This window comes from Melospiza georgiana, chromosome 3 (assembly GCF_028018845.1).
Source record: "Melospiza georgiana isolate bMelGeo1 chromosome 3, bMelGeo1.pri, whole genome shotgun sequence".
Lineage (NCBI taxonomy): Eukaryota > Metazoa > Chordata > Aves > Passeriformes > Passerellidae > Melospiza > Melospiza georgiana.
Genome location: NC_080432.1, coordinates 35,810,527 through 35,952,318, shown reverse-complemented (window position 1 = coordinate 35,952,318; position 141,792 = coordinate 35,810,527). Strand labels below are relative to the sequence as shown.

Here is a 141,792-nt window from a genome sequence, read left to right as displayed (position 1 = left end):
AGCAATTTTCACAAAGAACCAGACAGGTGTTCCTGGAAACAAACACATCAAAGAGTTGGTCAATGGCAGGCAGAACAGTAAATGTGCCAGTTCAGATGTTTATATCTCAAATCAGCCATCTGTAAAAGTTACTTTAATGTTGACTTTTTTTTACAAGTACCTATTTGAAAAAATAACAAAGCAGCTGACAAGTCTGTTGTTTAAGTTCTCTGCTCTGTCTCTTCTTAGCTTTTTAATCTTCCAGGAATCACCCTATTTCTGAATTTCACCTGCAAAGTTAACACTTGAACTTAAGAACTGCTTTGTGATCTCCTGAAAGAAGAGTCCCACATATTTCCAAATGCTGCACACAACAGTGTCTTGCTGGCTCTTGAAGGATTTGAAAATGGGCCAGCTATGCCTAGGACATGAGCATAACACAGAGTCTCAACTCAGGAATATGACCAGTTTGGTCAACTTCCTAATTCCCTGCCAAGAAGGAATGCCCTAAAAAAAACCAAGCCCTAACTACTACAGTAGCCTATGTCTAGCTTCAGAGTTGGGCTCCAGGAGCACTGGCCAAATCCCCCCATGCAAGGGAAACCCTTCACAAGCTGCTTGCCTTGGCCTGAGCCTGCTCCAAACCACTCCAGTGTGAAGCAAGACTCCCCTGAATTCAGGAGAGAACAAGCCATTAGGACCAGATCACATGATGCTGTGGATGGGATCAAGTTGTACTGCATGGAACTGCACCTTTCTAATTACTGCAGCAGATGAACTGCTAATTAAACTGCTTGAGATTAAATTCTGCACATCACAGAAAAAGATGGCCCCAAAATATGACCCTTCGGATGCTGCTGCTGCCATTTCTTCTTGACCTCTACCCACCAGATCACCTTGAGGAGAGAATCTGTCAGTCAGCCCTGCCTTTCCATGTTTCTGGCAGTTCTCCTGACACTGCTGAGAAGACCCAATGAAATTCCATGTAACAAGGCAGTATCTACCACTCTTTTCACAGGACTCACACTGCTTTTAGTGATATTTGAGTATAAGCTGATGGGAGGCTCAGAACAAAGCACTTGGCTCCTGTATGCCAGAACATGACCTCCCTGAAGGCACCATTTTTAAGTCTGCATCTTAACTTTAGAGATAAAAAGATGACTTCTCCAGCTCTGAGGTACATCACAGTAGGGACACTCCAGACCTCAGCCTTCAGGGAGTTTGTACATGGGTTTTCAGGCTGTCCCTACACTCTCAGAGATGATGAAAACTCACTGCTGCCTTTGCAAGCGCAAGAAGTAAGAGAGAAGATTCAGGCTTTCTTGCTGAGAGCAACATTTTTTTTGTGTCCCTTTTGAGATTTGTTTGGAGAGATGGATCTACATACCAGGGGCCAAACTAAGATCAGCAGGAGTGTGACCCTCTGGGAAAGCCAGAATAAAGAGCACCACACAATCTTTTTCACTCATGTGGCAAAGCCTATTTTAGAAACAGTGATCTTAAAGACTATTCCTTTTCTTCCTCAGTCACAGGACCCTTCTCTATGCTAGTGATCAGATTCTCTTTCGCCTGAATTGCTCAGTATTTTAACATGAGCATGACATGGTATATTTAATGCAATAATTTTTAGTAACAAGGGCAACTTGTGTTTTCTGGCTGTCAAAGGGTCACAAGAAAACCTCAGGTATCTTACAACTTACTGTCCAAAACAGGAAGCAAAGGCAGCTTTTTTCCCACCTATGCTAATATAAGAGAGATTGCTGTTACCAGTGCCTCACCTGGCTGTTTCCCAGCCTCAGTGCTGAGCAATCTTTTCTGGCTACAGAAAGGTAGGGCATCTCCAAAACCTATGGACAACTTCCATAAACCAAGTTCAATTCCTAAGGCTCCCACTGTGCCTGCATAACACACAAGCAGTTTCAAACCCTGGCTGAGATTCCATGCCATATGTACAGCCACTTCTATAAACAGCAGGGCCTATGATGCATGGAGGCCTCTGCTCAAAAAGCAGAGAAATCCAGATGGAATCACTGGTGGCCATTTCTGAAATATGTCTGCATGGCAGAAAGTATTCAAGGGTCAATTTTTTTTTTTTTTAAAGAGTTAACATTCCTGAACAACCTCTTCCAAAAAAGTAAGAACAAACAAACATGCTAAGTGTGAAAGAAGATTAAGTAAAGTAACTGTGCCAGTAAAATCATCACTAACTTGCTAATGAGCTTAGAAGACACTGCCACAAAGCAGCCAACAGCAATTTTCTAGACAGTAACACCCTTTACACTACTCTTTCTCAAGAGTTCCTAAAATTGCCAATCTCGATTTCTTCTTGCCTACTTGTTTTTCCCAACTTCACATGTGAACTATTCTGAGGCTGATCAAATCCGTATCCTGCTTTTACAGAGACTCCTTGGTGACTAACTGCTTTTCATTTTACCCACTTCAACACCCTTCACTAACACTGCAACTTTTTAATCAGCCAGGATCTCCATCAACAGCCTTGCTTTTTAATCTTTATCTACATGCACTTTTTTTGATTAGGGATTTTTTTTTCCCTCCCCAAACCACTCTGTATTGTTTTACTACTTCAAGCTGCAGCTATTCTGCTATGGGCTGCTCACAGTATTAACCTTCATAGCACTGAGGCTGAATTACACACAGTTTCTTCTCTGCCTCTCATAGCTATAAAAACATAGTACTGTGCTTTTGAAGATGATTTGTACTCAACACAGAAAGGATGCAATTCACCCTCCTATTCTGGCTATTTGTCAGATGAATTATGTCACCTTCTTTTATGGTTATGCTGTAATGTGTTGTTGCAGGAATTTCCTAACATGTTCTGAATGCAGCAAGAGGACTTTTCCCAATAACCTGTCGAAGGCAGCTACAGAGCAAGGAGCTTTTATCAGCAGGGTTTTTACTTTCTGGCTCCCTTGACTCCCACTCATGTGTTGTATTATTTATAGGAAAAAGGAAGACAAAACACTTTTTTACCTAGAACCAAGTGTATAACTTAGTGATATGCCCCACAGGCTAAAAGAAAGAACCAGATGTTCTTGACAGCCAAAAGTAGTTGTGTTTGATGAAATGCACTATTGGGGTATCCTTGTAATTTCCAGAGTGCCACCATCAGAGCAAAGTCCAAAATCAGGTGGCATGCAGGGCCTGCAGAAATCATCTTCCAATTTGTGTTCTACACAGTAACACTACAAAGGCAGAAATAAGTAGATGGAAAATTCTGTCTCTACAAAATTGTATTTTCCCTGCAGTGCATTCCCTAACATCTTGTCAGTGTCTCTTGTGAACAGGAGACAAGTGGATATAAAAATACAGTCATGAGGTGAGAGCTCACAGTGCTGGGTTACATGGGCTTCCCACAGTGCTCTCAACCAGCAGCTCATTCACAACAGAACTGGGATCTGAAACATGGGAACACACCAAATGGCTCAGCCAAGAAGTGGCCATGCTCAGCTTTTGTCCTGCATACTGGTTTAATTATCAGAAGAATTTTATTTCTTAAACAGTTTATTTAACTATTAAACAGGAAAGCCTAAAGTATAAACTACTTATAAATCAGGTCAGAAACCAGAATTTCAACGTCCTACAGGCAGCCCTCATGCTCTTGGTGTCAAAGCCAACATCCCTGCTCAGCCAGACAACCATGACTAGCAAGAGGCACAAAAAGACCATTTTAATGAAAAATGTGATTTTCAGATTCAGCCTGTGGTTATTCAGGCAGTGAAACTGCAGCATGTTCCAGAGTTCTCACAGCAAAACAAGAGCAACTTCCCAATCTGCACTGATGCACAGCCACACAGAAAGTGTTTACCAGTGTTTCCAACAATATATCTACTTCCATTTACATTTTGCCTTTAGTCCTGGCAACCTCTCTCCCTGGTAAAGTTCAGTGATAATACCAGTGCACAAACAAAAAAGTAAACACTCATGAGCTACACTGGCTTCTGTTGGATTTGGAATCAGCAGTGAGAGAATCCAGCCTTTGTCTGGTGGCATAGCACCAATCATGCTAGAAAAGGGAATGCCCCTCCAAAGCTGCAGGACAAGCAGTGGGGACAACTGAGAGGAAATGAAAATCTACAATGAATGCCCAATACCAGCCATAGGACCAGCCTGGCTCGTGGTACCAAAGTTACATGGCCAATCCAGAATTAACAGGGGCAACTCCTGATAGGCTTTTATGGCCTAAGCACAGTTCTTATGGTGTTGCCTTAAAGGAAAGACAATTTTAAGGGCTGTCATTCAAATACCAAGTCTTCTCCAGAGTAACATACTCTAAATGTCTGCATTTCTTTCAACTTCCCATCTGAAAGACAAATACTACTATCTCTTCCCTATCCTCTTCTCCAGTCCTGTGTCTTTCAACAATGATATGTTCAGCTTCTTGCTGGGCAGGAACACCAGCATTTCACATTCTATTTGACTTTGGTTGAAGTCTTTCAGAAATTCTTACATCATCAAAGTGAAAGAGATCTTAAAGGTCTATTCCAGCCTCTCCATGAGCATACCATTGAGCTCTCCTAAGTTTTCCCTCCTGCCAAACAAAAATAGGCAATATGAAAATAAAAACCACTGTTTAAATGTGCTCTTTGCCCATACCTTAAGCCATTTAACCAAAGAGGCCAACTGTTTTTCAAAACTACAAAAAGCATAATTTAAATAAAACTGGAATACACAATCTTTCTTCCCATTAATTAAACCAAAATTAATTTTAAAATATAATGAAAAAAATGTTTTGGCAATTTACCTGACATCTACACTGCCATTGATAAATGGGGCAAGTTTCCTCTAAGCATCACAACTTCTGCATTACTTGATAACGTCTCAGTCAAACAGTCATCAGACACCTATTGTCCTGAAGGGAAACAGTCTGGCAGTATGGAAATAGAAATGTGCCCTTTCTCCACCAATTCCTACATGCAGCAATGCAGACAGCAGGAATTAAGTTCTATTAACAGCATGGCTGACCATTACAGCCACCCCTTTTAGGGTTTCACTTCTTCCAGGGACTCAGTATGAGATTGTTCCTCTCTATCCCACACTGACTGAACAGTTTGTCCCAATGTCAAAGTAGCCAAACAACAGAAGAAGTGTCATCAGAGAGAGTTTGGCAAGCCACTGTACCCACACAGATTTTAACCAGGCAAGCCATTGTACTCACACAGATTTTAACCAGCCATTGTACCCACAGATTTTAACCAGGTGTTCAGAGAAGCCCATGACATTTGACCATGCAAGACAAAGAACAAAAGTTCTTTGCTATAGACTCCAGCTTTGAGCACAGAGTGTGTAGCAAATGAGAACAGACCAACTCAGCCTGCAGCTCACCACTCTTTTAAAGAGTAAACCTTTAAAATAGACTCCTAGCACTTTTAAAGCTGTTATCTTCGTGTCTTCTCTATCTGGTGCTTGGATACTGTGGCACCTAATGCTTCTAAAGGTCAGATCTTTGCATGCTAAGATAAGGAAAATCAATTTTAGTCCCCAAAGGTGGAATTGCCGTTCACAAGGGTTATCCTATGACACTGAAACAGCACAGCAGAAAACAAGGTTCAGCACAGAGTCTGGTACTGCAGTAGTGCTGGCACAGTTCACCTGATTCTGAGCTCTCTGAAGAACAGAACATGAGTATAAGAAAGACACGGTAAAGTTTTGAGATCTTCTTTCCATTTACTGCAGGAAAAATACTTAAGGACTACTACTGGGAATCCTGTACCTATTTGTGGAGATGACAGCAGGCCTTGCTTGCCAACACATTTGAAGACAATGATAAATGGGAATTACCAGTTTAATTTGACCTTGCTGAAGGTAACTGAACTCACACAGATGGGTTTCACAGGAGATGCAGGTGTGCATACTGCTTGACAAATAATGGAGCTGCACTTCAGTGAGAGGTTGAGGAGGATACCTGTCACTTGATTCCAACACCCTCATTCTCTCCTGCTTCTGTTCCTATGCAACAATATGGGTTAGCAAAGGTTTCCATCTGGAGACACTGCAGGCACAGCACAAACAAGTATAAATGAGTTTAGATGGTTTGAACCAATAGGAGTTATGAGAAACTCTTTTCTCATAACTGGGTTGGTGGGCAATCACAGGTCTACCACCCTGAAGTGAATTCTGCTTCCTACAAATTAGGATGGGGTTGTTTGCTTTTGAACCTCTATAGAAAGCACTTGTCCCAAAGACAAATGCAAGTAGAATCTACCAAATCACTATTTTAGGCTGATTTGTCATTCTCTGACATCTGAAGGCTTTCTAATACACTGAGGGAAGAAGGGAGAAGGAAGGAAGGGAAAATATTGTATACACGTTAAAATTAAAATTTTAAAAATCAGATCATCAAATTAAAAAAAACTACACACAAAACATTCATGCTATTAAATTTGTTAAATGTTCAAGCACCCAGAAAACAGGGAAGTGAAGCCCAGCACAAACTGAAAGTGCATCCCAGCCTTTGGGACTCTCACCATAATATGTCTAGTCAGCAAAGAGCTACTGCTTTGCAGCATGCAAAATAGTTACCTACAGCCAAGCCAGCATTCTGGCAAGCATTCTGCTGGTCCTATCAGTAGACAACTTCTGAGACACAAAAAAAAAAGGTGTCTTAACACTCTCTCTGCAGTACAGCTGCAGACCATAAGCAATGGGAATGCCTCTGCTCAGACAGGGGACACTTGAAGACTCTTTCTAACTCTTGATGCACTTCACCTTTGATGAGTTCACCCCACTTCAAATATTCTTCCACTAAAGCGGGTCAAGTACTGCATGGAAAAGGGGGTTAGATTTCAATTGGACACCACCTCTTCAGGGGCAGATAGAAGCAAGTGAATTTTGTATTGTTACAAAAACACACTCCATCAGTAATGAAAGCAAGTGCATATAGAACAAGCCTGCTTCTGCACTGCTTGTATGCCAGGCCTACATTGTAGACTAAATACAAGACAAAGAAAATCCAAGTTTAATTTATTCAGCCATTTTTAACTCATGAGGCTGACCATGAAGTGTAAAAACTTAACAAATGACTGTCAAAGTCTCATAAGAAGTTAAATGTTTAAAACACATCAATTCAAGTAAGGTAAGGTATGACTAAGGCTAGATATAAAATATTTTCTAATACATAAGCTGTACCCTTCCTTGGAATAAGATCATTTATCTCCACTGACTTCAGATTTAGTGATGTTTTCATTTTCCCCTATAAAAATAAACAATACTTCCAGCATCACTGGGCGCTCACATCTAATTAAACAATGGAACTGAAGCTCTCATGTGAAATTACTGCCAGTCTGTCTGTTGTCATTTGGCAGTCCTGATTAAAGAAAGCTTTCACTTTGTCTCCTTCCAGGTATGACAATGAATCCCCACTGAATGGAACTGGATGGCATCAAAGCAACAATGACAAAAATCTGGTGGCTATGCACCTGTTTGCTCTAATTGCTTCCAATTATCCTGAAGAAGCTCTGTATTACTGGGAAGTAATTCTTCCAGAGAATAACAATGATTTTTACATATCTGCTCAGTTATCAAGGGCCTAGCCCAAGGAATCATCAAATCTCTATCACATCTTAATTTTAAGTTCTGGAAACAGAGAGTGTAGTCACTTTTGGATATGGGGAGGACTGGACAAAGGAAGGGAAGGCCGGGGTAGAGGCAGCATCCATAAATGCAAACATGATGAAGGCAGGGAATTGTATGTTGTTTCTAGAGTTAATACTGTGAACTGGAATGAAGTTTGTGGATATACTGTACCTATCAACAGCTGGATGGGGTATTCTTATCAGGCAACCAAGTAAATACTAACACTGGGTCACCACCATGGAGAGTGCCATGTAAAAAAAAAAACAACTATCACTTCTAGTAACATCATTAAATGTCTCAATCTGCTTTGGCATATAAAACCAGGGAATAATTGTTTCTCAGAGAAAGAAAAAAATAGCTGCTCCCAAAAGTACAAGATTGACTTGCACTACAGACATCATTATTAACTCAAAACTCCTATTTTGTTTTCCTTTGTTCCTCCAAAAGGTTAGAGACTGTACTCTTAAAACAGCCAGAATTACATTAAATGTGCAGACTGTGGAAAATGTACCAATTATCCAACAACTCAAAACTAGGGGAAAAAACTGCTATTTGTCATGTCTGTTAGTTTATAAAGAGGCTGTAGACAGATAAAGAACAAGAAAAATCAATTTTCCTGGCTAATTTGAAAAAGAAAAATAGAATGAGGAAAGAACAGAGAGACCTAACAGAAGAAACAAAGAGCAGGAAAAAAGATGTCTAACAAAATTCAGGGTCCTTTCCCAAGCTTTCAAACTGAGAGCAGGTTAGAACCAAGCAGGTTCATTGTCTGAACCGTTGCCACAGTTGCAGGCAGAGGTAAGGTGACCACAAAGAAAGGCCACTAAGCAGTCTGGGTGCTAAGTGACTGATAAACAGGACAGTGTTTTTCTGTGATGTGCCTTATATTGAGAAAGTTCCAGGATGTCCCCTTTTTGAAATTTTTCAGTTAAAACTCTCTAGTGTTATTAGTCAGTCTCTGTAACAGTAGTTAATGTATCTCTAAAGCTGCAAATCTAACAAACATTAGGTGCTCTGCAGTTTGTTAAACTTGAAAGCAAGCTCTGTGCTTCCCTTTTTCCCATGCCTGTGACCCTCTGTGTGTGGAGCAGAGCCGAGGCAGCTCCGTCCCTCACGTCACACAGCACAGCTACTGCACAGCTGGGGCTCCTTCCAGGCCACCTCTCCTGCACAGGAGCAGCACACAGCAGGGCAGGAAACACTCCTCACTCCACGTACAGCAGGGCAGGAAACACTCCTCACTCCACGGGCACCTCGCTGTAAATCTGCATAAAACACAGAGAGGCCTCAGGCTCCACTGCAGGCCATATGCTGCAGCGTGACAGAAGAGCGACTGCATCGTCTCCCGGTGCCAAAACACTGATAACTAAGAGAGAATTCCAGGCTCTCCCAGATCCCAGGACTGCAGCTTATTTACTTGGGTTTGGATGCATACATGTGAGCTGGATATGGTCCCCAAGGCCACAAACTGAGCTAGGAACAGAAATCAGCTTTTAGGAAATAGGTAAATATTGGAGGCAGGCAGCCCTAGGAGGAAAGCAGCACAAAGCAGGGCCATACAGACTGTGCATACGGGCAGTACCAGCTTCATTGTTAGAAGGCAAAACTGTTAAGAGCAAAATAAGTTACAGAATGCATTTTTTTCAGCTTAACATCTGCCTAGGCTGAAGATCTCAGTGCATTCACACTTCAGGTGACACAGATTAAGTAGATTAAGTATTTTCATCTTCATTAATAGACGAAAATAACTGCATGACATAGTCCACCCTAGGTGAGACACCGAGTCAAGTGTTTGGGGCAAGTTCATCTGCTGATATGTGCAGTTACAGACAGACTGAATTTCCTAGGAAAAAAAAAAAATCATGTGCCAATTAAAGCTTTTTTGTCCAAAACAAAAGATGTTTCATCTGAAAACATCGGAAGTAGTTCAGGTTCTAAAACAAAAGACAGGTTCTTTTTATTCCAAAATTACTATATGCTGTCTTTGCTACATCAAGTTGTCAAAAACTGAGAAAGTATGTGCTCTGCAGTGGAAACTTGCCTAAACCTAGCTTGTGTACTACCATTGTTGATGGAACCTTCAGTGTTGTCTTAAAGCATCACACATAGATTACTCTAAATGTCAGAACAAATTAGAAAGCTTCCTCTGCCTCCCTGAGTGACTTTCATCTCTAATGTTCTCATTTCTCCCTTTCAGATCAAGTGGCAGAACTGGAGCTTACTTAGCCCCAGATAAAGCACTGTCCTCCAGGGTGACAGAATTGCAGTGTACAGTACAATTAAGAACACCTTTACACACCTACATTAATGAACAAACCAATTGACTACTTACTGTTCTTCTTGTACATCAGGATTTCAAAGGAGTTCATCTCATAGTTCTCAAATGTTTGCCGGACCTTGTCGATTGTATCTTTGTCTGTCAGCTCTCCATACATAAAACTGCAAATGAAGGGAGAAATTCCAGTCAGATACCAGACAAAGACACAAAGCCATTTGTTTACTGTGTAAAAAGGACCTATTTAGAAATGGCTCTTCTTTGATTTTGTTTCACCTGGAAAGCATACTTGACAGATGTAGCCCCAGGAGACAAAAGACAAAACTGGAATAAACAGATTACTTTTTTCCTCAAGCAACAGGCACAACAGTACAAGCTATTTAACAGAAAATAAATCTGTTCTCAAATACCTGCAGGTGCTGCTTTTTTGCATAACTTCTGCTCTGTGATATCCTGATAACTTGCAAAATCCATCGTTGCTGTAGACAATGGGCCAATCCACGATCTGGGCATTACCCAGGACAAAATTAGTATCTGTTTGAAAAAACACATCATTTAGACATTAGTCAAAGCTATGGTTGCATTAGAGGAAATACTCATTTCAGAACCCAATCCCAATTGCTTCAGCCACTGCACAATTTTCCCAGATATCATTCCCACTGCAGTCAACAGGATTATTCCTGGTTTTTAAGTATTTTTTTTTTTATTTTTAAAGGAGTGCTAATTACTCAGACAGAGCATAAATAAAACACATGATGGTTAAGCTGGTAAAATTCATCTCTTGACTGAGGACAGATCCACCAAACTGTTTCCCTCTGTGCCACATGCTCTGATCCTCATGACACTTGAGTTTGAAGGTGAAGCCTCTGACAGGGGGCCAAACCAAGCCATGAGCAATACTTGTCCTCCCTGAATGCAGGCACAGGGGCTCCTCTCAACACCGCCCTCACTGCTGGCCACACAAGCCCAAACACTCGTGCACAGCACTCCAAACTAAGGGCTAGCAATTACACCAGCAGAAGGAATTCCTTGTTTGCAATACAAGCCAGAGGCAGTTTCAATCAGTACAAAAAAACCCAAAACAACCAGGCAGGATTCACGCCTCCGTTCTTGCTGGGGCTGTGCGTGCCACAACTTTACGCTTGCCAACTCAAACCTACACGTGTGCCAAGGCAGACAGCAGTGCTGCTCCCTGGGCACTGGCAGGCAGCAGGAGATACTTGGTGGCTCCTGTCACAGCTGCAAAGACCCTCTGGCTTTTGGAAGAAAGGCTGGGCACTCACATGAGATCAAGAGGCACTCATTTTTAAGGAGAGCCCTTACGGGAGTCCAACACACTGCCTACATTTCAGTATCAACTCCCAGCTGCTCACACATCCATACAGCTCATTAATGCTTCCTCCAAACAAATGACATTTTACCTATTAATTGCAGAGAGTTTAGTTTGTTTTAATTCCCCCTTTAATTCCCTCTTTCACCCCAAACTTCAAGTGGGTTTAAATAAAGCATCCTGTAGTTAGCTAAATCCACTGCCCAATTCCACAAGCATGATCAAGTGTACTTTTACACACTCTTTAGAATTAAATACATCAGTAACATAACTTCAGGGTATTTCAGCTGCTTTGTTCCTCACAGCCTCTTTTAAATACCATGAGCTTTGCTTAGTTGAAGCACCTTCTCTCCAAAACAATACACCTCTTTTATTCCTTCCTATGAACAAGTAAACCAAGTCATTTCTCACTGCTAAAGCAAGTGCTTTTGAGTGTCTGTTACAAACATAGCAATTAGACTGGTTTATGATATTTTAAAATTTCAGCAGGAAGTACAAAAAATTACAAAAAAAAAGGCAAATACAAATGCTAGGTGAGGTCCTGCCCTGATCTGAATAGTGTTATTACATGCATGAATTGCTTACAAATTCCTTCTGACTGCCTTCACTTCTCAAAAGGTAACTTTCCCTTCTCTCCACTTCCTAAAGAGTTCCTCTTAAGAATTTGCCTCTCTTTCACCCTTAAACCTTATTGTTTTCAGATAAATAATCTCTTGGGTTTTTTTCATTGGAGGCTATATAGGACACATTTCTGATAACCATCACTGTGATAATACTACTTTTATCTAGCCTTGCAAGGCTTCTGTGAGTTTCAACAATGCTCTTATCTCCTATTTACAAGTGAAAACAAAGCCCTAAATCCACAAGGGATTTAAGCTCCAAAAGTTGAGACTGCAAGAGTCTAGTCCCTAGATGCCCAGCTATCAAGAATTGGGAGCTGGAAGCTGTGTGAGCAGTGTTGGAGAGGAGAACTGAAAAACTTCAGCACAGCAAATAGAAATCTGACCAAGTTACACCACAGAAAAAAATGAAAAAGGTGATATTTTAAGGCTGGTTTTTTCCCCTTTCCCATGTTTGCTACAATACCCAATATTTTAACATAAGCCCAGTTCTCATAGTTAATACATGATTCTTTGCCATTATTGCAGGAGCTGAAGAATCATGTTCCCACTTATATTTTGGCCCAGCAAAGCTCAGTTTTTTGGACTGGCAGTTTCCAAAGGATGCATAGAGAACATCATACATTTCTCTCCCCCAGCAGCAGTTTGGACATTCTCCTAGAAGAGAAGGCTACCTTAGGGCAGTGAAAGCTCAACCATTATTTCAGCTCTCTAATGACTGTTCTAATCATCAAGCCACCACAGCAAATAGATGTCAACACCCTCACCATGTGAGTTTGAAGTCAGTATGGCTTGGCTGTTGTGTTTTATGCACCCCTAGTCAGTGCTCACTAGTCAGCACTGGGTGAGCCTCTCTGGCATGTAGAGGTACAATGTTTCATGAGAGTCCAGGCTGGGTTTAGTTAGTTGTGAGTTAGAAAAGCATGCTCAGAGATCATTATGTACCCATAAAGCTTTAAAGGAAAAATTCTGCACAACTATCAAACCACAGAACAAGTCAGAGATGTTGATGATCCCATTGTTTCTTAAGTGTCTCTCCCTTCCAGCTAACTCCAACTTCATGCATCTTGACCTTTCTTTGATCCAGGCTTTACACAGCTGACAAACACATCTCATTTCTTCAGAAGTGTCTCTGACAACACTGTTTGCCTGTGTGAACGCTGGCAAGACACAGCATAAAATAAGGACTCCCACTTATAACTGCAGTGCACAGCTTGCCCTGACAGACAGCCCAGGAGTAGAAGGGCTGTCCTCATTGCTATCATTTACACTCAACTGCAGTGACATCCCTGACAATGTGCTGCTTGGGGACAGCTCATAACCTGGTCATTTTTCCTAACATAAGAAAATACTGAGAAACATCCACTGAGGCAAATACTGCCATTGCATCTGCAGGGACACAGGGTCCCAGAGACCAGGAAACAGCTGTGGCTTTGTTACACAACAAGCACAAGGGATGCTCTAGTGAACTCTGAGTATCACAGAGCAGAGACTCCTGGGGACTCACAAGTGGGTCAGCAAGGCCAGGAAAGGAGATGGCAAGAGGAACACCATGAAGAAATCCACTGCTAAATTCTCTTCAAAGACAGGGATGCATTGGACATAATAGTAATGGCAGCAGTATCAAAATTATTTGATGACTTGAAAGGACTCAGTGAACTCCCCTACCTGAAAATTAATTTCTATCACAATGGCAACTGTGTTAGCAGTATTGCCTAGCCCAAGAAGAAGCTGTAAGCATCACTGGCCCTTCTTATGAGCTAGAACTAGAGAGAGCAGGCTCATATAAGACCTAGGCTTCTGGCTTGTGCTGAATTGCTGAATTTGGCACAGTCTGAACAAGACCAAGGAAGTATGCACAGGAAATATGCAGAGGTGCAGCACAGAGCACAATGTGCTGCAGAAACACCAGTAAGAGCTGTAACATCACAAAGGCAGCACAATTACTTTTGCATGAGTAGGACAGCCTTCTGCAGCATGGATTACTTTGTGAAGTGCATCACTTCATATTTTCTAGCTTGCATTTTCCCCAGGTTAGTTCTGCTCATTGCAGTATACCCACGTCAGCATCTACACACTCAAATGTCAGATCCAGTTTGGGTTATCACTTTAAAGTAGACATGGCCACTTAAAAGCAACAAGAAAAACATTTTAGCTCCTTCCAAAAAATACAAGAATGGATTTCACTCAGTCACTGAAACCAGTACTTTCCTCCATTCAGAAAACAAACCATCACAGAAGAATCAGAAAATGTCTTTCTAAATAACCTTGGTCCTTTTAACACTAACAATCACAGGTGTCTAGACACCCATCTTACCAAAACTACTCTATCTACTGAATCCTACTGTTATATTTAGTACTTTGTTTAACCAAAACCGTCCATCAGCTTCCAGAATTCCTGTAGATAAGTTGCACTCACAGACATTTATCTGGCCAGGACTAACTGGCTAAGGAGTGTTCACCTCCTTGCACGAACGTGGAGCAAGTCACTGAAATGTTTCCCCCCTACCATCCATTGCCCTGCACAGCTACATATTCACTCCCACTGCATATCCCAGCCTCTCCTGTAACTTGGATCTTGCCAAGCTGAGACCGCCTCCCACCTCTTTCCAGAGGCCAGCACATCAGTTCTACCTCCCCAGTCCCACCAGTGATGCACAGGTCCTCTTCTGGGAAACAGTGGCAGAAGGTCAGAGACCAACAGCCAGACATACTCCCACAGCACTGCCAGACACATGCCACACTGAAGGTGTTCCCTCATTGCACAGAGGAAGCTGAGGGGAAACCTCTGCCCAGGCAGCTCTAGTGCACACCTCAGTAGCAGGAGAGGCTGCTGCCTGCTGCATTTTCCCATGTTTGGGTCAGTCAAATCCCCCAGGGTGCTTGGGTTTGTGTAGTGCACAAATGGGATTTAAATATATTAATATATTTCCCCACAGTCATCATACAAATGCAACACTCAAAAGGTTTGTTCCCGATTTATTCCCCCCTGAGTAAAAGGAGAACCAGGGTCAGTATGGTGGGAAGACCTGCTGCTCACCAAACATGCTTGTTCTCCCATGAGAGAGAAGGGAAGAGGGAAAGGGAAAGAAGAGAAGGAGAAGGAGAAGGAGAAGGAGAAGGAGAAGGAGAAGGAGAAGGAGAAGGAGAAGGAGAAGGAGAAGGAGAAGGAGAAGGAGAAGGAGAAGGAGAAGGAGAAGGAGAAGGAGAAGGAGAAGGAGAAGGAGAAGGAGAAGGAGAAGGAGAAGGAGAAGGAGAAGGAGAAGGAGGAGAAGAAGGAGAAGGAGAAGGAGAAGAAGGAGAAGGAGAAGGAGGAAATTGCCCTCCCCATTTGAGACCACAGCCTCCCTCATGCTGGGTGATGGCAGCTCTGGTTATTGAGACCAGCAGGTCTTTTTTTATCCTGTCTCAAACTCTTCCCATGGATCTTCAGGGGAGCAAGCCTAGTTCTTTAGCATTAGCAAGCACACACCACTCCTAGAGCAGAACTAACAGAGCTGCACATCACATGTGTCTCTCACCCTCGCCATGGAACAGGGGTGGAGGATGCAGCTACTGCTGCCTGGGCTGGGCACAGAGCAGCAGAGATGCTGTGTCACAGCCAGGGTAAGAAATGTGCAGCAGGCAAAAATCATGTGCTGCTGTCAGAGCAGCAAAGATTGTATCATACAGCTTAAGGACAAGGGACACGTGGTATCTACAAACTTGTGACTTTGCATAACAAACAGCATCATTTGGATACTGGGGGGAAATGAGATTGCATCATTTCTGTCTAATTTCTTCCCAGAGCATAGAAATCAAACATTGTGTATAAGTCGGCCTGTCAAAATTGCTAACAAAGGATAGGTATGTATGAATCTTTGCTCATGTTTAGTCTTAGCTTTGAAAAAAAAAGTAAACCAGAAGCACTTAGTCACACTGATTAGCTACATTGTTCAGATGTAATTTCTGAGATCAAAATATGGCCCTAAGTCAGTTCAAATAATTCACACTGAATTTCAAGTATTTATTTGATCCTTTCTTTGCACACACATGATTTGAGACTTGCAATTCTGGGACCAACCACATTTTCATCCTAACAGAAGTGCTGTAACTGTAGTCAGGGCAAGTACAGACCTGCTCAAATGACAGAAAGACTATTCGTGTGGTAAAATAAAAATAATAAGGAATAATTCTGCTCTTCCACCCCCACATCCTCCTGTGTAAGCCAGTGGTGTTACACCAATACTCACATTCACTCAGTATCCCCTTGCATTCATCCCTACAGTGGAAGTGCTTCAGTGCTTAAATATCCCATGGAACAACTTGATCATTCTATAGGATTATGATAGAGTGGCCTCAAAATCATCCATCCTTAATATTGAGGTCAAAATTTTTAAGCTCACTGTAATACAAAAACCATAAACCCCTATAGATAGGTTCGTTTGGGCTGTTTTATAAAAGTTTTATATAACTATTTATTTAATTTCCAAAACAAAATTGATTTTAAAAGTTCCTTGGTTGCTACAGCATGAACAAAATTCCCTAAATACAGATATTTCGTGTTTATTCAAACATGACTTACACTATCATGTTTGATAGCGTAAGAGCAAAGTGCAAGTGCAAGTTGAAAAGAATTATTAAAAAATTTGTATCTTCAGTCTTCCCACAAATAACAAGAGACTCCAACTAAAGCAACAACTTCAAGTGAGTCACTCTAAATCATTACAGAAAATGAATGCTAATTGCAGCCAGCAGAATAGACAAAAAACTACCTTTTCCATCTCAACATTCTTACTTTGCATTGTTATAGAAAATATTTCATGCAGGCATCTACCATGAGAAAATCTTAAATTGAAAATTATGCATCATTCTAACACTTGTAGCCATAAAATCTCCATAATTATCTATACTTTTAAAATAAAGCATATTACTGCAGAATAACAGAACAAGAATAGCTGAAATGGCACCAAAATTGTGCCAAAGGTGCTGTCCATTGTATTTTATGGACAGCATGATTTGTCACCTATCCCTGAAGTACTACCGATATTGAGAAACTAAAAATCCAACATACCCGCCCCCCCAAATAAAAACCAAAAATACACACTAAAACACAAATCCCACAACATTTACACACATGTGATGTTAGAATGAGATAATTAGGTGATTTTCAGAAATGAAAAAGTTCATCAGTGGGTAAGAGTCAGACATTGCACCACTCTTACTAAAGGACAAAGCCACTGTTTAGCAGTGAGGGTTCATCACTCAGCTGGTCAGGGGGTTTGTTTTTCCCGTCCCATATGATCTGAACACTAATCCAGAAAAGGCATACTTTAATTGCATTGATTATGAGTCTTTCTTAGATTAAAGAAGCCATTTGATTTACTGATTATAGCCTTAAAAGTGTTTGAGACAAGACCCAACTCCCCACTCACTTTTATCTGAGTTACAAAAATGCATTAACCAATTCTCCAACGAGTGGGTTTCATTAAAATTTGTTTTATAATCTTGTTCTAGGATTTAATGTAAAACTGGATTGATACGTTGAATTATCACAGGAGAAGTTCTTGAGCTTTCAGAACATTAATTTTAAGCACATTACCTGTCATCTCTGTGCTGTACATTTTTTCCCTTACTATCTATAAAAGTAATTTTAACAAAGTCAGGCCGTACATTCCTAAATGCATAAAGCTGCACATTCAAAACTAGACTTCTGGCCTAGTAAAAGCCAGTAGAAAAAAAAAATTTACATTCAATTCCAGTGATACTGAGAAAAAAAGATTGTCAGTAGTGAATTGGTATTTCAATGTACTGGTCAACTGTGAGAAAAGCATGGATGAAAATGTATATGAAAATATATGTGTCTCCACAGTTGTTAACATGGGAAAGAAGGAAGATCAGGAAGCAATAAAACCCATTGTTTCATTCTCTTCTGGGAAAATGTCCTTAACACAGAACCTACAAGCTGTCCTCCTGCAGTTTCTGAAGGTCTGCTGTTTTCATTCCTCATTCTCTGTTAAGTTTCCTTTGCATTTTTCTCTGGCTGAACACAAAAACAGTCTTTTCAGTTTCAGAAGTGTTTACAATAAAGTTAATTTCTCTCCTAGGTCTCAGATGATGGTACAAGGTTAGCATGCCCAGGATGCAAAATGTTTATTGTACTGGGAATTTTATAGCCTGTAATGAAAGCAATGCCATAAATCATGCAAATGTCTGTTATACTCAAGATCTATGTCTGAAGGTGCTTTTTCTTTCCCTCTACAGGGAACTCTCTGCATTCTCCATCAAAAGATACAAGTTTGCTTCCATAACTGATGTCTCCTTAGTGTGTTCCAAGGGGATTTTGTGAAAGGAAAATTAAATTCACACAAGCTTTATGCCTTCCAACTTACTCTTCTTCCAATCTCCTTATTTTGTCCATAAATCAGAAAAGTACCTGTGACTTCCACTGAAATTCCAAAGCCACCTAAACACAGGACTTACTTTTGCCATCCTTATACATGCACAATTATCACACACCTCAATGAGAATCCTGACCAAGGAAGGACTGAAGAATTTGGCTGACATTTACATAAATATTTTTTTTTCTCCAGATATTGATAAAGCATTGGAATACCACAAATAACCTCCACAATAAGCTGCACCAGTTGATTTGGGTGCCCTGGCCATGATCCAGGTTTATAACTGTTATAAATTACAGTGCTTGTATACTGTGGATGTATTACATTACCAAGAAAAATATTAGTATCACATTAGCAGTAACCATCAGGGGCTAGTGATTCTTTATATACTGCACTGTGTTACAGCATGGGCTCATTTTCTGTCCCACTGGGTGTTCTGGTCTTTAAATATTTCACTGCTTCAAAGAAATTTTTGTCAGCCAACCACTGCACGCAACATTTCTTTTTCTAGCTCTGCATGACTAGTATAGAAACACATATTTTGAACAATAAATACAAGATGACCAGAATTATGGCATCCCTCATTTCAAAGAGGGACAAACCTTAAGCTCACACTTTGTGCAGAAGGTCTTTGTGTGAGAAGAAATCACAGAGGACCAGACAAGGTCCACAGGTCTAGAAGATGTTTCCTGTGTGTGCTAAGCCATCCCATGCTCTCTTTACTCCAGTGAGTGGGAAGGCAGTGCTTTGCAGCTCTAACCCTAGCTCAGCTCTTTTGGCTGGCACTCAGTGCATGAGAGCCTGTCTCAGTTGATTTGCAGCCTGTGAAGCTCTCATTCCTAATAACTCTGGAGCAGACAATTCAGACCAAAGGAGCTGGAGGTGAGTCTTGCTGCAGAAGGTGTGCTATGAACATGAGCCAAATTTTAACCCTAGTGGCAAAACCCCTGACCTGCACATCTACATACACTGCTACTACCTTTAGCCACAGAATGTGCATCAGCTCACCAGTCCCACAGCTAACATGACAGAAAGGCCGTCCAAAGAATTCCTTGTCAAAACTACTGGTAAAATAAAGGTGTAATTAGTACTGTCCTTAGAGCAATGCTTGCCAAAGAAGCTGCATGTCCATTCCTTTGTAACCACCATACAGCCCCTGCCACTGAGATAACACCCTCTGCCCCAAAACACTCTTTCCTCCATCCACCCATGACTGATGATACCCATATCATATACAAGTTCCTTCACACGAAGCACTTAGTCCATTATTTCTGTTCAATGACAAAATTCTTCTCTTTCAAAGGGAATCCTCTGCAAATTAGGAACATTCCTATATCTGTATCACCCAATATCTGCTGGCATTACTCAACTTGCTTGCATGTGCCAGCAAATACAAGCTTGACAAGAAGCCCAAGGTTTATTTGGCAAATCCCAAACGGCGCAGACAGCTTCATTGTGGGTCACATTACTGCCCAATTGAACAAAACCAAGAAAGAGGAGCCAAACCTCAAGCTTTATGGGCCCATTTAAGCACTCATCCTGTGGGCATCCCAAATCACCTCAATGGCCAAGCAGGCAGGACAAGATGAGATGTGGCGTGTTTCCATACTGCCCCCGTGCTGGTCAGCACAGCCCTGCCTCAGCACGAGAGAAAGGAGTCTATCCCTGTCTCTCCAAACAGACTAAGGGTAGACAAAACTGATTCATCCAACACGGGTATGTGACAGCACCACATTTCCAGCAAAGCTGGATTGGGTCCAGCAAAAACTTGAAGGCACATCACAGAAGAAATAAGGTTCTAAACCTGAGTCGATTCCCTAAGCTTATCCTCATATGCCTGAACTGTGCATCACTTCCCACCAAGCTTCGTCTAAAAACTTGTATTGATTACAGCCCTCAGGACTTGCTGAGCATTTAGAAATGGAGTGCTGTCATTCTACCTGTGCTATCTAGCACCACACTGTTATGACACCTTCTTAATAATGGGGGAAGAGAGGACAAAACAGAGCATAGCTTCTGCTGCATGATTCCTCCCATCTCCAAGCCTCAACTGATTTATTGCAGCGAGGCTTTGGCACTGAAAGCCAAAAGAGGAAATTGGTTTTTAATGAAGAAAATAATCTACAAAGTCGAGACAGTTTTGAGAAAAACCTTCAATAACTGTTGTTGGAAGATTAGAGAAGCAGCATGAATGTGATGACATGTAACATTCATTTTTAAAGACATTAAAAAAAAAAAAAGCGGGTGAGATTCACTGGATTCACTGTAAGACTGGAAAGTAATTTTTTCAGGAATGCAGCCTCCAGCCCCCTTCCTTCTACAGGAAAGTTGCAGAGAGAAATAACCTATAAAAAGAGCCTCACAATTTTATGTGAAAATATGGTCTTATCAAAGGCTAGTTCTCCAATCACACTGCCTAATTAAAAAAATTTGAAAATCATTCTTGGGATCATTTAAGTTTTTAGCTGCTTATCAAGAGGGTTAATTGTCTTTGCTTTATCAGAACAAACTGACTATGTTTTTAATTAATTAACTCGTCGTGTCTTCAAAAGAAGCTTGATCTTCATATTCTCAACCATACTACAAGTTCTTAATCCCTGAAGTAACCCCATTGAAGTCACCAGAACATCAAAAAATGGCACAACTTGAGCTCAGGGCTTTAAAAGAAATGCACATGCCTAGGTTAAACAAACCCATGAACGCTTGCATGGTCGCCGGCTTACAGAGGGAGCAGCTTTTGGTAAGTCCCTAAGTGAAAGAATCTGGATAGCATTAATACGTATTTGCATGCAATTGTGAAATTCGAGGCATTTTCCACTCCACAGTTTTCCAAGAGACAGACCTGGTTACAGTGCACTAGGAAAAAAAAAGAACAAAAAAGCAATATCTGCCTTCAGCCCTTAAAATGGCAAACTCTCTCCTCACTTATGGCAACCCTTCCCTTTCACCTCGGGCCGGCAGCCCTGGCCGCTGCCCCCGCACCGGGCTCCCCCAGCCCAGGGACCATCTTGAATCCCCGCACCCCCTCCCGGTCCGGAGCCGCCGCCGCCCCCGCCGCTCTCCGGACGCCCCGATGCCCCCTCCCGGAGCCGGGCGCTGCCCCCGCGGGCCCCGGGGCGCGGATAACGGCCGGCCGGGGCTCGCTGGGCGCCCGCCGTGCCGGCGCACCTGCAGCCCGAGCCCCGCCGCCCGGCCCGGGGGCTCTCGGCAGGACCCGGGCGGCGCAGCGGCACCGGCTCCGGCACCTGGACGCGCCGCTCCGGCGGAGCCGCCCGGCAGCGCCCGGGGCTCGGCGCCCCCCGCCCGGCGCTGTCCCCGTCGAGGACGCGGCGGGCTCCCGGCGGCCGGCGAGCGCTCGCCCGCGGTGCCCCCTTACCGTTAGACCTTCGCACGATGTTCTCCAGGAACGTGTTCTGAGGCGCCACCAGCCCTCGCCTTCCCCCGGCCATAGTCGCTGAGCGGGAGCGCAGCGCGGCGCGGAGGCTCCGCTCAGGGCCTCGCCGAGCCGCGCTCTGCCGCGCCGCCGCCCGCCCGCCCCGCGCGCCACATGCCCCCGCCGGGACCGGCACCAGCGGCTGTGCGGCACCGCCGCCGCCGCCTCCCGCGCACCGCAGCCCCGCGCCGCCGCCGCCGGCCCGCCCCGCAGCGACCCCCGCCGGCCGCCGCCGCGCCGCAACGCCGGGGCTGCAGCGCCATCGTCTGGGGCCGCGCCGCGCCGCGGGCTGACAGCCCCGAGAGCGCTCGGCCCGGCCGCGGCTGGCGGCGCCTTCCCCTGGCCTCTGCCCCCGCTCAGAGGGGGCTGCCGCCGTGCCCGACCCCTCGCCGGTGAGAAACGCGGAGTGCGTAAAGACCGCTCACAGCTCCCGGGAGACACCGCTACGTCCCTGCCCGGGTGAGTCCCCGCGAAGCTCCGGAGCTTTGCTCGGCGCCCTCATCCCGGGTCGCGCTCCACGCTTGCCCACGATGATTTCTGTTAGAAGGCCACTTAGTATTAGTGGTCAAACTGATTTGCAGCTCCGTGGAAGCAGCGAGGCAAACTGTTTGAGTATAACCTTTGACAGGTCTTGAACTCTTTGAGATATTTAACTGACACCAAGCTTTCATTCAGAGGTTAATCGACTTTGTTGTTCCCCTATACCAATCTGTTAGTAAATGGAAAATACTCAGATCTTTTAAATTTAAAAGGCATATTTTCTCTTGCTGGCACTGGCATTTACTTGCTGTAATGCCTCATTAAGTGTAACACCTTCAGGCTCCACAGCTCAAGGCATATTGGAGACATGGAGAGTATGTTTCTGCATGTTCATCTGCTCGAGGAAAAGCTATTTCTCATAGTGCCAGCAAATAAAGCATGGCAAACACCATGGCCTGTGTCAGCTGAGATTTTTAACCACTACCACTGATCCCACAGAATGCTGGCACTGCCCAGCCTGCTCTCTCCTGGGTAAGGCTTGGGCCAGGACCAGAGCCAGGAACCACAGGCAGCTCCAGCACAGCCACGCACATGGTCCAGTTCAGGGTGTTTTTCTAAAAACACAGCTGTGACCAAACACTGACTGTGACATGAGAAGTCTGATCTCCCTGCCACCAGCCTCCTACAGCATTTTTAAGTGGAGTGTGAGACTCAAGGGGTGAGGGCAGGTGACAATTTCATTGCAGCAGCAGCTACAGATGGAGGCCCTGAGCATGCTGGTGCCATCAGCCCCTCACGCAGCTGGGATCCTGGGAACTCCCAGAGCCCCTGTGGGCCAGGCAGGAATTAGCTGTGCCACAGAAGCCTCTTTTAAACTGGTGATTATCTGTATGCTGGACACCTACATTTGCTGCCAAACAGAGGCAGGTTAGGGGGAAAAAAAAATTGCCTGAAGCTGCAAAAAGGCCACCAACTGTCCCTGAAATGTTGGGATTTAAAAGAGCCCATAGAAGCATTTATTTGCATCTTTACACATCTAAGTATCCCTATCAACTATCCATGTGAGAAATGGATTTATAAAGAACTTTTAAAACTTGACAGAAAGATTTATAATTTTGTATATTTGTATATAAACACTGAAATAAGGTGTGTTGATTTAGGAAGGTCATGGAATAGAGATAACATTGTTGAGAGTGAGATTGAACTAGAAATAAGTTTTAACCAATTTTAAAATACAGTTTTGTAAAATAGTTTTGTAAAAAGACTAGATATTTTAGACAATTAGGACTGTGAAACTATTGTAATAAGACTATGTAGGATAAAAATCTAGGTGATTAGTGTTAGAGTAATAGCAGCATTGTGTGGTAAAAGCTAATAGGCTGAAAAACATTTATAAAGTATTGTAACCAGATAATAAGTTCGTTTCTGATGGAATAGCATTGAGTTTTATGTCTCTTATGTCTCATCTTTCATCAAGAGTGACAACAGAATAAAATCTTTTAAAACATCTCTCAGTTGCCCCATCTCTATAAAAGCTAAGAAAACCAACAAATCCATTCAAAGCTTATTTAGTTCCTGCTAGCTTCAGCAGCACAGCCAAACCTGAAGAGATTCTAAGCTCTCTGAGAAAATTGTAAATGTAGCCTTTGACACTGAATTTACATAACTGCTAACAACCAAGAGTGAGATTTGGAAAACTGGGATGCAGAGTAGTGTTTCATTATTCCTCAAAGCCACTGTGCCAGAGGAATAAGTGCACACTGTATCTTAGCTTCTGCTGGAATATCTGCAGGAATATCTGTGACTTAGGAGACACCTGGCAGCTGACATACATTACAGGAATTTTGAGGTCTTTACAGGAAAAAGGTTTCAAACTGAATCAGCAAGTACAGAATCAGAAGTGGGAATGAGGTGACCTAAGAGTAAGAAACTGAAGACTTTTTCCTGAAACTCCATTAAGTTTAGGCTGGCTGCAGTTTATGTTGCATTGAGTGGTCCAGTCTCTGATTACCTAATTTTTCAGTGTCCTGCTTAATCCAAAGTTTCATGTCAAAGGTGCTATTTTATCTAAATTGGTTTTACATCTACCCTGTAGCATTGCAAATGACTAAAATGCTATAGCAAATTGTGGTGGATTGACCTTGGCTGGGTGCCACATGCCCATCAACTGCTCTATCACTCCCCTCCCCAGCAAAATAAGATGGAAAAAAAACCCTTGTAGGTCAAGAAAAGACATGTTATTACAGCAAAAGAAAAAAAATTAGTGTGCACACAAGCAAAGGAAAAAACCAAAGATTTTATTATCTACTTCCCATCAGTGAGTGATGTCTTGCCACTTCCTAGGAGGCAGGGCTTCAGCACACAGTGGTTGCTCTGGAGGATAAACACTGTAAATAACAAATGTCCCCTTCCCTACTCCTTTTCCCTAGCTTCTGTATCTGAGCAGGCATCACATGGTATGGAATATCCCTTTGGTCAGTGGGTCTGCTGGTTATGTTCCAGTATGTCCTGGGTATGTTCCATCCCAAGATTTTGCCCAGCCCCACCCTCCTGGAGAGGGGAAGATGCTGGAGTGACAGCAATGACACCGTGCCAGCACTGCTCAGCAGCAGCCAGAACCCTGCTGTCTTATGGGCAGCTCTACAGCTGCCAGTGCACAGCACAGCTCTGGGGGCTGCTGGGGGGAAAATGAACTCCAGCTCTGCCAGACCCAGTAACAAATGGAAGAGTTCTCCTCTATCTTCTACCTCCCTTGGACTTTCTCCCCCTGCAAAATATGATTCTTGCTGGCAGTATGAATTTTTCACCACTAGAGCAGAGGACACTGTGATAATGTCCTACTGTGATTATATTGAATTCTATACTCATTTTCTCACCATCACTGGTAAATTTTGCAAATGATACAGAACTGGAGGTAAAGCCCCACTTGAAGCAGAACATGTACTCTGTCTGACTTCATTATTAGTGGGTTACCTCTCTCCAACTATCATTTTTTTGAAACTTCAAAACTGGAGTTGCTTAATTTGCATGTTTGCTAAAGCCCACTGGACAGAACTAAATACCTAGCACTTCAATTTAATAATATAAAAAGTGATAGTTTGCTATGGAAGACATTCAGCTGTCTTGCATTATGCTGTTGTTTCCTGAACAAGGCCCTAGGTCGGGATGTGTAGTATCAATCACCCCAATAAGTGACCATCCCTTGGCTGCAGAGCCTTAAGCTCCTGTTCCATGGTCACACTGAGCAGCTGCTGCTGCAAAGGGACAGATTTGCCTTCATCTAAACTGTGCATATTTGTCACCCCTGAATTGAAAACCTGAATTGAAAACCAGCCTGAAAAGGGCAGCTAAGACACGTCCCTCTTTGACAGCAGCCTGTGTTTACATCAACCCACTTACTAACACGACTGTCAACTTCCAGTGATCTTCAAAACATCAGTTCTAAGAATTAATTTATGGGAAGATCATTTAACCCCACAGCATTTATGAAATAGAAACACCGGAATTGAACAGAGCTCACTTCTTTCACTTTATCCCATGGTTCACACCCTTGAGACACCCTAAGGAAACTTTAAAAACTTTCCCTTTGTCAGCCATTAGGGTTTCTTGGCAATCTGTTCCAACCTCTAACAAATCTTGTGAGAAAGCTTTTCCTAAAATGCCACTAAGTCATCTGGTCTCTGAAGCCAGTAAAAACTCTTCCTTCTGCAGTGACAAAAATCACCAACCCTTTTGCAAGTTTTCAAGTGCATGAAAAGTTGCTGTAATGCTCATCTGTCACCTCTTGCTGCCTCGCAGTCTGGACAAACCCAGTTCTTCCAAAGTTCCACAAGGCTTCTGCTCTAAGATTCTGCCAGTACTTTGGGACTTCTCATTTCATTGTCACAGCACCAAATGGGTAAAGAAACATGGTAGTTAGGGACATCTCATAGGCTAAGAATTTAGCTGGTTTATATTGAAAAAAACTGGTTTATTTAAGGTCTTTTTGATTTCTTCTGTGTTATGCACACTTCCTTTTGCTCTTTGTAAAAAATAAACTGTCAAAATCACAGTTATAACCAACTACCACCAACCCTAAAAATGAAAAGAGCATTCAGTCTTTAAATTGAGTTCAATTTGTATACTACCATATAGCTTTTGATAAATTGTCAAAATAAAATACATTAACTGGTAGAATAATTAATTACAGAAGGTAATACACAAGTTACACTGCCATACAGATACTAAACAAAAAAAAAGAAATCTGAATTCCAACTAAGGCGGAGGAACAATTATATTTTTATTTATTTATTTTTACATTCAAATCAATAAAGCAGTCATTATTGTACAAATTCTTACCCCCAAAGGAATGCAGGCAAAGGCCTCCTGTTAAGTAATAACATCCATGAATACTTAGTTGCTTGTGATTAACCTTATTTGCTGTCTTGTGGAAAGAGACATGAGAAACAAAAGTCCTTATAACTAAGGCAAGTCAGTAGTTTAACAAGCACATGTGTCCATCAAAAGGAAAGACTTTGAGAAGATATCTGTGCATCTCACTGAAACTGTTCCATTTATTTCTACACTATCTTGAGATACTCACCAAGTTCAGCCTGAGGTTCCTAAAGGTCCAATTATTTCTGGGCTCTGAAATAAAAGAAATATCCAGTCACACAGCAGACTGTAGACCTAGGAACTGAGATATGTTAATATTTTTAAGCAGCCATAACATTTGCCTAACAATAAATATTAACACTTTTCTAGTTTTGGATTACTGAATTTCCTCCAGAGTTTTTATGGGTAACAATTATGGAACAATAACTAAAAAAAATCCAATGTTCTGAAAGTAAGAAAAAAAAAAATCTCAAAATAAAACTGATGAGGGAGTACACAGCCAGTTTTTATTTATACATCTAACATTTGGAGTGTGGGCTAACAGGGAGGAACTGTTCCTTCTTAAAGAACACCTCAAAAGGGCATAGAATTTTTTTCCCATTTGGACAGCATGTCCATCTCCATTTATTTCAATAGGAGAAAGCATCTTGGATTTCCAGAGTAAGGGAGGGGAAAAAATAAAACTCCTAGAACCAAACATAAAGTCACCACACATCTTGTTTGGGACAACAGCCACTATCAATCACCCTTCCCCTCCCTGCAGCTGTGGCTACTCAATCCTCTTGGCTCAACCCTGTCCTGGCAGGGCCACAGCCTCTCCCTGCCTCAGAGCAGAGGCAGTGACCTGCTGGTGGTGTTACTCAGAGAGGGGATAGAGAATACCCACACTTTCTTCGGTTCCAGGTTTGGTGGGATTTTTTAAAATATTTAAATATTTACACAATATTTACACAATATTTAAATATTGTGTATTGTGAAATATCGTGTATTTCACTGGCCTCATTTTTCCTGTGTCTCTCGATCAATATAAAACAAGGCAAAATTAAGTAGTTTGGATGCAGTTTGCTTGAATTCTAACAGAATGCAGGGCCCTGCTAAGTAATTGTAGCAAATAATTTTATCTGCATGCCCTGTCCACAATAAACCCAGGAACCCATAGTTCTGGGTGACTGTTTTTTGTAAAGTAACAAGGAGCTCTGAAGACTGAATTATTGTATTGTTACTAATTGCATCTTTATCTCTCAACTGTTGTCAAGTAGTCTCTAATATACAATATTTTTAAAAGCCACTTTTAATCCTATGTTTTCATTATATACTGTCCAAAGAATAAAACTGAAAATTAGATGGTTTAGGCCCAGATTCAGAAAAAATAACTCCTAGTTAGGAATATGCTTGTGCTAGCTAGCAAGTCCTCTGTTTTTTCTTTTTTATATTCTACTAGATAGCATTTTCCAAGAATGTAATAATACAAAGAATTCCCAAATAATACTGAGTCAGACTCCCCAGATTATACTCTTTGGTAAATTTTAAAAGCCCAACAGTCTTAAAAGCCTCATTGTTTGTTTCCTGGTCAGAAGCATCCCACCTGTGAGGCTGAGAGTGGTAAAAGCACTGCTAGTGCTTCTTTCCAAGCAGCCTCTCCAAAAAACACACCTTAAAGAGTACCCAGCATAAAACTATCCTCAGCAGAGTGAATAAATTTCTTGCACAGACCTTATATTTTATAGGTTTTGCCTTACATGTACTCAGAATTCCTGCTTTGAAGTCACATACTTTTTATTATAAAGTTTCTTACCTTAAGACTTTACCATACCAGTTCCTTGTACTTTTCAGTTATGGAAGGTTCATCAACAGCCAGAAATCAACCTCTCCTCCAAAAAAAAAACCCTAGAATAGAAAAGTTAAAAAAGCAGACCAAACTCATGTTACTTTATTTCATATTTTTTCTGAGTTTAGCATTTCAACACATATTTCCCACTTACTAATGTCAACAGGCTGCATTACTCACAGGCATCACTGCTTTCTGTGTAGACAAAACTTTGTTGCATTCTTTGACAGTGGGAGGGAAAAGCAGAAGTAGTCAAACAACTGAGGAGCATAAATCTGGCAGGGAGGGAGGGAAGGAAGGGTTCTGTAACTAGCATAGTACTGCCTTTTCCTCATTTAAAGTTTAAATAAAGTGATAACAAACTTTCTCATTCTAACTAGTGTATTGCTGTTATCTCCAACAATTGCACTGAGAAAAAAATTACTAATTTTCTAAATTTGATCATATCTTAAAAGCAGTTTGTTCCATGGTCTTTATCAGTACTGGACTCATAATTATACCTAGGAACTAGTAACACATGAACTGTTGATTTTCATAAACACTTGCATACTTGCTGGGAGGGAGGTTTGTCTTTTCTAATTTTGGTTAATTTTTTTACAAGTAGAAGGAGATTTTTTTTTTGCTTCCATCTATTATTGTGAAACAGACTGCTACCAGTTAATTAATACAAAAGCTTCTTTGTAAAGTCACATGGTACAGAGAGGTATCAGGACATTCTTTTAGAATATCCAGACCTATCTGCAGCTACCAAACTAAAATACAGCATGTGGCACATGGGAAGGTGAAATTAGGGACCGAGTGGATGGGGTGGGAATGCACTTGTTAGAAGTGTATGTTTACACAATAAACCAGCAGAACACCACATATCAAAAATGCCCTTGCCAGTTCTGCAGTATCCACAGGGAGGGATCTCTGGCAGTGGGCTCACAGTGTAACTCTGAAACCCGGGTCATCTCTTTGGTTTTGTAGAACAATATGAGTCTAACACAAATGGACCTCATAACAGTTTCCCAGACTGTAACATATTTCAAGTTTTAATTAGTTTAATTTAACTGAGGACAAAAGCCACCTTCACCAAAAGGGATGCAATTTAGATGGAAGATAGTGAACTATGTAAGAGCAAGTAAAAACATGATCTCCAGCAGTAAGAGAATTTAAAGCACTGGCTGAGAGTGAAGTTGAGTGGGTGTTTTTCTAAAAACTGTGTGGAAACCAACAATGGCAAGGTCCTGGTGGTATCCAGCATTTTCACCCTGAAGTTGTGTATGCATGAGCTTTTGTTTTTCCTCTCAGTTTAACAAACACTCCAGCAGAAATTTTGTGACCAGTTCATTCTTTCCAAGGACAATTTTGCTACTGTAGATTAAATCTTTATGTACTGATGCATAGTCTCAACTGCAAAATTGCAGATTTCAGTTTTACATTTATGTAGTCATTATCTGCCTCAGACAGGAGAAGAGAGAACACCATTCCTGGAAACACTGTACAATCCCACTTGAAGAGCCAGATACAGCCATATTGATCAATTTGTTGTTGAGCTGCTGGGTTTTTTAACAGGATACTTTTAAAAGAATCATTTGCACTCCTAGAAAATTCCAGTGAAATGGTTTTATAATAACAATTTCCATGTGGAAAAATAAATCTTACTTATATGAGAAAAAAATTCATTCATTATTATATTTTTGTTGCTTGCAACTCCGTCTTAGAGATATCCTCAAAATGGAAGTTCTTGCTGATCTTTCCTAAACTGTATATGTGAACTGTGGATCATTACATGAGCCAAACAGTAGTTACAGCAGGAAAAGATATGACTCTTAAATAGCAGTGTTTGATATCTACACAGTCCAGCAGCACTGACCTTCAAAATCCAGCACAGCTCCATAACACAGCGACGTCTAAGAAGCAGTGTAGACTTTTCTATAGAAACAACAAGATAGAAAGCAGAAATACAAACTCTTGTAATACATCAGGGACCTTCTTTTGGCCCTAGACAGTGTTACTTTCCACTTGCCTCCTTCCCCCATCCTTAAATCACAAGAAGCCAGGTAGGATAAGCTATGGAGGACAAAATTTAGCAGAAGGTGCCAGTGTGCTGCAGCATAAAATGTTCTGACGGGCCAAGGCCTAAGACATACAGCCAAAAAAGCTGCCACTTCAGGTTACTACATCACTCCTTGCACCTTTTTTCCACATGCAAAAATACATCATCTTCCTCAAGTGAAGTTTTTAACATTTGGTTCTTTCAGATCCCCCAATATTACTCCTGCAATAACACTTCTCTTAAGTGGATGGGCAGTAGAGGGCTACAGTAATTTTACATTATTTGTCCAACATATTACTAATGTTTCCTTTATTCTTCCTTCATTTTCCTTTCCTGATTGGAAATTCAATTTCCAGTTACATACACTGGCTGGATCCCAAACAAACTGTCAGGTGTTTGGGGCAAAGTTCTCTCTTTTTCAGGATTAGGCACACAGAAATGGTAACACAGCAGAGCATTTTCTTTTCTTATTCTAGAATGTTTTAAAGAACATTTTTCTCATCAAAACAAGCACTCGGTACTATTAACTGCAAGGAGAAAATCTTGCAAAGTGTATTCCTTTTGTGATGTTACTTCAGGGAAGGAAAAGGAGGAGAGATCCACAGGAGAGAGCATAAACATCATTACCTCACAGCAAATGGTCACCTCTTCAAGTTTTGAAGTTAGCACAGGGACAGGCAACCTGACAAGAGTAAAGCCTAAGTTTAGCACAGTTTTCCCAACCACATGGAATCAAAGCACTTGCTTTACATTTAGAAAAACAAACAAAACCCCTCCCAAACCACAACAAACACACAAAATGTAAACATTGTGCAGGAGAACCAAACTACATTTCTTACATAAGTTCAACAACTTTAAGTATCAATTAGGTGACCTCTGCTTTCTGCTGAACAGTCCTATGAAAAGTGGTTTAGGTAACTATGCAAAAGTGAAAGAGGACAAAGCAAAAGCACACTAGCTTACCAAAATAATTTCAATATATTTTTTCCTTTTTGTGGGAAACAACTCGCCCAAAACCCAAATTATTTGTGAAGAGGTGCTACCACTTCAGCCACATATACAAGATCTTCATACACAGTCTGAGAATCTTCACTGACAATACTGAATGTCAATGCTCTAATTCAAAGACATACTGCCAGCTGTTACCAAAATCTCCTTTAAAAAGAGTATGCAAAAATATAAGTGGTTAAATGGTATCTGTAGATATCATTTAATAGATAATATAGAAATCTGTAGACATAATTTCTGAAATTATCTGTTGTCCTGAGTTACCAATGTATCACAAGATGAAGTCAGCTACACTCAGCTTTTCCCACAGTGAGTTATCATATTCAAATGGACACAGAACTCTTTACTTTTTACAAACAGTACAGCTCACCAGATATTTAGATTAACTGAAGAGAAATGAAACAATGATACTGAAAGGGCTGAGCAGGAACAGCTGTCCCTCCTGTCAAGAAAAAGAGAAAATGTTTTATTTTTAAGGAAAAAAATATAATCATACAGTGTCAGTAAAATTCACATGTAGGAAGTCACTGAAACAAGTCCACAAATATGTAAAGGTGGAAAGAGAAGTTTTCGTAACACATCCATAGGAATGAGAATTTTTTTTTAAAGATACCAAGCTTTACACTTCAGAGTTAAAATCTTTAGAAGACCAAGAATAGGCCTCTTGCCAACACAATGGAGACTATGGCACCCACTCCAAAATGAGTTCCTCTGTAGAACTGTCAGGATCAGAGTACTGGGCAAGATGGATGTCAGCACTAACCCATTAAGCTCATTCCTGAACAAGCCTTCCAACAGTGCAGCAAATAATTTATCTCAAAATACTATTTTTAACAGAGTGCCAAGTCCTCACACTCCCCACTCCATTCAATGTATCTACCACTAATACTGTGCAACACAGTCTGAGTCTCACATTTTGGCAATGTATGATACCTGGTGACAGGCATTTAAATAGAAAAAAGTGTCTACAGTTGTGAAGTCCTTTAACTTCTCAAAGGAATTGCAAAATTACTTTCTTCATCTCCCAAGAATAAATTACCAACTGTTCTGATGCAGAAGGATTCCATTCAGATCTGGAAAGCAGATAACTCTTGAAATCTTCAACTGGAAAACAGCACTACAAAAACAAAGAAAACAAAGAAAAAAGTCTAAGTTTGGAGATATTAACAGTAGAAAGACAAGAAATGCTTTGCTGTTTCATTTTAATCTTTACTAACTTCTGCCTTAACACATTAAGACTAGAATTCAAAAATACTAATAAATGCTAGCTTGAGACTGAAGCCTGATTTTCTAGAGCTGTAGAAAATCCACCATCTTCCACTGGTTCCACTAAAATGTCCTTGAAGAACTCAAGAATGTTGAATGAAACACAGCAACAACCAGTGTAAAAGAACTAATAAATCTCACCCTGTCCACTCTAAGCCTCCCACTTAGCACCCAGCAGGCCAAGTTGTGTTTAATATAAAAGCAACACAGGATTTGATGGATGACACCTATATATTTTGCAGCAGAGGCGTGAACAGACTCCAAGCAGTGTAATTTATCTGAAATTACCTTGATCCCATGCATGCTTTTCTTAATGTGGTTATGACGACAAAGAGCTTATTTTCCTTTATGGAACAATTATAAACCTTCACATTAAAGCACAAGTTTTCAGCCTGGATATTGCCAAAAGGTTTCCATAGTCATCCTATTTTCTCTGGGTTTCACACAACACACATCAGCTATCTATAATTTTTCTGGAGAAGCATCACAAATCTGTTGACCTGTTTCTAAAAATATTTAAAGACACAGATTTTAAATGGTGTAAGGCAACATTCCCAAGACAGGAAACTGTCAAAATGCTCTTTCCAAAAAAACTGAAAGCATGAAACTGTCACCATAAGATAAAAAGGACAAACATGTGATCTGCAATACTTCCCCTGACCTAGAATTTAATGAGTTAGAAATTTATAGTTGAGATGGGCACACAAGGGGTATGAAGAGCATCCAGAGGAAGCTGGTGAAAGGTCTGGAGCACGAATTTTATGAGGAGCAGCTGAGTGGACAGGGGTTGTTAAGCCTGGAAAGAAGGAGGCGGAGAGGAACATTCATGGCTGTCTACAACTGCCTGAAAGGAGGCTGCGGCCAGGTGGGGATTGGTCTCTTCTCACAGGTAATAACAGGATGAGATGAAATAGCCTCCAGTTGCACCAGGACAGTTTAGATTGGGTATTTGGAAAACTTTCTTCACAGAGAGAGTTGTCAAGCATTGCAACAGGCTGCTCAAGGAAGCAGTGGAGTCACCGTCCCTGGTGGTATTTAAAAGCAGCATGGATGTGGCACTTAGGGATGTGGTTTAGTGAAGGACTTGGCAGTGCTGGGTTAGTGGTTGGACTCAATTTTAGAGGTCATTTCCATCCTAAACAATTCTATAGGCATGTTAAAACCTCATTTAAGAATTTACCTCAATAAAACCTCATTTCTGAATAACCAGTCTCTTAAACCTTCTCCTAGCTCACCACTCAACAGTTAAAACCATCATTGACCCTCACTGTAAGGTAATAATGTGCAGGAGCCCACACTCCAATCAGTCTGGTTTGCAATGAACTCCAAGAACCCACACCAACAAAAATTGCACAAGGTCTCAACCCTGTGTGGAGCATCCTCAGAAGCTGTATAGGTTTTAAGCTGAGTTAATTGATGGATAGGGAAAGCTGTTTCCTTTTGAGCTTCTGTATCTACTTTTTAGCAATTTCACTGAAAGGGAAGAAGCCACTGCTTCACCTTCCTTGTCTTCAACTTGTCCATTCCCTAATTCCTCCCTCTCTGTTGCAATCCACTTTGTACCCTAAGGATCCCTGCCCAAACACAAGCCTTCCCCCTCAAACTATGACATGGGAAACACGTTTTAAGAAGAAAGGCATCATCTCCAAGAATGAAAAATCGACGGGCTCCTACAGAGAAGCCTCAGACTGGCCCAATTTGCACCTTCTGAACGCTTTGGCTGCTTTGCTGCCCTCTAGGGCTTCTGTCCGGAAACAAGAATTACAAATAGGATACAGAGAAGGAAGGATAGACAGAAGGAAGGATATACAGAAGAAAGGAGACAGCATAAAGCAAGGAGAGGGTGTGGATGCCCCACCCCTGGAAGTGCCCAAGGCCAGGCTGGATGGGGCTCTGAGAAACCTGACCCAGTGAGTGGCATCCTGCCCTTGGCAAGGGTTTGGAACGAGATGATCTTTAAGGTCCCTTCCAGCCCAACCTATGCTGTGATTCTATATGCTAACATTAATCTAAGATAACTCCTTATTCATAGTTTCTGTAACAAATGCAGCACCAATCTCACAAACAACTATCTGATTATCATGTCACATCTAATCCAGCAGCACCCATATACTGAATGCGACAGAGGAACTGTGCAGAGAGGGATAAAAAACAACCAAACAAAAAAACCCAACCAAACAAAAAAATTAAAACAGAAGACAAGGAAAAGACAAGAATCCAAGAGAAGAAATAGCCCAACTTCCAGACTGCATGGGGGAAAAAATCATTATATGGATCTGCTAATATCTAACTGCTTGACTAAGGGAACCTAAGCCCTTTCATGTAACCTCCAAAATGCAGTTCCATCAGCAGCAGAAAGAGGAAAGGCCAAGCTCTTCTGACAATTCTCCTCCAAACCATGCCACAAGGAATCTTTCTTCCTTTCAGGTGGCTGCTTTCATGACACCTGTAAGAACTTAGCATTACTGAAAGCTGCAACAGCTTACTAAAACTTCCAGCAGCTTTTATCAGTAGTTAAGAACTGTCAGAAAAATACAGTCATATGCCCAAATTTCACATCCATAGAAAATAAAGATAAAAAGTCTCAAATAGATGGCCTTAGGAGAACTAAAACAACAAATCCCAATTTCCTGCAAGTTGTCGTGATGATCTCCTGCTTTTTGTAAATTTTGTGTCTTAAAAGTACAAACTTTGGTTCATGATTTTCCTATGGCTCTGGAATTTCAGTGTTTTCCTATTGTCAGTTCTTTCATGTACATTAAACTGGAGACTACAAGTCCTCAATTGTTGAGGCACTTGCAGGCAGTCAAGCACTGCTGCTCCTACCTTGTCCTTGCTAATCTTTCTCTCCAGCTCGTGAAAAACAGCAAGCATAAAGGAGTCACAGCTTGTTTACTTGCATTTTTGATAGCCATCGGCCAAAATTGTCACAAAAACAGCTCTTCAAAGACCACAAAACTCCCAAAGCAGGAAAAGTCTTGGCAATATCTTCCTGACATATTCTAGGAAGCACACATACACCAAAGGTTCTCCAAAAGTATATTAATTTTACCATAATGTGCTGTTTTCAAGGCAAGTATCAAGAAAAAGCAGACACAACTACATCATGTTACAATCCAACTATAAGCCAACATGAACACTTAGTAGCAGTAAGTATGGACACAAGTGGTCGTCTCCCCTTTATCTCACCCCAAGAAAGCAGCTGCACTATTCCTGCTAGCACTCCTCAATCAATCAATCAATCAATCAGTCAGTCAATCAATGAACCAACCCACCAGCTTGGGGCAGGCAGCCGCCAGGGCAAAGTTTGGGAAGAATTGCTGAGATGTGACAAAGGGTAATGGATTGTGTCAGACGCTCTTAGCTGGAACATGAGACTTTAATTTGATATACAGCAATTTAAGTTTATACTTTTTTCCCTACATCTGACAAACTATCACTGCATCATTAAAAATACCTATAACGCATATTAAAACATAGCCACAAGAACATTAAATGCGTTTGCACAGAACAAACCAGACTAATAATGCACCTCCAGATTAAGCAGCAAGACTGTTGTCACACTGTAACTCGGACTCGGTCTGGAGCGCGTCTCAGCCCTTTTTTACCTCATAAAACGTGAATATTGGAGACAAACTGGATGGTAACACCGCAGCACTTGGTAACGCACCGGAATTCACTGAACAGGTAAATAAATAGATCACTTTTTGAAATTAGGAAGAAAATGCGGCACGGGTTCCCACATCGTGCGATTTCAGCGATGTGACGGCCCCGGCTTTTCCCCGCTCCGCGGCCCCGGGCCGGGCCCCTCCCGCGCCTCCCGTCCCCGCTCGGCCCCTGCGCGGCCGCGGCTCCTCCCGCCCTGGCCGCGGCACCACCGGGCCCGCCGCTCCCGCCCGCCGGGATCCCTGCGCCGCCGCCGCCGGGAAATAGTCCCCTCTCTGCTCCGGGCCCGCTGGCCGGGTGAGCTCCACGGCGCGGCGGCGCGGCCGCGGTCCGGGAGCAATGCTTCCTTCCTTCCTTCGGCCGCGCCGCCGGCGCTGCGGCGGCATCCCCGCCCCTCGGCGAGATCCGGCCGGGCCGGCGCGGAGGGATTCCCGGCGCCGGGGGAGGGGGGCGCGGCGGGCGGGGGGAGGAGGTGCCCGAGGGGGGGGCGGGGAGGGGGCAACATGGCGGCTCCGTATTAACTTCCCCCCCCTCGGCAGCCAGCGCTGCCGTCGCTCTCCCCCGCTCCTAGCCTTGGCATGCCGGGCACGATGGAGAAGGGCGCGGAGCTCTTGGGGGGAAAGAGCCGGACAGCCCCCAACGGCGCCAAGAGCAGCAGCCCCTCCAACGGGCACTACTCGGAGCCGGAGAGCGGCGGCGGCGACAGTGGCGACGAGCACGGTGCGAGCCTGGGGCCGCCCCGCCGGCGGCGGCGGGGGGGTGGCGGAGGCGGCGGGAGGGGCGGCGAAGCGAGCCGAGCCGCCTCCCCCTTGCCGGTGCCGGGGCTCCGCCGCTCCGTCCGTGCCGCGGCCGCGCGTGTGCGGGGCGGGGGGGCGGGAGCGCGCGGCGCGGCCCCGCGGCTGCCCCCGCGGTACTTAACGATGGGGAGGGAGTGTCTCCCGGGAGCCGCCGCCGTCCCCATTGTTCCGCTGGAATAAACTCCCCCTTCCGCCTCCTCCTGCCCCCTCCTTGGCGGTCGTCGGGGCTTAATCCGCGGCGGCGGCGGTGGGCGGGGGGTGGCGGGGGGAGGAGGTGGCTTATTCCGCACGGCCGCGGCGGGGGCTCCGCCAGCCCGCCCGCCCGCCGCACGGCGGGAGCCTGGGACGGCGCCCGGGGACGCTCCAGCCCTTAATTTCTCTTCCCCCCTTTGCCTTGCAGATGTAGGAATGAGGGTCGGAGCGGAATACCAGGCGCGCATTCCTGACTTCGAGCCCGGTAAATGGCTTTTCGGCTGTAACCTGACATCTCCCGAGGCGGGAGGGGTGGGCTCGCCGCCGGGGCGGGCTCGCCCGGCGCTCTCCGGCGGCGGGAGGCGGCCGCGGGGCTCTATTTACGGTGCTTTCGAGCCTTTGTGTCGACGACCCGGTGCTGGCGGCGGGAGGCTTGGCCGGGGCAGCATCTGCGCTCCGGGGGCGGGGGGCTCCGCGGCGGGGGATTCTCACTTCATTATCGGCCGCATTATGTGGATCCGGCGGGAGGCGGCGAAGCAGAAAAAAGCTTGATTTTTTTTAAATTTTTTTTTTTTTCCCCCTGCTTGTCCTTAAACCTACAACCATAAAAAAATCTTTGCCGAGGGGTGATGGATGTTGTCGGGCACGGGTGGGAAGTGATGCGCCCTGCCGGAAGCGGAGCAGACCTGGCTGCTGGCTGGAAGATGCGCTCGGTGGGAAACTCCTGCTCCCGGTTTTGTGTGCTGTAGTAGCCGGGCTGGCCCCGCCGTGGCAGCCCGAGCTGCTCTCCTCCGCCTTCCTCGGCCCCCAGCCCCGCCCCGAGCGATGTGGGTGCGCTCGCCCAGCCTGGTACTCGGCTCTAGCAAGTTAATTGCGGGAATGCTGCCGTGCCTTGCTAGGCTGAGCAGGGAGCGCCCAGAGCGTTCAGCAGTTGTGCTGTAGCGGTGGGTCAGATGAAGCCTGAGTAGTTTGCTGCTCTCCAGGCAGGCTCCACGGGTGTCGGATGGTCTCTCACCAGAAGGGGATTGCCCCCGGGGTGCCTCCCAGGGCTGCAGCGAGCCCCTCGGGATGGACACCAGTCCCCGCCGGCCAAAGAAAAGGCCGGGGGAAGGAAAGCGCCAGGGCGGGATCAAATGAATGCGTGATCTTGGCTGAAGGGAATGCCTTCCCCTAGGAAGGAGCACGCAGTCCATGTCTCTTTGTTAATAAGGCTAATTGTTTGCACCCTGTATTTTTACATTGCCTACAGAAAAATATACACGGATAAAAATGATGGTTTCCCACCTCCAGCCTGGATTTGCTTTTCCTATAGGCCACTTAAATTAGAAAAACACCTAGTGTTTGTTTTTCTTTTGATTAAAAGAACTCTTCAGCCCTTGTAGGACAATTGAGGTTCTGTGGTTTCAATTTTGTAAACTGTATATGCAATAGTACCATTACATTAGTAACTACAGAACTAATTTTATGTTCTCCTATAAGCAGACTTTTTAGAGCTCCTAAGTGTTTCTGGGGGATGGTATTCAATTAATGCCTCTTTCTCCAGTAACTAGGGTTAATATATACTCACCCTCTCAGATTCCTTAATAATGGAAATGTTTCTTTAATAACTCCTGAGTTACAGGCATAATGTTTTATTATGAGTTATTATCCTTCTTGGTGTGTGTATTTTGCTTATTAGGGCAAGAAGGTAGTGATTTATTTTGGAACACCTAAGTCTTACAAAATAAATTTAAAAGTCCGTCAAGTTTAAAAGTTCAGCACTTACCAAGTTAACAGATTGTTTATCTGAGGAAATATCAGCAAGATCTCATTCTTTCATCTCTTTGGTTTTTTGGTTAATTTTTGTTCTGTTGAGTTTTGAGGCATAATTTCTTAGAGACAAAATTCTGTGCCCTTACAGGTACATTCAGATGACTTTTTTGTAGCAAGTGAGGTAATAAGCTCCCCTTTAGTTCCAGGTTTGCATATATGGACATGGCACTGTATTTGATTATCTTTAGTTATGTTTCTTCTTGGAATTGTTCTAATGCTCTTTTTTTAGGGTTTATCAGATACTTTAGAGTATGTGTTTATTTGCAGTACTTTTGAGTGCTGTTTTTTAAGCCCCTTGAGATAAATACGTGGGAGAAGGGAATCAGTGATGGGTAAAAGTAGACATAACTCTAAGACACAAAAGTCAGCCCTGATAAACCTACAGAATACTAAAATGAGTGGAATAATACAAAATCCTTGGGTTTCACTTAGCCTGTCTTGAAAAATAGCCATAAGCAATGCTCTACAACAATACACTGAGGGACAAAATATTCATGATTAATGTTGTGATGGCAGTAAACATGTTTTAAAAATTTAGTTTATGTGTAAAGCAAGATAATTTTTTAAACAAAAAGTGCCCCTGCTTCTCAGTGCCTCATGGAAGAAGTGGATTGTGGTTGGAAGCAGCAATTAGGCAAAGTTCATTTTAGTATACTCTTACCCCCTCCACACCATATTACTTTTACAAGCAAACTTTCAGGTAGAGCTTAAGAGAAGTAGAGTTTTTAATTGTCACCAACTATTACAGCAGTGAGAGAGATTTTGTAACTGCAAGAAAAAATTTTAGTAAGTAAACTTGGGTATTTTACTTTATCTAATTTGCTGAGTTAACATACCACCTCTTGCACTCAGATTTTTGTCTCCTCCTCCTGGTTTTACTATAGTATTTTATATTCTTGGTGAAAATTTTTCTGCTTGTGTTTTCTGACCCACCTATAGATCCAATTGGATGTTACAAAGTTGGTGTCTTTATATTGTGGGTTGTTTACATTATTTTGGAAATCACAGTAGAGAATGCACCACTCTGTTGTGTCACCCACAGAGAACTGCTAGAGAAGTTTTATTCTACTCAGACTTCACAATGGTTTTAGTATGAATTTTGCCTACTTAATGCTGAAATACTTCATTTCCCATTTACCCTCTTTTCAGGGCTGGACCTGGGGCTGTCAGGAAGAATGTTTTGTACCATTTAAGGTCACTTAGGAAAGCATTTGTCTGTATGTCTTTATAGCTTTTCCCTCTCTAGTCTTCTGATAGGAAAACAGGCTTTTTAAAATTGAAATTATTAAGTGGTGTGGGGAAGGCTTAGTCTGAAGCAGAGGAAGGTACATTTTCTGCTGGAAACCAACATGCTTGTAAATTGCCATGCTGCCCTGCAATGCCCTCACTGTGTCCTGTATGTTTCTGGGTGATCACTTTATTCTCAGTACCTGGCATCCTGCATTGAGCTGTACCAGCTGTGCATGCCCAACTTCTAGTGTGAAGCTGCAATTTAGAGAGGGTCACTTTGCTGCTATGATTTCCCTGTCCTGGAAGTGGTGCAGAGTGCCTGCTGGTCACCTTCAGCTGGCTGCATTTCCTGACTGGCACTGGCAGAGGGGTGCAGCAGCAGCTGAAGTGCAGAAGCCTCTTCCTCAGTGGCTTGGAGGTGTATTTCGGGGAGAGGGAGACTTGTTATTCTTCACATGTAGCTCTTGGTCCTTCTCTTCCTCACTGGCTTTCAGGTCTTCTAACACACTTTGGTTAACGTGTTGCAGGGTATTTCCAGCCTCCCTCCCTTGTAAAAAAGATCGTGTTGCCCTTGAGGTGTAACACAGCCTCCTTGGGGGTCAGGGCTGCTTCCTTGAGTGCTTGGGGAGGCAGGAAGTTCCCAGGAAGGTAGGTCATGGTCTTGCATATGGAGAGGATGCCTTAAGTTTTAGTTTTCATATTTTTCAGATTCTGTGCTGCCTTGGTGTGTAGTTCTGAGCTTCTTATTAAGTGTTAGTAAGTTCTCTTCACAGGGTAGTTAGACAAAACAATCCTTTTGTAGCTTGAGAACCAAGGATACAAGGACCCAAGGTTACAGCCTTCAGGCCCAAAAAGCATAAACAACAGTGAATTGAAGAGAGCAAACAAGGAGGATGGGACTTCATAACCTGAAGCTGTAATTGGACAATTAACCCCAATATGTAAACTTATAAAAGTGTGAAACCTTGTGACAGGTTGTCCATCTTGTGACCTTTTTGCGTCCATCTTGGGTGTAGCCCTGGCCAGGCTCTTGTACTGCCCAAGGTGTATCCATTGAGTCCTTTTAATAAATGCCTGCTTTATTCTTTTAGCTCTGTCTAGTGTCTGTTCCAGATCACCTCTCAAGGCATCAGAGGTGGAGGGATCCCTGTCCTACAGCCAGGGACATGCTGTGCTGAGGTCAGGGTGCCTTCCTTCAAGCTACCTGTATGCATCTCATTATTCCTTTGTCATCCTGGCTTTTCTTTGGCAGTGTGAAGGTGCCACCTGAATGGAAGCAGATGTGATTCCTGCTGGGGACACAGCGCTGTTTTGAAAAGGGATGTTCTAGTGGTTGTTGCTTGTTTGTCATGTGAGGGTTGCACCTCGTCAGGGGAGTGTCACCACCTACATGATCTCCTGCAGGCACAAGAACTCTGAAACTATTTTTTTTTTTTTGCTTTAGTACTTGAATATTCAGTATCAGTAATATCCATGATATCCCTTTGTCTGTGAGTATCTTAAGTTTAGATTTTTTTTTCCTCATAACCTGAGATTCTAATACCTTCTCTGGTGGTCCTGCTTTCTCCTCATCTTTAGGTAGAATGAAATGCAGGGTAGTGGTCATTTACTTGTGACAAGAGAAATGTTGTGCCTGTAACAGCTTGCCCTGCTCTTCATGAAGTCTTGCATTCCTAATAACTAAAAATGTCATGCTTTTTTATTCTAAAGTGGAATGTTATATTAAGGAGTTCATTCTTGTGTACCAAAAACCTTTCAGAGTTTAGTAGTGCTTATGCCTTGAACCTGGTGCATTATGAGTGTATGTACATTCTTAACCTGTTACAGAGTTTATGCTGCACTGAAGTTATCTGCCTTACACATCTCATTTTGGAAAGGCACAGGAGTTCTTTAATTAACTGTTTTCAAGTTCACAGTTGTGATGGATCAAGATTGCAGAGATGATAGCAAATACAAAACACTGCCAAACCGAGGAGGGAAGAGCAACAAAACATAGTACATAAAGGGAAAGCATGACACTGTTCTTTTTCCAAAGCATGGGGTTTGGTTTTTTATTTGCTTCAAACAAGATGTAGAGCCTAAATATAAAGTGTGTGAGCTTAAAATGGAGTGAAAAGTTACTTGTCTCACTGAATAAAAAAAGCTGTTCTTCTCCAATAAGGATTCAAGGATTTCTCCTCTGAGGGTGATTACTCAAGGAATTCATACTGACATTAGATATAAATCCAATTGTTGAGCAATTTCTTAGCGAGATAAAGGGTTGTGAACAAATAGATTATAAGGGGCTTTATGTTTTAGACTACATTTGTGCAATAGTAGTGGAAAGTGGCTCTTGAATGAATGCTTTTACAGTATTGGGGAGTTTGCTTTTACAGCATGTTTTCAAAAATCATATGCTCTGATGTAGTGCTTCAGTGTTTGTATCAGTACTGCTCTGTCCTGATGGGTTGGGTAATTTGTATTGCTTCCCTTGCTATGTTGATGTGAGGGTAAAGAAACCAAAACCAAAAATTACTTTCACATCTGACTGCTTTCTCCAGCTGTGCAATTTGGTTGACTATGAATATTAAAATTATAAAATTAGAAAAAACAAAACTGGAGGGAGATTAACAGAATTGTTTCTGGTATAGTTGTTAGTATAGTTTCTCCTTGAAAGGGATCGGGGATGATGACTGAATTGTGGCTCTTATCTATTTTTGTTTGTTTTACGAAGTCTAACTGACCACAGCAGGTCCTAGTCCTCCTATGATAGTGATAAATGTTAGAGCCCTAACAGACAATCAAACTTCAGGAGAACAAAGTTGCATCTTTTCCAACTTCACAGGGGGTGTATTTAGATATGAGAAAGAGAAATTCCTCACTGTGGGGTGGTGAGGCACTGGCACAGGTTGCCCAGAGAAGCTGGGGATGCTCCATCCCTGGAAGTGCTCAAGGCCAGGCTGCATGGAGCTCTGAGCAGCCTGGTCAAGTGGAAGGTGTCCCTGCCCATGGCAAGAGGTTTGGAACTAGAAAAGATTCCTTCCAACTGAAGCAGTGCACTTAGTGGTTTAATTGTGGTAACCAGGATACTGTCTAATATTTAGTTGTACTTGAACATCTGAAGAGTAGTGTTCAGATTCAGCCATTTGATATCTTAAGGAATTAATTGTGAATTAATAACCCCCCCCAGTAGCTGGACTTGTTACTGTGGTTGGCTTTTGCTTACTGTCACATAGTTGTTCTCTAGATCATAGTTATTAAATAAATACTGAGAGTTAATTGTTTTCTTACAGGTGCCACAAAATACACTGATAAAGATAATGGAGGGATGCTTGTATGGTCTCCTTATCATAATATTCCTGATGCCAAGTGTAAGTCCTCGCCTGCTTAGGAATTTGGGTGCTTAAGTAAACTAAATAATTGTTACTGGTGTGCCTGTTTGGTCTTTATTTTACACACAGTGAAACTGCAGATAATTAAACATAAAGCTTCTTTTTCTTTATTTAGAGAGCTCCAGGTAAAGCAAAGATGATTATTTCTTATGTTAGTAAAGTCTTTATTTCAAATCATACTGCCTATTTTGTATTATCATCATCATTTTCTGTGAAACCTTTTGTTATTAATTAAAGGATAAGATATCTGAACATGAGGAACTTGCTGCTTTAAATTCCTAGGAGGAGGAGTTGCAGTGGATGAATTTAGAAAAGATTTGTTGAGGCCCACTTCAAGGGGAAATTATTACTGCTGTCACAGAAGGAAAAACTAAACATTTTTGCCCTTTAGGAGTGACCTGAAATACAGGAGTCAGCTGACTAAATGTGATCAGTTATCTGTTTAATCTAGTTTAAACTTGTTTCCTGTGCTAGAATTTCCCATATGGAATATAGGGGAGTAAACTTTGAGGATGCAACCATGAGAACCTCATCCTCAGGACAGTTTCTGTCTAATACCAGTAGTTAGAGATTTATGTCCCTCTATGTTTGAGGGAATGCACCTTTAACTACTGCAGAACAGTTAGAAATAAAATACAGCTGTGATCATTAAACACTTTTTTCATTCCTTTAAAGTACAATTAGCTCTTTGCAGCAGCAGTGCACGGCAAGGGTATCCCTTGTCCAGTTCAAGAAGGAGGATTTGATTATTTCCTTTTCTTGAACATGCTTCCTTTCACTTGTTAGTTCCATTTAATTTTGAGCTCTAGAAGGTGAATAGGAAAATGTTTTGTTTAAAAATGAAGTGGGACTTAATTTCAAAATTATGAATGTTCAACTCAAAGCTGGCTCTAATATTGCTAAATATGATCTTTAAAATTTTATTCCTTAGTTTTGTTATCTAATTATTGAATTTTCATACTTTCTATTGAAAACTGACTATGTGTCATAGTTAAAATCCATATTGGTTAGTGAAAGCTATAGTAGTCTTGAGGCTATGCATAATCATTGATATAGGATCTCCTTGCTGTAATTTTCAACATGTTTAGGAATACAAGCAGTAGAAGTAGTTAAATTTAAAGCTAACTCAGAGGGGGTTCCAGAAAGGCATAGCCTTTCAATAATCAGCTAGTCTCTGCTTTAAATAAATAAATAATGAGCCTCTGTGGTTTTGTTGTAGTAAAAATGTGAAAGAAAGCAGAATTAGCTTGTGTAAAAAGTTCATAAAATTAATTGTTCAACAATGGTCATTGGGTTTATTTATTATTAATAAAGCTGTGAGTATATTTAACATTTTGGGGGACCTGGGCCTATGCAGTGTGTTAAAGCATGGGGAGACTTTCCCATGTTAGGTTGTTAATTCTGTCGTAGAGCAGAACTAAGTATTAAAGAGTAATTCTGACATTGTTTTGTTACAGTGGATGAATATATAGCAATAGCAAAGGAAAAACATGGATACAATGTGGAACAGGTAAGTGCTGTGGAATGAGAGTGCTCATTTAAAGGATTTTTTTAATATAAAACTATAACACAACTTATTTTTCCCCTTGGTTACCATTAATTAACGCTGTTTCTCTTCAGGCACGGCAGCAAACACTGCAGTTAAATGGATCTGCATACAGTTGTGGTCTGGATTCTCTGCAAAAGATTGAGCTCTTTGTTTTCATGACATGCTCAGCTTGTAATGTGCACTTTTGAAAGGTTTGGTATGTTTCTTGATACACTGGGCATGTCATGCAATTGTGTGTGTATATTTAGCTGAAGAGTTTCTTAGAGAAGCAGCTTACAAATTTAAAGTTTAACATTAGAATCGAAATATGGTACGATTTTGAACCACTTATTGATAGGCACTGAAAAGGTTTCTTTCATATTGAAAAAAACCTGGAAGCCAACTATAATTGAGTGGCTTTTTTCAGAGGCAGGACACCAGACTCAAGTTTTAGCTCTGAAAGTAACAAACAAGTTCACTTTTTATTTAACAGCCTTTGGCTACCATTCCTTAAAAAGTTGGGATAAAACTTTGCTGGTCTGCATGTTGTTCTATCACAAAATTCTTCATAAATTCTTCAATTAACCAATCTGTAAAAGTGAGGTTACCTGTTGGAAAAAAAATATTTGCTGTACAATTGAAAAGAAGTTGTATGATCAAGTTTTGGAGGATGGAAGCTTGCTCATCAACTGCTGTCTGACAAAGAGGCTGCCAGTGTTGTTACAATGTCCAGAATATACCTGTGGTTTGGTATTACTTCTTTATGCCTTGACTTCTGTTAGGCAAGAGGAGGAACTGATGGATCTCAAGTCTCCGAGAGATGGATTTCCAAAATAACTTCTGGTGCAAAACATTTGTAGACTCCTCACAATGGAACAGAAATTCTCTTTGCAAGAGGTGTTTGTCACTTGCCATTTTAACAAGAGCAGAGTTTGCTGTGTGCAGGTTGTTAGAAGATGTGAAATCAGGGGGTTGGAGAGATGCTGGTGATCGTGTCTGTGCTGTTTGATTGAAACTTGGTGGATTACATTGCCCAATTCCCATGCCCAAATCTTGGCATCAAATCTGCCTGTGGTTCTCTGGCAGAAAGTCCAGTGAACATAAAATCCTTTTAGACTGTCTAGAAATGAAATTGTATAAGAAAATATATTTAAATTTTGCTTCTTTATTAGGCGCACATGACAAAGTGGCCATGCTGTTATTTGTGGATTAGAGAGTTGTAGAAAGACCACTCTCACTTTGAACTCTCAGACTTGCATTCTGGATGATCCTCCAGCTACTGAAAAGTATTTTTATTAAAAAGCATTAATACTTAAAATATTTTTATTTTCTTTCTTGAGTGGGCTGGTAATAAAGGCCTATAAGGGGCTGTGTAGGTGATATATGCCTGTAAAGTAAGAAAGCAGGTCAGTTTTGAGCCTCTCAGCCTAGTTCAAGCTGCTCTAGAATTACTGCTGCCATGCCAACCTTAAATTGTCTGGCTTTCATACCATTAATAAAGTATAGATGTGCCCACTGTCTCCAAAGAGAATTTTGTAACCTATGGTAAAGAGCCAATAAAATTGTAAATACATTTTGAGAAGGGATTCTGCTAGTCAAATATAATTTCAAGCAAATAAATTGCCTGTTTTTATTTAACTTGTCTCAATGTTTTAGAAAATTGACTAAATCCAAAGAGGGACTATTTCTTTTTAAAGGCTCTCGGCATGTTGTTCTGGCATAAACACAATATTGAGAAGTCCCTTGCGGATCTCCCCAACTTCACTCCTTTCCCTGATGAATGGACAGTTGAAGATAAAGTCCTGTTTGAACAAGCATTTAGCTTCCATGGAAAGAGCTTTCACAGGATCCAGCAAATGGTAAAGTAATATTTTAATCAGAAGCATTAAACAGCTCAGATGCACTAAGAACAAAGGCTCCTGTTGGGCTGAAATTTCATGTTGATTTCTGTGTAAAAGCTTCAGGAAGAACCTTGAATATAAGATTTAATTTAATTTCATCGTGTCTCTTGGACATGCAGCTTTTTCACTCTAATGAAAAAAGCCTTCTCCCCTTTTCAAAAATGTGTATGAAATACATCCCTCCTTTCAATCTTATCAATGCATTTAAAATATTGTTTGAAGTTTTATTTGTTTATAAACGGAGCAGAATTATAATTCTGGGTTTAAAATTTAAATTTTAAATTTAAGTGTTAATCTGTTGATGAATTCTTCTAGCTCCCAGACAAGACCATTGCAAGCCTTGTAAAATATTACTATTCTTGGAAAAAAACTCGCTCTAGAACAAGTTTGATGGATCGTCAGGCTCGTAAACTAGCTAATAGAAATAATCAAGGTGACAGGTGAGTTTTATGTTCTTAAGTAGCTAACCAAAGACTGAAATCTTCCTAAGTAGAGATGTGAACTAATTTCTAACCATTGTTTCAGTGTGAACCACGTGTTTCAGGTTTGAACCCCTGTTGTGCTATCTCTGGTTTTAGCAAGAGGTTTGGTGCCTGTGCTTTAAGAACTTTATCACTCTGGTCTGTGTGAGTTGTAATAGGAGATGGGAGTGTTTTAATGGATAACTGTAAAAAGAAGGATTTAAACCCTAAAGTCTGTTACTGTCTGTGCAGGAGTGTTTTTGTGGGGGTGGGGTTGGAATTTTCTTAGTTTGGATTTCTGAGCTAATATGGAACTACAACTGAAAGCACAACCAGTATAAAGAGCTGACACAGTTATAATGCCTATGCATTGTTTTAGAACAAAAACTTATATAAAGGTGTTTTTTAGAAGACTTACAACTGTTACCAGAGAGAATTAGAGCTCAGAGTGGTTTTGTTTTCTTGCATAGAAGGGAATAACTTTTCTCACAGTTATTATAAAATTAAAATTTTATTGTGCTCAGTATATGTAATAATTAACTTGCACTTTTTAAAAGGTGATATGTGTAGCATGTATAAGTAATATAATCTATGTTTATATGGGAAGCTGTAATTTTATGTCTATAGATAATTGCTTAACTGGAGCAAAAGGGGTCTTTTTAATTATATGTTATTTTGAATAACTTCTGAATCTAAAGTTCATATGCTTATTTAGTGATTCTGTTTCTGAAAAATAGCAAGCTAAAATTAGTTTGCTTTTAAAATAGCAGTTTGGAGGGGTTTGGTAATAACTAGAAATTTTAGTTTGTTTTTGCATTAATTTATTCAGAAATTATATTGTCAGAATGACTGTTCTCTTTTTAACCTTTTCTTTGATTTAATTCAGTAAATTTCATTTCTCTCCCCTAAATTGCTAGATTTTAAGCACGTCCCATGTTTTCCCATCATATGCCCTATGCTCCCCACAGACTTCAGCAAGGGTTTGTTCGCCTGGTGCAGTGGTTTGAAAATTGGTCTATTAAAACTAATGGGGCAAATGAAAGGTTATTTCTACCCTTGATATACAGTTGGCCACATAAATGTTCATGCTGGCACAAATGGTTGAATTGAAGAAAGGTGACACCAAAATTCTTGGCAGCAGTACCAGCACTGCTTAAAGTAACTTTGAAACTGTGGTTTTTGATTGCTTATTTATCATAATAATTACTAGAATTTAATACAGAAAATCATGCTTGTAACAGCTGTCTTTTGAAATCTACAAATAATTTTGAGATGCCATATTCTCAGAATAGATAAATTCAAGTAGATAACTCTTACCCTGGTGCATACTTAGATTTGGGTTTAAAAAGTAATAAAGTGACCAGCTTTTTTATAATCTGTTTTTAGTGATGATGACGTAGAAGAATCTCATCCAATGGATGGAAATGATAGTGATTATGATCCCAAAAAAGAAGCCAAAAAGGAGGTAACAGATAACTTAATGGTGAATGTCAGTTTGTTTGTTTTAAGTGAATGTCTTACTGTGAAGACTGAGTTGTAGTACAGAGGTTTAGGTTTCAACCTGCTGAACTCCCGGGGTCTTTAAGTAGTCAGGATCTTGATGATTTCTCACTGAAACAAAATTGTATCATGTATTTTTGCCATTTTGTGGCTGTAAATGCATCTCTCATTGCCTCTACTGTGTCCTGAGAGCTCTTCAATTTTTGTGAGAGAAGTATCCTCTCACAGCCTAGTAAAACAGGTTGTATTTGCCCTCCTTCAGTCTTGTTAATATGTTTACACTTTTACTGGTTGTGAAGTATTTGAATCAAAATGTTTTCTTTGAATTTTAAAATTAAATTACATTTTTCAAAGAACAATTTTGTTGTTTGTTCAAAGCCACAATGAGGTGATGCATTTCAACTAATTTGTGGTTTTACTGAGATGCTTTTAACTAATAGATGTAGAGGAAAAACATTTTTGTCCTAATGAGCACTTACTGTTAGCTTTACAGATGACTGCTGTGTTCAGGGTATGTTCAGGTTTTAGGAGTTGGAGTTCTTGTTCTAAACATTAAGCTATCTATGAACAAGAGTAGAAAAACACATTTAAGTGTGTGTTTATCTTTGATCAACTTTAAGCATTTGTGTTCTTCCTAAATCAGCCAGTTCATGCTTCTCAAGAGTGAGAGGAGAGCTTATGCAAAACTTCAGCACTCCCATGAAGGGGTATCTTGGATTATGAATAAACTTTGCACTTTTCACAAAAATAATATTGAGTAAGGGACCGATAAGTTTAGCTTCTGTTCTGAGCTTTGCAGTGACCTTCAATGTATCCCTTTATCTACTGGCCTTGGGGGAAAAAGGACAATTATCTCTTTCAGTGAAAGAGTTCAGGATTACTTTTTTAACATGGGCATGTTTTATAGTACTTGCAATGTCACATGGTCTGATAATGTACCTTTTTACTTTTCTCTGTTCTAACAATGTCCCTGCAATCTAATGGTTGGAGTTGCTGCCTTAGCCATGTCTAAATAAGGGCTATTTTGCTCAATTTACTTGGTTATAGTTTGAATCATGACATGCAGTCCAGAATGCAAGTGGTATGTTGATAGACTTCTAGGAAAAGGACAAATAGATTTGTAGTTTCTGATGAGCTGTTTGGATCTGCACAAGATAATTTTGTGATCTAATAGTTCTGGTAGGATTTGCGTGCTTTCACTTCCTAAGCAGAATATAAACTGAGTAGGCTGCTTGAGCACACAGAGCAATGGAAACTTTCTGTTACCAGATGAAACAAATATAACCTAAGCTCTCTGTCTTGGCAAGACAAAATTATGAGAGAATAATTTCACTTTAAATCCAGATTGAACACACAGGAACTGCAATTTCATACTGAAAGAGCAATGCAGAACCAAAACCCAAATAAATATAAACAGGGCAGAAGTAAACTTAACCTTGAATCTTTTGCATGTCAAAGATGTAATGCTCTATATCAGTTTTCTGGGGAAGAGCACATATCTTAAGTGCTTTTAAGGTGGCCTCTATGAAGTCTGTGGGCTGGATTAAGATGTTCTATTAGCTGGGGAAGAGAATGTGGCACAAGGTCAAATGTAGTAAAACATCTGAAGGCTCTGTTTGCTGCTCTGCACTACTACTACAGAAAATAATAATAATGATAATAATAATGGCTGCTGCACTTGGTTTTGCAGTCACTGTGATCAGATGACCACCTCCTCTTAACATGCATGGGTGCCAGCAGGCAGGAGCAGTAGGGAGCTGCTTGAAGTAGGGAAAAGCCTGAATTCTCTTTCTGTTCTGGTACTAAGCATTCCTTTGAATTAGAATATCCTTGCAGAGCAAGTAATTTTTGTGTCTCTGCTTCTGGGCTATAGGGAAACTACTCAGTTGCTCTGAGGGAGTCACATACATGCAGAGAATGTTTAGGTGCCCACACATACCAGAACAAAGACTTAATTTCCTCTTTGCCATTCCTTTCCTTTCCAAAGAAGCAAATGATCAAGGCCCATGTTTTCTAAATTACATAGATTTTTATAAGAACTGCAGGGGTATGTCCATACTCTCTCTCCCAAATCAGCTCCTCCCCATCCCCCCAAACCAGACAGTACAGTCTCTATGTGGAGAGTGCTTACAGCAGGGAGAAATGTAATTTTGCATTCTTCTCCTTTAGTATTTGCCCAAATTATTCATATCTGATCAGAAATAAATGTGTAAAGTCACTGATTATTTGTTTTAAAAACAAGATACATACATGTATATAACTTATGCAAGAGATCCATAATGCTTGCCCTTTGTCACAGTATTCAGACTGGGGTTTCCATACCATTTACTGTATTTGTGGCCATATTAAAAAAAAGTTTTGAGAACTCACCTTTCTTAGAGTCATGTAGGCTTATCCAGCAGATGACTGGTATGCTCCAACTCATCTGCAAGGCATAATTGGATACTACATGCAAAGGAGGATGTTAGCTTAAGTTTTATTTGTCATAAATACGACATTACAATGCTATCTGATACTTCATTCTTTTTAGTAAAGTTGTATACAAGATACTGTTATTCTTTAATGATTTATTTCTTGTAAATTAAAGGGCAATAATGAGCAGCCTGTTCAGACCAGCAAAATAGGTCTGGGTAGAAGAGAGTATCAGAGCTTGCAGCACCGCCACCATTCCCAGCGTTCCAAATGCCGGCCACCCAAAGGCATGTACCTGACCCAGGAAGATGTGATAGCTGTTTCCTGTAGTCCCAATGCAGCCAACACAATTCTTAGACAGCTGGATATGGAACTAATCTCATTAAAGCGACAGGTACCATGGGTTATTGGTCTTGGTTTGTTTGTTTTTGTTTTTTTTTTTTATCTCAGATTGTTCTGATTGTAATGGTTTTGAAGATTCTGAAACTTCTTTAGATTCTGTGAAGATTCTGAAACTTCTTTAATGTGAGTCTTCCTCGTTTTGTTCCACAGTTACCACCACAAATGCTGGATAGTAGCTGCTCTTCAGTTTTGTTTTTTACGTTCATCTGCTCTTTTGGATAAAATGAAGCAAGATTACTTTTTACTTTTTTTTTTAACAAGGGTAGCATTAAAACAGTGCTACAAATTTGGGGACAGGAAAAATCAAAAGTCACATTTGATTTGAATTTTTTTTTTTTTACTTTGTTAAGAAGAAAGTATTTGTTTGAAAAGCAAAAATGAGACCAATGGAGCAGAGGAAGTTACATTTGTTATGCTTTAAATTGTAGCCATTTTAATGGATGTCCTTTCCCACATACTATGAAAGTATGAGAGGTGTGTGGAACCTAGATGTGTGAACCTAGTTATTTCTGTGTTTGAATTGATAAGTTTTCTACTTCTTATTAAATTTAGAAAAGCTTTTTAGTCTTCACCTTTAAAAGGAAAATTGCCTGCATCCTTTGCATGAAGAAATTAAATTTTGGCATTTCAAGTTGAAACATGTAATTATTCAGCTTCTAAGGGTACAGTAGTTATGTGCATGCTTGCTTTCTAGGAGCAAGGGGGCTACAGAGTCAAGGCTTATCTTCTGGAATTTCTGCCTCCTTGTAGAGCTGCCATGTTGCAAAATCACGGAGTGAATAAAGGGTTTTTTTCATGGGGTTTTTGCTCCCTTATGTTCTTTTACAGGAGAAATAAGCTTCTTTCTGTCACAGCAGGACTCTGGGGCTAAATAGCATAGGTGGGTTTCACTCTTTAGCCTTAAGTGTAGGTGAGTTTCAGCCTTGAGGTTGTGTTTCTCTTTTCTCTTTTTTTTTTCTTTTTTTCTTTTTTTTTTCTTTTCTTGCAGTGATCTCAGAGATGCAGCCTTTGGAATCCCTCACTGAGTTGTCTGCTTTTGTGTCCATGCTTAAGAACCCTTGTAATAGCTGTGCACCATAGTATGCAAAACTATTTTCTTACCTATGTTATGTGCTTCAATGTCAGATTTAAGTGGTTCATAGATATGTATATGTTCAATTTGGAAGGTCTGTCCTTTTTATAAACTAAGAAATACTTAGAATAATTTCAGGAATCCCCCCTAATTAAATTAGAATGATCTCAGGTCAATGAAAAGCATCTGTCAGAAGGAACTAACTGAAAGCATCTCATGAATTTATTTTTTTTTTAGAAGGAAGAAGTTAATAAGTTAATATATGCAATACATCTCACATGTCTAAGAATGAAGTTTTGTGTCTAGAGTATTCTTAATTCTTCAAGAACCTATGCATCCTTATCAAAAATTACTTGTTGTGAACAGCTTTTAATATTCTTGCAAACAAATTGTTCTTTTGAAAGACTGGCTTAATTTTTTTCTCTATAGTTAACTGATGTGTTTTGTTTTGGCTTTTTAAAGTTTTTTTGAAACAGTTAAAAGTAGTGAAGCCTTAAACCATAATATTTCTCTTTTTAACTTAGGAGGTACACTTGTGGCAATCCTAGTGAAGATAAATGTGTAAAGTGACCAACTTTCTTTGTGGAGCTGATTAACTTTGTTGTTTTTGACCAAGGTTCAAAATGCTAAGCAAGTAAACAGTGCACTTAAACAGAAAATGGAAGGCGGGATTGAAGAATTCAAACCTCCTGAGGTAAATCAGAACAAACACTGAAACTTGTGTCCTTGCACTTACATTAGTGGGAAGCTGCAGAAATGTGTTTTGCTATAGCCTGGTGTTTGCACTCCAGCAGCAGCTTAAACAGGATCCATTAAATTACATGCAGGGGGGAGTCTGGCTTCTTTACAAGAAATCAGTGGTAGGCACTTTTTAATGGCAACTGGTTGAAAAAAGAAGCAGAAAAAACTGAAATGTCATGTCTGTTCACAGTAATTGGGGGCTGAAACTGAGCCCTGATACATGGGGGCTTTTTGGATTAAAAATAGGTAATGTAGATTGCCAGTAATGAATGGTGTTCTGTGTGAAAACGTGACTATATATGCATTTTGGCATCTAAAATGAATGATGTATTACTACTGAAGTTCTGGTTTTGCTTGTTTTAAAGGCTTGGATATGAAACATAACATGAATGCAAAATGCTCTAAACACCAAGTCCAAATAGTTTAGGTAAATGTTACTGTAAATTCAAACTCTGTCTGCATAAAGATCATTAGCTTGTGCATAAGTTATTATGTAGCTGATACTAATAATTACAATAAAACAGAGGAAAAACTGCTGGTATAGTTTTAAGCTCAATTCCATAAACACTATTTCCTCTGCATGAAAGCAATCTTAAACTATAAATCTTTTGCTTATAAGCAAGAGGTTGTTACCTATTTTGCAAACTGTAGTGCAAGTAAAATAGATTGATGCTCAGATATCTTGCAGCTGTTGAAGCAATTTAATGATCTTTGTGCCATTTTTCTAATTTTAATAGTCTAATCAGAAAATCAATGCCCGTTGGACCACAGAAGAGCAGCTTCTTGCAGTACAAGGTATGTTAACAGTAGCAGCAAGTTGAAATGTGATGCAAAGGATTTGAAGAGGTGCTTAGACTTATATTTGTATTTCCCTCTAATGCAAAGCTAAACTTTATCTGATCACCAGGAAAACAGCAAAACTCTTGAGAATATTTAGAACATTTATTCAAGCAATATGACATTAGGCTTTCTGTTACCCATGTTAAATTTCAAAGAGAAGAGCTATGCAGCATTTAACAACTGTATTAGTACCAGAAAGTCCCTTTAATCGTCTTCTAAATCACATTACATGAATTTCTCTAATGTGGAAGACTAAAGCAATTGTTAAAGTAATAAAATGTGAAGCATTTAAGACATCTCCAGTATCCTAAGGTAGGAAAAAGCAGAAGTAAATCTGCTTTACTGTTGCTTTTCTCTGTTCATGAGGGAGTAATGGGCAGGTATCTACCCATCAGGCCTTTTAAGACTCTAAAGCTGGATAGGGATGTTTGACTAAGTCTTACTGGGCTAAAACCCCAGCATTTTCTGATAAGTTATTCATACAGTTTATTTGCATTTATTTCATTTATATGAAGGAAAACTGACTCTTGTATTAGGAGGCGCTGCCAAATCAAGGAACATATAAGGGAAATGTCTGGAGATGCTGTCTTGAAGGCATGTATTGACTCACTTATGGGGATCGTCTTTTATAAAGATAATAGCTCAGTTATATGTATGTGCTTTATTCCTCTGTATTCTTCACCTTGAAAATGAGATACTAGGTTTTAATATTAAAATATTCAGTGGATCAGGATTTCAGTGTGAAGTTGTCAGGTATGCCATACCTGGTGCTTATTTATTAGTCAGATGACTGAACCTAAAGTTAGGTTATTTTGTTGTGTGAATGGAAATGCAGAACATAGTTCATGCTTGGATTTGCGCCTCCAAACTGTCCTCTGTCCTAAGTTCATTCTCTCACTGTTAATAAATACGTCAGTATTTTGTTCCCAGATGCAGCTGAAGGACATGTCTCTAGTATGATAGCCTAGTAAAGACAGACTTGCTGAAAGAGTGGGGAAAATCCAGGGTCATTGTGCCTGCCTTGGAAAGAAAGGATTCAAACCATCTTGCCTTTTAGTTTAGTTATTGGAGTTCTCTCTAAGCAGCAGTTTGGGAAGTGATAAGAATACAGTCAGTTTTTGTTAAGCTATGACACTGTGACCAACAAGACAAATAACTAGAGCCTGAGCAAAAGAGAGTGAGGGTTAGTGGTGACTCCTTGGAGAGGAGATCCAGCCTTCTGGTTCTAGGGATCTGTTTCTGTGTTTTATAGAGGTAGTCAGCCTTAAGGATGGCGTGAGAAATCTGTTTTCATTGACATGTGCTTATATGCATTGTTTCCTCTGTGGACCCTTTCCCTTGTCACCATATAAAATGGAGATGAGAGAGAATCTTAATGACAAGAACAAAGTGTTTTAATTATCCCTCCCTTACTCAGTGCTTGCTCACTCTCCTGGAATGAGAGGGCTGTCTCCCATGCCTCAGGCTGAGGACCCTGATTTCTTGCTTCAAAGCAATTCCTTGAGATGGTAGACTCTAGGCATGAGGGAGCCATGCTGTGTTTTTCCCTGGGTTTGTTTTCAGAAGGTAGCCACAGTTGCTCTGCTAAAAGCTTCCATAATGTGCATTAGGCTTGGATTTGAACCTTGACTTGAACACGGGTACATTTAGTTCATACACTTTAAAATAGATTTATTTCATTAAATGTATTGGTGTATTTTGGCATATGCTTTTAATAATTTTACAGAAATCACAAGCATTAAGCAGGTAGGTGGCACTTACATGATTTGTTGACTTGAATTTGGACAATGACTGACCAAGGAGATTGTAAATATAATCTGCAGTAATATCATTTTGGTACTGTTTTTTGTAAACATGAAAATACTCATTATCTGCAGGCTAATCTCAAGGGATTGCCAGTAACTTAGGAAGAGGTAATGAGAGAACCTATCTTAAATAGAGCTGTGTGTAATCTTAAAAGCAGTGTGGGTGCCTGCAATAGGGTTGTGGACTCAGATATACAATCTCTGAGCCAGTATATCCACAGTATAATTTATCAGCTATCAGTTCAACTTTGAGTAGTTATTGAATGTAATGGGCTAGTTCATCAGTTAGTGTTCTTAAATTATAAAATTTTATGTACAGAAATATATAAGAATGATCATATTTTCAAACTAAGATGTTGGCCATAAAAATGCAATTGCAAAAGTGTTTTAACACTTGTTTAAGACAACAAATTTGCATTGGAAAGCTGTGCATGATTTTCATGGCATTGCAGGGAAAAACAGTTGGGACAATCAGGATCCAACTCTACATAAGATAGTTGCCAGGAGCACTGTAATCCCATCACAGTGGAGCTGCAGCACCCATTAACTATTTCTGCCTTCTTGTGGTGCTGTATCATATTGCTTTGCACCCTGATTAATATTGTGTTGGCTGTGCTGTACAACATGAAGCAGTGTAAACAGAATCAAACTTGGATTTATGAGTTTCTCCAAGAGAGACATTCAAGATAAAATGCTGTAATCAAGAGCATGCACATGTTCCAGTGTACCTTTGCAGCTGGATGAAGTTCTGAAGAGCTTGAAGGATTCCTGTGAGCTGGGCTGCTTTCAAATGAGCTGGGAGAAAACCATTCATTCATACATGGGAAGTGGGGCTATGCAGTCCTCCTTTTTGAGCTTCACTTTCATCAGCCTAATAAAATTATTGAATCACGGTTTGAACAAGTGAGAAATAATTTGGGGGTGTTTAGCACTGAATTTGTATAAGGATGCATAAGAAATGTGCACCAGTTTGACAGGGATGGTGACTTGGCAACAACTCTTAGAGATATGCCATCACCTTAGACATTAAAGTTTTATAAACACACAGTGAATTTTCTCTATTTCTTATGTGGCTTGAAAGGCTTTTAATACATCATTGTGGTAGAGCAGTGGTAATAACATTGAAAAGAATCCAAAGTGAGCAGTGCTGTGTGCAGCTAAACTAAGGAAGTTTTAGTTTACTTAGATTTTCTTTTCTAGAGTTGGGTTCTCAGTGAAGGCAAGAACACCTTGTTTTCGAGCTGTTTGCTTGGAAATAGACTTTAAGACCTTATTTTTTGACAACTTGAGTTGAAGATAACCAACAGGCTCAGTTGTTTTGCAGATTAAGGGAGGAAAGAAGTGTAGCCACCATAGTAACATAAAAGGCTGAAATCACTAAAAGTCCATATTAGTTTGCTAACAGAAATGTGCTTTGTTCTGCTGGGCACCTTGCTCACTTGATTAATTGCACAGGATGTTAGATATATTGCAGTGGATGTTTCATGTTCATTACAAATAGTAAGGGTGGTAATGGTAGGGCAGACAAAGAATTTTAAAATACTGGAGGCAATGTTGTGTGGGCACACACAGCTTTTAAGGAGTACAGCTGATACCTTGTACAGCTGATAAAGCACAGAGCCAAATCCCTGTCTTTGCTTTGCCTGGATCCATGCCCTCCCACGTGGCTCTGAAATCTTTCCAAGGTTCCTGCAATCAGGAGGGTTGTATTCTTTTGTCCGCCCCAGAAAAAGATACTACATAATGTAGCTGGGCTCCTGACAGCTGAAACATCAGCTTCAGCCACAGAATTTGTTACTGTCCTGGAGGTGAACTTTTCTTTTAAATTGCACAGAGTGTACATTACCACATCAGAAGTGCCTAATAACAAAGAAAGTAGAAAGGAGCAGAACAAACTGAAGATCACACTCTTCACAATTAAGTTGAAAAGGAACATAGCTTTCAGATTTGAAACAACTCTCACTTTCTGAACACTTTGCTTCATTTTCTGAAGTGAGGCATGAAATCAGGCATAAATTTCTTTTCCTGTAATGAGAAAGAGTGCCTGTCCTCTAAGAACTGTAATACGTTCCAAATGAGTTTAACTATCACAAGCTTCACAGGAGAAGTCAAATTGTAATCCTCTCATGCATAACTGACAGCAAAAAAAAGCCTTCTGTTTACTCAGTCTGGAACAAAACTGGTAATTTCTTCAGGTCTCCAAACTTTTTGACACTTGTAATTAAAAATATACTTTGTGCAGCTAAAAGCTGTGGTCTATGAGGTGGGAGAGATTGAGGGTTTTTTTTCTTAAGAAGGAGAGGGGAAGAACTACACACATGGCCTAAATATAACAAAATATATATAATTTTTATTATAATTCAAAATTTAAGTTAAAAACAATGGAATGTTGCACTCTATTTTTTTTATTATATGCAAATGTAGTTTTAGAAGTATTTAAAATATATATTGGGGTTTTCTTTTCAAGTGCTCATAAACAAAAGTGACTACTGATGTCAGTACAAAAATTAATGAAGAGAACAATGCAAATCTCACCTGTCATGCTGCTTATCAGTAGGGGATTTAATCATGGAGGGTTTTGCTGGGCCATCTTGTAAGCAGGCACTAGTAGCTTAAATATATTTACATTCTCCAAGGTTTGTTGGGCAGGCTTTGTGGGGTGAACACTTGGCAGTTGCTCTGTGTGGCCTGAGTAGAGCATGTCACACATGCAGGAATGAGCAGTAAATTGTGATTACAGAGCTGTGCCCCCTGTTCTGCCCTCTGCCACTCCTGCCCCACTGGCCGTGGGAAAGGGCCCTGTGCGTGCAGCTGGTGTGGAGGGAACCTGTAGGAGCTGTCGGTGTTTGTCAGCTGATATTTCTAGCATTTTATTCTGTTTACAGCCATTCACACGTGCTCAGTCACCCCTCCTCCCCTCCTGAGCTGATGTTGGGCTTCTGCCCTTACTGTGAGCATGCTGAAAGACTCACTCTGTTTGTCAGGGACCAGATCTCTGTGGTTTTAGGTTGAGAGATTTGGTGAGTAAGCCAGGATCTTTTAAGAAGAACGGGTAATGACTTTTTAACAAAGTTCTTGATTTGTGTGTTGATAGCTGTGCTATTAAAAATTACTTTGTTTTAATGGAAATTGAGGCCTTCTCCTAATTGAGAAGTTCTCCTAATTAGCGAGCCCTCGGTTTGCAGGTCCCATAGGTTCTCTCTATAAATACATCACACGTAGCTGTGTCTGACTGATTCTTCACAGCTATGTTATTTACTTTGCCTTCCAGGTGTCCGAAAATATGGTAAAGATTTTCAAGCTATTGCAGATGTAATTGGCAACAAGACTGTTGGCCAAGTGAAGAACTTCTTTGTAAACTACAGGCGTCGGTTTAACTTAGAGGAGGTATTGCAGGAATGGGAAGCGGAACAAGGAACCCTGGCTTCTAATGGTGATGCTTCTGCTTTAGGGGAGGACACAAAAAATACTTCTAATGTGCCATCAGGAAAGAGCACTGATGAAGAAGATGAGGTGTGTTTTGTGTACCAGAAATAAGTAAGCATGGGTTGAGGAACAGCATTTTATGTAGTGATAAAATATAAGGTTAACTGGTGTGGAGTGGCAAACCGCATTCTAAAGAATGATGATGAGCTTGCATAGAACTTCAGCCAATGCCGTTAACCAGCCGGGAGCAGGACCGCACCTTTGATAGTGACGATCACGTTACTGTTTTACCGTTAAAATACACTTCTTGCTCTAGAAGAAGACTTGCTTTGTAAATATTTTTAGTTCTGCTGTCCATAATGTTTTGGTTGGTGATTTCTTTTCAGTAACTTCTCGGTTCTTTGGTTTGATTTTTTTAAATGCTGTTTCCTGTGTAGTGGCCAGTGGCAGCCCAACCGCGTGAGGTCCCGGCCGGGCCGGCCGTTCACACCGTCTTGTCTTTGTCCTTTGCGCAGGCACAAAGCACTCCGGCCCCTCAGTGTTTAGGCCCTTCACCTCCAGCACACGCCTCTGCTCCGGCCCCTGCCGCTCCCGTGGCAGCCCTAAACCAGCCGCCCCCGTTACTGCGCCCGGCGCTGCCCGCCGCTCCCGCTCTGCACCGCCAGCCGCCGCCGCTGCAGCAGCAGGCGCGCTTCATCCAGCCGCGGCCCGCGCTCAACCAGCCGCCGCCGCCGCTCATCCGGCCCGCTAGCTCCGTGCCCCCCCGCCTCAACCCGCGGCCCGTGCTGGGCGCCGGCAGCGGCCAGCAGCCGCCCTCGCTCATCGGCATCCACACAGAACCTCAGTCCACTCTGCACTGAAGGAGTGCCGGCGCCGTTATGCTGACTCCCGCCTTTGACAAATTGGATCCACGTACTTTTTTCTCCCCTTCGTTATTCGGAAAAAAAGAGCGAGCCTTCACAGGTATCAGACCAGTTTTCCAGAGGAGCGAGCTAAGAACTAGACACGGAGCGACGTCAATGACCACCTGTATAAAAATATTTTTATGCCGAAGACTTGTACAGCAGAACAATGCCTACGCTGCAGCCCTCCTCTGTATGAATAACTGTTGAAGGAAGCTAACTTCTTAAATGAATAAATGTTCAACACACCAAGATTTTGTTTAACTGATTTTTACTCTATTTATTTTATTACGGTTCTTTATAGTCAAGCATCTAACTACAGGAAAGTAGTTTGGCAAATCTAGACATAGATAATATTGTAGGAGACTTAAATGTAGTGATGGGGTTTTTTGTGTGTGTGAATTTTTTAATTTTTTTTTTTACCTTTTAGCAAAAGAAAATAATGGCTTTAGATTCAGAATGTTTGACCCTGTTTAGATAACAGCATTTCACACACTTGTAAAATGTAGGTCTTCTCTCCATGTTTTTCCCAGAGCATCTTAGCTTGTTTTAAAAGGTACTGGCTTATTAAATGCTCCTCTTTCAGAGTAATCTGAAGACTCAGTGAGCTATTGTACCAAATTTATTAAATCTCACGCACGTTCTACTCATAGAATTAACTGGAAGCAGGAGTCCGGTTTCTTGCTGCAGTCCTTTGGGCTGAGCAGGATGGAGTGGCAGCAGCTTCCACCACCCAGGGGGATGACAGGACAGGAACCATCTAGCAAGAAGTAATAATTTAATTTGTTATTCCGCTAATTCTTCTAATGTAAGTACAGTAGAATTCCATTCCTCTGAGAATGACTGTCTGCAGTTCGTGTATGTTAGATCACTGATACCTTGCTTGAGCATTAATGAGGGAAGTGTAGAGGCTGGTGGTGCTGGTAAAGTATCATGAGAGTAGTTACCTTCTGCCAACCCAGTCTTACTTTTAAGTGATTATCTCGACTCCTGCTATATTTCTGACAAAGTTGATTACATGAGCTGAGGGTATTGGGGGAAGGACAAAGGTGTTTGTTTATTTTATTGACTCAGTAAAACCTACATATAAATATTAATATTGCTTCCAAATTATAGGAGTTTGAAAGAAACTCATTTCACTGCATTCTCATCTGAAATCTTGATTGATGCCTAATAATCTTTCAGGGCGTGGGGGGTTTTTTTTGTGTTTTTATTTGTAAAAGCAGATGCCTCTAACCTCCAAGTAAACGAGGCTGCAAATATGAGTAGCACTGTTTGAAACCATGTGATCTGAATTAAGCTATTGAAGAATAATGCATTTTGATTATGTAATAATATTCATGTTGACTGTTGTACTATTTTGAAAGGTTTTTTTGCTTGTAGCTGAAATGATGTCTAAGAGTCATTTTAACTCCTTTTTGTTTTTAACTAGATTTGCCCTTGACTAAAATGAGACTTCTTATGCAAATGGGATGTGCTCTCCCTAGGTTTTTTTCACAGATAAATTAGGTGGTCTAATGATCAGTTTAGCAGCTAAAGGAGGTCTTTTTTTAATGTGCAAAAGGAAGTTCTTTTACTATCAGATTCTATTTTATTTGAAAATCTAGTATTAAAGTTAGATAGTTGTAACCTGAATTGAAGTGTTGACCTTTATGCTTTAGTTCTTCATTTTAAAATACTCTCAAATAAAACTTGAGAGATTTTTCTTTCTGAAGAGCTTTCAGTGGTGTGCTGAGGTGTCGTGCAAAAGGTCTTTCTTAACAAATTTTATTTTGCCTCAGAGTAGTTGCTTAGCCACTATGTGAACATCCGATGATCCCATGTCTAACTAAAGCAGAATTTTAAAACAAGCACCAAGGAGTTAGTGGTCATGGAAACTTGTGTTCTGGGAGTCAGGAGTCTTTAGTGTGCCCTCGTTAGCTGCACACAAATCTGGCTGCTCTCTGGTCTTTAAAACCAATGAAAAACCAAGATGGTACATTTTTACAGTTCAATTGTTAACAGTGGTAAGATTCATCTTTGGGATTTTTTTTCTTTTTTTTTTTTTCTTTTTTTATCTTTTTTTTTTTTTTTTTTTTTTTTTACTTTAAGCATTGAGTCTCCCAGGTGTGTGTATTGTACATCTGCTAATTTTTGTCTTGTCTCTTGTCGATAGACTTCAGTATGCAGAATGTTGGGTGTTACAGGACAGTTGGCCACCACCAACTGCCATGAAACTGTTCAGTACATTGTAATTCCGTTTAATCTTGTTTAAATATTCTATAACTGGGCAAAGGTGCTGTATTTGAAGGGGGTGGGAGGGTCAGAGATAGGTAGGGTAGTATTTCTTAATTTGCCTACACTGTAGCACACAGTAGGGAACTCCTAGCATTTGTAGTACTAAATAAGTATGTACATAGCAAAATGTCTTTATTGTGTGCTTTGCAGAATATGTGCATACAGTTTGCACGTCCTGTTTTGGGGGGTAGGGTATGTTTTAAGCAGTGTTTGCCTGGAGAGTGATTTGCTTGCTGCTTAATCAAAGGATTAAAGTTTCAAAGAAATCTGTGTCTTCTATTTTTATGTACCTTGTAATGGTCTAATATGTTAGGGCCCTTATACTGTGATTCTCTTCTAAATTCATTTCTATTTTTTTAAGAATTAGAAATAAAATTATACAATGGTGTTGATTTCAGTGGGAAATTTCTTTTGCCATATCTAGTCTCCTGTTTTGTCATGTAGTAATGAACTCTGACTTCAAGGTTGGCTTAATTTTGTCACTTTAAAAAATGTACAATGTTTGCACACTAACATTGGGCAGAGAACGTGTATCCTACATTGTTCAAAGCTAATGTAACTCTACAGCTTTTTGTACAGTTTATTTTAGTTAATAAAGCAAAACGGTACTAAAAAATTACATTTTACAAATGCAAGGCATAATCAGAACAACATGTATTCAAGAAACAACACTTGCAAAATATGGATGTACAAGAACTATCAGATTTAATTGTTGCACTTTAAATCAGAATGGGTACGAAGTTGAGCAGGTATTTCTGCATTTAATAAAAAAATCACTAAACATTGCACATCATAGTAAAGCAGTTTAATTTGTTGCTCCTGAGCAAAAAGAAATAGGTACTTTTGTCCTTAGGGTTTTTTTCATCCTTAGAGTGTTGGAATTTGTCTTTACTCTGGAAACCTCACAATGCATCAAGAACAGAACGCACACCAGTAGCTTGCAGGTATGGGAGTTTGTGTATGGACAGAGACAAATTGCAGAGTTTAGGGAATAGTTTGTGATGAAGGTTACCAGGACTGTGTTGTGCCTCTTTAGAGCAAAAGAGGAATAGACTGAACTTACAGCTGAGGCCGGGCAGAAGTGTGGTTGTCAGGCAAAAAAGCAAAGCCAAACATGAAATAGTGTGCTTGGAGATGTGTTTCATATTGCTAGGGAAGTTGTAGAGAAGTCAGCAGTGTTGCACTGTAAACAGCACTGAATACAGCTCAGTCATCCTGCTAAACGTGGTGAACCTGCAGCTTTTCCTGAGGCTGACATAGAGCTTGCCTTTCTCAGAGTGAGTTAAAGCCAGGCATTTATGGGTTAGACATCTGCTTTACGATCCTGGGCAGCTGTACATGAGATAAAGGCAAACATGAACTCTTTAACACTACTCAGTCCATTGCCAATGAATTAGGTGTCCAAAATGTACAGTCAGGTAGGGAGGAGAAAATATACAGGCAACAGTGTCTGGACTATTTAATTAGCAGGTGCTCTCTTTTATAGAACAGACATCCTCAAAATTAAGTCTGAAATACAACTTTGGAAAATTACTTCATTTTCACCACTAGTGAAGGCTGCTACTTTTTAGTTCTGTCGAATTCCTTAATCTTAAAGCTCTTTTCCAGTGCAGTTTTTTACACTGAAAGAATTCCAGCAGCACAATAAATCCTCATTGCTGTTACTGACTTGGCAGTTTTCCCTTGGATTGGCTCAAAAGGAAGCACTGAGATTCAGGGATTGTGATCTCTACCGCAGTTTCAAGGATGCAACTTTGTCTTAATGCACACCAGGCATCCTGTTATGCTCACTAAGCCTTAAGTGAAGAGGGATTTTTAAAGTAATGCCTGCACCCTGATATCTGATGGTTTTATTCATCCCCACAAAGCAGTGTTCTGGGGAATTATGTTCTGCACTGGGAGGATAGTGCAGCCAATGACCAGCTAGGGAACCTGATCCCATCTCTAAGCTATTCATTTAAACTTATAAATATTTAATTACAGAAATATAATGCCTGTTGTTCTGACGGATCTTCCTGTGAACTTCTGGCAAGTCGGACCCAGACTAACCAGGATATTCCTAAAAGCTAATAAAAAAAATAAAACCAACCTAATTTTTGCAAGGAATGTTTTTAAAAGTGTTTGTCATAGTAATGCCTTTGCTGGGCTCCCAGACTCAATGCGCTATGGACTGACGCCCTCGGGAGTGACAATTCTGAGTCATTTTAGCAAAAGACGAATCCTTCTGAAACCATTTCATTAGTATTGGTTTTAGAGCTCCTTTGAAGACAATCCAGATAGAGTGACCCAATTGTTTCTTTTTTTGTCAGCCTTAGTGCTTTTGTGCATGTGCTAGGATGGAATGTTCCTTAGAGACTGGTTTTCCTAGAAGTGGTTTAATGTGAAAGACAGAACAAAGTGCAGCAGCAGGTGATGTGGAACAGGCGGCAGAGCCCTCGCATCAGCGCTGTTTGCTGGAGAAGGGCGGCGTTGCCTGCCTTGTTAAGGAGCCCTTCGGCACGTCTCGGGTCATTAGCCAGCAGTCCCGGCACGTATCAGTAATATAATAATAGCAAATAATAACAGGCATGTGGCACGTCCGTGTCCTTTGCCTATTCAGCAGGGGCTTTGTTTCGCTCCTTCAGTCCCGCAGGTGTAAATAATGAAAGAGCAATACCTGCCCTCCCTGCAGGCAGCGGCTGCTGTGCCCGAGCCCCGCCGCTGCTCCTCGCTACCGCTCCTGGAAAACTCCCCGGCCTGCGGGGCACGGCTCTGCCGCCCTGACCGCGCCTCGGGGGCTGCGGGCCGGTGTGCGGAGCCCGGGGCCGCCGGCGGCTGAGGGTGGGCTGCCGGGGAGGGGAGCCTTCCCCAGCCGCGGCTCCCGGCGCTGCCGTCCCTCAGGAGGCGGGGGGACGCCGCTCCCTCCCCCAGCCCGGGAGTGCCGCCGGCGCTGCCCGAGCGGGGCGGTGCCGCCGCTGCCGGGGTCTCCCCGCCCGGGGGTTGCCATGAAACCGAGAGCGGCTCCCGCCCGCGGGGGTGGCGGCGGCCGGGGGCGGCGGCAGTAGCGCGTCCGAGCCTCGCCCCCCGCCCGCCGGAGCCGCGCACGGAGCCGCGCCCGCGCAGCCGGGCCGGCCCCCCCGCACGGCCCCGCACCGCCGGCAGCGGCGGCCCCGGGCCCGGCTCGGAGCGCGGCGAGCGCCGGCACAGGTGCGGCGGGGCGGGCAGGCCGGGGCCGTGGGACGCGCCGGGACCGGGACAGGACAGAGAGAGGGGACGGGGCGCGTCGGGGAGCGGGGCCGGGCCCGCGGTGTGTGCCGGCCGGGCGCGCGGGGGTGACAGCCCTGAAGTGCCGCTGCCAGCCCCGCGGGGCAGAGCAGGTCTGCGCGGGGCCGGGGCTGCTCCTCTCCACTCCAGAGCAGACCCGGGTCGCGCAGCCGAAGTTGGCGCCCCGGGAGTTGTGCGAGGCGCGGCGGAGCCCTCGGCCCCGGCGCGGGGCTCCCCTCACAGAGCCGGGCTCAGCTCACTCTGCCCGGGATGCGCCACGGCCGCCGCCCCCCAGGATGCCGGAGGAAAAGGTAGGCCCGGTGCCCGCCCCAGAGGCTGAGGCAGGGCCGAAATTTTGGGGGCTGGGAAGGAGACAAAGCCGGGACTGCTCGGATGAATGAAGAATGTCTTTGCAGCTCTGATCTTTTCACATTGCAGGGACCTGTAACAAGCATCCCCGCTGGTGTCAGCTGAATGCTGCTGGAGGGAGGGAATCTCCCCTCTGTGCTTGTGCAGGGGGTCTTCTGATTTTCCCTGATTAACAGCACTCTGGGAGCATCTCGAGGCGCAGCAGGCTTTAACCAAACGCTTTCAACACTCCTCATATTTAGAAGGAAAAATGAAGAGCTCCTATTGTTGGCACTTCTTGAATTGCTTTGCCTATTGTTAGCTTGGTTGTGCCTTCCCGGTGCCAGCCAAGAACAACTTTCCTCATAACTTCCGTTTTATAAATACGGGATGGCTGAAAGGAGTGCAGTGATGTGCTAAAAATAGCTGGGTGTATTCAGGTCAGGCACATCTCCAGGCTGGCAGCTGAAACAGTTGTATTTTTAAACTCCCCTGCTGATTGCACACAGAGCATGCGGGTTTAGTGATGAAGGTAAAATTGGGGTGGTCTGGAATGCATGAGCATGGGCATGGCTGGTTTTTCACATCATCTTCTTTTCTCTGAGGACTGTTATTTCTTTAGAGCTGAGCATGAGGTTTGGTGGTGATGTGTTGCGCTCAGCCTAAAACCACCCATGACAACTTCCTTTGCTGTTAGCTTTGATTATTTTATTTCTGCTGTGCAGAGAAGTGTTTGCTGTGGTTGAGGACCCCTCTGTGTGAGCAGAAGGCTGAACTGCAGCCCTTGGCTGAAGGGAGTTCATAGTTTCAAGTCAGGAGGGAGGGACCTGCCTGCGTGCAGGAGCAAAAGGAGACAATGGGACCCTCTGGATCACCTTGATAGTCAGAAGTCAGTTGTTCCCAGCCAGTTGTTCCCAGCTGCTTGGCAAAGGAGATCTTGGAGAAGAGATTTGAAGTAGAACAGCAGGCTAATATCTCTCAAAAAAAAAAAAAATCTGCCCTCCCAGCACACACTTGCTCAAATACATGACAAGGAGGCAGTGGAACCTGTTATCATTGCTCGAACAGAGAGGGAACCTTTCTATCATTGGAGGTGATGCAGAGGCAAGTGGAGGGAGACCAGAACAGGCTTTGAAAGTGAAGAGGTTTTGGTGCAGTGGGAAAGTGGAGGGATGTGAGAAGTGATGTGGTTGTAGCTGTGGCTTAGAAAAATTATCCCTGTGGCAGCACACAGGGTGGATAAATGAGTAAAATATTACATTTCAAGAGAAACAGGTGTTTGAAAATGAGTGTTTTCCTCATTCCTGGAAGTGTTTTCTCCATTTCTGGAAGTGTTTAAGGCCAGGCTGGATAGGGCTTAGAACAACATGGTTTAGTGGAAGGTGTCCCTGGCCATGGCCAGGTGGTTGGAACGAGATGATCTTTAAGGTCTCTTGCAACCCAAACCCTTGATTCAATGAAAACCAGAGGATGATGGTGATGGGTGGCAGTTTTATTTGTGGTAGCAGACCAGAAATACTGTGTCACACAGAGACGCCAAGCAGGAGAAGTTGGTGAGGTATTGTGAAGGTCTAACACTTAAAGCCTGGAGGGAGATGAAGGTCACAGAGCTGAGTGGAACAGGGTCTGGTTGTGCCAGGCTGGGGAGAAGGGCAGCAGGGCGAGCTTGGGGTCATGGTGCTGCCTCTGGGCTGGCCATCATCCACAGCCCAGACATCAGAGGAGAGGCTGAGAGTTCAGCCTGTGCAGAAGATGGTCTGCAGTGATAGGGCACATCTGTGAGAACCTCCCAGGAAACTTTAGGGTTAGAAACTAAAGAGTTGTAAGCTGCTGAAAGATAAGATTCAGAGTAACACCGTGGAGGAAGAAAGAAAAGCTTGTGGTGCTCACAGGGTATTTAATGGAGTTTTGAGAGGGTAAGGAATCACAGCCAGGAAGGGACAAGATTTTGAAGCTAGAAAGCTGCTCTTCTTTATTTCACCACACAGGCTCCCTAAGTGAAGAGCAATTCTTACACAGCTGTCAAAGCTGTGGGACAGGTCAGGAGCTCTTCATTCTGTGCCTCGTATTGCTTGGGTCACTTTGCAAAATCCCTTCAGTGGGCAGGTGCAGACTTGTAGGGTGCCTTCATCTCCTGGACTTTATTTTCCCCACCTTTAAGTTACCCTATAGCCCTCTCTCTTCTTCATTTCTTTGTCTGACCCTTTGATTTTGCATAAATAGATATAGTTCATCATCAGGAATCACCCGACTGGGGAGAGATACTCCTTTCTCTGTTTTTTCAGGGAGTCTGTGTGAGTTGTAGATCTCTTGGTCTCCTGATCCTGAGGAGGCAGCTGCTGGTGGCTCAGGGATTCGGGTGGTTTCTGCTGTCTCACAGATATTCTGCTCTTGGGAGCATTCCCTGCCAGAGCAGCTCCTGGGAGCATTCCCTGCCCGGGGCAGCTCCTGGGAGCATTCCCTGCCCGGGGCAGCTCCTGGGAGCATTCCCTGCCCAGAGCAGCTCCTGGGAGCATTCCCTGCCCAGGGCAGCTCCTGAGAGCATTCCCTGCCCAGGGCAGCAAGGCAGACTCAGGATGCTGCTGCAGGACCCAGCCAGTGTGGGGTCACCTGGTCACTCTGGCTGGGACACCTTACAGCCAGCATGCCCTTGGGACTGCACCCCAGGGGGAGGATTTCAGAACCTCTTCTTTTGCTTTCTGGGGATTTTCTGTCCAGGTTTCTCGGCAGTAACTGAAGGGTTAATGACCACACTGTTAGTCATCAGTGCCTTATCAGCAGCAGTTTGGGCTGTAAGTGTGTGGTTGTTCCACTGTCTTCCCTCAGCCCAGGAAAGAAGCTCACCTCGGCTCAGGAAAGTGAGGAAACTTGAGTCATGCTGTATTGTTAATAAAAATGTTGCAAAAATTTCCAGTTTCCCCTGCTCGATACTGCAACAAATACACAAGTGTGTGAGAAACTGTTTGCACCTAAACCACAGTGATTTTGAGATGGGATTGGCCAGAGTGCTCTCTAGTTAAGCATGTTTGTCTCTGGGAGTGGGACTGTAAAGCAAGTTTTTGTCTGTAATATACTGATGTTTGCACACAAGGATTCTGTATGCAAAATATGTTGCTGTGAACTTACTTTGCAGAAGGTTATATCAAAATACAAAAGTTACTTACTATTATTATGCAAATCACCTAGTGATTAACCAAACCTCAAGGTTAGGAACCATCTGCAAAGCAGTTTTTCCCAAAGTAGGTGCTGTGGGACATGAAATGGTCTGACCTGTGCTAAGACCATATGGTTCACAGTCTTGTCTGCTATATCCATGTGCTTGAAACGGGAATGTGGCCCTATGAAAGAAACAGAAAAATGCTGTGGCTGCCTGGCTGTGGCAGCATGCTCAGGCAGAGCAGCACAGCTTTCCAGTGCCCACTGCATTTGGAGAAGGGGCCATGGGAGAGCACTATTCTTGGTTCTTACCTCTGTACATCTCCAGCCTGTCCTCATGGGAAGGACTTTTTAAGAACACATCCTTCTTCCAGTTGACTTTTTTTGTCTTTTTAAGGAAAGAAAATGGTGATAATCTTTGCTGTCACCACTTTCCCAACAGCAAGTTCATGGGGTCCCTGAGAGCACTGGGTTTTTACATTAGCAGTTGCATTTTCAATGACAGCTCTGGCTAGAAACATGTGTGTCTACATGTCATCAGACATATATATGTGTTAAAAATTTTTTTTGAGCTCATCCTACTAATTCAGATGAATAACCATTGAGTTGATTCATAGATTTCTGTGGAGATGCTGGTAAAGTCCTCTATAAAGACTGAGTCAAAGGGTCTGGGTGTGGCAAATTAAACCAAGGATCTCTTGTACCTTAAACAGATATTCATGGCCAAACCAACAGAGTGGTCAAATCAGCTAAAGTCCTGAATAGTGTGTCCCTATAGGACAGAGAAAGAGAAGTGAATTTGGAAGCCCCAAAGACCTAGTTCTGCAAAATTTGTAATGGCCAATTATTTGTTAGGAAAAGTGATGACTCACTTTGGCTTCAGTACACTAAAAGATAAAAAATTAAAGCCTATTAGTTGTCTTGCTTTCTGTCCCTGTTATTTTTTTCAGTAACTTTTGTTTCTTTATTTCATTTTTCTGTCTCTGCCTACATTCTGTTTCCTAAATGCTGTTGCTGTCTGCCTTTTCACTTGAGTTCATCCCCTTGAGTTTGCTTGAAGCTTGGTCAGGGTTTCAGCGCTGTGCTTGCTGCTGGAGGAGGTCAGGGCTGCTCACGAGCAGTAACACTGCCCTGCTGCTCTCTACTCATCTGCAGAGTCAAACTGTTTAAAATTAAGATCCTGCTCCCACTCAACTTCTCCATTTGGGGTTTTCCCCAAAGCTTCCCAGAAGCAGATGGTGCTTCCTGGAGCTGTGCTTGCAGAGCACTACAATTTCTGCAGCGCTGCCTCCTCCCGAGGAATCCAGCTGGATGTGCCCTTCCCTCAGAGCTGGCAGGCTCAAGGGAAGCCTGTGTACAAGCTGTTGTGCAGTTCTGGTGTCAGGTGCTGATGGCAGGGATGAAAGGACACCTTCTGGGTTAAAAAGCTTGACTGTAGAAGGGAGCTTAGGCTGTGCTGAGAAATGCAACTCAAATCAATGTAATTGATCCCATAAAGAAGCAGCATGCCTGCAAATTGGTGCCTTTCCCTTGGCCACTGACTTCATGATGCAGTGATTTGTCTGTTCCAGAGCTTCGTGGAAGGTTCAGGAAAATGTGCTGTAGGCTGAGATACCTCCAGGAGGGAAGATGGAAACTGAAATAGGTTAGAAATGCTTTGGGAAAAGGCAAAAGAAGCTATATGTTGCATTAAGTACAAATGAGAATAGACACTTTCTTTGGAAAATTAGTATTTTAAATAACAGGAGACTTACAACTTAATGCTTTCACAGAAAATATAATAGGTTACTTTAGGAAAGAAAGAAAAAAAATGAAAACAAGAGAGCAGAAAGCAAAGTAAGAGGGCAGAGGAGGATAAGGAAAGAGTGGGGGTAGAGATGGAGCCTAAGGCACTGCCCCGAGGGCACTTAAGTTCTTACAAAACCAAATAAAATGTTTATTTTCTTAAAATGGATTTTATTTCAGTTTGGGAGTTCTGTTTGAGTGTCTCATGCCTGTGCAGCCTGTGGCATGAGCTGATGTGACCGAGCCAGTGCTGCTTCCTCTGTGAGCTGCGACTTCACTTCCTGCAATGGGTGGGTTCACACGGCTTTGCCCAGGCTACTGCAAAGGGCTCCCCAGGATTGGACCTGGGTGTTTCTCATGTCCTTGTGTGCTTCCTGCTGCCCTTGTACTTTTTCTTTGATCACATCACTCACCAGTTTGGTGGAAGGTGGAATCTACTCTGCATCTTGGATTCCGACTGTGAGAAACATCCTTGGTAACCTGGTGTTGCTCCAGATGGTGAATTTGCAGTCCCTGCATCATTGCAGTAAGGCAAAATGCTTTTCAGTGGCTTGCCTTGTATCCTAACACTTCTAAAACATTTTTATGCATGCTCTTTTCAAAGCTACTCTGGGGGATTTCCACTCCCTTGCTGTTTTAAAATGCTTGTACTGCTATGCTAACCACAAAGCTCACGCTGGTAGACTCTGTCTCTCTGTCTCTGTCTCTCTCTCATTTTCTCCCCATTGAGGACCAGCTACAGCTTCCAGGTATGGCTTTACCAAAATGTGTCTTGTTAATGCTGGCAGCAGCTTAACTTTGCCAGAATTATTTCTCATTTCCGAAGAGCTGTTCAGGGGCTTGGCACACAGAGGCTGGGGGAAGGCTGCAGACCCAGAAACATCTCAGGGAACAAGTTCACCCCCTGAACCAGCAAAGTGGTGTCGTGATCTTGTAAGGGTGAGAGGCAGAGCCTTCTTACTGAGATTTCTGTTGGTGCTTGGGAAGGTGATAAAGCATTCAGGGATTGCCACAGAAGTGATGGCAACAGGTTTATTTTTCAGCTGTGGATGAGGTTATTTTAAGGCATAACAATATTGTGTTGATTAGAAATAGATTTCTTTATAGTGCAAAATCAATTAATTAATTATTTTTAGAACATCCAGGGAAAACAGGAGATGTAGCAAATAAGTAAACTGGCTATAAAATAAAAGGTGCTTTAGCACCAGACACACTTCATTAATTTTAAGAGTTTATTTTTAATTTTTTTTTTTTTAAATGCAGTGTTGTAACCTGTGTCTTAAAACCCTGATGCAGTCTAGTCTTATGGGAATTCATTGTAATGCTTGACTGTACCTCTGTGCAAAGGAAACCCTACTGTCTTACTCTGCTCAGTGAAAATTTGCCTATGGACATGAGCAAACTGATGCTTGCTTAGTAAGATTTTACTGTGCCTTGAGGATGAGGTAATATTACAGTTGGAACTTCAATAGCATAGTGGTGTCTGTATACAAAAGAAAATTTTTATTTTGCTGTCCTCTGCAGCAACATCCCCCGAGGGTGCTCAGGCACATATCCAATAGGAAATTGTTGCTTCTGTTAGATGTACTCTCTCCTGGGTACCAGCTGGTCACTGCCCTGCAGCTTGTAAGTGACTGGGACAAGAGCAGAGCAGTTCCTGAGGTTCCCTCGCTGCCAGGTGAAGTGGGAGTGAGCCCTGAGTGCTGGCAGTGGGTCTGTGTTGGTGAACAAGGGATCCTTCCCTCCTCAGCCTCTGTGCTGCAGGGACACCCAGGGTGCAGCCAGGGTGCCTCTCCCACATGGGGACTTTGCAAGTGTGTTCTGTTGTCAGCAGTCAAAATGTTCTATCTCTCCATGGGCTGGAAGGGACAAGGATGATCCCCCAGTGATGTCAGATGTCATCATCTCCTGTTTCCACATGGCTCCCTATAGCTTGCTATATCTTAAATATGTATCTCAGACTGTACAGATACTTCTAGTCATTCTTTAGGAAACTGTTAGCTCTTCTACTCTGTGTGTTGAGTTGGGGCATATATTTTTTGTCCCCAAAATAGTGGAGTTTTGGAGGACCTTAGAGTAGTAAATCATACAACTTTGTTATTTTAATTCAAAAGTACTGAAAGCAGCTAATCTGTTCATAAATTTAATAGTTTATAAGGCAGCTTAGAGAGGGTTGTTTTAATGCAACATGCGTTCCCCTCCATTCTGTTTCTGCCTGTTACCTCCCAATGAAGTGGCTTGATCTTAGACATCCAAATTTGACAAAACTTTTCCCACTGTGCCTAAGACAGTTCTGATCTCCATAAAAGGTAGATAATTTTAGAGGGAGGGACAGGGCATCTTCTCAGCCTTGTCCCTCCCAAGTGTCTTAGTGTAAAGCAACAGAAGTGGACTAGAGCTACAGAAAGGTAGGTGCATAACCTTTTTTCTGTGCCCTGTTGTATGTATGACATGGAAGCTGGCAAGTGAGGAAGGTGCTTTTTACTGGGAATACCCCAGTCCTGGAGCGTGGCTGAGCCTCACCCTCCCCTCGTGCAGTGAACCTGGCAGGAGCTGGGCTCTCAGCCCCATTTGCTGGGCAGCAGGACCAGGGATCTTGTCTTCTTGACCATGAGTGGTGATCAAATCTATGATAACAACCTGGATATTTTTCCTTCTCAGTCTGAGACATGGTGGCACCCACTGCCTGTGCCTGGTTCTGCTGTCCTGGAAGTTTTGGCTGTAATGGTGCACTCACAGCTCATGGGGTAATGATTGTTTCACATTGGAGAAAACAGGAAAAACATGTTCTCTTTTAAAAAAGCAACCACGTTGTAAGGAATGGTTTTTCCTGTGTGCAGAAAGTTTGTTTTTGTGGCTAGAAGAAGTTAATCTGTCCACAGTGGTTCAGTGTGATCAAGGTTGCACACAGCCTCTGTCATTCTGGCTGCTGGTGGTGGAGAGAGAGAGCAGCCGTGCTGGAGGGAGCTGTTTGAACATGGCTTTAAAATGTTGATGCAATTTTATATCCTAGTAAGTCATGCCCATGCTGATTTTTCTCCTTATTATTATGTTCTGCTCAGTTTCTGAACAAGAAGCAATTTCAAGTGTGGAGCATTTTACTGGAAAATGTTTGGGCTCCGTTTGGTGTGGTAGTATTAAAACAGGATAGCTCCCAATTTATAAAGTTAATTCTTGTTATGAAAATTCTCCCACTTGGATTATTTCCAGTGAGGTTAAGGCATCTGCATGGAAAGAGTTGTTCCAGAAGCATTTTGCTTGTGCAGCTCATGGTGCAGGCAGGGCTGGGATGCTGAGGTGGTGGGAAGGTGCAGCTGTGAGCTCTTTGTACTGCACTACATTTGAGCTCCCACTCATTGGTAGCTGTTTATAGGACTTGGGCTTAGTTCCTAGTGATTCATACCACTTTTTTATGTGTGGGTAGAATTAATTCTGTTTATTTCAGTATAGGGAAATCCTTTTTTTTGTAATGTGTGTTTTAATGTGTCGATTTTCAGTCTCCATAAATTGGGGGGTTTGGTGTGTGTGCTGTTGCATTGCAGTTGCAGTGAAAATCCCTTTCCAGCATGCACTGTCTGCCACAAGAGCATCATTATGCAGCACGAGCCTGCCGCTCTCTGCTATTTTAAACCAGCATTACAGTTCACACGTGTGCTGAAAAACTGCAGCATACACAAAGGCAGGACAGCTTCCCCTTGCTGGAAGGTGTGAGCAGACAGAAGTGAAAGCTCCCTCAGCCCCTACCTACGCTGGCCAGGCATCAGCGTAAGCAGGAAATTGATTCAGATAACCCTGGGCTGCTCTCACTGTCACCTACAGCACTTTTTCCCCTGACGGTTTCCCTTTGGTTTCAGTTCCGAGAGCCCTGCGCTGGGAGCCAGGAGTGGGAGCAGAGCTGCTGCAAGTGCCCTGAGTCACTGGTGAGTGCTGCCATGGGAATTACACTGCCTGGGCTCCTTTGGATCACATCCCACTGAGTGCTGGCTGGCAGGGGCTGCTGCTTCTCAGCTCCTCTGAGCCTGCCCAACTGATTCGCACGGGCACCTCTCCAGCTTGGGCAAAGCGCTGCCATCCACAGGCCCCTCCTGGAGCATCCCATTTCTTCCAGCAGAACAGCTGCAAGCCCTGCAGCAAAGCTCCTGCAAGGCTGGCAGCAGCTGTGAACTCCCTCATCTTCTGAGGTTTCCGCTCTGCCCTCTGAGCAGGCAGCCTCCCCTTTCACCTGGGGTGCTCTTTCCTGTGTCCTGAGGTGCCCTCAGCTGTGCAGTGCTAGCCTGGGCCAGGCTGAGGTGGAGGAGGTGCTTCCATGGAGATGCCAAGAGTATCCATTTTTAGGAGTGGGATCTGGGTTGGGTGCATTAGGAAGGTGTTTAAAGGGATACGGGCTCTCATTTCAGCAAGAGAGTGTAAGGTGTTGTACCACAGCAGAGTGCTCCTTGCAGAAAGAAATGGGAGTGATTTTGGTTGATTTAATGAGCAGTGAGAGCTCTGGAGGAGTTTCTTGATGGAATTTTTGGCTGCTGAATGTTTCTTTTTAATGTGTCTCATAACTTTTCTGCCTACAATACGTCACCCCAGCTGGAGTTTCTGGAGTTAAGGAAGATCCCTAAAGGCCAAATGGGTAAAACATAGAATTGTTGTCGTTATTGGTTTTATTTTAGTGTGTTTTTACACAGTGATGCATTAGCTTGCTAAACCATACCATCAGATGAGGTAAGTGCTGGAGCAGGATAGGACTGGGGCAATTGTCTGCCAAGTAAACGGGAGAGAGAGCAGCAATAAGAGAGAGGAAGGAAACTTGTTTCAGGGTTGTCACTGACCCAGGGCAGAGTGAGTTCTTAGGCAGCTCATCCTGTGGGTGCTCCATGCTCTGGAAGTTAATGGTGACAGCTCTCCATCTGCCTTAGAAGCAGCAGGAACACTCTGCTGCTGGCATCTGCTCCTGAGGCAGCCCAGACAGGAGACTGGTAATCCCTCAGGCTGCATTTTGTCATCTCTGGCTAACGTGAGGAAAAGAGAATTGCTCCTTATTAGGTGTCAGGGAACTGGAAGTGCCTTTTCAGAGGAGGAAAGATCGACTGTTTAAAAATGAAAGAAGCAAATGGACAGCCCTGTCTGGTTTGAAGCAGGAGGCTCTTCATTTGGAGGAACCAAACAGGGTGATTTGCAAACTCCTGTTGGAATAATAAGTCTTTAATGGCTGAAATATGATTATGGTTCATATTCCTGAGGGCTACCAGTGTTAGATGCTCAGCTGTGCTGGAGTATGTCAGACATGCAGCCTGGTGAAAGGCAGGGAGACTCTTACAAGCTGGGAAGGTGACTACTGTGTACAGCCACTAACGAGGGTGCTCAGTTACAGGAGCACTTAAATGTTGGCTGTGGAATACATTTTAATTGGTTAAGTGCTTTGGTGTGTTTTTGAATCAGGCACATTTTCTGTCTGCAGGATTTCCTGGCCCAGTATGGATTGTTAAAGCGGAAAGGAAAATGGATGTTGCTCTCTGAAGCCCAAGGTGCTCTGTGGCAGCTCTCTAATTGCTGCTTTTGTGGGCCAGGAGCCGCTGCAGCAGGGAGGGAGGGCGGAGTGTCAGCCCTGGGTGCGCTGTTTCGTGCCAGACACGAGGTTGTTAATGGTGATGTGCTGGCCCTGCTTCCCTCCAAAAGCAGCAAATGCCCTGGGTGACCTTACAGGAGATGAGTGAGAGCTCTCAGACTGGTGCTGATGCCAGTAAGAGTGACTCCAGTGACTGACAGGGTGGGTGGTGCACACAGAGAAAAGACAGCATCCTTTACAGCACAGCTGTAAAACTGAGCACTTCCCTCTTGAAATCAGGATCTGGCAGCTCAGGTGTGTTTTGTACAGGCCTGTAAGGAAAGCGTTTTCTGAGTGCAAAGCTGCAAGAAATGCCAACCAGAGTGGCTCTAGGGCTTGAGCTACTTGCAAAAAAATAGAAACTGCAAGGTCGAGGGACTGGTGGCAGATCTCAAGGTTTGTGGCATAAGGCTTGGAACAAATGTTTATGGTTTTTCCTATTGGAAGATTAACATTGCATTCCTGTGCTGTGTATGAGTTATGGTAGGTTGAAGGAGAATTTACGTCACACTTCTAATTGCAACCCTGCTTTTCTTTCTTTTTTTTCCCACCACTTCTTTTAGACAGAATCAATATAGCCAAAAACCTGCACATAATCCAGTAAAATAAGAGTTTACTGCTAGAAATGAATGATCAACAGGAACAAGAAAGGTGTCAAGTTAAGAGGCTTCAACTCCTGTAACACCTAAACTGAAGGTAAAATCCCCCTGCTAGCTTCTTTTTTGTATGCTCCTTGCTGTGAACTACAAAGCCATCTCCTGCTTGAAGAAGTGCACTTGTAAATTCATGTGGGTGGGCTCTACTTTATGTGGAGACTTTCCTGGTGAGCATTAAGGCCAAGACTTGGCCTCTGCTTCCCCCAGCTGTGTCTGAGACTCGTGTCGTTTTTTAAGAGCTAAGAACTGCTGCAAGAAAACAAAAAACAAACAAAAAACCCTCCAAAACCGACCAAACCATAAAAATCACAATTCTGTGGAATAATTTTCAGACTGTTACGCTCTTTTCCAAAGAAGTGTGTTTTGATGCCTGCCGCGTGATCTTTGTTTTGTGGTTCTGTGAGTGTTTTATTGCTCTTCCGTAGCCGGCAGCACGTTTCCCTCTGAAACCTGTGTCCCCCTGCAGATGAGAGCCCTGCTGCCCGCAGCAGCCTGCTGCAAGCGGTAGCCGAGGCAGAGTGGCTGCCAGGGAGTGTTGGAAGAGCTTCTCCCTGCATCTGCTTGGCTTCCCAGCGCAGCTCCCATGGCCTGTGACGAGCCCGCTGCTCCCTCGGGCACCTTCACACGGCAGAACTCCTCCAGCACCGGCTCCCTGGACTTCGAGCCCAACGCCGACTACAAGTTCGTGGAGAGCCTGGAGGAGCGCTACAAGTGCGCCCACTGCCACCTGGTGCTGCACAACCCCCACCAGACGGGCTGCGGGCACCGCTTCTGCCAGCACTGCATCCTCGCTCTGAGGTGACAGCACGCTCCTCCCTGTCCGCAGGCTCCCCTGCTCCCTCTCCTAAAAAAGCAGCCCACGTCTCCTGTAAATCAGCAGTGAGTGCCATAGTGATATTGCCCACCCAGCGAGAGGCTGAAGGAGTCAATGGCAGGGCTCTGTTGAACCCAGGGTGAAAAACGCCAATCACTTGTTTTAAAAATTTTAAAAGTTTAATAGTAATAAAATGGTTATAAAAATAATAATATAATTAGAGTAATAATAATTTGGACAATTCGGATTAGGGCAATATGAGACAACAGAAGCAAAGAGTTACGGATGTCCGGGTACCTTTTTCTGGGCAGCACAAGCCTGAAAAAGGACACGTAAATAGAGGATTAACCCTTAAAAGCAGTAACCTATTGCATATTCATACATCTCATACATGATGCATAAATTCCATTCAAACAAGGGATTCTGTCTGGTCAGTGTCAACTTCTTCCTCTTAATCCTGATGGCATCTTCAGGGCTGAGCAAGGCGGGAAGAAGTTAGTTTCTTCTGATAATGAGGCAAGAAATTCTCTTTCTCTGAAAGATTCAGGTGTCCTGTGGCTGCTATCTGGTGCAAGTACCTCATTCCTTTCTTTAAAAAATCCCACATACATAGGTCTTATTTTAACTACAAAAATTACCTTTTAACCACAAAACTACATTTACCATACTATTGAAATGTTAATACAGCACTACTAATCAGTACAATAAAATACATGTAGTAAATATCTGTGTAGAGCCATATAAATGCACTTTTCACACCACTGACGGTGTGCTCAGTGTTTTAAAGGTGTCTCTAAAGACCTTACCCCATCTGCAGGGAAGTCAGCATAAAGAAACTGTTGATGTAAGCTGATAGTGCTGTGTGAGATGCTGCTGTGGTCTGTCTGTCTGCCATGGTGCTCTTCAGAGGAATTTGCTGCATTGATGTCTCACGGTGTTGGTGCTGGTGGTTAGACTAGGCTGTGTTCATTTGCTTCTGTGTAATTCCTCTGAATTCAGCAGAATTGTAAGCTGATGTTAATATTACCTGATGCTGCAGTCAGATCACAAGGCTGCTGGCATGCCTCTTGCTTGGTACAAATGAGTTTACCCTCCAAACCTGTCTGGGAATACATTATGGACTCTTTGGTGTGCCTGAGGGCAGGATTTCACCTGGAAAGGTTGCAGATGAGCCTCTTTATGTGGATGGATATCACTAATTACCTTTTGTGAACTTTAGATACTACATGTTTGCTGCTTTATCTCTGGGTTAACTCCTTTTGCACTGCCTCTATGACTGTTTTCCTGGATTTTACATTATTCCTGTGCCTTTTAAGAAAGAAGCCATTAGATCTCCTTTTAGTGGCATATCAAGGAGGGCACTGCTTCTAGTAGACAAAGGCTGGGTTTGAAGCACACAATGGGAATTTTTGAGATATGACATTTGTGATCTGCAGATGGTCAGACAGTGATGATGTTCCCTTAATTAAAAAACATCTTGTGGTTTTTACCATTGAACACTCTTAGGACAGACTCTGCTTTCTGTTACGTATTCACAGTTACTGCCTTATGTCCTCTTTAAGCTATGGACAGAATTTGGCTGTGCAGTTGCCAGATGAAAGTGTTTTTAAAGTGCTTTTTGTTATTGTTTTTATGCTATCTACTGCTGACTGCTGTCAGAGTCAGATTATAGCATAGCCCAATTTCATAAAACAAATTGAATTTCCTGTGGGTTAACACGACTCTTCTTTTGATCTAGAGAGTTAAATGCAGTACCCACCTGTCCTGTCGACAAAGAAACAATAAAAATGCATGAGGTAAGTGGCTGTAGCTTTATTTCAGCAGTCAGCATTTACATGGGAAAGGCAAGGCAGCTGAGAACAAGGTGGCTTTCAGTCCTCAGGGCAGAGCAGTTTTTTGTCTCTGAAATAATGCTTAAGGAAGCAGTCTACTCAGTGATGCTCTCCCAGAAAGGGATTATGGCTGCCTAGCTTCAGCTTCATTTTATACCTCATGTTCTAAAGTTATTTCATTTTAGTTCTCTGTATTTCCAGTAAAGTGTTGAAGAATTTCACAAAGCTTTGAATCCTCCCAAGTCACCAGATGTATGGTTTTTTAAAGGAGATTTTACTGACTTGCTTTTTAAATTCCCTGTCTTGCTGGAGTATCTTGTTTATTTGATTGTCTTCTTTATAACTTGGCTATAATTTGATTTCTTGATTATCTCCATTAGATCTCATTAACCCTGAAGACCTAATTTACTTTTGGGTAACTTTTAGAGGAAAAGAGAGATAATACTTTTTATTTTGCAAGCTGTTGTTGCTTTTGGTTGTTTTGTTTTATAATGGAATAGTTTGTCCTTATTTATATTCCAAAGCTTAAAAGTATACTACATACTGGTCCTGCCAGAAATTTTCCAGGGAAATAAAATGTCTCCTTCCTCTCTCTCCTAATCCTGATAGGAAGTTATAATCAGACTATCTACAGGATTTTTGTTTTTCATTTTTCATCTTCTATTTCTTGCAATTTTTGATGACAACAATGCGGGAAGATCTCTAAATAAGGCTGAGAGTTTGCTCTGGGGGCTTCATTTGCCTCTGCATACACAGCTGAGAACAGTGCTGCTTCTCAGAGGTGACAGAAAGGATATCTCAGCATCACCTCCATCCCAAAGGCACTGCTTGACCAGAGTGGAGCATGCACAGAGCTGGCTTTCAGAGCCTGTTAGCTCCAGCTGCTTTCTTCTAGATACAGGCAGGCTCTGGCAGTGCTTATACAGCTCCTGTGCTACTAGTCCTGCTGGCTGTGGGATCGATCAGCATCTCTGGAATAACTACATGGGGAGAAAAGCCTGTGCTTACTAGAAATGTCATAAATGGCTGAATTTATAGTTTCAATACAAATTTTCAATATGAATTATCGAGAGCCATACTCACAATTATGGTATCTGTGCTTGAATGCCTAGAAGATCTGTAGTGATGCTTTGTTCTTTTATATTATTTATAACATCCCATGTGACTGCATATTAAGGCTAGTTTGCTTCCTTTACAGGTATTCAAAGACAACTGCTGTAAAAGAGAAGTTCTCAACTTGCATGTGTTCTGCAAAAACTTTCCTGACTGCAATTCAAAAGTAATTCTGGGGCGATATCAGGTTGGTTTGCTTGATCAAATTTTGAAGCCTTTGATTTTCATGACAGCTCTGTGTATTTATGATCAGCTAAATTCCCATGATTGTCTTCAGAGTTATTGTAGCAAAGTGGTTCAAGTACAAGGATTATGACAGCTATACACTGTAAGTAGCATAGATTACAGCTTTTAGCTTGTTCCAGCTTTGCCTTGGGGTGTTGTTTTTTTAATAAGAACCATTTGCTTTATGTAGCCTTTGTAAATCGCAGCGTTCATTCATATTCTGAATGCTTAGGTGATTGTTGATTGGAGGGAACCACACTGGCCTTTTGGCATTTACCCTGCTGCTGTGTGTTGCAGGAGCATCTGCAGCAGTGTTTGTTTGAAAGCATGCAGTGCACTAATGATGGATGTCAGGATCGAATTCTCCGCAAAGACCTGAAGGAGCACTTGAGCCAGCACTGTAAATTCCGGGAAGAGAGGTGCCAGTACTGTAACACACATGTGGTGTTAATTAACATAAAGGTAAGATTATGGAGCATTCCTGGGAAACCATCACCTGTTTCCCCTTGACATTGCTGAGTGAAAAGTTTCCGGCATTGCAATGGCACTTAACTCCTGAAACAAAATTTGGCTGAGTGGCTGAAGGAGAAAGTACAATAAATGTAATTTAAATTATACCAATTATTGATGCTCTCTTATGAACAACAAAGTGATATGTGACTTGCATTTGTATGTTTGGGATTACTTTTTGCATAGCTTCCTCTGTATATACTACTTTACAAAAATGAAAGCCATTGCCTTGTTCTGTTTTCTTTTTCTTTAGAATCATGAGAAAAATGACTGCCCTGATTATCCTGTGCCTTGTCTCCAAAACTGTTCACAAATAATTCTGAAAAAAGAGGTACTATTATTTTTTCTGATACTGCAATTCAGCATATCACATAAATTTATGAAAACTGAAAGCTGCAGACCACATTAGCCCGTGCCAATAAAATTTCATTGCTCTAATGAAATTTGAAGTTTCCTTTGTTTGATCCTAAAAAGGATAGATCTCCCATCTTCTAAGTGGATTTTTCTGTCACTGCAAGCCATGGGTGTTTTGCAGCATGGAAAAATACCTGGCTTGCTTATTGATTCTGAATACTTGTTTTCCTGGTAAAGTGATTGGTGGTATCATGACAATGGCCTTTATTCACCCTTTTTGCAGGCATTTAGATTTTATTAGTGCTTTGAATGACTAAGTGTTTATTTAATCACAAACTGCTTCATTAATACATGCAGATTGAAAAGCACCACGCTGTGTGTCCCGAGGCAGAAGTGGACTGTCCATACAAGCAGTACGGCTGTCATGTAAAGGTACTGTTTTACACATGTTTGTCTGTACCAGGACTGGACTTTGTCTCTCAAACCATCAGAATAATTAAAATAACCAATTTATGTCCTTTCACAACCATTTCTGCTGGCTAAGATGAAATACTAGAGAATCAGGACTGCCCTTCCCTCCCTTTCAAGGCATAAAGGAGACATTTTGAATGTTTGCATCAATAATTATTTTACCAACAGCTTCAAAGATCTGCTTATCTTACTATTTTATTCTTTCACTTCCTCCCTCTGCCTCACTAAGGTTAAAAGAGGGAAACTTGCTGAACATGAAAACAGTGCCCTGAGGGAACACATGCTGCAGATTTTAGACAAGAACTCCCGGTTGGAAGAGCAGGTAAGTCATATTTAATGAGCACTCTTCAGCAGTTCTTGACTGGTTAGAGGATGATACGAGATTCTACATTTGTTGTCTGGTTTAGATCAGATACATTTTAAAAGACTGTTTTTATGGTTTTTCACACCTCAGAAGACAGAGTAAGCTCTTCTAGTGAAGCCAGTTAATTACAGGGAAACCTCTGTGTGCTCAGGCACATATATTCTCCACCAGGCACAGTGGGAGGCTCCTTGCTGTTGCTCACCTCATTTGCTTTCAGTCTCTGCTTTACACTGGATTTGAGGTTTAGAGATAAAGTAATTTAAAGTTTAATTGACTAGCCAGGTTGCTCGAAAAGCAGCCTTTAGGTGCCCAGGTCACCTGCTCTGTGTGGAGGCAGCACAGAGGACAGCAGAGCCAGTTGCAGGCACCTCTCTGCTCAAGATCACTTCTTTGGCTCCCAGCAGGAGACTGGATTTAGGCCCAGTCCTGTTAACTTAGTTGATGGGGGACTTACTCTTTGCTTGTATATGCAAGAAATAAAAGTCCCAAACTGCTAAAACTTGATTTGAAGTGTGTATCCCTCACTGACTCATCTCTTCTGCTGGTTAGACATCAGCAGAGGAAAAAATGCATATACATACACATGCACCTGTGCATGTAAGTATATATTATCCCACTATAGAGCTGAATGGATCATCACGATGGAAATGTGAGATAGGAGCCTCTTTGCACCTGGAGCCACACAGATCTGCTCAAGAGTCTGATTACCTTATGTGCAGTTCTTGCCAGTGCTTATTCACAAATAGTGAATGAAGGAGTGCTCTGTCTAGCTCACTTAGAGGATTTGCTTTGTAGACTTTCCCACTGTCTCTTGTATAGTCAGATACATTATAATTTCTGCATCGTATGTTTTGATGTTCCTTAGCATTTATACTCTGATTTTTCCATCTGTAGATATCTGACCTGTATAAGAGCCTGGAATGTAAAGAGATTAAAATCCAGCAGCTAGCAGATGCCATTAAGAAGTGTGAGAAAGAATTCAGACAGTATACACAACTGTTTGGTAACAATAGCAACTTGATGGTAAGCACTCAGGTGAGACATTGATTTTACTTTTTTTACCAATTGCTTTTTTGCATCCTGAAATATGTTTCTCTGGTAATTGTTGTTATTAATAGCACAGTAGTAACAAATCTCCCCAAGACCTTCTCATTTTTTTACGATATGGTATTGTCTTTCCCTTTTAATCAATACAGAAGTTTGGATACATGATCTGGGCAAAAAAAGCACAGTACAAATCCTCATGGTCAGATGCCCAGGGCAAATGTGCAGGTGTAAATTTGAATAATGAGTTGAATGAAGTGGTGCAGTGTGAATGGGTTCTGAATGAGGAATGGCTTCTCAGTCTGTTAATGTGCTGAATTAATCATGAAGGAGCACTGGGATAAGTTCCTAAGCCAGCAGAGCACTTTGAATGCATCACATTGTTGCTACTGCTCACATGCTAGACTTCACTATCTTAATTCAAAGCAAATGCCTGGTTTTATGGATATCTCTTGTCTCTACTTCCCACCCTCTTCCAATGGCATGAACTGGGAAGGCTCTGGCCAGTCACCTGGACAAGTCTGCACGCCTGGAATCACAAGTGAAACAGCTAATACAGATGGCAAACCAGCAGCAAAGTAAACTAGACCTGCGGCCCCTGTTTGACACCATTGAAACCGTGAAACAGAAGATTGCCCTGATGGAGACGTACGACCAGCGCTTGGGTATGTTGGCTCTTCCCTGCACACGTGGGGGGTTGCTGATTTACTGCTGGCTACGTGGGGGTTCTGGTGCTACAATCGGGCAGTTGGAGCTTTTCACTAGAAAGGGCTTTCTTCTTGCATTCTGAGACCAAACTGTGATGGTGTGTGAGGTGTTCTCCCATCTTTCCCTACTGCACAGTGTCTCCTGAACTCCAGTGGCACTGCAGGGCCACAGAGCCACAGAGCTGGCCTTGGTTTGGCTCCTGCACTGTGATGGAGGCCATGATGCTATTCAGACATTCATGATTTATAGTTGACAGCTTTTCTTACTCAACTACCAGCTGCTGCAATTACAGTTTTAAAAAGTTAACAGCTGTAGTTCATAGCCTGTACTCACACTTGGGTAGATCAGTTTTGCCAGCTTGAGCCTGGGTGCTCGTTTTATCCAGGGCTCTGACGGTTTTATTTTACCAAATGTGTCTCTCTTTGTTCTATTTCTTTTTATTTCCCTCTTCTCTCAGTTGTTTTGGAAGATCAATCCAGCAAACATGATCGCCAGATCAATAATCACAAAGCACAGCTCAATAAAAACGAAGAACGATTTAAGCTTTTGGAAGGCACGTGCTACAATGGGAAATTAATCTGGAAAATCACGGACTACAAGAAGAAGAAAAGAGAGGCAGTGGAGGGCCGTGTGCCGTCCATAGCCAGCCAGCCCTTCTACACCAGCCGCTGCGGGTACAGGCTGTGTGCCAGAGCCTACCTGAACGGGGACGGCTCGGGAAAGGGAACCCACATCTCCCTCTACTTCGTGGTCATGAGGGGCGAGTTTGACTCGCTGCTGCTGTGGCCTTTCAAGCAGAAGGTTACACTTATGCTTTTGGACCAAAGTGGGAAAAAAAATCACATTGTGGAAGTCTTTAGAGCTGACCCCAACAGCAGCAGTTTCAAAAGGCCGGATGGAGAAATGAATATTGCCTCTGGCTGTCCACGCTTCGTGCCACACACCGTCCTGGAGAGCACAAAGAACACCTACATCAGAGATGACACTCTCTTCTTGAAAGTGGTCGTGGACCTAACTGACCTGGAGGAACTGTGAAAAGCCCGGTCAACGTGACTGCTGCTTTTGTGGTGAGCACCAGCCATGCAATAGCAAATTGCCACCAGTCAGGCTACTGAGAATGTTTCATGGCTTTGGACTACAGGATAGATAAAGAATTGCCAAAGCATCAGCCTTTCCTTTTCTACCCTTTTTTCAAGACTGCATTTTTAAGGCAGCTAGAAGTCCAGGTTGGCGCAAAGATGCATTCAATCCAGATTGGTTCAGTCCAGGCTGGGGGGAATGCTTGGCTCCCATCCTCAGACTGGCATTTGGAGATGAACCTCCTCCAGTAAATTTCCAGGAGTCCAGGCAGGCCTGTGGGCTCCTCTCCCCCACACAGAAGTGAAGCCATGCCCAAACATGCAAGTGCATTTCATCTGTCTGCAATGGAAACATTTCAACATTAGCAAATTTGAATCAATGTGTCTTGATCCCTCCATCTTCTGGATTTTTGAAGCAGGGAGAATGGCTTCAGTCAGGCAGGGTAAACATTGGCCAAGTATCTTGCATCTTTTTTATTTGTTTTAATCATGTTTGTCCAGAAAGCCCAGAGGAAGGAGCCAATGCCTCTTACTTTTTTTAGCCTGTTTTTTCAGCTGTACAGAGTACCCCAGGTCACAACAGCTTTCTTGTGTCCTTTCCACTCCTGCCTAGTGCCTTGGGACTGGTTTCCATTGGTGGTAAACATCCACAGTCCCCATCTGAAGCCAAAAGCTGCAGGTGCTTCTCACCTCTCAGGACATGGCCAGAGGCAGGGCACTCAGCCAGCCTGCTAGCTCCTGGCTGCACTGCTGGAGGAGGGCCAAAACTCCTGTTCCTTTGCTTCCACATCTGTGCAAAAGAGATGTTTTCTGGCCTTACCAGCTCTACAAAAGGCAGGAAGAGCTTGGGGAATAGCTCACTTATGTAACATGCACTTTTCCTCTCTCCTAGAAGTTTGGGGAAGAAGGGGGAAAATAGATTAGGGAGTGAGGTTGCTGTAAGAAGCCAATTTTGACAATCAGTGCAGCTTTAGTGTTTGTTAAAGGATGACACAGCTGCTGACCGTGATGTCTGAAGATCTTAATTTTTATTCCAAGTTCCTTCCATATTGCAAAGGAATGTGTGCATTGTACAGGGTTTATTTGAGACAGACTAAAACCACCAAGGTCAGGCACTGAGGAACACGTAACACAGAACACATGTGCCTTTTTAAAGCCCTTTGGGTGCCTGTAAGAGGGATGTAATTCTGCATGCTCAGTGATTTTGTTATTACAAGTGGCAGAATTTTGCATCTCTCATCTCTTACAGGTCAGGTGGGGAAACACCTCAGCATTATCCATTGCTCCAAAGCTTATCAAGAGACAGCAAGAAACTAAGCTGGTTTTGGAGTAAGAGTAAACTAGGCAGGATAAAAATCAAAATAGGGCACAGACTGAAAGGCATAAGATAGAAAATTCAAGAGGGCAAATGTGGTAAAATGAAAAATACCCTTCCCATAAGGGATGTTGATAAGACTTTAAATAATTCAAGGATTTATACCAAGATGAAGGCAAAGTACTTTATTTTGTATCTGCAATCTTATTGCTAGACATTCACTTTTCCACATGGTTTTCAGGGCATAATTCAGACACATGTATTTTCTAACTCAGGGGTGGAGGGGAAGAGACCTTAGTAATCTGTACCTCCTGGTGGGTTAGCACATGGGAAATCTTTGTTTTGATCTAGAAGTCCTTTTGTTTTATAATGTCAAGATGTACTGAGCCACCATAGGGGCTTTCCATGTTCCCGGGGACAGATTGTGAGGAACAAATTTATTCTTGTGTACCTCCACCATTGACCTCAGGAGTCATTTCAGCTGTAAAACAGAATGAATTAGGTATAACACTTGGTTACAGAAAGAGCAGGCTTGTTTTGACAGTGGTATGCCATTCTGTGACATCAACCCTGAGCCTGGATTTCATGTCACTCATTACTTTAATTTTTGTCATGTAACCTTCAAAGTGACACAAGTTCCATAATAACCACTAACAACTGATGGGAATGTACCATCCCTGTGTCCTGGGGCTCTCCAGGACACTGAGTGTTCAATACAGAAAGTGATAAAGGACAAGCAAGGGAGGCAAGATGGAAAGGATGTGTGAGGTCTGTATCCTGGCAAATTCCCAGCCCTCTCTGCCTCCACCACCCCAAATGTAAAATGGGAATAATAATACTTGCAGAAGCACTAGGGCTATTTAAATGTTTGTGAAGAAGTCTGAGCATGAAAAGAGCTAAGTATTATTAACACTCCATTTCTAATTGTTAGAATAGGTGATGGCATAGTGATGTGGATAAGTGTTTAGTGTTTTCCTAGACAGATTTTGGAAGCATGTTTGGTTTTATGCAGTTCCTACCTGCAGTCTCTCCTCTACCTACTGGTTGGGTTTAGGTTTTTGCCATGAATATTCCTTTTAAAATTCTGAAGCACAAATTCATCCTGGGTGATGGAAACATCCCTTTTGAAATACTGCCTGTTTTATAAAGAATTAGTTGAGAAGATTAATTTTTTTAAAGACAACCTTCTTTAAATTTGTTCTTTTTAGTACAGAAATTAAGATATTTATGTTAAAATTTTCAGTGATTTTTTTTTACTGCTTGTAAACAGGGTTTTAAATTTCATCCCATTCCTAATAAAGAAAAAATGTTGTATAGCATGAACTGTCAGGAAGAATTTTGATGTTGCATGAAGAATACCAAAAAACTTTTCAATAATATTGTACTGGGTAAGTAACCAAAAGAGCATAGGGTATTTCTACATCAGCATACCATATGTTTCTAATGTATTTATTGATAGTTTGTAGTTGTTTGAATATCTCTTACTACAATACAGGCATTTTTCTAGCCGAATGTCTTTACTGTGTACATAAACTAATGTAAGAATAAATAATTTTATCATCCTTCTAGAGGGACTGTTTTTGACTGGACTGAAGGAGACTTTTAAGGATATGGAGTACTGGACGTTTGTTTACACTAATTAAAAAAAAAAATACAAAAACCAACATTGCTTAAGATTAGGAATCAATGTGCTTCACGGGTATTTTGGTTTGCACTTGGATATCGCAGAGCAAGTTCAGTAAATCCTAAGCTAGATCAGATGAATATCCTCGAGGTCTGAGGCTGCACTGCGATGACAATTTGTGCTTGGGCCGGCTTTGGGCTCAGCAGGGCTTGGATTTGTTTCGGTTCAGAGCAGGAACAGGAACTGTTCCAGAATCCCACGACTGCTGCGTGCTTGGGAACGCCGTGCTGTGCAGCGGGAAGGGGACGCTGGGCAGGGCAGAGCCCAGGCAGGCGGAGCGGGGGCCGCGATCGGTCCCCGTGAGGGAGGGCGGGCAGGAAGCGGCGGAGCGGGGCCGTGCTCGGTCCCTGTGCCCGCGGCTGCCGTGAGGGAGGGCGGGCAGGAAGCGGCGGCGGGCAGCCCCAGTCCTTCCGGGGCCGTGGGCGGCGCCGGCCCAGGGGCGGCGGAGCCGGGGCGGCGGCGGCCACAGCACGGGTGGGTCGGGGCCCGGGGACGGCCGGGGAAGGGTGGGCCGCGCCGGGTCGGGTCGGGCCGGGTCGGGTCGGGTCGGGGTGCGGCCGCCGAGGGCCGTGGGCGGGATCCGTGATCCAGCGACAGCCCCACACGTAGGTGTGGATAAAACCCCCCTGGCGTCTGCGGCAGCGGCACCCGAGCCGGATCTGGCCTCCGGTTCCTGGTGCAAGGGCATGAACGTGCTTTCCCCCGCAGTGGGATGCGGTGTCATGGAGGGGGATGTGCTCCTGTGCCGTGTGCCCTGGGATGGCCCTGCTGGAGCGGGGAGGTGGGACCAGGAACCCTCTGTGGTTCCTTCCAAGCTGTCCCACCCTGTGCTTCCATGGCGCTGCCATCAGGCGTGCTGGCTCGATTCCTCTGCTTCTGAATTTACCCCCCGCCGCCAAAGTCTTTTGGAAATGATATTACTGAATGTCCTTTTGCTTCTGACTAGATATGGATAACAGGAAGGATGAGAAAAGCAGGACGCTGTGTGCAACCTCAGAAGAAGGGCTGAAGGCCCGAGGTAGGTGCTGTGATCTGTTGCTGTTCTCTGGTGTTGGGTTGTGTGTCACCCTCTGTGTCACTTACTGGGTTTGCTTGCTTGGTGATGCCCGTAGACCATGGCACACTGGAAGAGCAGGGAAAAACACAACCAACCCGTCAAAACAGGGATTTATTGTGTTTAAATTCTACTGAGAGTCATTTCAGTAGGCCACAGTCATTAGCAGGCTTGCTCACTGTTGCCTTGTGTTGTCCTAAGGAAAAGAAAAAAGGAAACGAAAGCGCAGCAGAAGCAGATCCTCATCTGTTTCATCCACATCGTCTTCTAGCAGTACATCCACTTCTTCCTCCTCATCACGCTCTTCATCAAGGTCATCTTCTTCCAGTAGTAGTAGAGGTAAGCTACCTCCTCATGCACATGGTGTTTTCCAATTCTGATAGCACTCCTGAGAGCCTTTAAAGCTTAAAGTTTTAGAAGTGGTGAGACCACCACAAAGTGATAGTGCAGAATTCCAATGCTGCTTGTTCAGGGTGTTTCTCTCATAACCCTTTCCTATTGTACGTAAAGGTGCCACACAGTTTGCAATGTTCTTATGTTAATTTGAATTCCTTCTAAAGACAAACTGCCATTCAAATAAATGTTACTTGGTAAAAATATGCTACATATATTTAAGCCCCTCAGTTTGCTGCATTTTCAAAACACAGATCTTTTTTTTACTTCACCAGTCTATCTAGACCAGAGTTGTTTGTTTGACTTTAGTCCTTCTTTGGTCTTAACATTTCAAGCATTTAACTTTGAGGACTTAGGTGAAGCTGACACATCTGCAGAATTAGTAAATCAGGTATTTTCAGCTTCCATGTTAGCCCAGTAAGTGGCAGTAACTTAACGTGTTCTCTTTCACTGGGTTAGTTCAACCTGTGTCGATACATATAGCTGAACTAAAGCACTTTCTTCATTGGTTTCACATTTCTCTGTCTTATCTGTAAAACAGATGCCTTTTTAACAATGCTAAACTGAGTGTTTGACTTTGTTATTAATTTTTTTCTTTAATTTTAGATTCTCCTAAGTCTAAGTCAAAGAAGAAGAAAAAAGAAAAACACAACAAAAAGGTAAAAGTTTACAAAGAGAAATAAGTTGTTAACAAACAAAACAGTTCTTTATTTTTCAATAACCTTAAATGTCGCGTAAGACAAGGCTTTTGCCTGTGGCTGTGTAAACCTAAATCATGCTTTTAGGGTTGTGGTAGCTGAACTGAAAAATGGGCACTTGACTTTAGACAAAAAGAGAAATAATTTAAAAGTTACTTTTGTCAATCATTGCTGGTCCAGCTGGAGTTAAGAGTAGTCTCTGAAAAAAAGAGAAGTGGGGAATCTTGATAACTTTATAGAATTTGCCAGAAGAAATTATTTATAGTTGGTGAGTGATGAATTCTTGCTGTTGTAATTTTTCTATTCAATTTTCAGTGATTTTATATATTGGGGTTACTTTAAAAGATAGAGAGCAGGGAATCAGACCTTTTGTGACTCTTGCTCAGAGTCCCAAGGATTGCTAGCTCCTGGTGCATTACTTTCTACTGCTTGTCCAGCAGTGGTAAGGGCAAGCAGCAGTGTCTGTCTTGACTTGAGTGGCCTTGGGAGGTCTTGGTGGGTTTGGGGGGTTTTGCCCTTGTTAGTCTGTAAGCATAAGAGCATATCTTCTTCTTGTAGAAAAGGAAAAAGGAGAACAAAATGAAGAAAAAGAAAGAAAAGAAGAAAAGGAAAGAGAAAACAGGCCCTATCCAGCTTTCCAAGGTATGCTGGTCTGAGTGTGAAGTTGTTTTATTTCTCACCTACATACTTAATCCATCCTGTCATAAAAATGTTTATAGGATCACCAGCTTGGTCGTCCACCAGTAGAAACCTCTCTCTGTTGTTGTGGACAGTAAGGAAGTGTAAAAGATTATTGTCTGCAATTTTACATAAGATTTGTACAGAACAAAGCTTATGTCTTTTTAACATGTGATCTCATTTCAGTTCTTCAAAAACAAAAAGAAGAATGAAAACTACAGCATGATAACCGGAAAGAAAATTAAGATGAAAATAAAGAAGACTAAGGAAGATATAGAGGTAAGAGTTAATTAGTCTAAATGTCCCTGAGAAAAAATACTGGATCTTTAAATATATTTTCTAGTAGTAATTTTTGTAGAAGAGTGGGTCTTGCAGTTAAGAGTTGTAAAGTGAGGGTAGCTTTTAATGTGGCTGTGATGGCCTCTGAGAAATTTGAATTCACTCTTTTGGCAGGTTTTATGTTATGAAGGGGCTTGGAATACTCAGTCATGAGCAGATAAACCAAAGGATGCTTGTATAGGTTCTTAGAATTTCAGCCTCTAATCATTAGGCAATTTGTAGCTTTCTCTTACACTGGTGCTAATTGTACTCATCATCTTTCAGTCTCTTGTGATCAGTTGTAATTGCTACTTCACTGTGTTTTTCTAACACATGCAAGACTAGCCTTTATTTAGAGAGGAATTTTAAAAATTCCAGTTATATTACTGCACATCCTCCTGCATTTTCTTAGAGTAGTCAAATGTTTTTACTGAGATACCTAGGGAAATAAATAACCATGAGTTGTGTTGTGTGCTATTGCTGTGGGTGTGTGGACTCAGCCCTTAAATACCTTCACTCTCCAACACCTCAGGGTAACCTGCAGAGGGCTCTGGTGCTGGTCAGGAAGTGTTACTTCCTCGAGGTATCCAGCTTGGCAGATTCAGGTTCAAGCCCTAGTAGTTCATTCTACAGCTACCAAAGCAGTCCTGAGCATTCTGAGTTAAATTGGACTGAAAACACATTATCTTCTCTCTGTGACACCAAAGGGTGTGTTAAATTATGCTGAATGTTTGCTAGTTTTGTTCCAGAAGTCTGCTGGTTACAGTATTCAATGTCAAATATTTGATGTTGGTCCTTTTTTTGATTTGGGCCTGTGGTCTTGCTGAATTGAACAACATCCATTCTTTACAATATTTAAAGATTCAATAATTATTTTATAAAAAGCTCTGGAATTGACTGGTTGGGCCATTTCTTTTTGGGAAGAGGGAACCCAAATTCAGGGTTCTGTTATGCTGCATAAGCTGCTGTTTATGCACAGGGATAAAAGGATACTTCCCAAAGCTCAGGACTTGCTGGGAATACAGTGCAAGTTGCCTCAGCCACCAGAGAGGAGCCTCTGTTGTGCTTGTGAGTTCCCTCCTGGGCAGGCTGGGAGCTGCACCATGACAGCCCTGTGGAGCCTCCGTAGGGAGCCACTTGGGAAGTGTCTCATGGAATAGTGACAGCTTGTGTCCCCATTGCCTGGCACTTCCCCTGGGCACCCACTGGTAGCTGGTTGGATCCAGCTGTGTCAATGGCACTGGCTTTGGGATGTGGAAACCCACAGAAAACAGGGAACTGTGGCCTTGCTCCTGAGTACAGCTCTGTTCAAGCAGTGCCTCTGCTTGTCTGCTCGACAGAGAGACCGGAACCGTGCCCAGCTCCTGGAGTTCCTGAACTCTGCCTTGTAACAGGAGGAGCCCTCACCAAGGACTGCCAGATGTGCCCAGCCAGCCATCATCCTAGCAGGACACTAAAGAGAAACTCAGGGAAAAGGACACCAAGTTGGACAAGACCAGGCCCTCCTACTGGGAAGAAAATTGGGATGTCCTTTCTTAATGGCAAAACACAGAGTAGCTGATAACTTGTTCATGGAGATCCATGTCCTCCCTCTGAGATCCTAAGGTAATAGCCAGGCTGTGGTGTTTTAGAAGAGCCCAGGTGTGTGTTGTTCACAGTGATAAGAAGAGACACACTGAAGTCCAGCAATGTAATTTCTATCTTAACTGCATGCAGAATGCACTCTTAATTTCAAATGTCTTAATTTTTCTAGTAGCTTAAGCAGAGTATTTGTAAATGTGTATTTGAAAGATGAGGTGTTTCTTTCATGTATATTTTTTTCTGGTAGTGGTTATGCATATCATAAAGAGAAAACTGACCTTTGTAAATAGAACATCCTTTTACATAAATGATTTTTTTTTGGAAGTTCATTCACTAATATGTTATTTTCTTTCAGAATTCGAGATATGGTATTTCTCTGGACAGTTTTATTGCTCTCTCATTAGAAAGTGTAACAGCAAAATACTCTAGAGCAATAATGGTAGCAAATTATTTTTATCCTAAAGTAGAAGCAGGAAAGACCTCTGGTTTTGTTTGTTTATCTGAATCAGTTCTTCAGTTCATAATAGATAATTTACCCCCCCAAATCTGGAGTTGCATTTCCTAGGCTGAAAGCTCTGGAGTTGTGGCCTGCAGTTCTGATCCTGTGAGCCTGTATCGAATCTTGCTCTCTTTGCAGTGCAGCGAGGCACGTGCCTCAGTCTGATGGAGAAGGAGCTGTGGCAGGGTGTTGAGGCAGGCAGTGACAGTGACTCCACGGGTCTGCTGGCAGCCCACTGGGAGATGAACAGGTCTGCACAGGCAGCAGGAGCCCAGCACGGCTCGTGGGTGTGCCAGCTGTGGTAATTAGCTCAGTGCCTGCCCTCTTCCTTCCACACCTTGAGTCTTGGTTACCCAGCAGGTCCCTCTGTACATGGCCCTGCTGTGGGAGTTCACTGGAATCACTGGAAGCAGGTGCTCCTCAGGAGCTGTGGTTTGGGAATGCCTGAAGGAAGGACTCAAGGGGAGTTGACCTTGACAAAAACATTAAGTGTACAGCAGTCAGAGGGGGGAGATCATTAAAGAGCAAATGGAGAACTGTGTCTGTGTCTGCTACGGTGTTTTCAAGTGAACCTGAAGATTTGTACCATTGCTTAAGGGATAGTTTTATAATTGTTTTGATGTGTGAAGCCTTCTGAAGATGCTAAAATCCTCTCCTTTCCCTACTTTTCTTTTGTTGTGAAGTATTTTGTAGTTGTTGCAGAGATGTAACTCTTTAGAGACTAAAGCCCTGATCCAGCAGAGAAACTCCATATATGCTTATGAACATAAAACTTGCAAAAACACAGGTAAGAAATGGAGTTTCCTTGACTTTTAATCCAGCAATCAAAAGGGTTTTTTTGAAAGTACTGTTCTGAAATATCACTGGGCGGGGGAAACCTACCAAATAAGAAAACCCCTTTTATTTATCATGAGGATTATGCTTTGATTTGTGCTACTTTGGTATTTTTTAGCTAGTGATGTCAAAGCATCTTGCCCAGATAAGCAGCTTTTGTCTGTGGACTTTGCATAACAAGGTTAATACCAAACACACTTTCAGAAGACAGCATCCTTCCCCCATCCCACCCATCCCTAGGTTATATTTTATGTAAAGCCAATGTAATTTTGGAAAACTTGGTGCGGAGTAGGGAGTAGAAATTTGGAAAATGGAAAGAAAATAGCAATGGGAAACCCAGAGATCACAGTTGTAAAAAACTGCATTGGTTGGAATGTTCATACTTAGTTTAAATAATTTGCTTTTTGTTGCTTTGATCAAGATCATAAAAACTCCTGTTCTGTGTTAGTAGGGAAAAGGCAAAGGGCCTTTAGTAATATGATGTGGACTCTTCTTTCTTTTGGGTTTTTGTAGTTGTCTCTCATGGTACAAAAATGAGTCAAACTATTTCTTCTTACAAAACCTTTTTGTGGTGTGTGTTCAGGACAGAGAAATCTTCTGTTTATTTTTCTTGACATGCTGGGTATGCTTTGGTGATGCTTTAAAATATTTCTGTGCCAGCATTTACTTCTAAGCTATCATTTCTTCTACAAAGCCAAGCTGCTTAAACGCTGTGTCAGTGATTCTGCTTTATTTTCTCCTGCCCATTCAGTTACAAGTGCTCTCTGAAACTTCCAGCAGTTGCTGCTTTTGTAAGCCTCCTTTTCTGTTCTACCCATCTCCATGTAAATTCTCTGGTTTCTGAAGAGGCTTGAGTCATGTTGCATCCTTCCCTTCTCCATCTTTCTTCACAAGCAGTGAGACCCTGTGCATCTTCATGGCACTGAGTATCTGCTGTTGGGAAAAGGCCAACAGATTCCAGCCCTCCGTAGTGAGCACTGGCCCTTACAGCCAGAATAATTTTCCATGCCTTGCACCCTTGGGGAAAAAGTTCATTTCACTGTCCCTTTCACTAGAGCTTGGCTTCTTTATACTGCTGCAATCCCTGTTGTGGCAGGTGCACCACCAGGTGAGAAGCTTACAACAGCAAGAGTGTGCTGAAAATCAAGTTGAGAAATTTGCATGAGGGAAATGTGAGGCAGCTTACTGTGGGATGTTAACCTGGTAACACACACGGCTGATAGAGAGACTTGCTGCCAGGTCTACCAAGAAGTGCATGTCGTGGGCAAGGGTGAAGCTGGAACAGAGAGCAGTGGAAAAGGTGAGCAGGGCTGGAGGGAGATGGCTGCTGTCAGAAGTTGTGGAGTGGGCAGAGGTCAGGTGATGAGGCAGGGGCTGCAGAAGCTTACCTATCTGGGCAAGCTGAGGTTCTTCCTAAAATGCTGAATAATAGAAAGCTTTTAGATGTGAAACCTGCCTTTTGTGTGAGTGTGTGTGTGTGAGAGTGTGTGTGTGTGGCAGTCTTCCCTGTCACACTCACCTTCTGTGTTCTGCACCATTTTCCATTCTGAGGATCGTGCAGAACTCAACTGAATTTTTTTGGCAGCAGAATTTTCAGAAGCAGAAGTCACTGTCAGGGGAAGGAGATAAAGGATACATTCTCTGAGCTGCTGCTGCCATGCCCATCTTCCTTGGCACTGTTCGTTCTGTCCCAGCCAGTTCATGTGGGCAGTGCAATCCTTTGTTACTCATTTCCTCTAGAGTTGGCTTGAACTTCACTCTTTTGCCCACACAAAAACATAGCAGAGATGAAAAGCTGAGGCAATACTGATAAATGCCACTTTGACTTGGAAGTGCCTGGCTCCATGGAGCTCAAGTGTCTCATCCTGCGGAGCTGAGCAGGGCCTGCCATTTTGGTAACAGCTCAGTATGGTTAAACTTGGGCAGGTTGTGCTGTTGGGATGTCCTTGGGGTTTCATGCTGCAGGAATTATCATTCCCAGTCATCCTCTGCAGCAGGAAAAACTGAGTGAGCTCTACATGCTGGGAAGAGCAGAGGTCAGGGAGGCTCAAGTGACTGGCCCTAGGGTCACCTGCTGAGCCTTTCCTGGTGTGGGCAAGGGCCTTGGTGGCTGGTGGAGCTCTGATGTCCTTTCATGTGTTCAACACCCTCCTCATGGGATTTGCTGTGTGTATTTAGAAACAAGTTTCCAAAGTTCTGGTTCAACACTCAAGGCTGGCACCTCCACTGTCATTTGAGGACTCTGTGGAATGGCTGGATTTTATGTCATAGTGGGTTTTCCTGAAGGAATGAGGTCCTGGGCACACTTGAGAAACTGAATATAACCAGTTTGCACTTGATTATATTTCAAGCTGTAGGATGAGTTTTTGAGGACCTGCTTCTTAAAATTATTGGCAAGCACCCATCTAACTAGTTCCATCTCTGGACAAAATTAATCATCAAAATTACTGCCCAGTGCAGAGATTGAGATTTATTTGCCTGTTGGCAACAGGTATTTTTTCTCCCTGCCTGTTCAACTTCAGTGTTAAGTTGTGCTTCAGGAGTGTGAGTGGTGTAGTTCTGAGGGACAGCAGGACACAGTGCTGAGGGGTCTGAGGAAGCCCCTGAGAGCCCTTTGGGGCAGCCTGAGGAGCATCATCCCCACTCAGCCTGAGAGGCACCGTGTCCATGGTGGCAGCTGCTGCCATCTTCCTCTCGGGCACTGAGCACCAGGGCCAACATCTCTGGTGTTCACTTTGCTCCCCACTCGTGAGCTGCTCTGGGGTGACAGAACAGTGGTGTGGGAGTGAGGAATTTGTCCCGAGCTGCTGCCTGTTCCCTGGTTGGTCGGTGCTGGAATATCTGCCGGTAGGTGGCAATGCTGGCCAGCTGGAATGTCACAGAAACCTTTTTTTTTTTTTTACCTTTGGACATTGGCTTTGCACTTTCTTATTCTGAAACCCTATAATTAGCTCGCAAATTCCTAATTATGGTTGTTTATGGGGAACATGTGTTACTGCTGTCCTATGAATTTAATGGAGTCTTTGTTCCTTTCTTGCCCTTGGCTGTGCTGAGGACAGACAATAGTCTCTTCTGCTGGTGCCTGTGTGCCAAAGGCAGAAGGAATCCTTTAACTTCTCAGTAGCTGAATTCAACAGGAGCAGGTTGCTGAGAGCCAGCAGGGGCCTGGAATGTGCATCACCCTACCTGGGGCTGCTGAGTTCTCCAGAAACTGCACTCTGCTCTTCTCCATCTCCTCAATACCAGTGCCAGAATGTAGAAAGAAAACTCTCCAATATAAGAAATATTTCAGTGTCACTGCTTCATAACACATCTGGTTATTTAAACAGTCTTCAGGCCAAATTAAGTGCAATCTGTTGCTTTAAGCCACTTGACACTGGAAAGAATCAGGTTGGAAAAGTACTGCAGATGGACTGTGACCTGATAGAGGGCTCTGAGGACACAGCATTGTGAACACTAACCAGATTTAATAGTAATTACATCCTGAGAGCAGGTACTCTGATGTCAAAAACACAGAAGCTCTTTTCCTCACTTTGGTGTCTCTGCTCCTGGGTTACATTTATTTGGTAAAGGCAACATCTGTCTGTGGCTAAAATATAGAGGTAAAATGCTATATGGGATAAACCTAGCCAGGACCCTAAAAATTTATAATATTACAAAGTGTCCAGTGACAGTGTATACAGTGTGTCCTTGCAGGTGTCTTTCTCACCTTTCTGTTGTGTTTCTTAAGATCTCATCTGTAAGGATTTTTCCCTTTGTCTGAGAATATCTTTGTGCAGGAAATGAACAGAAAATACCTGGTAGTCATGGGGAGACCTGGGCCCAAGACCCAGCACTCAGGGCCAGCAGAGCATCTCTCTGATGTAAGCCAGCCTGAGACATGGCTTGTCTGACCATGCAGAGGGAACAAGAGGTCCCTTGTGCCAGCAGCCCTCACACAGACAGCAGTACCAGGGAAAGGCAGGCACTGAAATTATGATGTCTCTGCCTGGCACAGGTGGGTGGAACTGAGGGAGGCCTGATAGCCCTTCCTCTATTGCAGGGCACACCAGGAGGGCTGTGACTGATGCAGTCCAGCTCTTGTAAGAATGCTTTTTGGGCAAAACTCCCTCCAGTGCCATATCCTTTAGCAGGGAGGTGCAGCAGGACACAGGAATATCAGAGTCAAATACCAGAGTCAAATGGCTCAATATCAGAGCCATTCAGTCAAACTGTAGTTTTCCTTCTGGGAGAGGCCTATAGCATTGTCTGGGGGAAGTGGTGTAAGCAACAACACAGATTTGCTTGTCCACAGCTTCAGGCAAGGAGTAACTGCGTGCTATAGGCTGTGTCTAGAGCACTGTGGTTTACTAAGCCCCTGTTCCCTTTTGAAACCACTCATCTGTCTGATGTGCAGAGTGTGCTAAGCAATGCAATTCATGCTTCAGTAATACCTCATGTGGGGAAACATGGTTCCCTTTTGTTAAAAACACATGCATGCTTTGTATATACGTTGCTTAGCACAGGGAGCTCTGAGCCATCTGGGGCCATCTGCTGATATTGAAGTGTTCCAGTACACAAGATCAGGTATGGAATCAACAGAGTGACTCAAAACTATCTGGAGACAAAACACCCATTTTGTCTCTCCTGTCATCTCCTTTTGTGGTGATGCTGGTTCATGTAGGACGTGCTCAGAAGCACGTTCATGTTGATGAAGACTTCGATTCAAGGTTGTATCTGCAGACCATGTAGCTTCAGAGAACTTCAGACCTTTGCAATTGCTTAATCCTGGTTAAATAAATGGTTATTTATCACCTTATATCTTGAGATCTGATTGTAGAGGTGGCAAGATAGAAGGTGGGCAGTTGCATGTGTACCTGTAGAGAGAGGATGGAGGTTTTTTGTTTAGATCAAGTGCCTTTAGCACTCGTGCCTTCCTGCTTTGATACATACACAGTAGGGCAGTGGAACAGCTGTTGTGTTTGGCTAGATATAGACAGATTATATTTCAGAAGACCTTTAATTACAGACAACAAGTACAAATAAATTGGTTTATATTCCACAGCTGTGATTTAATTCTCCAAGGTTCTGTGTTGAAATGTATAAACAGTGCAGTGTCAGCAGACAGGTATTTCCCTCAGAACTTACTCCAATTCCCCATGGCATGGCAGGTGCCTGAACTCTGAGCTGCTGTGGGTGAGGAACCTCAGCCCCTGCCTGCACATCCTTTCTGGCTGGCACAGCCCATGGCCAGGCTCACCTCTAGAAGCCACAGGGGCACAGCTCCCTCAGGAGAGCAGTGGCTCTAAGGAGTGCCAGCCCCTGGAAGCTGGGCAGTGTGGCTGAGCTGCTGCCATTACTTATTAGCAAGTGTAGCAAGTCTAGGACTGCTTCTTTCTGGGTGTGACAGTGTCCTTTGGACAGCACAACACTGTCAGCAATAGTATCTGAGCTGATACTAAAAGCCTTCTGAAAGAAAGTTTGAGGATTTAAAATAATTCTTGTTCAGTTCACTTCTGCTTGTTAATGATGACGTGCTGATAGTTAATGTTTCATTCTCCTTAAAGAATTAAGACACAGGACAAGCTCTCAGGAGGTGCTAAAAAAAGATCAGAGGGTCTCATCAAGATTTTTTTTTTTGTTTTTCTACACTAGCAAGTAGTGCAGCCCAGGAGGAACAGAGCTGTGGAGTCAGACAGCTACCAATGAGGACCTGATGTTCACACTACCCAAGTTTCACGAGAGCTTGTTTCACACCACCATTAGTGCAGATTTATGGTTTGTGAGCCACCTGCAACGGATCATTTGGGTTGGCTTTAGCCAGAAACAATCTGGTTGGCCTGCTGTGTGTGCCCAGTGCCATGGACCATAGCACAGTAGGTGGGGACAGTCAGGAGTTTCATGCTCCTCATTTGAACTGACACTAATTTAGCCGTGCCAAATGTGGAATTAGGACAAGGCAAACACGAGTGCATAGTTGTTGCTACATGCTGAGACCAAAGGATCATTTAAGGTTCAGTGCACAGCATTTCTAAGAAAAATGAGCACCAGAAGCAGCGCAGCAGTCGTGCACCCTGATGACCTCCCAGCTCTGCTTCAGTCCCTGCTGCTGCATGCACAATGCAGGAGTTCAGTCATCTCCAAGCAGCTGCCTGCAGGCAAACATGGTACCACTTCTACCCCTGTAAGAGTACTAGAGAGCATGGAGTAAGAACAGATCTCTCCTAGCTTGGTATCTGAATATCCCTCTACCATCAGATCCCACTGTGAGCCCACTGTAACTTCCAGAAGGGGTACAGGGACAGTGATACTACTGTTCAAGAGTTTGGATTACATTTTATTGTGGAATTATAAATGATAGGTAAGTTGAGGCAAAACAGCTGTCACAAGCAGTGCCCCAGCCTGGTCTCCATAACATGCAGGGCTTTGACCAAAGGTCAGCTCTGTCTCCTTGGCTGCACCAGAATGGTGTCTGCCAGCTGGAAGCTGTTAATGAAGGACACAGCACAATCACAGGCCACTGTGATAGTGTGAACACCCATCAGGGATTTCCTTGGCTTACAACATTGCTGCGGGGCAGGTATTTACTGCTGATTCTCCTTAGAAAGAGTGAGCATGCTACAGACACTGTGCTGTAACAAAGAGCTGTGTGGCAGAAGGTCCCGTGTCTCCCAGCAGCCCATCAAACATCTCATCGATGCAGTCAATACTGAAGGTGCCAAACGGAACATAAGTGCAAATAAAAGGAAAACAGAGCTGCAGCATGAAATTCATGAACTCATCTCAGTCTTCAGTACCATACAGTGGCTTGCAAATATATAAAAAAAATATGGCTGATTCTTTTCCAAACAAGAATTGTTTCTGCAAATTGTGGTGACCCCTTGCTAGAGATCCTACATCTTCAAGACAGCTAAGGTTATGCTAAGTATGTCTAGCCTTGGTTTTTACTTCATGTGCACAATCACGTTACTTCACAAGGACATATGGCTGAAAAACACTAAGCTGATTGTCAGAAGGCTTTAAACTCTCCCTCATTGACCTAAACTTGGAATAGCCTGTCCCAAACTGGATGCTGTATTTGGAAGCCCTGACTTTTTGATTAAAAGTGAGCTGCTTTCTGTCTCAAGGAGGGTTGCTGGCAGCAATGTTTACCAAGGGATAGAAACTGCAGCCTGCTGCTGCTAAGAAAGCCTTGTCTTCAATGTCACATAGCCCAGAGGGGAGAGAGGAAGAGTCAGAATCCCAGTCTCAGAGAGCTCTAGGGGGTTGATCTTGATCTTTGTTTTATGCTGCCTTCCTCCATCTCTGGAAGAAGCTGCACATTTCTAGTCTAGGATAGATTTCATGCACTGGAATTCTTCCCAGAGTTGGCACAGCTTCAGAGGGTTTTAATCTTGGCTGTAGAACCCACATGCTGTTGCAAAGATCCCCAGGGAAAAATAGCTGGAAACGGACAAAAGAACAACAAAGCTGCAGGGTCCTCCAGGAGGCTGTACCCCACTGAGATGATTCCCCAGCAGCCAGTCATCCAAGCAAGTCCCTCTCTTCATTCCCCATCGCCCCTTGGTCACCACAAAGCATCCTAGCCCTTGGGTTCTCTGCAGGACACTTGACTTTCACAGTGTGCCCTGCTGTTTCCTTTGCTGGTGAGAGCTCTCGCTGCCAATGCTGAGTTAGGGCCTTAGCAGCTTTTCCTTAGTTGCATTTTCCTGTCTCTTCAAGGTCTCAGAAGAACCTTCATCTGCCAGAGCACTTCAGTCACTCACAGCAGCAAATGTTCACATGATCTCAACCGCTGCCACTGTACAGAGAGCCCTGGAGATGAATGCTGAGACCCTTCCCTTTACATGGATATTCTACTTCAGCTCTCTTTCAGGCTTGGCCATAAATATTCATTTCTGGGGTGTAGGGTGATTTCTGTTAAATTTCGGGGGTGTAGGTAGAGCACTTAGCTCAGCAACACAGAGCACTGAGGCCCCAGAACAGCACTTGACACAGCACTGAGGTATCCACCTCTGTATCTACACAGCAGGGTGATACATTTCTATCTGCTCTGCAGGTGCAAAGTTCTGGGGGTTCTGCCTGCACAAAAGAGAAAGTACCCAAGAAACTTGAACATGCATAAACTGGTGGTTGTGGAACATGATTGGTCTTTAATCTCAAAAAGCTTGGCTCTGTTTCTACCCAGGTTGGATTGTGAACTGTCAGCAAAAAAAGCAGATCAAGAGCAGTGCTGAGGTTACCTGTGAAGTTTGTTGTAGCACTGAGGAAGGCTATTAGTTGGAAAAGGAAGTTCAGTTCCAAATCAGATACTAGCTTTAGCTCACAAGCCTGATCCTGCAAGCCCCACTCATTTAAGTGGCTGTCTTGCTTTCAGCAAGATCGGTGCAGCCAGCAGCTCTCAGTAGCTTGAGCCAAAAGTTTTTATAGATAACTACATCCAGGCTGGAGGGGAAAGGGAGAAGACAGACATAGCAAAACTAATGCATTTTCCACAAGAAAGCAGTAATAAAAATGAGATAGTAAATGAGCCTTAAGGTCCTTAAGGTTCTGAACAGCTACTGAGTTACAGGAAAGGCTACCATGTTTGGTAATAAATGGTGTGACAGGCTGCAGGCATCAGCAGCAATTACTACAGACACAGCTTCCAACACAGAGACAGGCAGGAAAAGAGAGATGGAAAAAAGAACAGTAGAGTTAAAAAAGGGTTAACTGGGCTTTGAAAGATCAGTGTCTAAAAACCTATTGAGTATAGAGTCAGAAGTCCTTGGTGTTCCGAAATTCTGGCATGCTCCAAACCCTCCTGTTGGGCTGGGTGCCCCGTTCCACATCCTCAGAGATGGTCTTGATGTCACTGATGAATGGGGAGATCCTGGACCGAGATTTAAATGTTGTTAAGGAGAGGCTGGTTCTGTTCTTTGTGTTCCACTGCCTTGCAAGCTTCTTAGCCTCTTCCTCCTCTTTGATCTTCTCAGCAGCTTCCTGCAGGACGGAGCGGAAGAGCCGGGATACTTCCTGCGCTTCTGGTTCGTACTCTGCAACCACTTGCCTGAACCTGGAAGCACAGGCAAGGCACAGCTTTGATTAAAAACTTCAAATTCCAGATTGCTGCCAAATCCCTGTGCTAGGCTTGGAACCTGCACTTTCCTGCTAAATGGGACTCCCTGCACAAAAAGGAACAACAACAAGGAGGGGCCGTGAAGATATGCCCAAGGTCTCTAAAATCACAAGCAAGCCAGGGAATGTAAGGAAGAGATGAATCACTGTTTCTTATAAGCACAAGAAATAATAGGGAGAACCAAACAAAGCTAGAAGGCAAGTTTGAAACAGAAGGAAGTGCTCTTTTCACACAACAACCTATTAAACCAGAACTCAATGCTATTAATAGCTTAAGAAACAAAATTATTGGATAAGTTTGTGGAAAATGTCCCCAGCACTGCTGATTAAATGTGATTGTCCAAATGCACATCATTGCTTGAAATAGTCCCTGAACTGCAGCTTACCAGAAGCTCAAGGTAGACCAGGGAAAGCCCCACGTGACTTCCCCTGTTTTCCATTCTTGTTCCTGATAGCATTACCCAATGGCTCTAGACAAAGGAAAATCCAGTCACTTTCTTTGGTACTCTTTCCCTGGTGTTTCATCTTCCTATGAATTCCTGTGACATAATGGACTGGCTCAGCTGAAAATGTCTCGGTTGGCAGCACAATGCTGTATCTAATTAGATAACTCTGAATTATTTCAGTACCTTCTCAGCAAAGAGCTCAAAGTGGAGTTTTTTTGACATTTATTAACCTAGATTAGTACCAAGGAAGTGAAGAATCATCACTGTTTATTGTGAAGGTGAGGAAGATAAGATGCAGGGCAGAATACTTTTCTTGAAGCCACTGAATGGGCCACAGGCTGAGCAATGAAGAGATCATGCCATTGCTGACACCTTGTTGGGTGAATTGTCCCCAGCCTGGAGAGTGTGGGAGCCACTCCCAAGGCTCACCCTCTGGTCACTTAGATATTCTGATTGCTCTGTAATAGTACACATTTGTGACAGGTGGTAATGTGGCTGCTCTTCTAATAAATTATCAGTTCTTAAGGTAAAATTATACCTGCAAGCAGACACAGAGCTAAGCTAGTACTTCACTAAAATCCAGGTGTTTGTACTGCAGGGAAGCTAAAGTATATAAGGTAAGCATTTTGATATTTTCCTCCAGCAGAACTGAACAAGGATGGAAAACAGTAGGACTGTATTTAAATGAGCCCAATGCAGCAGAAGCTGATAGAATAAGATATTGCCTCTTGGGTTTTTGAAAAGCCCCAGGAATGTAAGAAGGAGTTTAGCACAATATGGAATTGCATTGCTTAATGGTGTGCCAAAGGATACCCAAGATAGCAGGGACAGAAACCAAGCCAAAGAGAAACCAGAAAAACTTTTTGCATGCTTATGTATTTTGACTCCGACTGTGGAGGCCTGAAATCGGCTACACATCTTGACACCCTGCTGTATCCTGATATTTCCCTCCCAGCAAGTACTGGCAGCTACAGGTACAGCTGTGGGGACACCAAAGTTGCCCACTGAAGGAACTCAGTGTCAGCAGAAGCACCAGTGCCTTCCAGTGTCCAGCCAGAGCAGATTGACACAAAACCTTCCAAAGGCACCAAAATGTTCCTTAACTGTTTCAGTCACTTTCAATTCTTAATCTCCCTCCTCTGCCCCCTCACCAAAAACCTCAAATTTTGAATGTTTGGGTGCAAACTTTGAATGTTTGGGTGCAAAAGGCCTCTGAGGTGCTGCAGGTGCTGCAGTTCATGCTGGTATTTAAGCACTGGCACAGTGATGCCAAACAGAATTGTGCAGAGCCTGGAAGGGAAAGAGATGATCTCTTGCTGAGGGTTAGCAGACAACAGCAGGAACTGTTGGACATTGCAAACTTTGGGATTTGTTGGACATTGCAAACTTCCTTTTTGCCTTTTGAGGAAGCACTTCAGTTGCATTATCAAAGAGCCCAAAATACAGTTTTCACAATAAATACATTTTCCCCTTTATCCTATTTGAAGCACAGACAGGTGAGTCCATAGAAACTCAAGTCTTCTCAACATTCTTATTATTATACCAGGGAAAGCAGCTTCAAAGGATTTCTATTGCAGAGGTGAACTAAAATGAGACACTCCATTATTTTATCTCAATGTGTGTTTTAAAGAGAGGTGCTATCATATTTTATACATATAATTACATCCTCCTCTTTTGTATTGGCAATTGTGCACGCAAAAGGCCTCCTCACTGCCTCCACTTTCAGAGGCTGTGTGTCCCGCTGCTGGATTGTGGCTCCAGAGCAGGGAGCAGCACACATCAGGCTATTACTGGGCCAGTGCCTGGCTCTGGGTACCAGAGGGAAATGAATGATGTGACAGCAAATATTCCCCCTGAGCAAAGAGCTCCAGTGCTAATGCCCTGGGTTGCTGAAAACACTCCCAACCAATCCAGCTGAAACAGTTTTCTGAAATCAGGGTAGCTTTCCACCTGCACAGCTCTCTGCCTGTTTGCATTCTTTTTAGCTTAGTTTTATCAAGTCTGCTGTTAAGATTTACCTCTAACTTTTCAGGACCAACACCAAAACTACTTTGTAAGGATTTGAGCAGGTCTAAGAAACAAAGAGAAAGTAATCCAAAAGGCTGTCTGCCAGTCACACAATGGAAAGCCACCCTGATTCTGATGGAGAAGGGAAAGGGGATCCTTTTCTCTCCCCTAACAGGATGAACTAACTTCACCCCTTTACTAATGCCCACCTAACTTCAGTACCAGCACGTCTGGGTAACGGACAAGCTCATGTAGGAAATCCTAAAGGAGTGCACACCACAAATATTTCTCTACAGAAAAGATGGACAGGTTATCAGGGCTGAGCTCCAGCTACACCAGTCTGTGTATCAGAAAAAAAAAGATGGTTTTGCTGCAGGCACCTACACATAACCAAAGCCATCTTCCCCAGGTGTCAGTGAACACCAGCTGATATGCTGAATGCTCCAGCAGTCTGCTCTCTGCACAGAACAGCCAACATACAAAACCAGAAAACCACTGGAATCAGGCAGTATGGCCTTGTGTCTTGGGAAACAAACTCCACACAAAGCTGCTCAGTGGGGTTAAGTACACAAAATTGCACAAGGCTCATCTGTCTTCTACCACAAGTTAACACCCTTACTCTTGTGCATGGGATAGTTTCAAACTAGGCAACCTCACAACCATGTCCAGAAACACCTCAGCAGGGCTCCCTTACTCATCACAAAAGCAGACCTCTGTATCTGATCTGTGGCTCAAGCTGTGGGAGTGCTGGCTGCTCTCCTGGAATACATCATGCACGTCACACAGTGACTGGGACGTGACAAAAACTCACCTTGAACTAGCACAGACCTGGGGAGGATGAAGAGGCATACACAGGGATGAGCACATTCCCCAGTCCAGGCACTGTTTGAATCACAGTTCAAACAAATTTGTCCCTTTCATTGCTTTATGGGGCTGTCAGGTTTCAAGAGTCCTGCCGTGCTTGGCTCATCCTGGCACTGCTTTTTAAAGCACTGTCACCTGCCTGTGTTATTCTGTAGGTCCCCTGTACAGTGGGTTCCCTAAGAACAGCCTGAACTTTAAAGACCTGTTAAATCCAGTGAAAGTCCATGGATTTAAACAATGTGCTTATAGTTCAGGGTATTCCTGAGTGCCTGTCTGAATGGGGAGCTCTAAGTAGATTTAGTCATTCAAAGAAAATGTGGGGTTGCTTAGTGCTAATAATTAGCTGCTGACTCCTGAATCTATATTTTGAGCAGTAATTCTGGTTCTAGGGTGACACTCAAACAGCTTTGCTAGAAAAGGCTCCTTGACTCCCAAAGAATTACAGCATTCACACTAATTGCAACACTTGTGTCACATCACCTCAAACTTAAGCTTGTCATTGTAAATAAATCCATTTCTGATTTTAGTCATTTGTCTTACATTAAGTCTTACTAGGAAGGCCACTTCAGCTACACACAATCCTTATAAAATTACAGTCCTTAGCCTGGGATATTGATAACAACTCAGATCACCAAAATGCAGGTTCACATTTCCATACAAGGGAGTCTTTTGTTTCCCTCTGGACACAGGAGGACATAAACCAACTGTTTCACTTTTGCTGAAACTGAAATAAATTAAACAGACTTTAACTAGCTCTGGTTACGGCAAAAGCTCTGAGTAAAAATGGGAAAAAATCCAGCATTTTTAATTGGCAACATACCATTCTACTTGTTCAGTTTGACCAGGGCAGATAGGTACTACAGACCTCACAAAACTCACTGTCATTTCCTTCAGCTGGCTCCAGGATTTCATTTTAAATAAACAGAGATCTCTAACCCAGTAACCTAAAGCTAAGTTACTCCTGAATGCAATGGCTTTATTTGCATGAGGTGAATCAGAGTCTCCAGATATCTGATGCTATTTGCAGTCTATTTGAATCCTTCCAGAATTCCAAGAGCCTCAAAGAGAAGTTCCTATTGACCCAAAATACAAAATAGGCAATCTGGATCTGAAAAAACCCTGTTCATTTGTGAAGTGCTCCTTTCCAGCCTCCTCCACATCTAAAGAAACAAATTTGGAGAAAATCTGCCTCTCAGTAAATGAGCCCACACCCACAGAAAGGACAATTTGGATCATTTAGACCTTTAGAGAACAAAGTGACATCTCTGACAACTCACATAAAAATGTTTTGTTCTGGCTTTGACTCTGAACTCAGAGGCTCACAAAGCAGGAGACCTTGCATGACACAAACAAAACAAATTATGCAGTCTTGCAAGATGCCTGCTCTTTGTGTTATTTAAGAATTACGTGCTTGTTGAGTGCAAAAAGGACTTCAAAAAGGACCTTAGCTCTTCAAATATCTTAAGTGGAAGGGAAAAGATCAAGCTTACTATTTCAGTCAGAACCAAGGGCTTTGGTAAGGTACATGCTCTGCAATTGAATTTCCCAATGCAAGCTCACAAACTTTTTTTAGGTGGAAGATTTTTCTAAAAGCTGCTACATATGAGGAAGTCACAGAGAAGTGCACATCAGCAGTGCAGTGATCTTATTATTAAAGTACTTATCTGGGAATGTGGAGGTTTCATTGCATTCCTATTATACTCATCTTATGGAATTTTGGGAAAGTTACTAAAATCTCCATCTTATCTCACTTCTGAAAAGAGAATTTATCCAATTTTGGCTGTCTTTCTTTTAAATCGTAGGCTCTTTCTTTTTTTCTTTCTTTCCCCTGTATATTTTCACCTCCTAGCATAGCAAGCCCCATTCTTTTTCTTTGTTTCCTCACCAGCAATGAAAATTCCATGGAATGACAGAGCTCTCAGTTAGAAGGTAGAAAAGGAGAGGGGTCAACTCTTAACATTTCCAACAAAGATGAAAGGATTATTGAATAAAACTAGGACACATTAGCTTAAGACAAGCAAAACACAGTTTTTTTGTAACAGAGTTGTAGTTCAGGAGTGGAGCTCTGCCACGGGGTGCCAAAATGTTATAAATTTATACATGTTCAAAAAGAGAAAAGCTCCCACAACTTAAACAACTGAAAGAAAAAGCCACATCAGCCAATTATGGATAGAAGGTCCACTTGTGGCTCCAAAAGTCTCCCAGTTATAAGGCACAGTAAGCTGGATGCTATACATGAGGTCTAATTGTCCCTGCTGTTGGATTTTCTTCCTTGTCCTTTGCTCTTTTCCTTACACTGATGCCACTGGTCAATGCAGACTGCTCATCAGATCAGCCAGACCTTTGACACAATCCAGTTCCACCATTTCTGTGCCTGTGATAGCCCCTTCTCAGCCACAGAATTGAACCAACAAAGGTTATGAAATCCTCAGAGTTTATTTTAGTGTGGCTCTGCTAAGCATGCAAGCTCTGTAAAACATGCCACTTCTCAAATCACGGTGTAATACAATTTATGACAGCACCCTATTTGTAAGAGGAGTTTTAAGAGGATGGTTTTAGCCTACTTCAGTCACCCACACAGAGTCCACCAACGTTGTTGAGTACATTTATCTACTGCCTTTATCTACTTACATTTATCAGTATGCTGAATCCTGAACAACAGTGAACAACCATTACAAGCTGCACTGAAATCAGACATCTAGCATGATCTGTATCAATTAAATAAAAAACAAATAGCAGAGCAGCAAATTCTATATGGCTCAGCTTAATACTTTCCAGAAGAGGATGAACCTTGGGGCCTCTCTGCTCCAGCAAACAAAGCCTGCTGCCATGGAAATAACCTGTTAGCCAGCCAGACCTTGCTCAGTGGCCCTGGGGATGGTAAAGATAGCTCTGAATCCCAGGGGTTTGAAGTGGCTTGTTTACAGCATAGCTTGGAGTTATACAACCACAAGGCAGGTGCTATTCCCAGCAAATTTTCACTGGAGAGGTCTTGGTCACTGAATGATCCCAAATTCTGCCATCATGGCAACCTCTGCAAGAGCCAAGGCTCTGTGTACCAGGTTGCTTCCAAGGTTCAGCCCCAGGGAAAATGAGGACTAGAGAGGGAATTTTGGCATTCTTTACTGGCTACATCCACTGTAAAACAGAGGAGCAGCTATTTCCAGCACTTTTGCAGCTGCAATTCAAGGCAAAACAGGAGCCAGCATATGCAGTGAGGGACTGCAGGGTGCTGAGAGCCTCTTGTATATGTTCTGTAAGGACTGTGTTCACTCTAATCCCATCTGAAGAACATGTTGGAGCAGGGGAAGTTGATTATAAAGGCTCATTGCACAACTTTGCTTTGGTTGAGGTGCACTGCAGAGTCACTGCTCCTCGCTTTGCCAAGTTCGCCTTCACTGTGCCAAGTGCAAGAGTTTATCTTAGAACAGCCACCCCAGAAGGAAAAGAGCCACACCTTTCCCTTCCAGTCTGCATGCTAGAGCAGGCTTAGATCAGTTTCTAAAGGCATTCTCACAGGAGGTCACTCAGCAGGCAGGCAGCAACCCTAAGGGCAGCACTTGAAAGGCTCAGCAGCAAGAGAGGCTTTGTGCACATCTAAACACTGCAAAAGTCAGAAGCACCACTTGGCTGTTCAAACTAACTCATCCCCACCTGCATCCCATGACTCCATGTCTAGGGTGAAGAGGGAGGGTAGGAAAGAGAGACATTCTCTGGGAATACCTGGTTCACAGGCTGAAATAAATAATAGCACCTTTAGGCTGACACTAACACTAGGGACAAGTGCCTCAACAGACCTGCTGGACAGCTTAAATCCAGGAATGAAAGCTCCAGTGTGAGGGGAGAAACACCAAAGGAGGCTGTTCAGAGGCTATGGAAACTCTTCCCTCAGAGATATTCAACAGTGGACAGAGCAAGGCCCTAAGCAACCTGATCTAACTTTGAAGGTGGCCCTATTCCAAGTAGGAGGTGGAAGTATATCCCTCTACAGGTCCATTTAAATCTCAGTTTCTCTATGATTCCAAAGTCTGAACAGGTACTGAGATGGTACCTGTTCATCAGCAAGGTAATGCTGCTCTGGCTACTCAGGAGCATGAAGCACTCAACCAATGTCAGAGGGAAATAGCATTCTGTAACTTCTTGGGGGAAATGATGTTAAACTGACTTAAAACATTAGATTTCCCTTCTCTCACAAAGACACTATCCCAGCACAACTCACGATACAAGATGCCACATTTTGGTTCTGCTGGTCCTAGCAACTCTCACTCTCTCCTCACACATCCTAAAGAGGAAAGGGAGAAAGGCAAGCTCTTCATCATCCCATCCTTCACAGTACCTGAGTATGACAGGCCCGCAGTAGGAAGGGTGTATTTTGGTGCACATGTCCTCCAGCTGCAGCCTCTCCCCGGGGCTGATGTCGTAGCTGTGCTTGGGGTAGCTGACCAGCCAGCCGTAGTCCACGCCGCTCTTCATGCGCCGGTACTCGTTCTCGCGCTCGCGCTGCTGCTTCTCGGCCTGCTTCATCTGCCAGCTCAGCTCCATCATCAGCGTCTCCACCACCATCTCCGTGGGGCTCCTCTGGGAAATGCGGTTTGGGGGCTCGTTCCACCTGAACCAGGATGCCAGGGACATCGTGCTCCGTGTGTCTCTGCAGGGAGTGGGGTGAGGGTGGAGAGGGAGAGAAAAAGAACAGTGCCATCATCAGCACACCTCTGCTGAGAGCACTTCCCCCCTCACCCCTCCAGTCTGCTGTTGAAATTGCTGCTGGATAACCACTTGGAAATAATTGGTGCTGGGCACCTTGGTGTGGCAACCCAGGAAATTCCTCTGGCTGCCCTGGAGTGTAGCAGGCCCAGGGCCTGCAAGGGCCCCGTGGAGAGCAGAGGCCTAAAGGTAGGAAATGCCAAGTCATGGTGTCTCGGGGTCTCTGCTGGTCAGAGTGACTCTGAGAAATGTTAGAAAGTCTCTTTTCCCAGCCCAGCACTTGAAGAAGGAGTCAGGGCTCTTCATTTCTCGGTCTCAAGATTGTTTATTTTATCTTATCTATAAAAAATTTTCTCCTGCCCTGCTGAGGTCAGCTCAGCAAGACAGTCCAGGCACTCTGCCTGCCCCCGGGGCGGTGTTATGTCTTTATAGTAAAAACTACGTATACAATGTCTACAATTACTTTCCAATACCTATCCCCTATGTTAGACAGTGAGCTTCTACTCTAGACCATCACAACAGAAGATGGAGGCCAAGAAGAAGAAGGAGAAAGGATGGACACATCCAGTTCCTTCCATCTTGCCACCTGAACCCCCATAGCAAAACCCCTAAAATCTACTTTTCCATCCTTTGATAACTTCACTAATATTCTACTTAAACTGTTGTGGCTTGCTGATCTTCATCTGAAGTTGGTAACTTGCTCCATGGGTCATAATCAAAACCACAGGCATCTTGGGCTCTGTGCCAGGGTCTCTGAGCCCCCTGGCAGGGGTCTTGGCTGCTCAGGACAGCCAGAGGGATGTCCTTGGTTCTGACAATGGTGAATAGCTAGAAGCCCCTGTCTTCTGCCTCCGAACCCCTGCTTATCTCTCTGTAACCCCATAGGTCACTCTCCTTTAACCCCTGCTATTGGACAATTTCTGATCCCCCTGTATCCCATATAATGGGCTGTTTTAGCCCATGCTGGTTAGAGGAGCTGTCACTGGAACCTTCAGAGAACAACCACTAAAAACATGTGTGTGGAATGCCAGAACGGCCTTCTCCTCTCTCTCCCTGCATCTGCCTTCCTGTGGCAAGCTAAGGGCTGGAATCACAAAGAGCTGATAATCACTAAAGAGCTGTTATCATCCCTTAAGCTCACTATTTTCACTAAGGTTGCCAGAGGCTGAGAGCTGCTTGGATTTCAGGCAGTCTGTCCCCATTAAGGACTGAGCTATCAGGCCCTGTAGCCTGCTTGGGGGCAAACCTGAGCCCAGCAGGAGGCCGAATCACTAGAGGGTTGGAGCCCCTGCCCAGGGGGCTCAGAGACCTTGACACAGTGCCCAAGACCCCTGTGCCTTTGATCTTGACCCATGGAAAAAATTACCAACCTTTATATGAAGAATTACAAGTCAAAAAAGTATAAGTAGAATAATAGTTAGTTTGTCATGAGGTGAAAAATAGATTTTTGAGGTTTTTAGAATGGGGGCTCAGGGTCCCAAGATGGAGGAATTTGGGCTTGCCTTGTCCTTTTTCCTTCTTCTTCCTAGCCTCCATCTTCTGGGTGATGCTGGCACTTTTAGACTGGTTTAGAGTAGAAGCTCACTGTCTAACATAGGTGTTAGGTATTGGGAAGTAATAGTAAATCATGTACACGTAGTTTTTAGCATAAAAAAGACAAGACTGCCCTAAGAACGGGCAGTGTGCCTCAACCCAACCTGCCAGACAGATCTGTGGCGGGTTGGAGAAAGAATTTTATAGATTAGAAACAATAAACAACCTTGAGAATGAGAACAGAAGAGCTCTGACTCCTTCTTCAATGGCTGGACTGGGCAAGGAGACTTTCCAACGCATCTCGGGGTCACTGTAACCAGCAGAGATTCCAAAACCTTGAGAAATCTCACCTGCAGCAGCCAGCTCACTCAGAGCACGAGACAGAGGGTGAAGAGGCACCCTCACTTCCTCTCAGCATGTCATTGAAATGAGTCACAGCCCTGCCACCTGAGGCCAGGTTACAAGGATGCTTTGCTTCCTGCAGGCTGGGGAAGCGTTCTCCTGCTCACACACGGGGCTTGGGCTCACCTGGCTGAACCCTTGTGGGAGGGCACGACCCTGCAGCAACCCCACCTGTAAAAACCCAGTGCACGGAGTCAAAGGATGGCTGGGAGATACATTCTAGCCAGGAGATCCTTGGAGATCTCCTCTGTGACCTGCTGCAGTGGGCTGAAGCTGATGCCCACCAAGTGCCCACCAAAGTGGCTCAATCACTCCCTTCCCCAGCTGGACAGGAGAGAGAAAATGAATGGTTTGAGAGAAGGACAGGGACATCACTCAGCAATTACTGTCAGGCACAAAACATACTCATCGTGGGTATATTAGTTTATTACTCATCAAATCACACTTAGATAATGAGAAATAAAACCAAATCTTAAAACACCTTCCCCCACTCTTCTCTTCTTCTTAGGCTCTGCTTTACTCCCAAAATCTCTACCTCCTCCCACCCACCCAGCAGTACAGAGGGATAGGGAATGGGGGCTGTGGTCAGTTCACTACACTGCAGCTGTTTTTGCAGCTCCCTCCTCCTCAAGGGGAGGACTCCTCATCCTTCCTTTGCTCCAGTGTGGGGTCCCTCCCATGGGGACAGTCCTCCACAAACGTTTCCAGTGTCAGTCCTTCCCATGGGCTGCAGTTCCTCATGAACTGCTCCTGCCTGGGTCTCTCACAGGAGTACAGGAACAGGAACAGGCTGCCCTGTGTGGATTCCCCATGGTGCCACCAGTCCTGCCACCAAACCTGCTCCAGCTTGGGCTCCTCTCTCCAGGAGGTCCTGCCAGGAGCCTCTTCCATTGTGGTCTTCCCCTTGGGTCCCAGCCTCTTGTGGACATGGCTGGAGGTGGATCTCTTCATCCCCTTGAACCTCCATGGGCTGCAGGGGCACAGCTGCCTCCCCATGGGCTGCAGGGGGATCTCTGCTCCACTGTCTGAGGCACCTCCTGCCCCTCCTTCCCCACCGACCTTGGGGTATTTAGAGCTGTTGCCATCCCATAGCCTCCCTTCTGTCTCCTTTTTGTTTTCTCCCCTTCTTAGACCTGCTATCCCAGAGGTGCTGCCAGCTGGACTGAAGGGCTCAGCCTTGGCCAGCAGTGGGTCCTTGCTGGAGCCATCTGCCATTTGCTGTGTCAGACACGGGGGAAGTTTCTGGCAGTGTCCCACAGGAGCCACTGCCATAGCCCCCATCCCTTGCCACACAAACCAAACACACCTGGGTAGGTTTGCTGCTCCTGCTGCTGTAACATCAGCAGCAGAGCTCACCCTGCCTGGGCAGCACTCACAGGAGCCTGAGGTACAGGGCCAGAGCTTTAACCATTATTTAGCAAATGTGTTGCTGCATGCAGCAGAGGCTACACCACCATCTACAAGTCCAATTATTTGCTTTGCTGCAGGAGTACCTTCAGCAGCACCCCCAGTGCCAAGGGAACTGAGGCTGCTCTGAGAGGGAAGCAGAAGCATACCAAGGTTTAAACTATTGTTACTTCTAAGTGAGAGGTTTCTGCTGCTGGGAGTTACCCAGCACTTAGCAGACAGAACAAACTGCATCAATCAGCTCAGAAAAAGATGGAATTAACTCCCCACCCAGCCAATCCCTTCATGTTGTCCCTTCAGGAGGACAATGCATGGAACAAAGTTATTACCTATTGTACTTGTATTTAAACACAATGGACTCCAAAACAGGCACTGGGGAGCTGAAGAGGAGAAAAACAGCATCTGTTTCTTCACACAGAGCACTTACGTGCCTTGTTGCTCCCTCCCATTAGCCCCTGGGGACAGGGGTGGCACAAATAAGGATTGCAGCTGGGATTACAGAGAGGCTCCTCTGGCAGCAGCCCAAGCAGGACATGGCGTCAAAAGTTAACATGAGGGCAAGGGATTAAAGAGTCTGCTTCTGCAGGCCTGAGCAAATCCTCACTGCTGGGACACAGACAGGCATGAAGTGGTGGGGGAAAATATGCTTTTCATTAAGCTTCCACCTTTAGTGACAATAAAAACCACCAAAAGCTCATAACTGCACAATACTCCCCCTAGAGCTGAGAGCCACGAGCTCCCAGACTCCTGGATAAGAAGTGATCCACAGCATTCTGCCAGGACTACAAGGAAAAGATGCTTCCATGCATCATTCACTCATCCTACAGTAGCCTGTTCACCTTCCAAAGTGTTCATACTATGTAAATAAATCACACCATTAAAGGAAAATGCTCCAAAAAACCTGGATAGTCTGTACAGTGTCCCACATCTGAAATTATTTCAGGCTCTAATGCTCAGACTTTTCTAGAAGCAGGAAGTTTTCCAAACTGCATCAAAGGACTAGTTTCTCTAGTCCTATACCCCACCTCTCCCAGCAAGCAATGCCAGTCTCTTCAGAAGGCAGACACAAAAGGCCTGAAAGCTTCCACAGGCCACAGGTGCAGCCAGCTCAGAGTGTGAGGCACAAATCTCCCATCCCTGCAAACAGGAGCACCAGGATGTGGGGGGATAGAATGTAAGGAAATAAAGATAGTGCAGGAGGTAATCTCTCTCCTGAGGAGCTGCAGCTGTATGAATTACCAGAGGTTAGGAACAGGCCTGCCCTTAACAGGCCACAGCTGTAATCAAGAACAAGAAGAGTGCTACAGAAGAGTGGGTTAGCTGGGTGAGGAGAGATGGAGTTTGCTGGTTGTGCTGTGAAGGAGTCAGTGCTGTGAGGAGATGTCCATGAGAAATCACCCAGAAGGTAGAGGAGCTTTGCAATAAGGCGACACCAGCTGGGCTGGTTTGCAGTGCCTGTACAGGAGAGAAGGCTGCAGTGGCTGCCCTGCAGCATCAGCTGTGGCTATCCTGGTGACAGCAGCCACAGCCAGCAGCTGCTGCAGGTACTGCTGCCCCTCCCCATCCCTGTGCTCTGGAGGAGGAGGAGCAGCCAATGTTTCCCTCTGTGTCCATGGCCAGGGTGAGTGCCTCCAGCCACAGCTCCCACAGCAGCAGGCAGAGCTCTGGTGTCTCAGCTCAGACACAGGAACAGGCTCAGGCTGGAACTGAGGCACTGACAGCTTCAAATCAGTGACCCTGCCACTCCAGTGGGTAGCTGGAGCTTGCCACATGGTGCCTCCACTCACCATCACACAGCATTAAGGATGAAGAGCTTTTCCTTGGTCTGATCACCCCCTGTGTATCCCTAACAAAAGTGAGGGGCAAAACAGGGCACAAGCTGTTGTAAATAATTTAAAGTCTCCTGTTTCTTTTCAGCTTCTGTGATGACAGTAGTTTTTGTAAGCTGCTACAGGTACCATTATTATTTGTGTTTGTGCCTTTATCTGATGAAGGTGAACATGCCCTTCTGTATTTTAATTCTGGCTATGACCTGGTTTCACACTGGTTTAACTCTGCTGACTTCAGTGGCATTAGGGGTAAATCAATATAAAGCATTACAACTGAGGAATGCCCTTCCAGCTACTCCTGGCTCACCAGCTGTTTCATTAGAAGAGGAGCAAGAGGGGAATTTAGTGCTCAGACTGGGAAAGACAGCAAGGAGACTTGGATTTTGCATGATCCTGGGCTGTTCTTATTGCATTTATGGTTTTTAGTCCCACAGGTCTCCCTCAAAGCAAGGCATTCTGCATGAGAACCATTTTACCTAGCACTAGTGTTACAGAGAATAAACAGAAAAATATTTTGGATACTTTGTCTGCTGATACCAAGGCCTGCTGGACCTGAGCTTTGCCCAGTCCCAGAGTTTTCAGAAAGCTCTGGTAAAAGGCAGAATTGCTTTTAGTGTGGGAACATGGATAGCTCTGACCCCAAATGGGGCTTTCACTTGACTGCCATAAAAATCTGCTTCCAGATGAGAAGACTACAAAGGAAGGAGAGCACCTGACCTGTAGCTGAAATGGCCTGTTTTCAAATGAACGAAAATCCCATGCAAGCTTTTCATGCACACTGGCAGCTTGTGCTGGCTGCTCCTAAGGGAGTCCTGTTTGTATGAGATTGTTTCCTTCCCCTCCCTCATCCATCATCTCCTCCTTTTGAGAGCTGGCAAGTGGCCATCTCTATTTAGCAGGCTCAACAAGCCACCACTCTTCCACTACTGCTCTTAGCAGCCTGCAGAAGATACTGTGGGCTCCATTAATTGTGGCTGCTGGTTTTAATTTGAAGTTCACAGGCAGGCTAATCATTAACTGACTCAAAATGGCTTTCCCATGTGGAAAAACTCAAAGCACTGTTGGCAAGATGGGGACAACTAAAGAAAGGCAAAAGTTACAACCTGACCTTCTTACTGGGGAAAAGGGCAAATTTATACTTTGCAAGCATTCACATTAAAATTATTTTTAAAAAGACACTGCCCCAGCTAAATACAGATCTTTCTGTTGCCCAATTAGTCCACTTTCCAATTCCTTCTAAGAGGCTATCCTGGGAGCTGACACAGTCCAGTTGATGAACATCTCTGGTGTTATTCAACCAAAATTTCTGAGGCGTTTATGTAAGTTCTACTCCAGAAACAGACCTGGGGTTTGAGACTTTGGTGTCATTGACCCCAGACCTTTGCCTGGAAGGTCACTGCTGACTGAAGTCTGACCAACCACCTCACAGAGTTTTAAGCATGTGTTTACCTTAACTGTGCTAAAGTCTGGAATACCTGGCTTTCTCCCCCTCTCTCCCCCCCTCACAGTCTCTGAGGGGTTACTTAAAATTTTAGTAATTTTTACTAAGTCTTGCTGAAAGTATTTCGTGTAAATGTTTCCTGTTAGTTTTGCCTTTCTTCAAAACTCCTACACTGTTCTCTACACTGTCAGCAATTCCTGCATTTTTCTCCTCATGTACTTTGTAGCTTTCTCCATTTTCTCAGGGCATGTTCTGAGCCTCATCTTCCATTTTTTTACCTTCTCACATGTTTCCCCATGTGATTTCCTCTTCTTGCTCCAAAGACCTCACCATCAGAAATATCAACATTCACATGCCTTATCTGTTTTTTCACCTTCTTTGCACAGGGTTTCAGCCCTTCCTAGCCCTTTCCCCAGCAAAGGGAGTCTGTTTCCTTGGCCTGCTCTCTGGCTGGTCTTTGGCCAGTTGGAGGTTGTTCCTCCAGCCTGACAGACACAGGCTCTTCCAGGCTCCTCCAGGCTCCATCACCACTTGCTAAGCCTTGTCAGAGTCTTAAACCATGAGTCAATCAGCAGGGCCAGCTTAGCGTACAGAAAATCAACTTCTGAGAATAAAATATTCATTTCCATTGATCCTTCTCCTTGCTCCCAGCTTGTAGTGCCCTCCAGGATAGGAGAGGATTATGCAGGGAGTGAGAAATGTGCATTTTGATAAAAATGAGAGTAGAATAGGACTCTCTGTCCTCTGTTGGACAAGTCTCCTGTGGTTTGCCTTTGCCTTCACAGTGCTGCTGACAGTCCTGCGTGGCTCTCAAGAGCCTTGGGGGCGTGGTGATTGTGCAGGAACAGAAGGAGAAGCCTTAAAGGGGTTACGTGAGAGAAGCCTAATCCATAATCCAGTGATGTCAATAGAAAGGCTGTCACTCAGCTGCAGACAGATTTCCAAGAAATCCATCATCATCCAGTCAAAGCATGCCAACAAACTGGGCTGAGGAGCTGGGAAATGCCTTCCCTCCCTTCTTGTGGGTGGTGGTTCCTTATAGCTACAGTCAGAGAGCAGAATTTGCTCATGCAAGATACCCACTTAGCTTTTTCCACACATGCCAGATCACAGGCTAACAAACAAAGAAATTTATTTCCAAAGTGGGTCCGACCTCCAAATTGTCCCCATAATTGTACTTTTTAGAAGACACATAGTCAGGGGGAAAAGAGATAATGTCAAACTGCAGAGCACATTAAAATTTGTTTTAAATTATTTACCTCTTCAGTAAGATTTGGATTACATTGTCCAGAAAAGTCCAGTGTCCTTCAGATACCAAAAGGTATCAAGTACCTGCCTGGACTGCAGCTCATGGGTAGATTGAAATTGGTTTGGCTACCCCCCTCTCTGAATTCTGTGCTAATTGATGCAATGTTTAACAGCTGCTCAGGCAGAACCTGTGGTCAGGGCTCTGCTGCTGGCTCTATCTGTATGGAGTAGCATTAAGTAGCAACAGCATCAAAGATGAACCTCAAATTCTATTTCTCTTGTGATTAATATATTTTAGATTTTATTCCAAAGAATCTTAGCAACTTCTAACTAAGAAACTGCTGCCAACACCCTCTCAGTTTTATTTATATAGTCCACCATAGCTTTGTTAAAGAATCTCTGTTCTCTGTTCTCCACCACTCTCTGATTTGTTCAGCCTGGAGAAGAGGAAACTGAGGGAGACTTCACTGCAGTCTACATCTTTCTCACAAGGAGAAGCAGAGGGGCAGGCACTGATCTCTCCTCTGTGTGCCCAGTGACAGACGCAAGGGAATGGCCTGAAGTTGTCAGGGCAGGTTTAGGATGGATGTCAGCACAAGGCTCTTCACCCAGAGGGCAGCTGGCACTGGCACAGGCTCCCCAGGGAAATGGTCACAGCACCAAGCCTGACAGAGCTGAAAAACAATTTGGACAACTCTCTTGGGCACGTGGTGTGACACTTCAGGATGTGCTGTGCAGGTACAGGAGCTAAACTGCAATGATCCTTGTCCATCCTTTCCAACTCAGGATATTCTGTGGGGCTTTTAAAGTTACTTGCCATTTTCCTCTCCAAACAGAGAATTTTACCTTACCAGGGCCCAAATAACTCCACGTCCTCTGTGTCTGGAATCTCATTTCTTGTTCAGTGACATGGAAGGCTAAGGTGTTTACAGCTACCTGCCACGTGATTGTAATTTCTGTGGAAATTATTATAAGCTCAGCCTGGGATGCTACGAAGCAATTAATGCTGAAAAAGCAGTAGGTAGAGCTTGTCAATCAAGAAATTTAAAAGCAGTGCGAATATCATTATATTATCACAGCAGCATTCCTCATTCTGACCTGCAGAATAAAGAGAGAGAACTTTGAAGTACATTCAGGGGTAGACCACAGCAGAAAACCTGTGTTTTGCTTTGTAAGCACACTGAATCCCCTGTTGTGATGGACACAGGCTATTTCTGGACTAAAAAAATTGGAATTCACAGTGGTTAACACGTTTCCAGGTACATGACCCTGCTACAGGTAGCAAGGAGCTTTGAATAACAGAAGCGCAGGGGATGAAGCGAATGCTTTAAATGCAACCTCATTGTCACGTCTTTGCGGTGACAGGTGTTTGGGGACAGCCTCGCAGCAGCGTCCAGGAGCAAAGCCAGCTGTGACAGGGCACTGTGGCACCCAGCAGGCCCCTGCATGCCAGGCAATGTCTGTCTGTCTGTCCCAGCATGGCTGCGCTCAGGGTCCGACCTGCCTGCCCCTGTCTGTCCGACCCTGCTGCTGCCAGCTCTGCTCCCAAAACTGCGGGACAGTCGCTCCCAAAGCAGCGGGACAGCCACTCCCAAAATTGCGGGACAGCCGTGCTGCTGCTCAGTGTGCAGCCCCTGCTCTGCATTCCCTTTGCTCCAGCAGGTTTGGCACTGTCAGCACTACACAAAGGGACTGGCTCTTTGTCTGCTGTCCTTGTCACAGAGTCACAAATCACTTAAGCCTTTAGTGAAGGTGCGTGACCAACAATCGCCGCTACGTAAACGTGACAGGAGGGACTCAGAGCGAACCAAAGGTGCTGCAGGACAGAAAAGAAACAAGTGGTACTATTTCTATCAAAGGAAAGGTTGAGTGGTACTCTCTCTATCAAAGGAAAGGTTGAGTGGCCTTCTGGAAATACCACAACAGTGATGAAATACATGAATATGTCACGTTTTCTACACCTGGTAGCCCTCATAAGATTTTTTCTTTTAATGAAAGCCTTTAAAATTGAGAATATGCTAAAAGTACTACTCTTATCTCTCCCAGTATTACCACAGTTTGTAATACATTCTTAGAGTTTCAATCTTCTAGAAAACAAGTGTATCTGATGGATTTTACATCTGCATTTTGATTGCAAGAGGGGTAAAGAAAGAAGAATTCAGTGCAAAATGGGCCCCAAGTTCAGGTGAGAACGAGAAAGATGATTTTCAGTCACTAACCAAAACACCATGAGGAAAGGTAGCTGATGTAACAGGTACAGCTCTATGATCTGCAGCAAAGCTGCACAAATGTAAAACAGATTTATCTCATTGAAATAAATGAGAGTTCTGTTGATTAACTCCAGAGGAAAATCCAGTCTTAAAGAAAGAGTGAAGGAAGGGCCCAATAGCTTGGAGCTCTCCTAATGCCTGGCACTCTACAGAAGATAATCTTTGTGTTATCTGCAAAAGCAAAAGGATGGGTTCTACTAAATCTGCTCATGAAGCAGAGCAGTATTTTGCAGTTTATCTACTTATCAAAGCAAATGAGTTCCCTTTGTTGAAAAACAGAACTATTTTTATGCCAATATATCACTCATGCTCGAAACAATGTTTCCACTAGCAACCATAAAATCACTCTGTCATACAACTTACACTAAACTGTTACCTAAACCTACAGGAGACAGGAAGTTAAAGCACAACGAACTGCTCTGTTTGACTGATTTGTTATTAAACCTCCTATATATTGCTCAGATCTTGCCATGGTGGATCAAACACACCTTCAATTCTATACCTTGCTTTGATCTCTGCAGACTACAAAGCCAGGTTTCCAGTCAGGACAGAGGGATGTAAAGTATTCTTCACCATTCATTCAGCTGTGTAAATGAGAGTTCAGAAGGTAGCACAGACCCAGAGCTTTTTTTGTTATTAAAATCACCTAAACCACCAGAAAAAAGTATTCTGCAATAAAACAGTAATAGCATCTGATGGAAGGGACCAATACAAAACACTTTCAGAATTAAAACTCTGAGAGATCCCCAGCTCATCTTTCTCCATTCTACTACTGACCACACAATGTTATTAAAGGGGCAGTAATGTCACAGATTGGAGTTTCTAATACTGTCATCCACTGCAGATATTCATACACAGAGTTATATAAAGAGATTGAAACTCTGACCCAAAGGCATATTCCACCTGTTGTCAGGCCCTCTGAAGTATTTTTATTCATATATTGTAGTGAAGACCAGACCAAGTGCTGTGAAAAGGGGCAGGTGGGATGTGCATTCTCCATCCAAACTGAGGACTGGATGGAGAATGCACATTTCTTCTGGGAAAGCAGGAGGAACTCATTGCATCACAGGTGAGAATGCAGTTTAACAGACACCTGTACATTTCTGTTCAGGACTGAACCTTAGTTATGGCATCTACCAGAATGAATATTGACCAAAGGTCCCCAGAGTCCCACTCTGACTGCAGAGTTTTCTCTGTACTGCAGAACACTAGGACCAGTGTTTAAGTTTGATCATTGTGACAGGAGCTACTTAAAAATATACATTGTTCCAAAATTAGCAACCAAAAGAAGAAAGCTAAATTTACAGCTTGAAAACTTAAGCCTGTCTTTATCGAGATCACCCACAGCACTGGCAGAGCTCCGGGAAAGCTCACGCTTTCCACCCTGGAATAGCTGCATGTCCCACCTGTGGGCACAGAGAGCCTCTGTGAGCATGAACAGCGCTGTCCTCACATGGGTTTTAATTAATGTATCAGCACTAGGAGATGCACAGTGTGTGCTAGCCTCAGTTACAGTGCCATAACTCAGAAGTTGTCTGACCGACCTTCGTGGTACCTCCCTGGGGTTGACAAACACTGAACTTCCACCCTGCAGGCACTTAGCAGGGCAGGCGTCTGATCAGAGAGATTTTAAATATGGCAATAAACACAAAGCAGCATAAACCATGCTTTCCTCCTCGATTGCCTGTCCTTACATAACCAGTTACCTGGCGCTTATCCATCACCCAGGCAGCCGAGCCCGAGCCCAGCCCGGCAGAGCTGCCGGGGCCCCGGGCCCTTCCCTCCCTTCCCTTCCCTGCCCACCCATCCCGCCTCACCTTTGGCACCAGCGCTCCCGCTGCTCCTGCGGACAGACGGACTCGGGGCGAGCGGAGAGGGTACCGGGAGGAGGACGTGGCTTGCAGTCAAGCCCTCTGACTGGCACAGCAGGCTTAAACCCACACCGGGCTGTGGATTAGCCCTGGTGACGAGATACAACAGCTGCGCTTAGGGCAGTGCCTTGGAGCGATTAGGGCTCGGTCCGCTCCCTCCGCACACTCACTCAGCCTCCCGCCAAGAGCCGGCACCAGTTTGAAAGTCCCTCCAAACCACGGAAACTTTGTGCCGTTTTCCACCCTGCAGCTGAGGCGGCCCTTGGAAGAAAGGCAGGTGCTTGAGGGCGCCGGGACCGGCTGCAGCTGCAGGCGGGGTTCGCTCCCGGGGCCGTCCCGGCGGAGGCGGCCGCACCCCGCGCCCTGCCGGGAGCCGCTCGGGCCGGGCGGTGCCCGCTCCCCGCACAGGGACCGGGACACCCAGCCCGGGCCCTTCGCCGCAGAGACAGCGGTCCCCTCCGCCGGGCACCGCCGGGCACCCTACTGGCCGTGTCCCCAGCTCCTCCTCCTCCTCCCGCTCCTCTTCCTCACCGCGCTGCCCGCTGCCGTCCCGCCCAGCCGGGGCAGCGCCTCTCGCCGCCGCCGCTGCCGAAGTTGAGCGGAGCCGCCGCTCCGCAGCCGCCGCCGCCGCGCCCCGCCCGCCCCGTTCCCATAGCGACCACGGGATGCCCGATGCTCGGTCCGGGACCGTGAGCTCCGCCCGGGCACCGGCAGCGGGAGCGGCACGGCGTCAGACCCCGCGGGGACCCACTGCTGTACACGGAATTAGCACCGACAAATAACGGCGCGGAAACTGGAACTGTTCATTCGTTTCTCACCAAATCCTTTGGGAACGGAACAGGACAGAACAGAGCAGTCTTCAGCCACAGAAGCCGCGAGGGTTTGGAGGGATGAAGAAGGATGAGGGGTCGGCACGGGAGTTGGAAGGGCATGGAGGAGAAGAAGAGGAGGAAGGTTTTTACAAACACTGGCCCAGGTTGCCCCGTGAGGAGGTGGATGTCCCATCCATGGAAACATTAAAAGACAGTGCTCTGAGAAGCCTGACCTACCTGGAGATGTCCCTGCTCTTTGCAGGGCGCTGAACTAGACGGTCCCAGTCACACACACGGCCACAGTGCTCTCTGTGAGCCCACAGTTCCTCACCCAGCCTCTTCCCACAGTGCAAAAATGTGCAAAATCATCCCCAGTATCACTGGCCAAACCCCCATCAAATCCCTGGAGAGCCAGGCTGTGTCAGAGGGCTGCAGAGCTACACTGGGTGGGGACAGCACAGGGACAGGTGACAGCACTCAATGACACCTCCGACCTGAGCATGTGTGTGAAGTCGAGCATGCCCCACTGAAAAGCTTGCACAAATGATGGCCCAAGTTCTTGGTGTTCATGCAGCACAGGCACAGGCAGAGGCAGAGCTGTTTCAGACCGTGTATGTGTGCGCAGCACACACGTAAACCAAAACAGCCCAGCTGAAAATATTACAGATAACAGGATTCCCAGTGCAGTCTAGATTAAAATGTATGAGCATGGGGGGTTTTAAAGTTTCATTTATTATTAGATAAAAAAAATACAACTGGAGTAACGAAGAGATGGGAAGCATTTTTCTGTGCTAATTTTCTGTGGAGGATTCCTTGTCTGTCCTGAGCCTCAATGCCAGCCCTGTTTGTGGAGGTTTACAGCGTCCTGGTTATGCTCTGCTCTAAATGGGTTGTTAAGTTTAAGTGAAAAGTCATCTTACACAAATAAAGACCATTATATTCTCATACATTAAAACCTATTTCAAAAGTCATCAACTCTGACTAGTGCAGAATAAAACTCCCTTGAAAATGCTTAGTTTTCAGGTATATTTTCCAGGTTATCTTTTCAATGCAGTGAATTCTGGAAGTTCTTGTCATGAATCAGAGACACTGATGACTGGGGAATATCTCTGGGAACATTTCCTTGCAGATATATAAGCCTGACAACTGAAAAATCATTCATCTCTCCTATACTTTATTTAGCAGCTGAAACCAAGGATTCTCTCACTGTTGTACTGACAGGATTTAACAGATCAGTCAGCATCAGATCATCAGTGGCTTGGTAGCAATGCTCTTGTACCATAGATGGAGGGAAGGTTTATCCAGTGGTACATTTCCCAGGAGACTCCATGACAGTCAGCTTTCACCATATTGCAATTTGTGGTGCATTTGAGCAGTGTGTGGTGCAGTGCACTTGGGCCTGCTCTTTCTCATCATTTATCAGATGCTGCCCTGGCTCACCTGAGCACTCTGCTAACACTGCAGGTATTGCCTGCAGAGCCTTCATATTCTGGTGCCAAAGGCATGGACCTCTGACAATGGCACTGAGGATGGACTTCAGTAATCACATTGCTGCTGTCTTCTGCATGGCTCCAACCACAAGCAAATAATCTCTCTCAATCACTGACAGAAAGCAAATTTAATATGGTAGGGTTGTATTTGGCCTGCTGGCTTCTGTCTGAGCTGCTGAAGCATCCTAGTTATATAATGGGGCTCACAGAGGGAACTCTGCTTTTTCACAGAATTACAATCTTCCTTAGAAAAGTGCCACTTTCAGAGTAATCAGAGTAATATACCTTGTTTGGTTTGTTTTTGGTTTTTGTTTTTGTTTTTAGTGCTTGTTTTCCCTCAGCAAAACAGTTTTTCATTTACTGGAAAGATCTTCATGCTATTTACTTCAAATCCAGTTAGCCCACCCACACAGAAGTGTATCGTGAGCAAAACAAGAGAAAGTTCATTCAGCCTCCAGCAGCAGTCCCCAGGCTCTGCAAGGCTGAGGCCCATTTAAGAATGCCTGCTGATGTTGCCATGTCTCTTGGAGCACAGATTTCTTTCTCTCCCCTCTCCCTGCCCCCTTTCTCCCTCCCCATGTTGTGGCTGGGTTGTTGGGTTGCTGCCTGTGCCCAAAAGGGCTGAAAGGCTGGGTTTTGTTATCTGTGCTGTGGAGGTGCACTGGCAGGGACATCTGGCCAGGAGGGTGAGACAATCAGCTCAGAAAGGAGAGAAAGGAGAGTCCTGGGCCACTAAAGGACACATGCTTATATAGGGAGCTCTAGAGCACGGCTGGACCATGGGCATGGTATACAGCTCTTTCTCAGGAAAAGTCAGAACTATTCAGAGCAGGCTCTACTTTATCCAGGACTCTGGGGTAAACTTACCATAGAATTATTGCAGAAAGAGCTGAGACTGAAGTGAACAGCCTTTCTACTGTCACCTTCTACAAGCTCCTGAGTGACAGGCCCCTTGTTGTATCTGAGTAGGCTCTGGCTGTGATGCTGGTTTTTTTTTTTTTTTTGCTCTTCTTCCCTTTTTTAGGAGAAGATGATAGCTATGGTTTATTACAACCTAGAATCCTGAGGCCATAGAAAAGAGAATCATAGGGTGTTACAATGCCAGGAGTGGGAAACCATTGCTTAAAATTAGTATTAACTACAGCAAAGGAAGAAACTTAAGAACAGGAAATTAGGCATAAGCAAACCACTTACACCCTCATGGAGACCCCCCAGAGCACAATAACAAACACCTCTCCTGCCATGACCTGTCCCTGCTCTGTGTGCACAGTGAGCCCAGAGCAGATGTAGAACCCTGATGGTTTTAACTCTGTGCAGAACCACAAAACTTGAGCTGCAGCTTTTAAACTGCATTTCTTGCCTTTCTGTTCACCACTTAAGAGTTTCATAGTAGTGTATGCTCTGTTTAATTGCTGGTTATCTTAACCAAGCAACTTAACTGAGTAAATGCAAATTCTGTTCTTTTAGCTCTGAGTGAAAATGATGAAGTGTCTTGAAACACTCAGCCAAAAAACAGATGTAGTAAGGCAAGCTGAGCAGCAAAAAATACAACACAGATGGTCACGATAAATTAATTGAAGACACAAGGGAGGGAGATGCAAAAAAATGCCATGGAGCCTGTAAGTAGACAGATGTCAAAAATATCTGTGATTATGCACTTAATTGCACTCTCTGTGATTGCTTGATTCCTGATGTACACTCTTAACAAACAATTATCTCCAAAGGGAATTGCCAAGGTTCTTGGTTTTTAAAATGGCCACATCTCAAATGATGATACAGTGCATGATACCACCTTTGCAGGGGTAATAATTCCTTAAACATGAATTTTCATTATGTGATGGAAATTTATCTAGTACTAGACATGTGACTACTTTCACAAAATATTTGAAGGGGTTTTGTCTCTGCCTTACTAAAATATGTGTTATTTTATCTTACACTGATACAAATCCAGCTGACAGCAATTGACAGATTTTCATTAGCTCCAAGAGGCTTCAAGTTATTTGTCCTCTTTCATTCAAAAGTGAATTTTTCACTGCTCAAAATTCAGTACAACAGGAGTTTTGCCATTAAATTCAACAGGACCAAGACTTTGTCCATGCTCTGTTTGAGTTTGTTCCAGAGTCAACTGAAATCAGTGCAGGGGGAGGAGGGATTTAATCTGATTTGGAAAGGAATTTAAAAAGGGAGGGAGTGTAATGGCAATGCCATCATTTCTCTGAATACAAATATGGAGGGAATTAATTAATTGCCCCATTCAGTGTGTAACCTCATTTGTATCACTGAAACTTCATGGGATGTGTTGTGCCAGAAACACAAACTTTTACACATACACCCCCTTCAGGAGAGAGTGGTAGGGAGAAAAAAGGACAAGGAAACCTCAGTAACTGCTTTGGGGATTTGAGAGTGAAGGACAAAACAGGAGTAAGGGTCTCTGGGGGCAAGAACTGAAAACTCAACGAGTCCCAGTGGGATCACACTGTTTGTGTAGAGGCTCCCAGAGAAAGCCATCTCCTCCCACTCTGAGACAGACAGAGCTCTGGTGTGCCTGTGCTCCTGCTTGGGTCTCACAGAAGCTTCTTTTAAACACTTAGGAAAAGATGCAGGGTACAAAATCTCTCTGTCATTACACCCTGAAACCTTAAAGCCTGCATTCCACAGCTGGGGGAAGTAGGACCAGCCCTTGCTTGTTCCAACAACTGCTTTAGAATGAAAGTTTCTGAAATGGTGGTGTTTCAGAGGGGGGCACCCTGTGGGCATTTGAATTAAGCCCACATTTTCTGAGATGCCATTTATATCCATGGACTCTCTCCAGGGTCACCCACACAGCACATGGGAAGCCCTTGCATCTAAGGAAGTTTGAACCCAGCATTTGGGGTGCTGCTTGCACTGCTCCACTGACCTGCTGGGCACTCTAGCACTGGCCAAAAGCCTCAAATAGCTCTTGGCACAACTGGGAGAAAAAGCTGGCACACTGCAGCCCTCCCACAGGCCTGGCCCTGGAGAGGATTCTCCCTTTGGCCAGGCTGTTTCCTGCTCTCCATCCAAGTTCACCTCTCAAGCCTCCATGGAGAGATCTGCTGCTGCAGAGGCTGCAAGAGACTCTGGCTCAGATGGGCTGGGAAAGCAGAGGGCAGGCACAACAATTCACCCTTTCCTGCACACAGTGTTTTGGTCAGGCTGAGGGAGAGTGCTGCCTCTGCTGCCTCCTGACCTGATGTCTAAAGCCTGGAGAGCCTGAGTGTCACAGGGACAAGGGGACACTTGAGCTGCTCCCTGTGGGTCCCTAAAAAGCCATTAAAAAAGCATCACAAGGGAATGGTAGGGTTTGTTTTTCCAGATTTTATCAAAATTGCTCTCTTCAAAATGTGAATTCTTAAGGTAAATCTTAACTGTCTTGAACATAGTTCCTTCAGTTAAACGCCCATTTTCCAAAAGCTATGTAGCATTGCCCACGCACAGACATGTATTTCTCTCAGTGTGGGAGGTCAACAGCAGAAACTCCAATCCCAAAAATGCTGAGACTTATTCTAACTCTAGAGCCTGTAATTTTGATCTATTTAGTGAAATGATTTAGATGTCATTTAGACCCAAGTGAACGACTGTCCTTTCCTGAAGGCACAGCACTCATTCATTCCCAGCATTACCCAGCACTACCAGCAGCCAGGGCAGGGGAGCTCCGCTGGGGCAGGTGCTAAATGCAGAGATTGAACAAGCACGGCTCAGTCTCTTAAGCAAAAGGTGATCTACAGAAGCAGATGCTATAAATAAGAATCTTGACTAGGCCAATATTCAAGCAGTAATCAATGTATGAATTAATATGGTAAAGTATGAGCAATACAGCGCTGGGTATTTCCCGACAACTGCACACCGATAGCTGAGGCTTACAAGTATTTATAGGGGTACTCCTAAGGTTTCTCAGCAGTTTCTATTCAAATTTTTACTCATCAGCAGTTTCTATTCCCAATTTTTACATCACAATTCTATACACTATTGTGAGTTAGTTTTTCTCAGGATGTATCTCAAAGGAGTATCCCCAGATGGTGACGGTCCAGTTTCCGAAAGAAGAAAGACGAATCCCATCTGGTGAAGTCCAGCTGCCCAGATGTGGGTCCATCTTTTAATTGCAAGGACTATAAATCTCATAACAGTGATGTCCAGCTTTCCTTGGTCAAAACTATTAATCCTTGAGTTGATGTTCATCTTCCTTTCTCAAGCTGCTTTTCTCTGTTTTATTAAAGCATGAGATAAGCATGTTTCCTTTATATATATTCCAAAGCTATAGTTTCAAGGATACAAGCAATATTCTAAAATGATACTTCAAAAGGTTCTTATTGCAAAACTCTTTAATAAGGCTTAACTACAAGCAAAGAGCAACATCCTTAACACTATAATTTAAATGCTCCTAAGTCAACTAAGGTTAATTGCGAACAAAAGATAGGTTCAAAGGCCTTCTTCATTGCTTTACTTTCCTCAGTTATTATTAGAATTCACAACTGTCCCATGGTCGGTCTCCACACTTCTCACAATCACAAATACACACACTGGCTCTATGTACCTGACATGAAACACAGCTTTGTATTTCACACAGATGCATCTGGCAGGTTGTATTCACAACACACAGACAGTCTGTTCAAGCAGTCCCCAGCCTCAGTGCCCACCAGGGAGCTGCAGAAGCTCCCTGAAGCAGGGTCCTGCTCACCCCTGGAAGGTAAAATTCCTCCATGTGGCCTGAGGCAGCAGATGCAGGAGATCAGGCAGAGGCTGTTCTCTGCACCAAGAGAGCTACCCAGACATATCTGAAATAACTCAGGCTCAGCCCAGATGAGATGTTCTGATATGAAGCTTATCTGACACCCCACCCTTCTGTATGACAGGAATTGTTTTGGGCCTGCCAGTGGAATGTTCCACAACTTAACTCAAAATACTAATTACTTGACAGGCCAGTGCTCATTTTCCTATCATGGCAGCTGTCTGTTTTCTGCTGTGATTCTAAATGGTTGAGCAAGCTGTATACTGGGAGGCATAATCTGCTGTAATACGCTGTGGTCTGATGCATGCACCTAGATTGGAGTGTTACTTAAGCTTTAATCCCTAAGAAATCAGTGATTACCCACAGGAGACAAATGGAGGGCTGTTTATAGTATAGTTGCTAGACAACAGTGCACCATTGAAAGTATATTTGTCCAAAGATTAACTGCATCTCAGAGGCTGACAACTTTTCCAACCACCTGTTTCTGAAAAGTGAAGTTTAAAACATGCAGATTTTCAAAAGAAAGGAGAGCAACCCCATAATGGCTTGGCATTTTCAGGACACAGGGACATGATGAGAGCAGTGCACAATGCAGAGGAAGGGGCTTGCTCTGCTGGGAAGTGAAGGAGCACCATGATGAATACTCTGCACAGGCTCTTGCCATCCCTCTGCACACACAAGGTGTGCATTCCCCCAGCTTTTATACACCAGTGCTAGACAGCTGCTTTAAAGCCCTTCATTCCCTGCCTCCCTCAGAGAGTAAAACCAAAAATAGTAAAGAAATTACAGAAAGTGTATCATTAAATCCATCTGGTTTTCTCCTCTTTCCTCTCCTGAGTGTTACAGCAACTACCTTTGTTCCTTTTGGAAAAGGGGGATATGTAAATGGAGCAGAGCTGGGCTGCACTTACCAAGATCTATTTGGTTATGCTCAAATGCAAACTGCATGAAAAATGTCCAATTTAAATGGTGTTTCCTTACTTACTGCAGTGCTATCACACTTAGCTTTGCCTCTTCCTATAGCTTTGCCTCTTCCTATAGATTTGCCTCTTCTTATAGTTTGCTGGTTTTTTTGGTTTTGTTTTGCTTTGTAGTTTTTTTGTTGTTTTGTTTTGGGGTTTTTTGCTGTCTCTTTGACCACACTGTTTTTTATCTTCTTCCCAATACAGCAAATGAAGCAAGGAAGAAATATGTGGAGAGGGGAAGGGGTCCTTTGTGTGGAAGAAGCAGGGGGCAAGAAATCCAACAGAGGCCCAGAAAAGCAAGATTTTCCTGACCTGTCATTTCAATTACTGTTTTCATTTTTTAGGAATCAAGTGTCTGGATTATACAGATTTTACAATATATGGCCTCTACGTTACTTGACAACTTTTTAAATTAATCTGGGGTAGTTTTTTGCAGAGAGGGATCTATTCAAAATGTACATGAATTCTTAAAAATGTAATCCTCTTAAATAATTTTCTCAAAGCAGCAGTGTGAGCAGTGCCACCACATCAGCGCTCCCCCTCCTCAGCTCAGATCTCTGGCTGGCCCAAACACAGGGAAAGGACTTTGCTGCAAGGCAGATGTGGCTGCTGCTGCTGCAGGGCTGGGAGGCCACCCCAGCCACCATCAGAGTTGGGACAGCATGAAGCACAGCATGAAGCCTTCCCTGACAGTTCTCCATCCAATCTATTCCTGAATGCACAGTGCCAGGGATCCTGTGGCCCCCTTGGTTACCAGCCACAAGTTCCATGGTAACATTTTTCTTCTCATCTAACATAAATTCTCCTTCACACAGATTAACCTGATTTGCCCTCACCTTGTACAAGCAGATGGGGAGAACAACTGCCCCAGTAGAACACCTGGGACTCAGATTTATCCCATGAGCTGCTGTGACCCTTTGTTCTCAGTTTGCAGTACTTGTGCCACTTGTGTAGTTGTACATTCCTAAATATACAATTTCACCTTCATCATCACTGACTTCCATTCTGGGCCATTTTCCCTGTTAGTCCAAATCATCTTTAACTCAGGGCCTCACTCCAGGTGAGTCCTTCAGTCCTTTCAGGCAAGGAGGTCATAGCAAAATTACAGAAATACATTCTCCAGTCAGCACCACTGGACATAACAGTAAAAATATCCAGTAGAGACAGGCTCACAGCACATCCCTGTGAGACCTTATTTGAAATTACCTCTTGCTGAGATAAAGGAACCAGAGAGAGCTCAGAGAGTGGTTTTTCAACAAACATTTCTTTGTCATGGTGCTTCATCTACACCACAGGGTCCCTAGTGCATCATTAACTTCTAAATTGTTGCACAGAAGTCTGTGCAGCTGAGAGCAGGGTCTGGCCTGCACATTAGTAAGATTTGCTGCTCTGGTCTGTTTCAAAGCCATCAAGATGAAGACTCTCTATTCTTAGCTTGAGTAGTTGCATTAATGCACAGCGCTGCAAGAAAAGCAGAGAAATGTGTTCCCCTAAGTGCCACCTTTTTTGGGGACAAAGGCAGTCAGGGCCAGCCATAGCTCCCAGGACACCCATTTTAGACATATGTACACACAGCCTCCAAAGCACTTGACACACATCCTCCCAGGCTGAAGCTAGAACTTGTTTGCAAATTCAGAGGAAGATCTGAACCTGAGTTACGTGCATGAATTTGAAGGGACAAAAGAGAAGTTATATGGAATTCATTAAAGATGACCTCCCAGTAGATGTGCCAGGAAAATTGTATCCATTGTATCAGAGCATTTTGTTTCTTTTTTGTGAATAGTGTCACAACATGAAAATTCAGATTGTGCAGGCTTAGCTTTATGAGGAATTTTTCTCCTTTTTTTCCCTTATGAAGCAGAAAACCCCATAACGTGATGGATTTCGGTACCTTATGCCCAGTGTGGAAAACACCAATTTAATAAATGGGAATATTTGTCCAAATAAAGGAACTGAAGCTGCTGGAAAAGCGAGGACTGGGTGATCAGGCAGCTCTGTGAACAAGAGCAGAAGCAGTGTAGAGAGAGAATGTAGAAGCAAGAATTTATTTTCTCATGCAAAAGCTGTCCACCCCCTTATATCAAGAAACCACAAGCCATTCCCTCATGGAAGTGAGAAAAAAATACTGAACATCTCTGTTCAACATTGCTTTTGATTAATTCTCTGTGCAAAGGCAGTCCCTGTCCCATCACACTCACTTGGTGTCTGCATGGAGTTAAAGAGGAAAAAGACTTGAAGTGCATCAAGTGAACATTGTTGCTGCTCCAGGCTCTGAGAGGATCACTCTCCTCACCCCCCACTGCCAGACCCTGTAGTTTGGAGAGAAAAGCCACAATGGAGATGGACTGAGCCACATTCCAGGGCTGGAGCTCAGTCCATCAGAGGGGATGGAGCTCCTCTGTGGCAGTGGGCACAGCTTCTCCCCTGGCTCTGCCTGTTTGGAGCTGGATGCTGCAGCTCTGCTTACCAAGGGCTGAGAGCCTGCCGGTGGTGCTGGAGCTAACACACACCTGTTACTTCTCAGCCCACGTCTGGAAGTGAGCATGGAAAGGAACAGGTTAAAAATGGAAGCTCCTTTCTTTCCTGAGCACTGCTATTACTGTGAAATGGTCTCTGCTCAAAGCTTGCCTGCAGGGAGGAAGAGATTGTCATTTGAGAGCACCTACTGCAAGGATATTCTTATTCTGCTCTGAGACTGCTTTTTCCCAATTATCCCAAATAACATATTCCATGAGATTCAATGCTGTCTTATTTCTTTCATGCAGTCAAGCCTCAATTGCCAGCAGAAGGCAAAGCAGAAATCTGATGGACAAGGCTAATCTCCTGAAGAGGGGAGGCTGCAGGCACTGCCCTCTCTGAGGACCCACTTTAGCAGCAGGTAGCAGAACCAGACAGATTCTCCTGGAAAAATTACTGACAAAAAAAGTCAAATGCAAAACAAATAACCTGCTCCACTCTCATCTGCTTATTGCTGAAGCAAAATCACTTGTCAGCAAGGGGACATGAGCACGCAGTATGTTGTCACAGCCTGGCAGCTGGCACCATCTCCATTTTGCAAGGACAGATTCCTGCAGGCAGTGACCAGCTTTCTCTGACACTCTGAGTGCTTCTGACAGGGAAGTGCTCCCACAGCCCTGATTCTGGTGGAAAATGTAACTTCTGGAGTGAGACACTAGCAGGAGAGAACCTGTGACATTCAAAGCAAAGAGTCTGGTTGCCATCTTATCTTTCCCTCCAGCCTCTGGATGTCTCTGGCTCCTCCTCAAAGAACAGCCCTACACCCTCACATGAAATGTGGTGTAGAGAGGCTCTGGGACCAGACCCTGGTGCCCACCAGGAGTGTGGGTCCTGCACAACTGGGAGCTGCTTCATTTCACAGAGGGCTGCACAGCAGGAGGAGCAGGTGGAGAAAAAGCCCACTGCACTTCTTGTTGCTGCTCTGGTGACCGTGGAGGAGCAGACAGGCCAAAGCAAACAGAGCAGCAGCAGTCAGTGCTCTGTTGAGCAAGAGAGCACATGTGTGTGCAGGGGGGTTTGAGTCTCACCCCAGAAGGCCAAACAGCAGACCTGGTGCTCTAATGTTTCAGATATTATATTCAGATATTTCCTTTTGCTGAAGTAAATTTCTAGTGGCTGCAGGTCAGTCACTATTGCCCTGAAGGACTGGATATTCAGTGTAAGGTACACCAGCAAGCTGTGCTGACCCCACTCTGTTCACACCAGCATGGAACCTCATCCATGCATCCATCACAGCAGAACCTGCCTTGGGATGCCTCCACCATCTCTTTACTCTCGTTTCAGCCCTGCTCTGAGCAAATCATCTGTGCCTGTCACGCACTCAAACTTTAGACCAGAGAAGAGCTCAAAACAGAAAGTCAAATTTTAACCCAGCACAGCCACAGGGAGTGGAGGTCTCTTTTGTGCTGCAAATATTTATCTAGCACATTACTGATGCTTTGGGACATAATGATAGAAGATTAGAATGATTATGGTCTCTGCAAAAAGTGGCTTGTCATGATTCGTGAAACGCAGCTCAGCCAGAATGAACCTGCTCCTGGACCAGCAGCTGAAATGCAAGGAAGCCTAAGGGAAGAAACATTAATGTGTTTTCAGTGATAGGGCTACAAGAGGATTAGTTCTGTGATGTCTGAGTCCAGCGTTCCAGAAACTGAATTGGCTTCTGCAGAATAATTCATTATCTCTACTGAAAAGCTTTTCTGAGGATTTGAAAAGGGACAGAGAGAGGGGCCAAAAATCACACTGGCTCCAGGGGGCTGATCTTTGGCATTGAACTGATGCTCATTGTATGCTAGCAAAAGAAGGCTGGAAGGTGGAGATAGACACCCATGGGCACTATGGCACTATAAAAAGTAGCAGGGCCAGCTCGAAAATGGCTGAGGCAATAGCACAAGGGAAAGAAGAAAGAAAGATTTAGTTGCATAAAATGTTCACTGAGCTTGCACAACAGTTTTTTTTTCTCCCTCCATACCATGGTGGTGCTTGACAAGGACAGATAAATGCAGTTTTGAGTTATGATACCAACTGTAACAAAATCATCACACCATCGAGGAATGCTGTTTCCAGCAGAAACACATCGGTCAACTCTCACATGGGTTTCAGAATCCTGATTCAGATGGCTTTGTGACAGGATTCACCTGCACATTTATTCTCTAAGGTATTTCATAGCTGTTATTCAGCTCACTGGGTGGTTTATTTATTCTTTATGAAGGCTGTAAGTGTCCTGAGAAATGGCCTTCTTTCCAGTGACCAAACAGGTACCATACGGAGAGCTCCTCGCCTGCCATCTGCTCCAGCCTGGTGGGAGGGACAGCTGTGGAGGCAGCAATCATTCCATTTCCTCTGACCCTCAGTCCTTGAGGTCTCTGCTGATTGCCCAGCACAGCCAGTGAGTCTCACTGTGATGTGCACAGCTATCCAATAAGAAGAGGATCAGGACCATCTGTCCCATTGAGGGCCCTGGTGGTGATTGTGCCCTGTAAACACAGGTAGCGCCTCTGGGGTTAGCACAGCCCTGACCATTCCTGGCAGCCAAGGACTGGCCACTTCTCCCAGCCTGCCCTTACCACAGGAATGCTACAGGGCTCTGCCTGGGGCTCTGGCACCCCTGACACGGCCAAATGTGTGGTGACTGCTGGGACAAGTGTCATGAGTAGAAAAGTTGCCCATTTTCTTAAAGGTTGCAGAATTCACCAATTAGGCCAGTTGCTGCCAAGGTGGAGTTCTAACTGTTGGTTGTGGTAATCACCTGTTGTTAATAGTTTTTCATTACCTACCTGTTGCTTATGGTTGGGAATTCCCCTTTTTGTGGAGTAATGCCCTGCTACCTCCTGGAGGATGGCACCCGGGACGGTGAAGAGGAGGAGACATCAGGGCTGGCATGAAAATGAGGAAGCCCCTCACCAAACCTAGCAAAAACCCCTAAAAACAATGAGCCAACACAGAATTGAGGGGTCAAAGTGATGCCTAGACGTGAGGAACAGAATCCAGTATCTGCTAAGACCCTTTTCACCCCTCACCCTAGCCTAAAAGATGTTGGCTGGACAGAGGCACTCGAATGTCAAACCGAAAAAGTGGGAATCTCCTGGTGTTCTCGTGGGGATGGAACCCCCAGCTCTGCCTGCAGACCAGTGGACAAAGCTGCACTTTTCCTCCTCCCCCATGGGCGTGAGCGTGACCCGTTGGTTCTTCCTACCCAAGCCGATATTTAATAAAGGCATTAAAAGGAGAAAGATCTCCTGCCCTATTTATTTCACGAGGTTTTGGCAGAGGCCAGCCAGCATGCCTCAGACACACCGAGTCCTGGAATCTGTAATGAGGGATTCTCCTGCACCAGGGTGAACACAGGTGTGTCTGCACTCTCAGCAGGCTTGGGGTGATTTAATGATGGACGTGTCCAGGGAAGGTGGGGGATGCACAAATATTCAGTGCACAACCATTTAGGGAGCTGCTTACATGCACTGAGCTGTCCTCTCAGGTTTGGGCTGAAGAGTAAAACTTCCTGTCGCCTGTGTTCCAGGCACGACAGCAGTCAGGAGCTGTGCTGCAGGAACTGACTGACAGCAAGGCACAGAAAAGGGATTAATCCTTCAGGTCAGCAAAGGAAGAAAGAAATTGAGATGACAAAAATAGAGTGCAGTCTCAGAGCTGCAGATTGCCCTGCATGGCTGTGGAGCACCTTGTTTCAGAGGTGATGGAAAGAGCAGGAAATTGAGATTTCCTGCTGATCTCTATTACCGGCTCTCACTCCACCTGCCCTGCCACATGTAAACCTGCAGACCACACCTGGGTTTTTAAACACATACTTAGCAGCCAGCTTGAAGAGGATAAAATGTAAGAGTCACAGAAGTCTGTTCATAGTGACTGTGCAATGAGAAAACTTTAAAAAAGGAACCTACTTCTCGGGATCTCTGCTGGTCACAGTGACCCCAAGATGCGTTAGAAAGTTTCTTTTCCCAGCCCAGCCGTCGAAGAAGGAGTCAGAGTTCTTCAGTTCTCGGTCTCAAGGTTGTTTATTGTTTCTTATCTATGAAATTCTTTCTCCTGTCCAGCTGAGGTCTGCTCAGCAGGACGGTCCAGGCACTCTGCCCGCCCCCAGGCAGTGTTATGTTTTTATACTAAAAACTACATGTACAATGTTTACAATTACTTCCCAATACCTATCACCTATGTTAGACAGTGAGCTTCTAGTCTAAACTAATCTAAAAGTGCCAGCATCACAGCAGAAGATGGAGGCCAAGAAGAAGAAGGAGAAAGGCTGGACACACTCAGATTCCTCCATCTTGCCCCCTGAGCCCCCGTTCTAAAAACCCCAAAAAATCTATTTTTCCACCTTGTGATAAATTCACTATCATTCTACTTAAACTGTTGTGGCTTGGAGATCTTTATACAAGGTTGGTAATTTGCTCCATGGGTCATAATCAAAACCACAGGCATCCTGGGCTCTGTGCCAGGGTCTCTGAGCCCCCTGGCAGGGGTCTTGGCTGCTCAGGACAGCCAGAGGGATGTCCTGGGTTCCAACACCTACTAACTCTGAAGTAAAAGGTGTTCAACTTATTATAGGATTATCCAATTTCTTTAAAGTTGAACATACTGGTGCTCCTGCAGTTTTACCAGCAGGTTTCAGATTAGGCATCTGCTCAGACATTGCCTCAAGTGGGTGAGGGGGTCACTTCAGAAAAATGGTTGTGGAAAATCAAGCCCTCCTTCCATTCTGCATGCTGCCTGCAAGGAAACCACTGATGCCATTCACCAAGAGCAGGACCAGGCAGAGCCTTTTGAGGCACTGGTAATGTTGTATTCACTGAATAAACAACCTGATATCCTCACTGGAGTGCCATGGGCAGATGTGGAGGTGCAAACAGCGGAATGGGGGATGAATCACTGCTCACCCCAAAGGCTTGTGGTGGGCAAGTCCCTGGCACAACAGTTCTGAGCACAGATGAGCTTCAGTGGGGGAAAAGGTGTGTTTCATTTCATTAATTAATTAATTCATTCATTCATTCACTCCTAAAACCACTGCTTTTGCTTCCTGAGACCCTAGCAGAAGTTTTAAGGCTCTCTGAGAAAGTTAAAAACTCTCTTTACAGGGAGAGAGGGTTGTTATTTTCAAAATCCATGCCTTTCAACTGCAGTCACTGCAGCCTTTGGAAGGAAAATAGGCCATCAAAGCAAAGCAGAGTCAAGCTCCTTGCACTCCAAGGGAGTTTGGAACCAAGTGTGGGCTGATCTCTGAAAGGAGGTGAACTGCCAGGAGCACTGAGACTTTTCCTACTCAGCCACCAGGAAGGGCCCAGGAGTGAGTGAGCAAATCTCCCTGGTGCAGCTTGGTGGCCACAACCAAACCAGTAGCACATGCCCTCCACGTTTCTTAACACGATTGGCAGTTTCTGCTGAAAAAAAGGCCCACCAAATACTACAGGTCAAAAGTGAGCCCCTGTGTAGAGCTGGGGTTTGGCCCTGACCAGCACTCACTGTCAGCAGCACCAAAGCACACAGCAGCTTTTAAAGGAACAGGAATTGAATAGCCAGAAGCAAGACAGTTTTACTGTGCCCCCTGCACCATGGGAAGGCTTTTAGCTATCTGAAAATTATTACTGCTCAGTCTGAATGTGGCATCTTTAAGGACAAAGACGTCCTTTTTTCTCACAGCCTGCTTCCCTCCCTGGCAAAACCTCTGCTTCACAGTTCCCTTTGAGCCTGTAACCAGCTACTTAACTGCTAGAAACAACTCAGATTTCATCACCAGGCCCCACCTGTGCCTGAACTCGTCCATTCCAGGTTATATTGTCATGTCCTCAAGCCCTGCTCTGGCAGGTGCTGCTGTGGTGGCAAACACTGACCAGCTCTGCCTTAGATCTGTCCTTAGGAATGGTCACTGCTGTTAGCACTGGATTATGCCAGCTCCAAGCAGGCATGGACATTGGCATACAAGGCCTGCATGGAGGCTGCACCGTGGCTTAAACTGGTTTCAGTTGGTGCAAGTTTCTTGGCACTAGTGGTGTGATACAGATATTCCAACCTGTGGAGGAAAAGCAAGGCCAAGCTTTGTTACCAGCTTTAGGTGAAATCCTAAAATTAGCATTATGCAGAGTGACTGCCTGAAAAATCAGAGTGACAGCTCGTGGATTGAAGGCATAAAACTGAAAGCCTCAGAGATTTTGTGAGCAAAGTGCTTCAGGTGGCTTTGGGCATGGCAGTGTGCCAGCTGGTACACACACAGGATCTTCCAGCTAAAACTAGAAACAAATCCACCTCTAGACTCTCCTCAGGCTTCTAAAAAATTCTCTCTTTGATCCCAACAGTTCAAATATAAAACTTAGAAGTTCTCAGGACTAAAGGAACAGAACCTCAGAGGGAGTTTTAGCCAGCTTGCCTGGCCAATTGATCAAAGACACTTCCCTGTTCAAACAGATGGGAGTAGAGCAGGTCTCTTCATGATCCAGCAGAGAAAAATTTTCCTCCAGCACAAAAATAGCCCAAACAAACCTGAAAGTGTATTACAACCTAAATAGCGCTGCCTCCCATCTGTTAGATAAGGCATAATCAAAACCCATGATGTCCTGCAAAAACTGTCAAGGACTCTTTGCCTGAGACAGAAATGCCAGTATGGGGTTTCTGGAGGGACTCTCCCTGCCATGGAAGGGGTGCTCCTGTGTGAGATCTGACCTGCACCTCTTGCTTTTCCCTGAGTAAGCTGGCTCCTTACAGCACATGCTGAGAGCACTGGCCTGTGGTACTCACACGCCCTCTGAACAGAGAGAAGCTGTGAGGCAAGCAGAGAAGAAGGAAAACACAATCCTTATCTCGCTTGCTGTGCCTGTGTTGTGCTAAAGTAGAATGCAA

At 43.6% G+C, this 141,792-nt stretch overlaps 5 protein-coding genes across 12 annotated transcripts in view; 3 read left to right on the top strand and 2 right to left on the bottom strand.

The window, feature by feature from the left end:
* Window positions 1–21,701, bottom strand: part of KCNH1 (potassium voltage-gated channel subfamily H member 1) — a 181,577-nt gene extending 159,876 nt beyond the window's left edge. For both annotated transcript variants that reach the window (XR_009114253.1, XM_058020444.1), the window contains exons 1-4: window positions 21,554–21,701; window positions 10,258–10,381; window positions 9,905–10,011; window positions 1–32 (exon numbers count right to left, since the gene is read on the bottom strand). The exon at window positions 1–32 is cut by the window's left edge and continues 97 nt beyond it. Coding sequence is in view for 1 of the 2 variants with exons in the window: in XM_058020444.1 (XP_057876427.1) it covers window positions 1–32; window positions 9,905–10,011; window positions 10,258–10,381; window positions 21,554–21,626 (336 nt within the window). In the remaining variant the exon portion in view is untranslated. The remainder of the gene's footprint in view (window positions 33–9,904; window positions 10,012–10,257; window positions 10,382–21,553) is intronic.
* A 15,067-nt stretch (window positions 21,702–36,768) lies between these two features.
* Window positions 36,769–63,730, top strand: RCOR3 (REST corepressor 3). 4 transcript variants are annotated; one of them, XM_058019809.1, is made up of 12 exons: window positions 36,769–36,993; window positions 37,471–37,527; window positions 43,577–43,654; window positions 45,133–45,185; window positions 46,901–47,062; window positions 47,420–47,544; window positions 48,952–49,030; window positions 51,653–51,871; window positions 53,568–53,645; window positions 54,430–54,487; window positions 59,609–59,850; window positions 60,279–63,730. In XM_058019809.1, exons 1-12 carry the CDS (start codon window positions 36,852–36,854, stop codon window positions 60,621–60,623), a joined length of 1,638 nt encoding a protein of 545 aa, XP_057875792.1. In that variant the 5' UTR covers window positions 36,769–36,851; the 3' UTR covers window positions 60,624–63,730. The 4 variants fall into 4 exon arrangements, with proteins under 4 accessions (XP_057875792.1, XP_057875791.1, XP_057875794.1 ...); XM_058019808.1 differs by having other exon boundaries at window positions 48,952–49,048; XM_058019811.1 differs by lacking the exons at window positions 36,769–36,993; window positions 37,471–37,527; window positions 43,577–43,654; window positions 45,133–45,185 and adding an exon at window positions 45,337–45,415 and having other exon boundaries at window positions 48,952–49,048.
* A 2,344-nt stretch (window positions 63,731–66,074) lies between these two features.
* Window positions 66,075–89,173, top strand: TRAF5 (TNF receptor associated factor 5). 3 transcript variants are annotated; one of them, XM_058021130.1, is made up of 13 exons: window positions 66,075–66,128; window positions 75,329–75,394; window positions 77,634–77,766; window positions 78,193–78,524; window positions 80,279–80,336; window positions 81,571–81,672; window positions 82,008–82,172; window positions 82,474–82,551; window positions 82,932–83,006; window positions 83,275–83,367; window positions 84,304–84,444; window positions 84,950–85,118; window positions 85,619–89,173. In XM_058021130.1, exons 4-13 carry the CDS (start codon window positions 78,310–78,312, stop codon window positions 86,194–86,196), a joined length of 1,674 nt encoding a protein of 557 aa, XP_057877113.1. In that variant the 5' UTR covers window positions 66,075–66,128; window positions 75,329–75,394; window positions 77,634–77,766; window positions 78,193–78,309; the 3' UTR covers window positions 86,197–89,173. The 3 variants fall into 3 exon arrangements, with proteins under 3 accessions (XP_057877113.1, XP_057877115.1, XP_057877114.1); XM_058021132.1 differs by having other exon boundaries at window positions 78,152–78,524; XM_058021131.1 differs by lacking the exon at window positions 66,075–66,128 and having other exon boundaries at window positions 74,024–75,394.
* A 483-nt stretch (window positions 89,174–89,656) lies between these two features.
* LOC131080962 (corepressor interacting with RBPJ 1-like) lies at window positions 89,657–94,999 on the top strand. The gene is made up of 7 exons (XM_058019768.1): window positions 89,657–89,713; window positions 90,186–90,257; window positions 90,495–90,632; window positions 91,293–91,345; window positions 91,943–92,026; window positions 92,249–92,341; window positions 93,721–94,999. Exons 2-7 carry the CDS (start codon window positions 90,188–90,190, stop codon window positions 93,769–93,771), a joined length of 489 nt encoding a protein of 162 aa, XP_057875751.1. The 5' UTR covers window positions 89,657–89,713; window positions 90,186–90,187; the 3' UTR covers window positions 93,772–94,999.
* An 8,407-nt stretch (window positions 95,000–103,406) lies between these two features.
* On the bottom strand, window positions 103,407–125,664 carry RD3 (RD3 regulator of GUCY2D). 2 transcript variants are annotated; one of them, XM_058019766.1, is made up of 3 exons: window positions 125,462–125,664; window positions 112,044–112,355; window positions 103,407–104,328 (listed from the first exon to the last, which is right to left on the bottom strand). In XM_058019766.1, exons 2-3 carry the CDS (start codon window positions 112,337–112,339, stop codon window positions 104,031–104,033), a joined length of 594 nt encoding a protein of 197 aa, XP_057875749.1. In that variant the 5' UTR covers window positions 112,340–112,355; window positions 125,462–125,664; the 3' UTR covers window positions 103,407–104,030. The 2 variants fall into 2 exon arrangements, with proteins under 2 accessions (XP_057875749.1, XP_057875748.1); XM_058019765.1 differs by lacking the exon at window positions 125,462–125,664 and adding an exon at window positions 124,359–124,982.
* Window positions 125,665–141,792: the final 16,128 nt, after the last annotated feature.

Bases quoted from the DNA above. Each gene is read 5' to 3' on its own strand.
- RCOR3 (XM_058019808.1), top strand. From the start codon at position 36,852: ATGCCGGGCACGATGGAGAAGGGCGCGGAGCTCTTGGGGGGAAAGAGC. The intron at 36,994-37,470 runs GTGCGAGCCTGG...TTTGCCTTGCAG, and splicing joins CGACAGTGGCGACGAGCACG to ATGTAGGAATGAGGGTCGGA. The intron at 47,545-48,951 runs GTGAGTTTTATG...ATCTGTTTTTAG, and splicing joins AGAAATAATCAAGGTGACAG to TGATGATGACGTAGAAGAAT.
- TRAF5 (XM_058021130.1), top strand. From the start codon at position 78,310: ATGGCCTGTGACGAGCCCGCTGCTCCCTCGGGCACCTTCACACGGCAG. The intron at 80,337-81,570 runs GTAAGTGGCTGT...CTTCCTTTACAG, and splicing joins AAACAATAAAAATGCATGAG to GTATTCAAAGACAACTGCTG. The intron at 82,173-82,473 runs GTAAGATTATGG...CTTTTTCTTTAG, and splicing joins TGGTGTTAATTAACATAAAG to AATCATGAGAAAAATGACTG.
- LOC131080962 (XM_058019768.1), top strand. From the start codon at position 90,188: ATGGATAACAGGAAGGATGAGAAAAGCAGGACGCTGTGTGCAACCTCA. The intron at 91,346-91,942 runs GTAAAAGTTTAC...TTCTTCTTGTAG, and splicing joins AAGAAAAACACAACAAAAAG to AAAAGGAAAAAGGAGAACAA. The intron at 92,027-92,248 runs GTATGCTGGTCT...ATCTCATTTCAG, and splicing joins GCCCTATCCAGCTTTCCAAG to TTCTTCAAAAACAAAAAGAA.
- RD3 (XM_058019766.1), bottom strand. From the start codon at position 112,339: ATGTCCCTGGCATCCTGGTTCAGGTGGAACGAGCCCCCAAACCGCATT. The intron at 104,329-112,043 runs GTACTGTGAAGG...CTGTGCTTCCAG, and splicing joins TGCGGGCCTGTCATACTCAG to GTTCAGGCAAGTGGTTGCAG.